This window comes from Rhinolophus hipposideros (genome assembly GCF_964194185.1).
Source record: "Rhinolophus hipposideros genome assembly, chromosome: 9".
NCBI classification, from domain to species: domain Eukaryota; kingdom Metazoa; phylum Chordata; class Mammalia; order Chiroptera; family Rhinolophidae; genus Rhinolophus; species Rhinolophus hipposideros.
In genome coordinates, this window is record NC_138055.1 from 81,124,866 (window position 1) to 81,269,044 (window position 144,179).

The 144,179-nt window shown below is 37.5% G+C and overlaps 1 protein-coding gene across 3 annotated transcripts; it reads right to left on the bottom strand.

The window, feature by feature from the left end:
- Window positions 1-6,097: 6,097 nt before the first annotated feature.
- On the bottom strand, window positions 6,098-94,575 carry KITLG (KIT ligand). Of its 3 annotated transcripts, none has more exons than XM_081059318.1 (10): window positions 94,413-94,575; window positions 57,900-58,013; window positions 46,368-46,430; window positions 31,980-32,150; window positions 29,554-29,710; window positions 28,719-28,802; window positions 19,127-19,236; window positions 18,368-18,435; window positions 17,214-17,290; window positions 6,098-7,406 (listed from the first exon to the last, which is right to left on the bottom strand). In XM_081059318.1, exons 1-9 carry the CDS (start codon window positions 94,425-94,427, stop codon window positions 17,251-17,253), a joined length of 822 nt encoding a protein of 273 aa, XP_080915444.1. In that variant the 5' UTR covers window positions 94,428-94,575; the 3' UTR covers window positions 6,098-7,406; window positions 17,214-17,250. The 3 variants fall into 3 exon arrangements, with proteins under 3 accessions (XP_080915444.1, XP_080915443.1, XP_080915445.1); XM_081059317.1 differs by lacking the exon at window positions 6,098-7,406 and adding an exon at window positions 9,607-10,489; XM_081059319.1 differs by lacking the exon at window positions 6,098-7,406 and adding an exon at window positions 10,252-10,362.
- Between the last annotated feature and the right edge of the window lie 49,604 nt (window positions 94,576-144,179).

Below are 144,179 nucleotides of genomic sequence, written 5' to 3' on the forward strand. Positions count from 1 at the left end.
TTTAACTATGTTGATTCTTCCAATCCATGAAAATGGAATGTCTTTCCATTTCTTTGTCTTCTTCAATTTCTTTTAAAAATGTCTTATAGTTTTCAGTGTATAAGTCTTTCACATTCTTGGCTAAGTGCACTCCTGGTATTTTATTCTATTTGTTGCAATTGCAAAAGGAATTGTTTTTTGTTTTAATTTCTTTTTCTGAGATTTCATTGTTAATATATAGGAATGCAATGGACTTTTGTACATTGATTTTGTAGCTAGCATCTTTACTGTATTAATTTATTGTTTCTAATAGCTTTTTGGTGGAGTCTTTAGGGTTTTCTATATATAGCATCATGTCATCTGCAAAAAAATGACAGTTGAACTTCATTCCCAATTTGGATGCCTTTTATTTCTTTCTCTTGCCTGATTGTACTGGCTAGGACTTCCAATACTATGTTGAAAGCAGAGGTGATAGGGGACAGCCCTGTGGTATTCCTGAACATAGAGCAAAGGGCTTCAGTTTTTCACCAATAATTATGATAGTAGCTGAGTGTTTGTGTATGTCCATTTTATTGCACTGCTTTTGATGTGATACATTTTTGTTACAGTTTGCTTAACGTCAAAGTAATTTAAATGTATTCCTCAGTCATCTTTATTGACTGTTTCATAGCTATTTATTTTTTATTTAAATAGTTTCTCTGTTCTTAAATAAATAGAAAAATGACAGAAAAGTATCCTTTATATCCAGTTTGCATGTTCAAATCAGGAGTTTGTAAACCATTCCAAAACATCTTTCCAAATTGGAGTTAAATAATATGTCTGAATTTTATCAACTTTTTTCTTCCAGTGTTGACTTTTTGTTTTGAGTCTTACAATATATATATTAGAAGTCTGTAAAATGTCGTAATGTCCAAATGCCTTAACTAGAAGGGAAGACCATCTTGTTACACAGAAATTCTTTAGAAAGCCAAAGTTCGCACATGTTTAAAATACTTTATCAACAAGAAGAACCTGAAAAGAAAAAAATATAACAGTTGCAAATACCAAAGTAATCAACAATTTCAGGTACTGTGGAAGCTGCTTTTACTCTGATTAATTAAGGGAATGAATTGAGCAATATACATACTCTGTGTTCTTACAAGTGTTTTTATAAATGTGTGCAGTTGCTCTGAAAAACTGTTTAGAGAATGAAAAGACAAGCTACAGACTGGTGGAACATAAGTGCAAAACATATACCTGACAGAGGACTTATATCTAAAATATACAAAGAACTCTTAAAATTCAGCAATAAGAAAATACCCAATTTAAAATGGACAAAAGATTTGAACAGACACCTCACCAAAGAAGATATACAGATGGCAAATAAGCATATAAAAAGATGCTCAACATCATTTGTCACTAGAAAACTGCAAATTAAAGCAGTAATGATATACTATTACCAGCCTATTAAAATGGCTAAAATCCAAGAAACCGACAGTAACAATTATTGGCAAGGATATGGAACAGCAGTTCCTGTTGCTCAGAGCTGCTGGGAATGCAAACTGGTACATCCACTTTAAAAGACAGTTTAGCAGTTTCTCAGCATATCTTTACGTTACAGTCCAGCAATAGTGTTACTGGGTATGTACCCAGCTGATTTAAAAACTATATCCACACACAAAAAGAATGTGTATAGCCGTTTTAGTTATAATCACACCAAACTGGAAACAACCAGATGTCCATAATAGGTGAATGGATTAACAAACTGCGACCCATCTATGCAATGGAATTGCATTATTATTCAGTGATAAAAAAGTAATGAACTATAAAAGACACGAAAGGCATAAATGAATCTTAACTACATACTGCTAAAGTGAAAGAGGCCAGTCTGCAAAGGCTACTGGAGGATTTCAATTATATGACATTGGAAAATACAAAAACTATAAAGACAATGAAAAAAGCAGTGTTTTCTAGAGGTTCGGGGGAAGGGAAGAACATTGAATATGTAAAGCACAAGGGAGTTTTTTAAGAAAATGAAACAATTTTGTATGATATTATAATGGTGGATATACAACACTGTACATTTGTCAAGACCAATACATTGAGAAAACTAAAATATGTGTCCTCACATACAGATTTTTTGGTTCTATAAACATAGCAATTTTGTTAAATTCCATTGTGTTTCCACACCATTAAGAGGTGGGGGGAAAGACGGTTTGTTTTTGATCATATGCTCTGCATTACTGAGTATTTTCTGTTTTGACTGCTCATTAATGAAACCTGAATCCTCCACCTACAATTTTACGGAGCAGGCAACTGATGATTTTGAGAATTTTCCACAAACTGGCTCTGGCTCCATTCATTTCAAATGTTGTTTCCCCTCCATCACCCATATACTTCCAGTGCCATCTCCATAGGGCACATTTACGTCATGATACAGCCTCTGGCCACACACCTTTGGGTCATGGTGTCCTAGTGAATTGGCACAGTGTTCAGTGGGAATGTTGCTGGAAGCTATTCCCACACAAGAACACCTGCTAGTACCTTGAAGATAAATGGAAGTAGCTGCAAATTTTACAAAAATACGTGATCACATGAACATATTGCCAGACTCCCTCTTGGGAGTTATAAAGAACCTGTGTAAGTGAGGGGTCCAGAGTTTTGGCTTCTTTAGCTTCTCAGAAAAATCAGCCTCCAGGGACTAGGAGTCTTTGGAAGTTCTGTTTTAGTTTTTCAGTTTTCAAGGTGAAAGAGCAGTCAAGATTATCTGCTAGGAGTGAAGTGAGAATGGGGAATGAGGTGGGTGATTTGTGAGAAAAAAATAATATAGGAATAGTCAACTGTGAGTCAACTGTGGTGTATTATGGTCCAGTTGTGTTTAGCCATGCAAGCATAGAAAGGGTGAATGGAGAATTAGATTTGAGCAGGGGTGTCATTTATCAAGCCGATATTAGGAAGTGAGAGGGACCAAGGGAGGAAGTATTTGCAAGAGAGTGTTTATAATACTGCACTATGGATTGTAACCTGTGTAAAAAGAGCAGAGAGGACATCAGTGATTGACATTTAGTGGAAAATGGTAGAATCAATAGATTGACAGGCTCAGTGTGTCAAAGTATTGTTGGAATTGAGGCCCATGAGGGAGTAAACTGGAAAGATACAAAGTTGTAGTCAGAGATAGAATGCATGGAACTGAAATATGGATGGGTTGTACTTAAGGGCAATGACACAATCTACAGGACGACTGACCATCAGTAGAGTGGCTAGAGTATTAAGGACTGGTTTACTAGGTTCAAGGACCTGAAAGGGCAGGATGTTGGAAGGATCATTTATATCAAAATCCCAAGAATAAAGATGGTACAAATGAATTGAATGACAGTGATGAAGGGGAAGGTTAGTACCTGAAAGTAACAGTCAGTGGGTATGTAATCCAATACCATGAGATCCAAATCTGAGAGTGTTTAGGGAGGATAGACGAATATCCCAGAAGCAGTAATGAGGAACAGAGAGCCTACTTCAAACCTAGTGACAGCTGTGGCAGAAGCACTGCCACTAACTGAGAGGGCTGAAGAGGCAGATATATTCTCAGAAGAGAGCCTCATTTTATTAAAATTTGGAGTAAGTTGATGGAGGAAAAGTTCTGAAAGTACACTGGATTTTGCTAAGTATGGACTGGAATTCCAAAGGGTACACATATTACAATCTCAAAGTCCATCTGTAATTTTGTAATTATAATACAGTGGGTAAAGTACAGTGGTACATCTGGGCTGATGTAGTGTTACAAATTCTGCTAATAATGGAAAAGGTGAGGTTAGAGAATAGTATTGCATGCATATATATATATATATATATATATATATATACACCAGGTGTGCCAAAAATACGTATACAAGTGGACACTTTGGTCAATGTTGCTCAAGCAATAGATTGCCATAATCAGAAGTGTCTGGATGCTGATGGTAACAACTTTGAGCGCCTCTTATGGGTGTATATTAAGTATTACAATTTTAATAGTTTTCCTTTCTTAAAATCTGTAAACATTTTTCCTGAACCGTGTGTGTGTTTGTATTTGCACATGCAAAAAAAATCTAGAGGTTAAGAAATTGTTAGCATCGTTTGCCTCTAGGGTAACTAACCTTAATGTTGAAAGGAGACTTACCTTTATTTTATACCCTTCTGTACTGCAATACTGCAAAGCCCAATGATGTGAGACAATTACAATGTGAATACTTACTGGCTCTTTTGATATTAAGGAATTATTGTTAATTTTACTTAGGTTTGACAAGGGTATTGTGGTTGTATTTTAAAAGTTATAGAGAGACACAAAAATATTTACAGGTCAAATATTTTTAGGTATTTGCCTAAAAATAATATGAAAGGGGAGTGGATAGGAGACATAGATAGGAGGCTTAGATAAAACAAGATCATTCAGGTGTTAAGTAAGGTCGAAGCTAGGTGTGTTTACATGGGGATTCATTACACTGCTCTGTCTACTTTGATATATACATTTGACCCTTGAACAACTTTTAGGTGAGGGACACTGATCTTCATGCAGTTAAACATCTGCATATAACTTTGACTCCCAAAAAACTTAACGACAGTTGTCTCTCAATATCCACAGGGGATTGGTTCCAGGATCCCTCCCAGATATCGCAATCTGCAGATGCTCAAGTCCCTTATATAAACTGGTCAGAACAATGCATACAGTTGGGCCTCTGCATCCACTGAAGCCCAACTGTAGATGCAAAATACTGTTTTCAATCAGTCTGTGGTGAATTGAATCTGTGCATGCAATACCCAGGATAGAGAGGGCTAACTGTATGTATTGAAAAAAAAAATCCATGTATAAGTAGATCCATGCAGTTCAAACCCATGTTATTCCAGTCAACTGTATTTCAAAATGTCTACAATAAAAAGTTGCAATAGTAGTACCCATTCTGGCCAATTTTATTTCAATTCCATACCTTATTATTTGTATTAAATTTGGGATTGCAGTAGTGTAAGTATTCTTGGTTAAAGCCCTCGTGCTGCTTATGGCTAAAGGGAAAAACAGTTAGCAATCCCCCAAAAAATTATGAGATGGAATGAGGAGGGCCTTGGAAACCATGTTGAGAAATTTGGGTTTTATTCTGAAAATAATGAGAAACCAATTAAGTGTTTTAACTAGAGACAAATATGTATCATCAAATGTCTCCATTCACTCTCTATATAGTCATTCTAATGTGAGAAATTGATGAAAGAGGGCTAAATAGCAGAGGACTGTGATCAGTTATGAGGCTATAATAGTTGTCTATACTTATATTGGTGGGGACTTGTAATATAAAGGGTGAGCAGAGGAGGGACAGTCAGAAAAGAAAGTATAAAGAAACAGTGGGTGAATAAGTGTGGTGTCATAAAACTGAGGGACTTGGTCTCGAGTCAAACACCAACTAGGGGTTAAGCAGGATGATTGTTTACTATCTAAGCTGCATGAGCCATAATGATCCATCCCTCTTAGAAACACACAATGGCATCCCATGCCCCCTAAGAATGATTTCTGCCCTCTTGGTTGTGGCATTCAAGGCTCCGGTCTCATCTCTGTAAATTTCATTATGCATTATATACTCAGGACACCCTGGTTGGATTTGATGGAATAAGCTGAGAAACGTTGTAAATTCCTGCTTTCGAGAACACTGTTTCGACTGCGCGTAATTCTCCTTTTCTTTCAAAAGTCATTTCATCCTTTTGTTGGCCTAGAAACCAACTTCTCCATGATCTTCCCTAGTCTACATCAGTTTCTCGTTCCTGGATACCCTAAATAGATTAACTCAATCTCAGTTTTGTACACTACTTCGGTAGTTACTTAAATGTGGCTTTATGCACCCCATGTGGTTTTCATATCTTCTCCACAACTAAGTTAGAAACCTCAAGAGATCAATCTATGTTAATTCAACTTTATCTTTCTTGATTAACTTCCTAGTGTTAATGACCAATAAATATTTATTGAATTAAAAGGACTTCTCATCCTCTTCTGTGCATATTACAATGGAATCTAGATTAATGACAAAATTTCCATAGAAGACATTGATTTTAGCTTAAATGCTCAACCGTGTTGTGAACATGTGTGGTCACCTTAAAATACCAAATGACAGGGCAAATTTATGAGAGTGCATAAAATTCTTTATTTAGAACAATAAAGTATATGTATATATAATGTAATTTCAAATTCAAACCTGTATAAAAAAAGGTCAGGACATATACCTATTTTAAAAAGTACACATACAGTATATACACATACACATCACATTTTACAACCTTTTTTATTTAATGAAACTTCAGTCATAATAAAACTATTTAGAATAGTGTTGACATACATTTACAATACGATATGCAAACTCCAATCTATGACTGAACAAGCAATATATCTGTGCCTCCATCTAAATATCGGAATACTTTTCAAGTCCATTGATTTAAACAATAGTGGCAAGTCGGGCACTATAGTCTCACATTAATCCTTAGAACATAGGAGAAGAGGATATTTTGATTGAAAATTTTTATTCAGTGAGTCTTATAGCTCAGAAATCAAGTAACTGAAAATACTATGGTTTTAGGTTAAACAATTATCTTTTTTAAAAAAAAACACCATAAGGATGTAGTTGGACATGGTGGTTACAAATAAATTTACAATGCTTAGCAAACATTTTTGGATCATGAATATCCATTTTAATATGGATTATGTCTAAAACAATACCTTGTTAGGAAATGAAAGTACTATTATTTTATCTTTACAAACAGAGGCATTTTCAGACTTGTCAAAGGAAAGCAGCAACACCATACTTGTACATTATGTGATCAGATACCACACATGAACTAGTTAGAATTTCAATCTGATTGTTTCCATTTCAATGCCAATTTCAATATGATATTGTTTCAAAGTGGGCTTACTTTAAAATTCTTATCCCACTTTTCAATTTAAAATGTACTTTATGAAACACCCATTTCTAAATGAATTCTAGATTATCTTTTGGCATTCAAAAAAAACTTTGAGCATCTCACATTTTCTGCTCTTAGCTTTTAATAAAACAAGAGCATTTAAATGCTTAATTCGGTGCACTTCCAAATGTTACACACACCTTAGAGAATCTCTTTCTGACCAAAATGTAGTAGTAGTATTCTTCAGAGGTGATCCAAAAATGTTTATTTAAGCAAAGGAAAACACCACCTCTTGTGGAAATGGTTATCCAATTCACCCAAAATGAGACTGAATTTCACATTTACTAATGGATCCTATTTACATTACAAACGAGAACAGCAGTGACTTTTTATGTTCAAATTGTTTATTCACAAAGATCAAAATTAGATGTTTTGCATTGGATAGTTTCAGCTCTATTTTATCTTGTCAGTCATAAATCAGTAGGTTTCAAACCTAAGGTATGACCTCCGAGTTCATCATACAGATAAAAAATTGAGACCTGAAGAGAAGAGGCAAGTTACCAATGTCAGTTAATGGCAGAGTGGGGACTCCTGACAATTTTTCCCAATGTGTATCCCGCTATGCCAAACTGCCTTTTGGAAAAATATGTTTTAATTAAAGAAGCACAAATATGGAATGGCTAGAAGTCCTAAATTGGAATTATATTTGGAAGCCAAAACTTAGCGGAAGAAAAACATTAAGAAATAATCTATGAATTCTGACTAGATTTCTTGTTCATTTGACTTCAATTCATTAGAGTTCTAAAACATGCCACAATATTTCTCCAAAGTACCTTCATACTCAATGAAATGTGTTTCTTACGAAAAACAAATACTTCGATATGGACACAAACTTTTTCATACATTTTCATTTTGCACATAATCCTTTTTTAAGAGGACAGGTTACTTATTCTATTATTGCATTTTTTTTTTAAATCCAATTTGTCTCTGACTCATTAAAAAGTGGCAGTGTGGTAAGCATGTTCGATTATAATACAAAATCCAGGAACACTTTGATGCCAGTGTGGAGACCCCGTTTATCACAGAGCCAGCTTCTTTATAGACTGGGGTTCTACCAAAGAGATGCAAAGCTTTCAGCATAATTTAGAATCTGCAGACTTCTGAGACCATTTTAAAAGGCAATTTTGAAACACTGATTTTGAAGACATCGGATAAAAATATCAGATAAAATAAAGCAAAGATATATATATATATATATATATATATATATCTTAAAGCAGATATGACACAGTTAATGCCCAAGAAGCTAGCATCCAAAATAATGTTCAGCATTTTTCTGTTGTTCATGCATTTTTATGGAACTTTAAAGTTTTAAAAATTGGTAATCCATGTTACTCTCAATGAGCCAATACATTTCATTAGGCAGAATACATCTCCCCTTACCTACCATGCCATATTTCATAACTTGCTGAATTTGTTTATTTATCTCTATTGATGAGGACCATGTCCTTGCGTGTTAAAACGCATCTCCTAGCTTTGAGAACAAAAGTACATTCATTGTACTCTCAAACTCATTAAACAGCACGTTCACATACCTAAGAACATCAAAGCCATTGGTGAAACAAATCAGACTCTTAAGTATCAATCTTGTCAATCTACTCATGCCCTATGCACATAACTCATATTAATTAACCTATGTCTATTTTCCTCAAAACAATCAATGTCACATGACGGAGACAGGTCCTTTCAGCAATTAAACTGATCTCTGGTTTTATTACTAATCAATTGTACCATGGGATGGATATCTGAGGGCCTCAATAAGTTAATGCAGCTTCCCAAAACACTGGGGTTGTATCTTACAGAAATGACTAGTCTTTGAAAAACCACAGCACTTTAGAGAAAAAAGGGATCGTAGAAATCATCTGAGCTCTTTGGTACAAAAAAGAGCAAAGGCCACGTATTGAAGTTGTATTTGTATTAGCTTTGAGCATATGCTAAAATCCAGCTACACTAGAAATGCTTAGACTTTTGAAATCAGAGGAAAGCCAGCAGTTAGTTTTCCATGCCCTTTTGTATCACTACAATGAAAACGGTCCTCTCAGGGTGGTAGTACAGGGCAATGATGTTATTATAAGGATTAAGTTATAATGGAAAGCTTTGGATTCCTTTACGTGTATGTTGGTGATCTACTAAAAGAACCTTCATCAAAATGAGCCATAAGAAATCATTCTTTGACTTTAATCAGATGTTCCTTTGACCATAAATATATATATATATATATATATATATATATATATATATATATATATATATATATGGCAATGGAAATTCACATAATGTCTTACAAGTTCTAGTTTTAAAAAGCACAATGTCCACCTTGCGAATTCCTGCCAAATTCACTCTTAGCATGACAAACGCTGTCATATATTTTAAATAGCAAACTGACATGCATAACTACATAAAGCTCTCTTTTTCTTAAAATTCATAAACCTTAATAGATATAGAGTGCCTGCTTTTAAATAAATGGATCCTTTAAACAGATAATGGTGATTATGCTATAAATATGTAGAGTTTCCTGATTCCTTGAATCCTTGTAAAGCCAAGTAACCTAGTTTTCAGCACCCCCATCAGCATGAGGGTGTGGTTTTCTAACCTTAGATACTAAATGCCATATTTTTACTCTCTCCCATGTGGGAACTGAAAATGGGACCTTCATACATTCAGCAGTTTCTCCTAAATCCCTTTGCATAACTTTATAATAGTTTTAGAATATAAACATTTTGTAATATATTTTGCAAGCACGATTTATACACTCTGTAGTGGTCCAGGGAAAAGGCCGATTTCACCAGGGGTGCCAAGTGTCCTCTAGGCGCCTGTCCTGTGGTTTAGTGTTCATAGCTTCTTCCCATGATGACTTAGAGAGCCACCCCTCTACAAAGACCTCACAGTCCTAATTCAGTACTTGCTCCCCTGCATGGATAGACCCAGCCCACTATGTCCGTCTGTCTAGGGAGATATGGGTGAGCATGTTTTTATGTCAGGAAGAGACCAAGATCAGACCCATATCATGAATCAGCGGCTACAAGGCTGACATCACGCCTGCTCCAATCACTTTTTCCCATTGCTTTCTCTATGTACAGTGTTGGAGGCTATTGAGTTGGCTGTTTTTAAAATTTCCCTAAATCCCTTTGAGAAAAATTATTACCTCGACTATCCAGGCTGAATTCTACTGGAAGAGACCAAGATAACTAGAAACTGCAGGTTGTAACTGAAAATAAAACTATGTGGCTTTTCAGCAATTAGACGTCTCTGGAGGCATGCAAAACGGTGCGTGCAGTCTGGGACACGTGCTTTCTCTCCCAACATCAGTTGCAGGTTCTAAATGAGACGACAAGTCCCCCAGGTCCTTAAAATAGAGTCCTGCTCCATGCAAGTTCTTCTTTATAGATGATTAATTCAGTGCCAGTTTCACAGTAAAACACTTTGTTCCAATTTCTGAATAATCCATGTAGAGGCATGGGGAGCAAGAACAGATAAAGACGCGGTCTGTCACATATTCAGACAGAATATGAATTTGTGTAAAGCTGCTTCATTTATGAAGCAAACATGAACTGTTACCCGCCTAGAGAGGAAAGACAAAAAGAGAGATTATAGTGCATATGCTTTCTGCCTTCTTGTCATCCTCAACAGCTGAATTCATGTGACTCCAGCATCATTAACCAACTTACAACGTGTGCTTTGCGTACACAGCCTGAAAAAACTTGACAAATGTTTTTCGAGATCAATGATCAGTCACTCGCTAGGATCTCCCCGGTTACACTGAACATTATCTGAACTGATCTTTTTTTTTTTTTGACTGTCTGTTCCCATCAGAATGCAACCTCCATGAGGACATGGAGCTTACTCCAACACTTAGAACAGTGCCTGGCACGAAATAGACACTCGTTTTTTTTTTTTTTAACATAAGAATGGATGAATACCCTGTGGCTTTCATATCCCCAAGCATACCACAGATTATCTCCATTTGTGGTAAGAGGGTTATCAGCCCATGTCACCTTGAATTTCTCTAACAAGGCTAAGAAAAGGTAGCAGACAGGTAGTGAGGGGAGAGAGTTTGAATCACAAAGGCAGTGTCTAGAGAATGGAGAAGTGGAGAGAGATGGAGCCGCATAAAAGAGATATCTGGGACAGGTGGAGAAGCTGGTCAGAGGCTACCAACAAGAATTAGCCTCCCGGCCATTGAGCAGAGCTGGTATCTGGATTGCCCAGCCAGCTTCTAGCGAGTGCTTCTCCCAGCTGCGGAAATAGCAACAGCAAGATATCATTCAAAACTGTTGGCCAAAAAACGAAAGACAAATCCCGCCTGACACCACATCCTAACAAAGCCTCCGGGAGGTTCATTGGGCGTTAGCACAGCTTATTGTTTAAGCATGAAAGCCAGACTTGGTTTCAGTTCCTCTGTGCTGGTGTTAAGCCACAGAGCTTGGGACTCAGCTTTCAGATTTTGCAAATTTCAAGTGAAATATTTGTATTTCCTTATCTATTTTCTATTATAGACAGTATCTTCATACTATCTTCAATCCCCACCTGTAAATGGCATTTTTGCATTTCTTTTCTTCCCTACTCACTACTTTTCCTCTATCTTTGTCCTTATTTATCCCACAATCACAGATCACTGTCTCTAAAATATAATGAGATCTACACAGGTTATGTATAAAATACGATAGTATGAGTGATAAGAAGTACAGTATTTTTTCTAGTCTTTCTAAAAACAACATACTAAAAACAATCTTACATGGCAACTTATCAAACAGAGAACTCTTGCAACTAAAAAACCTCCATTTAGGAAAGCAGAATTAAATCCTGAAGGAAAATGTAGAGGCATTAAGAGAAAACTTCAGAAATCAAAATACATAGCAGATATTTTAAAAATAAAGCTTGCTTAGAAAAGCAAAAGGGAATCAGAGAAAAGCAAAAGGATATATTTGAAAAAAAAATAACCCATGAATAATTTAAAATTCTAAATTTAATCAAACGTAGGAAACCAAGATTAGAAATCTATTTCTGATTTTGTCCCTGGGTCATTTAGCAAAGAAAATAAACCTGAAAGCTATCAACTGTTTTCCCACCGAACAAAACTATAATTTTTATAATGATACCCTGGATTTTGGCAACAACCTCATGAAATAAGCAGGATTCTAATAATAATCCTTTCATTATATTTGAAAAACCAGGGCTTAAAAGACAACTGACTCATTCAGGAACTTAAGAGCTTAAACTGCAGAGCCAAGGCTTGAACCTGAGTCTCATCCCTTTCTCATGACATGTCAGAAAGAGAGCTCCAAAAATACAACTCCAAAGCTCCTGAAATTCTTAGGAACTCTCTAGTAAACAGTCACAGATCCCACCATCTGGTAACTCATCATTCCCACATCCTGTGTGCTAAATGACCATGCCTGACTCAGCGCTCACTGTATTCTACCTTTAGGGTCTAGTATGTTCTGTCTTAGCTCAGATCTATAGGAAACTTCTCAGTTGTGTTTCTTTCATGAATCTCTCCACCAGCCTCAATATAATAAAAATTACTTTCTACTCTGCAAACTGGGACTTCTGGGTGGACTCTGCATGCCGTCCTACCAAGGGCTCAATTAAATTTCTTTGTAGATGATTCCCAACTCCCAAATCTATTATTTGCAGCCCTGACTGTTCTCTGAATTCCAGTTTAACATATTTGGCCACTGGTCAATATTTACTCACAGCTCCTTCTATTTTCTTTTAAGGGCCCCGCCATCTGGTTGGTCCCAAAGGCTCCAGATCATCCCCGAGTACTTCCTGTAATGTTCAGCCTCACATCCCATCAGTAACTAGCATTTGTTGATTCTTTTACTGCAGTGTCCCCAAAGTGGTCCATGCTTTGCTGTGTCCGTGGCCCTGACCCTAATCGGGTCCTTATCCTCTCACATCTGTCTGTCTGAAAGACTGGCCTCCTACGTGGCCTCGGCTCCCTGAATCTACTTCCGCGCTCCTGTTTATCTGGCCTCACCAATATCTCATTACTTTCCTAAAACTCTGCTTTGATTGTATCACTCACATCTTTTCTGAACCCTCCAACCGTTCCTTCTGTGACTCAACAGAGTGCAAGTCCTACACTTTCAAAGTGATCACCACCCTTTCTTCTCAGCGCTTTACTAACTCTTTATGTATGGTCTCCACTGGAGTCCAACTGTACAGACTGACTCTGGGACACAATCGGTACTTTTGGCTTCCCTGGCTTTCATTTAGGCCACGTGCAGTATCTGGGTTACCCCTTCCCTACTGCTAATAAAATTGTACCAATCATGCAACGTCTAGCTCCGTACAAGTGCCCCCTCCATCACTTACACAATGAAGTCTTTCTCCTGTAGCTAGTGATTTCGCTCTCCCTTCAAATAAGGCAACAGGTTATGGGAGTATGTGGTACCATTCCGAGGGATGCCATCCATTCCAACATCTGGAGCTATGTGGTGGGCACATCCTGTACAGCCATATGCAGTGGCCTTGCCTTTGACCTCTTATTGCATTTTCCTTGTAAGCTCCTTTCGTTGCTTTTTCAACTTTGTAAACTTCTAGCTTCCTTTTTAAAACAGGGTGTTATACATAGGTCCTATTTCCTTTTGTAGGCTATAAGCATTTGGAGGATACAGCTAGGTCCCATTAATCTTGGCCTGCAAAAATGCACCTACTGGAGTTTGTAGGAAGAATGAAGAGCAAAATTTTCCTATAATATAGTCTAGTTTATTTCTTTCCTCTGAACTGTGCTACACACAACCCAATAAATGAAAAATTCTTGTGGGATGCTACACATGGATATTTGGAATCGGCTTAGTTGATCAAGTGGTTTTTTTAACGTTTATTGTTCATGTTTGATGTCAGATAACCACAGCTTTAGTATATGTCCTCGTAGAGGCAATTTCTTTTGTTTCTAGTTCATTACCTTACATTCTTTTCCATGTTCTTTCCTTATATTTAAAATGAACCCCCCTTCTCTTCATTTTCCAATTACAGGTTATTTACTTTGGAGAACTAAGGATTCCATGTTTTCTATTCTAGCGTTCCAATATTTGCCCTGATTTAATTAGGTTTAGTTGGTTAAACTTCCATTTCAGGAGGAAATTCTTACCATAAATCTGTCATTCCCTGTATTTTCCCCTTTCTTGTTAAAAACAAAATGAATGTAATCCAAATCATGTCTAACTTTTAAAATATGTAATTACAACTCCACATTTCATTTCTATCTTGGTACTTTTTACTACTGTTTTTCTTATTTTCTGGCAGATTTCCTCTCCTACCACGTCATAGCCTGCTCTCCCAAATCTTTCTACCACATCCTTTCCCTAAATTATAGTTAAAGTTCCTTGGAAGTTTTACATCTGTTTTGGTACAGGGCCAATCAAAAGGCTTTACTCTATGCAATGGGTACTCAACAAATGATTACAAATGACACACATTTTAACTTTGGGGTCTGCAGATTCATTGTAATAAGCTGACTCCTTTTTCTTCCTTTTTTCCTATCTTCAGCATTCAACTTCTTTACTTGTACATATGCATGTCTATTTTGTTTTTATTTCCATAAATCTCATTCTCACATTATTGCAATAGTCCGAGACATTCATTCATCTCCATTCATTTATTCAACAAATATTTATTTATAACTTAATATGCACAAAGTATAAGCTATCGAGGTTGGTGGAATTCCAAAATGAAATTCAGAAACAAATCCTGCCCTCTAAGAATTTATGGTTTAGAAGAGGACACAAAATACCTCTGTAAGTAACTGTCATGTCCTACTAATATATTAGTATTTTGTGAGTATTATATCATATGAAATGTAATATGAAACACAGTTAGAGGGCCATAAAGAGAGATTACATTCATGTGGGAAGTCAGTGCTTTGGAGGCTTTGCAGATGGGTAAGGTACTTCATGAAAGAGAATTCCACTTCTTCATCGACTTTACACTGATGAGTCAATGTGCGATGAGTTTATTTCTAAACAATCCAGGGCTTCTTTTTAACCTGACTGTCCACTTTGATGTGTAAATAATATTTTGTATTTTAAGAAAAATAATCATTTCTCATATGACTGTAACCCCCCTTGCTGTGCACATTTGACTGTCCTATTGACCAAAATCAGCAAATTAAACACACGCATGCACACACAAGATAACAATAAAACCATATTTCATTTTTTTAAAAGATTATTATTATTTTAATTTAGGCAAGAACACTTAATGTGAGAGCTGCCCTCAGCACATCTTTATGTCCACAATATAGCATCGTTAATGATAGGCATGATAATGTTCAGCAGATCTAACTATCTTCTTACCACTTGATTAAACTTTCACTTAGGGTTTTTGCATTCACTGAGTTGTTCCTTCAGCAAACCTTTACTGAGAGCCTACAACACACAGGTGACAGGTGAAGGGCTTGTGAGGAGATACAGCAAGAACTTGACAGACTCAGTTCCTGTCCTTGAATGTTCCCTGACTAGCAGACATTTGCATAAGTTGGCTGGACTACAGTTGCTTTAAAATGCCATCTTTTTCTCTTAAACAAGTGCCCTGAGTTTTCTCACCATAATCCACCCTCCAAATGTCACAGGACAAATGTCACAAAACTACATGATGAAAGACCTGTGTGCCAAAGCAGGATCCCAGCCAAGCAATTCAAAACCAAACAACAGAGGACGTTACTTGAGCCTTTAAGACTTAATTAACCATTCAATGTGTGATTTGTGGATATCTGGCTTACGGGAACTGAAATGACCGACAGGGAACATACAGTGAGGCTAGCATGGGGGTTGAGGGCGGAGAAATACTAGGAAAAAACAATGATTGAAGCATGGGGAATATAGCTCCAGAAAAGATAAAGGGTTGCAATGAAGGGTGTGTTCATTTACATTATTTGATAGCACAAATGAGCTTGGAGAGAAGCTAGGATTCATGCTTTGGACATACCGTGTTTCACCAAAAATAAGACCTGGTCTTATATTAATTTTTGCTCAGAAAAACACATTAGGGCTTATGTTCAGAGGATGTCATCCTGAAAAATCATGCTAGGGCTTATTTTCTGGGTAGGTTTTATTTTCAGGGAAACACGGTAGTGATCCAGAGCATACTTAAAGGTAAAAAGGAAGTCTGTGCAGTAGTAGGGTTAAAGAGCTAGAGAAATGTGAGACATAATTATTATTGCATCATGCTATTTGGGGTTGTTGAAAATGTTCTATAACTATAAAAATGAGTGCTCCTGGAGGAGGCAAGGAGCTCTAGGACCCAGTTTTCCTGGGGAAGTTTCAATCTAGAGATAAATGTCTGAATCTGGGATAGAAGTGAAAGCTGGAAGACAGCGATCTGTCAGGAAAAGGCCCAAATCACCACTGCCCACACCTGTAATAATCTGGGAGCATAAGCGATCCTTTGACCAGGAGGGGAGAACTGAAGAGTTAGGAGAATGAGCGACTCTCGTACTCCTCGTATATTACAATATACGTGTTCAGGATTCCATGGGCATACCAAAATTAACAGCCAGTTAGCAGAAGTGAAGGTGAGAAGAGCATGAATGGATGTTGATCAGGTTAGTACCATTCAAGGTACCCAAGAGTATCTGGAGCTTGGGAGCTGGGGGAGGAGATATGGACATCGGTGCCTTCCGGGCTTGTTTTCTTACTCTTCTTACTCTCCACCCAGCCACGCAACCACAACAGGTATCTGTCACTGGTTTATATTCCGTGTGTCCTGGGCTCTGGACTGTGATAAGGCACAATAACTAACAGTCATGTGACCAGTGGCACTTTGCCTTGACAATTTCCCTCTCCCGACTGGAAGATATTTTGACCTTTTCTCCTTTTTTGTAAAATGACAGGGAAATGTTTTTGGTTTTCACTTGTTTCAGCATCTAACAAATGAAACACTTTTTCTGTCATCTTATAGTAAATAGTCACATCTAATCAAAACTTGTTTTATGTATTCTTCTTGTATTAATAATGTTTTTATTTTAGTCCTAATTTACTCTATTCTGTTTGTGTAACTTACTTTCTGGCCTCAAAAACAGTAACTATTCAACTGTTAATTTTCTATATATCTCCCAGAAAAGATTAATCCACTAGTCAGGACTACCACTGCTTTGTCTTTCAAAACTTGAGAACACACAATGACTCAGAAATGCACAATTCAATTATGAAACAGCTTTTCAGTTAACATATTGACATCAGCTTAATAAAAGCCTTAATACATTTTGTTTCTACATTTTGGCATCTAAGATGCTGTATAGGTCTTGTTAAATCTTTCAGCTTGAATTCTAAAAAACTTACCAATGTACGAAAGTAACAGTGTTAATACGAGCCACAATTACACTTCTTGAAGCTCTCTCTCCTTTTCTTGCAACATACTGAAAAACAAGAAAAATGTTTATTAAATGCTTTTGGACAGAGATTCTGAAGTACATCATGATCCTGGCATTCTAAAAGGCAGTTATTTCTGGAGGAACAGCAGCGAAAGATTACAAAATTGTGTGGAAAGCTTATCTTCATAAGTATTACTATAAGGAAGAGAGAAGACTTTATCTGCCTCAACATAGTTTCCCCAAGTAGTTTTTAAAGTTCTCTATGTATATGCATATACACATACTAACAATGCTTATATGCACTAAATATGTGAATATGTACACACAGGCATGATATGAGAGAAAGTAACATGCCAAATGAAAATTACAACTGAATATAAAATCAAAGTATTAGTACTGGGACAATATGGCTTAAGATAAAAAAATGTAATCAGGGTCGGCTACAGTAAATAGAATGGTATCTTAAAACAATGTTTATATTTGGCTTTGGAAAAAACACTTCACAGGTTGGGAAAAGTTAAGGCTCTGAAAGCTAGAGTGAAGTCAAATCTATTAAATATATTAGAGAAAAAGCACAGAAAGTATCTTGACTAGGAAGTGATACTACGAGCCAGGGTTTAAGGAAGAAGGAGACAAAGGTGGAGTATAGAAAGACAAAGGAAAAGAAAGATTCTGTGGTAACAACTCAGCCAAAACATAACAAAGATATGGATGGAGACAATCAGCATTGCCAAAGAAAGAGCGAAACTTGTAAGAGACTCTGAGAGAGAAATCAGTATGTCTTGGTAACAGCGTGGAAAAGGAGGAGAATAAGGAAACATGCCTACTGAGCTCCATGAGCAGGAGTCAGAGCAAGATTCTTACAGCATAAAAAAGAAAGAAAGGAGGACCACTACTGACACCCTAAGAAGGGTTGTGACATAAGTGTTCTATAGGTAAATGGAAATATAGAATTGAAGAGAGAGTGAGAGGTCAGAAACGTGGATGAATATTTGGAAGACACTGGTTGGAGCTGCCATTATAAGCATGCACACCTTCTTACAGAAGCTGTAAGCATGTACACAGTATGTGAAATGGCCACGTCAGGCTTACGTGTGCACACATTTAGTAAAAACAAAATACCTTATCTCATTATCCTCTTCATTAATGTGTATATTTTCAACTGCTCTTGTAAGATTTGATTGTTTCTTCTGGGAAAACAACAATGACATATATTGTAAGCATATCAACAAATAGTATAACATTTAAGAGGTAAATGGTCCCCACTTTCGTCTTTTATGTTAATAGCTCCAATAACTATTTTTTTCACATTGCAGTATGTAAAATATTTTTCCAATAAGAAATTACGAAAAATGCATGGTAGTATTGACTCAACAATTTTAGGATGTTGGAAGCAAAAATGTAATAAAGAAACTGAAAGATTTAAATAGGGTTCAAATTCAGAAAACATTTCAGACAGCTGAGTCACAGTGATTTAGCACATTTTAAAATTTTAGACAGGCTTCAATAAAAAGAGAACAAAAGGTAGAAATGCAAAATAGCATATAACACCAATGGCACTTCTATTTGGCTTTAAGCACATGATAAGATTTTCAGCATATTTTCTTCCCTTTTATATTTAGTTCAAGCTATTAAAACCAGTTGCCATTTCTTAAGTGTGCATTGTCAGCTACAAAAGTTGTCTCCAAAGTATAGTAAGTAATGGGGAGAAACATTTCTAAGATTTAAATTTTGTTGAGACTAGATTGGACTTATCTTACTGTTTCCTTGGTAAGATCCTTTCTCAGAAAAGGGCAGTTTGTTAATCATGTATATAAAATATAGTAATAACAAATAAAGTTCAGAAAGTTTTTGATCAAGGAAAAAAATAGCAACACTTACCTTCCAGTATAAGGCTCCAAAACCAAACCCAATTACAAACGAAAAGAATGCCGGCAACACCATAGCTACCCATTGTAGGTTGGAGTCTCCAATGGAATTTGAGGTCTTCCCTGGAATTGAAAGAGTATAGTGGTGAACACAGCATATCCACACTAGAGGTTTTACTCTGATGCTGTGGTTGTTTCCATAACATGCGCTTGACCTATCTCTGTTTAAAATATTTAAACCGCTGATTTTTCTGCTGAGTATTGTTTTGCAATGGCAGTACAAATCCATGTAGTTTCCAAAAGGTAAATAAGTTGAAAAAAGAAAGAAACCCCATACTTGGAAGGAGATTTGGCTTGGTTAATGCTGTCCCATAAAGAATACAGACTTGACCTATTCCTGGGAATGGGGGTGCGGGTGGGGGAATGATTCATACCGCCAAGCAAATCCATTTCTATGCCTTCATCTTCTAATATCTTTTGGCTTTCTCATTCTTGACATCTTGCCCAGCAATCTTAAGGATGATGTTTTGTAACCCAGATCAAAGTCTGCATGCATTAAGCTATGCCTGGCTGGCCACAAATATCAAGTCATGACATATACATTGTAGCTAGTGTACTTTTAGGTACCTTCTGCTTAGAATCCTGGTAGTATTTCCTCATTGCATTTTCAACACGTATTTATTGGATGCCAGATAGTAACTGATGGATTAAAGGTTTGATTTTTCAGACTTTATTTTGGAAAGCCTGAAGGCTATTGAACATTAAAAAATGGCCGAAAGCACCAGTGTCTCCCTGTTGCTTAGTCTAAACAAGTAACTCAGTGAAAGAAAAAACATATGGTATTAGCTTGGAACACCTTCCTCATTCCTGCTTTACTCTTCCAAGAGAAGCAGAATGATTAATAATTTAAATGAAACACATCACCCACAAGGGTCTCTTCCTTCCAACACAAAGCTTAACATTTTGATAGATTTTTCTGTTTCCTGACAAGAAACACGTTAGTTGCTTGGGCACACTGAAGCTTATGCCTATTTGGAAGAGTAAAACTCTGTTTTCTTTTGAATATGCAATAAATTTAGAAATTACACATTTTCAACAATTACATGATCAAGTACATCATATATAAGAACTGAATCACTGTATGTGTATCAACATTTACAAGGAAAAAAATGCATAGATTTAACCTGGGAGGGAAAAATCAAATCTTATCTACTGTAGCAAATACAGGAATTGCCTATTTCCCCACCATTTGTAAACTAAGAGCAGAAAATTCACTAATTTTATGACTGCTATGTTTCCAAAGAGACTCTAATAAATAGGATATCTGTGTGTGTGTGTGTCACATGCATGTGTGTGTGTTGGGGGGTAGTGAGTGGTGGGTATGTAGTGTAAGGGACAGTGGGACAGGGTCGGGAGTGGGATTTTCTACTGACAAAACCATGAATCACTTTCTTAAGACTAGACTAACTGTGTTTCTGGTCCACCCAAACCCTACAGCCCCATGGGAAATACATATTAGGATCTTAAATTGGAGCTCAATGTGAATTCTCTCACCAAAATAAGCCTGATTTATAAAATGGGATTCGGTATCATTGAAGTGGTATTATAGTTAATAATATCATTACATTAAGGGATATATAAGAATTATATGAATTAGTCTGGGATTTAACTACCATTTTCAAAAGTGGTTTGTATAAGAAAATGGATTCAGAGTTACAAGCAATTCCTACCATTTTAGGAATCTGAATATCACAATCTATACATAATTTGGCTGTTCATGCTTGTATTCCAGTAACGTGTTTAAATTTTCCATAAGAGCCAACCTGCCTGCTGTGGCCCACACTGTGTACTGGGATTGCTGGTGTGTGATTTTGATGGATTCAACCAGGTAACTTCCTTGAGAGGCCCTAACCTAACCAAAGCCTACAGAGAGAACAAAGGAAACTATGATACTCTGTCCCCAGACCCCAGTGGAAAACTAATGGGCTAGGATAGTGCTATGGAGAACTTCATTATGTATGTTTGGGCAGTCAGATGTCCTGGAATCTTGGCAGCCAAACACCTGTTCTTCCTGTTTTATCCAAAGGCCAAATCTTGAATTGCACCATTCATCTTAGAGGAAAGACCACACTAAGTAGCAAATAGCAGAAAGAGCTTACTAGAGAGCATGGTATTCTCGGATTTCCCACTTAAAATGTTTCTCAGGTACAAGGACAAACCCCTAAAAGAGGTGTTCCAAACACAGCCCTGCTGGAGGAGAAACCTCACTAAGGAAAGTTCACCTCACTCTCTCAGGTGCTGTGACTTCTTAACCACTTGGAAAGTCCCACCCTTAGGACCACGGCTCCAAAGGAAGTCATGGAAACTGTCTAACACAGCAGCAGCAGTCTTCCTGCAGGAGAGAGGGAGGGAAAGGCCTGGTAAAGACTGGGAGGGGCAGGGAACCACAGGAATTGGGCTTCACCTCCTACAGAAGTCAACGTTTCCTCAGGTTTATTTCTCTTGTTAATTCAAATGGCTTAATAGCCAGGCCTTTGGTTCTCTCCAATGATACCACCATTTTTCTCGCAGGGAGAAAAGAAGTGATGTTATCAGAAAAGGTTTGCTTTCACCTCCAGGGCACGACTCTCAGTACTTGCTACTGTGGCTATCCACACCAAGGATCAATGAGATTTGTACTGTCTGCCATCATGGCCCATATGAAGGGTATTTGGGGCCAAAACCCAAGCCAGTAACAATACTTTGAGTTTATGTAAAGAGTGCCCAAGAAACCTGTGGAGCAAGGGAGCTCATCTGGACAGGATTTGAGTAATCCCAAATTCCTGGGTTGTTATATTAATTGTATCTTCTTATTACGAAAACAAACCCACTGTCCAAAATTCGTGGGAACTGACTTGTTTGGTTTGACTAAATAATACCCAACATCTGTAAAAATACAGAACACAAAAAAGTGTACTACAGATTGGCTGAACTCCTTTTGAGAGTGAGTCTGTTTATGGGCAACAGGCCTATGAACACGGATCACTTGGGGCTGCTCCTGGATTGCGATCCTAAACTCGCCCTCATAGGCTTGCCACAGTTACTGACCAGCCCAGTGCTTCCAACTGCTCTACTAATTAAAGATGAAAACATACTACACATCAAACACGGCTCCAAGTACCTGTGTGCCAATATTTACAACTCACAGAAACCCTGTAAAGGAGGTATTATCCTCCATTTGACTGGAGAGTCCAGAGAGATTCAGTAGCTTGCCCAAGGTCACTCAGCTACCCGAGGGATGGGATATAAGCCCAAGGCAGTCTGACACACCGCCATATTTCTAGAAAATGTGTAAGGTAATATTAAAGTAAGGATTTCCTTCAATATCATTTTTTATTAAAGTTTATTAGTGACAATTATTAGTAAAATTACATAGGTGTCACGTGTACAATTCTGTAACACATCGTCTATATATCACATTGTGTGTTCACCACCCAGAGTCAGTTCTCCTTCCATCATCATATATTTGATCCCTTAACAAACGTTTTTAAAATATCCTTTTAGCCTAGTACAAAAGATGTTACTATTACTTTCAAAATAAAACTCCTCTTGTTTAACTTGGATTCTCCCTTACAAACTCTAGTGAAGACGCTCAAATCTCTGGACCACTCCTTCATATGCCCTGGTCCTCTGGCTGGCATGGCCACTTTTGGGGTATTATCCCTGAAAACTAGCATGCTTTCTTCAAATTTCTCTGGCCCTGTTCCCTAAATGGCCATCCCTCCTTTTTGCTATAACTAAAAACATTTATATACTTCTATTACTAATATTATACATATCATAATATACAGTTGACCCTTGAACAATGTAGAGGTTAGGAGAACCAACCCCCCATGCAGTCAAAAATCTGAATATAACTTTTGACTCCTCAACAACTTAACCACACTTGGTATCCAAAGGGGGTTGGTTCCAGGATGCCCAATGGATATAAAAATCACCTGTATTAAATGGCACAGGTCAATTCATACAGTTGGCCCTCCACATCTGTGGACGCCCAACTGCAGATCAAAACCAGTACAGGTATTTATTTTTAAAAACCCATGTACAAGTTGATCCATGCAGTTCAAACCTCTGATGTTCAAGGATCAAGTGTACATAATATTATCTATCTATCTATCTATCTATCTATCTATCTATCTATCTATCTATCTATGTATATACAGATAAATAGATAATATATATGTTATCTATATATCTGTATCTGTCTATATCTATATATCTATATCTATCTTACACACACACACACACACACACACACACACACACACACGCGCGCGCGCAGAGGGTGCCAAAAAAATGTATACACATTTTAAGAAAGGAAAATATACCAATAACAAAAGATGACTATGAGTCACGTTTGACTTCTGCAATTACAAGAGGTGCTCAAAGTGGTTCCCATCAGCGTCCAGACACTTCTGATTACGGCGAGCAACTGTTTGAGTAACGTTGACCAAAGTGTTAACATCTCTTAAAATGTGTATACATATTTTTTGGCACCCCCAGTATATACAATAGCATACTGAGTATTTTATTTATGTCTGTGTCTCTTATGAGAATGCAAGCTCCCTAAGAGCTAGTCTTGCACATGGGTATCTAAGTGACATGTTCATGAGTGACATTGCCTAGCCAAAAGCTGCTTATTGTGTAAGACCCTTATTTATTTATTTATTTATTTATTTATTTATTTATTTTACTAAAAGGAAGAAAAAAAGGAAAGTAAACATAAAAGACTGGCCATTCATTTTGCAATTTAAAAAGTACCTTCAGACTCAGAGGCACAAGGCTGAATAAGTGTTTTGTATTCAGTCTGTCTTTTAAAGTAAGTAGAAAAGGCTTTTGCTTCTAACCATGATAGTAGCACATCAGGCTTCCCAACCTAAATAACTATTATACTAAACAGATTATAGGAGGCAACTATTTTCAGACATTAGGCAACAGGCAGCACAAGAGTATAATCCCTCAGAGAGCGAAAACACACTTGGCCAGGCCCATGATTATCCTGATTTTTCTGGCTGGGAGACACCTTCACACCAAGGCATGGAAGACAGAACCCAAGTGGAGCACCGTGGTCTCGCTGAGACAGGGAATCCACCTAACGTTTGGGTTGCTGACATGGCAGGAGTGTGGGGGGGGGCAGGGTTATTTGTGGGAAAGGAACCGTGAGGAGAAGGAGCACAAAAAATCTTTGGCGGCGTCTCATTTAGTCATTGGTCAAATGATAAGCTATCCATGCGCAGGGAAAGACTTCACAAAACCTGACAATAAACGATGCCTGGGAAGCCCTGACTTTATCAGAGCCCTAGCAGTCACTGAGAGACAAAGGATTCTAAGGAGCAAGAATAAAGAGGTTTCCTAGGCACTCAAGAGAGAGCGCAGAAATGCCATGATTTAGAAACAAGGCTACTCTTCCTCCTTCCTCTAAGAGAGCTTAAACACACGCCTGGAAAGGCTAATAAATCCGATATGCCAGTACAGCAATCCCCCCTTATCTGTGAGGAATATGTTCCAAGACCCCCAGCAATGTCTGAATCCGTGGATAGTACCAAACCCTGTAGGCACTGCTCTTTCCTCTGTGAACATACCTGTATAAACTTTAGTTTATAAACTAGGCACAGTAAGAGATTAACAACAATAATAAAAGAGAACAATGATAACAATATACTGTAATAAAAGTTATCTGAATGTGGTGAGAGACAGCACATATGTGAGTGTGGTGAGAACCCACCCCCACATCCCTCGCCTCCCCGTCCCCCAGAAACAGTGTGATAAACCAAGACGGCTACTACGTGACTTAACAGGCAGGGAGCGTGTACAGTGTAGACACTCCGGTCAAAGGAAGGATTCATGTCCCTGTGGGATGGAGTGAGACAATGCTACTCAGAACAGTGTACAACTTAAAACTTATGAACTGTTTATTTTTGGAATTTTCCATTTAGTCATTTCAGACTGCAGTTGACTTGGGATAACTGAAACCACAGAGAGCAAACACCATGGATAAGGGGGTCCTACTGTAATTGAACTGCTGATTGGAACAAAACTCAACAGTCTCCGAAGGAATCCGACAAAATCTAGATACTCAGTAACACAGTATCCAGCATATCCTTAAAAATTACTAGTCATCGAAAGGGAAATGTAACCCATATAGTCAGGGAGAAAAAAAAAGAAAATCAGTTAGTAGGAAATAATCCTGAGATAAACTGCATGTCGAACTTAAGAGACAAGAACTTTAGAGCAGCTATTGTAACTATACCCCAGGGCAAAAAAAGAAAATAATGTACTAATGACTATAAAGAGAAAAATCTCAGCAGAAAAAATATGAAATATAAAAATAATCAAATGGAAATTCTATAAGATGAAGTACAAACTTAAAAATGAAAAAATTGCACTGGATCCAAATCCATAGAATGTACAACATGAAGAGTGAACCCTATGTAAAGTCAGGACTTTGGGTGATTAAAACGTGTCAATGCAGGTTTGTCAGTTGTAACAAATGTACCACTGGTGGTGGGGGGATGTTGATAATGGGAGGCTATGTACATGTGCTATGGGTGCAGGGGGTTTGTGAGAAATCTCTGTATCTTCCCCTCAATTTTGCTGTGAACCTTAAACTACTCTAAAAAAAATAAAGTCTTAATTAAAGAAAAATTTAAAATGCTGGATGAAAAATTTAGCAGATTAGCAATGGCAGAAGAAAGAGTCAGGGAAGTTGTAACAGATAAGTAGAAATTATTCATTTCAAAAAATGGAGAAAAAAGAGAGGTGAGAAAAAAAAAAAAAAACTGAACAAAGTCTCCATGATCTGTGAGACATAATCAAACTGCTCCATATATGTGATTGGTGTCTCAGGAGAAGTGAGAAAAATGAAAAAAAAAAGCTATGGCCAAATGTCATCCAAATTTAAGGTAAATAAACTTACACATCCTAGAAGCTTGACAAACAACAAGAAAGATAAATGTTAAAAAAAAAAAAACAAAAACTTTCCTGGGCACGCATCTCAGTTAAACTGATAAACGGAAGAAATTTTGAAAGAAAGAAAGCAGAGGGAAAAATGACGCAGCATATATGAGGAAAAACAAAATACAGATGTTGGCTGCCTTTTTGTCAGAAACAATAGAAGCAGGAAGACAGAACAACATCTTTAAAAGACTGAAAGAAAAAAATTCTGTTAACCTGAATTTTATATCTAGTACAAAATACCTGCAATACTAAAGACAAAATGTTCGTTTCAATGAAAGGAAAAACGTCCGCAAATGTGCAGTATAAGAAATGCTAACGGGAGTTCTTCAGCCTGAAAGGAAGTAATACTGAATGGAAACTTGATCTACAAAAGAGAATGAAGAGTACAAGAAATAATAAATATGTAGGTAAATATAAAAGAATGATGGTTTAAAGCAATAATTTTAAGATTGTATTATGGAGTTTGTAACTATGTAGATATATGAGAATAAGTCAACACAGCACAAAATATGGTTGTGAGTAAGTGGCCTTATTCTGTTTCAAGGTTCTTACATATTTTTCAAGTGTTACAATATTAACTCTAAGTAGAATGCTACAAATTAAGACTTATGTTGTAATTCCTAAAGCCACCAAAATATAATGATGCCAGGAGGTGCTGTTAAAAATCCAACAGAGTAATTAAAATAGAACACACACATACACACACACACACACACACACACACACACACAATTTAACCCAAAAGAGGGCAAAAAGGAAGAACAGAGGATCAATACACAAACAGGGCAAACAGGAAACAACAAAATGGTAAACCCATATCCAACCAAACTAATAACTATATTAAATAGTTATAGTTATAAATGAAACAATCTAAAAGTCAGAAAGACTATATAAAATAGCAAGGCCCAACTATATCTTGTCTATCAGAGATGTACTTTAAAAAGGAGAAAGGCCAAATCCACAATCGAAAGGAAAGACTTTTAATGTCCCTTTCTCAGTAACTAGCAAAAAAATTAGACAAAAATTTTAATAAAGATATAGAAGATCTGAACAACACTGTCAACCACTTTCATCATATTTGAGAATACTACACATGATATCTGAAAAATGCACATAAATAAGTCTCAAAATTTAGAAGATTACAATTTGTTCTCTAACAATAATGGAATTTATTTAGAAAAAAATAACAAGATATATAAAAAAAAAACACATTTTTAGACATCAAACAATCCATGAATCAAAGAAGAAATTGCAAAGAGAATTTTTAAATATTTTTAAAGAAATGACAATGGAAACACAGCATATCAAAACGTGTGAAATGCAACTAAAGATGCTTGTGTCACGAGGAAACTTATACCTTTTAGGTTCTTGCTTATATTAGAAGAATGGTTTAAAATCAATGATGTAATTTTTCCACCTTAAGAAGCTAGAACAAGTTGAGCAAATTAAACCCAAAGTAGAATGAAGAAAATAATAACGATTAGAAATCAATGCTATATAAACAAACAGAATTTAAAAAGCCAAAAGTTGCTTCTTTGAAAAGATTAACAAAATCCATAATTAATAGGAAAGACTTTAATTGACTAGCACACATATAGTCCTTTTACAAAGCTTTTCAGATATGATACATAATTCAGCATTTTAGATTTTAGAGGTTCTGTCCTGCAAATATTATTTAATATCCTCATTGAGGTCTGTATAGTACCCTACAAATTAAACATATTAATATTTCTGTAATGAAATGTATAAATGCTCACTTTTAGACGGATAAAGACTATGAATAGCCTCATCTCAGTTCAGGTCAGGGTTTGGTAGCAAAAATTCCCAATCAAATTGGATATTAAAGGTTCTTTTTTAAAAATTTGTGAATTGCAGAATTGATATAGCAGATTTGTAATAAATTGATTACGTCTTTTTACACATGTCTTCAATGTCCTGGACATGTGACAGTGCCCCATTACTAAGTCTTAAGGAATGACTTTCTTAGGTATGATCACAGGATGAGTTTTTTCCTCTTACAGCTTCCACGAAACTAGAGGGTCAGAATATTTACTAAATCCAGTGACCTTTGTGTAGATTTGAAAAGAGAATATTAGACTTCCAGGAAACTGGGCTCTTGGCCAGAGGACACAAATTTCAGGGAAAGAAGCATATTCTCTTCCAACATATAATTTTATAGTAAAGTAACAAAATCATCAAATTTCCAAACACACAACAGTAAACAGTGATATGTACAAAACTGAAAATATCCTTGCAATTCTATACAACCAGCATTTGTACTTTCCATTTTAAAATTCTATTTTTGTCAGGCAAATTCTACACAGAATGTATTTTAAGTCAACAACGAAAACAGCTCAAATCATAGTGCTAAAAGTAATTTCATCCCTTAAACTAATCTTAGCAGAAAATTTATTGGCCTAATTTTCTAATCATTATCTCAAATTTAAGGGAAACCCAGTTCTATAAACCAGTATCTAATTCTCAGGAAGACCATAGCAGGAAGAACAGTACTGGAACATTATTAACAGTAATAATTGTAGCCCATGCAATACTCCTATATAGACGCTAACTGGAGCCATGCATGCATTAAATCAGATACGTGTACTTACTATTACTGCTACTGCTGTCATTCTTAAGGGAGCTGGCTGCAACAGGGGGTAACATAAATGGTTTTGTGACACTGACTCTGGAATCTAAATAGAAAGCAATAATGTTTCAGTGTTGCATGGCGATTTACATAGAGTCCCCACATGGCCAAGAGCAATACCAGAGTGCTTTCCAGGTCCTCTTCCCAAATCTAGGTTAGTCAGAGCCTATTTATTTCATCCTGGGTCTTGCTGCTGTTCTATTTTTATTAAGAAATTCACCACAGTCACCTTATAGAACAAGGAATCATTGCCTACACATACTAATAAATGTAAATAATGCAAATTGTTGGTAATTGGTCTTTTTTTCTTTTCTTTTCTTTTCTTTTCTTTTAAATAAAAAGCAATGACATTAAGATTTTGTATTATAGGGGCTCAGTGGGAAAAAAGAGTCTCACTACAGAGCAACTAGTGAAGGTCAGAATTCATGATTCAGTGGTAGACCCTTTAGGAAAAGATTTGAGAAGGGGACATTAAGGAGACGGGAGGTGAAGAATAACATTATTGTACATTACGAGTACATATCAGATAAGAAAGCATATGAGTGACTATCTCATTCATTGTTTATTCCTATGCAGTTTATCAATTTGAACATCATGACTGTTATTTTGGTTTGAAAAACAAATCTACAACCATTCGTTTATTTTGTGGTATTGATATTTACTTTTATGTTAGACATAACACGCATATGTCTTTCTTGAACTACACATATATTTGAGGTGGAGGTAGATTCGTACCTACACATATAAGACTCGGGCTTGCTTTTAACATTTAAACTCGAAATGCTGATGTGTCTTACCTCTTTCAGGGCTTGTTAAAGAAACCACACACCCATTAGGTTTAGATGACACCATCTCCAAATCCTTGAAGGCATCGATGGATCTATTAAAAATTCTAAAGAATTCTTCAGGAGTAAACGGCTTGGATTCTAGGCGCTTGGATGACTTTTTTACATTCTAGAAGAAGAAAAGAACGAGAATTATATTTTTCAAATAGCCTACAGATGTAACTGATGTCAGAGTAATAGACTATGTCCTTCAAAGATTCAAGGAAAACTAACATTCTTAGACAACTGTTTTAACGTACAGAACTCCCATTAGCGCAAAAGGATAGTGATCCCATCCAGTTCAGTCTGAGGCTCTACTCTGGATAAAAGGAAGATGGTAGGCGTTGGGGGAGAGTGAAGTGAATTACAATGCTATGACAGTGAAATAATCCAAACAACAAATTAGACGCATTGCTCTTTAAAGATGTTCATTAAAATCATTCCTTATTTAAAAAAAAAAGAAAAGAAAAAGAAACCTCCATAACACCGCCTCCAAACAACCAAAAATTAAAAAGTCTGGTGATGCCACATATTGACAAGGACATGGATGGAGCTAAAGGGACCGATACACTGGTGGAATGATGTAAATTGGCCCATTTGATATTATCTAGCAAAGTTGGACATGTGCCCATCCTGTGACCTAGAAATTGAATACTAAGTGAATACTCTGGTGAAGCTTTTGCACTGTGTACCTCAAGACCTGTAAGAAAGCTCTGCAGCAGTTGTTTACAAATGCTTACATCAATCAACAGGAGAGTGGTTTAATACACTGTGCTATGCTGAATCAACGGAATGTTCTATAAGCAGTAAAAAATTAACCATGGCTATATGCATCAAAATATAAATCTTTATAATGCTGAGTGAAAGAAGCAAGTCACAAAAGAATAAAGAGTATGATTAATTTCTATAAAGTCCCCCAATACAAATCGAAGCTATATTTTAGGAATTCATAAATGCATGATTATCTATAAAGCAAATCAGGTAATAATAAGAGTTAACATCTACATAGTGCTTAGAAGCACTTCCTACATAGTAGCACTTACTATGTACTCCTCTCAGTGTTTTATACATACATATATACATATATACAATCTCCAAAACAACTGAAAAATACTGATACCAATCTCCTGGATTCCAGCCATAGTGTCACGATCACTTAATGTACATTCTTTGGTATTTAGAACTCTCTTCCTGACAGTGCCGTTTACTGAACACCTAACTCATCTTTCAAGCCCCAGTGCATATGTGATTTCCTTCATGACATCTTGTCTGATATACCCTACTTTTGTGACCTCTACTTCTTATCAATGCCCTTGGCACACTCTTTGTACTAACAAGATATAAAAAGAGATGTTAACTGTAAGATGTCATTGATTGTAAGATACATTCTGACTCAGAAATTAGAATGTAAAACAACAGAAGTTAATAAATATAATGATTAGGTTATTAGCATAAGAATTCTGAGATTGGAGAAACAAATGAGTTTGATGTTGGGTCTTAAAGAGTAACTGGAATTTCAACGGTGAGGGAGTATTTGAATATTAAGGTACAGAATCATATTTAAAATCTCAGATTGAAACTTCTAGAAGGCCTGTACTCTAAATCTTGGCTTGTGAACTCTATGCCAAAGCATGTCTCCCAAGACCTATTCTATTACAGACACATTGTAATATTATAATAATAAGAATAATAAGAATAATATTTCTTAACATTTATTTTGCCAGACACAATGCTGAAGCACTCATCAGGAATTACTTAATGTCAACTTTATGAGATGGATCCTGTCATTGTCCCATTTTAGGCATAAAGAAAGTGAGTGCAAAGGGGTTCAAGTTCACAAAGCAAATTAGTGACAGTGTCAGGATTTGAAATCCAACACGTCATCTGAATCTCTAGTGGTACGCTGTCTCTTCGGTAGGCCTAGAACCCAAATCATTGCCATGCCCACATTCTGAAGTTGGTAACAACTATTTCTAAAATGACTTGAGATGCTAAAATGCACTTTTTGTTATGACTTGATCCCTCTTGACAAGAGGTCAAGTATAAGTGTTCACTGTAGATAATATTCCATTTAAAGGTAAATGAACATTTGCAACCTAACAGGAAAGTTATGGGAATTTCATTCACTTATGAAATAAAGATAAAGTTAGGGCTGTTTTTACACTGTCATGTGAATTATTTTTATACTAAATGACAACATTTAGGACTTCATGTACACTTCAACATTGTGGTATAATGAAAAGCATCCACTTCTATGCTCATCTTTCAAGATATTTTTAAATTAAAAGTTTATATATTAAAAATTGCACATACTAAGATGCCCCCACCCTCCACCACCTCAATCAGCATAGGTTTTAGAGACCAGTAGTAAAAAGCAATCCCAGTGAATACAAGGTTACCTCAAATGGGCGTCCTTCCATGCACTCCACAAGGTCATCCACTATTTTCACAAGTTTGTCTATGATAGAATAATTACTCAAGCCTTCAGAAATATTTGAAAACTTGTCCAGGAGATCAGTCAAGCTGACTGACAACTGTTCCACCATTTCACTTATCCAACAATGACTGGGCTGCAAGAAATTGAAAGAAAGAAACATAAAGCATCTATAATATTTTAAATACAGTAAACTCGGAGAGCCCTTCAAAGACATCAATGTTTCAATCATTGACTTCTTTACATCAGAACAGGTCAGTTCTTGTGTTTTGTTTAAGTCAGATCTAACATTTGTTTCAAAATTTACAAATGCATATAGATCAGAGGAAAGCACTGATGGTAAAGATTCTGCTCTTCCATGGAAATATAAATCAAGACAAGACACAGTCAACTTTTACTCTTATCAAGGTTCAGATATTAATGGAATTTAATTCTACTGAAGAACACTTATTCTTTATTCAATATGTTCTTAAAACAGCTTTAGACACAGAGGAACTTACAAAACATTATTGTGAGAGAGAGACTTAGGCCTCAAGATCTTCTAAGAAACTTCCAGTTTCCTGGTGCACCAGAACTTGAAACAATGTATTAATAATAGCTTATTTTTCTAAAGTGTTTGATAGATTTCAAGTCCTCTTCATAGATGAATTCATGTGGGTGTTAAAGAAAAAAAAACAAAAACACCAAAAGCCAAAAAACAACAACAACAAAACAGCCTGGCAGAAATGTGGTCTGACAGAGAAGCACTTTTGCCTTAGTAGAAGGACCAGCTACATAATTTCTGGGGCCAAAGGCAAAATGAAAATGTATTTATTGTTCAAAAACTTGTTCAAAAAGTGATTAAGAATTTCAAGATGGTGACAGGAGAGCATTAAACCAAGTATGGAGCCCCTCCAACAAAGCCAGCCATGAAGCCAATCCTGCCCAATGGTTAGAAACTCAAATCTTAGAATCAGGCATAACTGGGTTCAATTCAGCTGAGGGACTACAGGCAAGCTACACAAATTCTCTGAAGCTCACTTTGCCTGACTGTAGATTGGGTATAATGGAACCAGGTAGTTGTGAAGAGATAATAACATACATAATTTGAATGTAAGTCTCATGAGGGCAGTATTTTTATAAAATCTTGTCCCTCACTTATAAAAGTGTCTGGCATATATGAGTCGCTCAGAAGCTATTTGCTGAACTGATGCATGAGTGAATAAAAAGACGAATGAATGAGAAAGAAATGTTTACATCAAGGCTCCACACATTCCGTAAAGGGCCAGATAGTAAATATATTAGGCCTTGTATGCCAAGAGGCAAAACTCACAAATATTATTGTACATATGTTTATATAAGACAAAACAAATTTCCCCCAAATTTTATTACAAAATTAAAAATGGAATACCACTTGAATACAATCTTTTTCATAATAACTGAATTTAATTTCTTTTACAATATGGGTCTATCAACAAGAAAATGGATTTCTTTATTTTTGGTCAACATTTTGCTTAGTTGAGATTCAAAGTCAGCATTCTCTATCATCAAATACCATGTTTCCCCGAAAATAAGACCAAGTCTTATATTACTTTTTGCTCGAAAAGACGCATTAGAGCTTCTGTTCAGGGGATGTCATCCTGAAAAATCATGCTATAGCTGATTTTCCAGTTTGGTCTTATTTTTGGGGAAACACAGTAGACTGCAAATGTTCATCGGTAAAAACCAATCTCATCTGGCTAGCCATAAACAAAATCAGGCAGCAGACTGGATCTAGCTCAGGGGCTACAGTTCCTGACCTCTGCTATAAATGACTGTGGATCAATAATGGTTTGGATTATTAGGAAGAACTTCTTAGTATATTTGAATGGATTTTAATATTTTTTAAATTAAGGTAATATTATTTAACATAGAATTGGTCATAAGTTCATAGACTGTATTACTATATTTTAAGTAGTGGCTCTGACTTATTTTTTACTCTGCTAATATGTTACAGTGAGACAAATCAGACAATTTTAAGGATAGCTAAAACTGACTTGTTTTATTAATATCCTAAATAATTTAATATAACTTGTATTGCAATCATAGAGAGTAACTGAAGCCATGTAAAAGGAATCAAACCACTAAACTTTATTTCTCTACTCGCCAGCAAAGTATCCCTGTGGGGAAAAGTCAAGTAATTTATTTATTCTAAATTATACAAGGGAGCCATTTTATATTCATTTAATAGAACAGATTTAATTGATACAATACATGCAAAAAAGAAACTGGTTTATCTATAGATAGGTAAGCTCCAATTCCTGGAAGCATTAAATGTCATTCAAAAGTTTTAGGATTGTTGGCTTTGGCTTCAGATAAGCAGAATAAACAAATCCCTAGTGGGAATAATTCAATTAGGTCATTTCCTCAACTCATCAACCTAGGGCAGATTTCCTAGAATATAAAATACAGTACGTACTATAAATACAGTTTGAAGAACACTTATGTGGTAGAACAGCCTTTACCAACTAGTTAATTCCATTAGAATTGTGCAAATTGTTCTGTGGCAAGCAGAATCCACATATTAATTTTTTTAAACTTTCTCCTTGCTCCACTTTCTAAACATTTCTTGCCTATCCTTCTCTTGGATCTTCTGATATGTAGAAACCAAATTAAATTCCCTTGCTTTAAACTGAACTAAGGTACTCCTTTTGTTACTGTGGTCTTTGTCTTAAATAAACAGTTTCTCTCTTATTTTTTTCTTCGCTTTTTTGAGGTTAAATAGAAAATAAGTATTTTACCTATATGTATCTTACATTTAAACTCCCATGCTTACTGACACTTCTGTTTATCCCTATTTTCAACTGAACTCCATGTTTACATTCTGTGTTAAAGTTCTTATTTAGCTATTACTATGCCCTCACTGCCAACTACTTTCCCGTTTTCACATACTATCAACAGTCCAAGCAATCAACTTTTTCCAGTAAAATTTTCAACCCTAAACCAGGAAATTTCTTAGTTACATCATGCAAATCCCACAATCTAATCCTAGCCTGATATCTGTCCTTTTAAAGTAATGAGCAATTTATTGACAGTTGATATGATCAAACTTTTGGACTGCACTGCTGAAAAAGATATTTTTAAACATCCTTAAACAGTATTTCATTCTTGCCATAATTTCCTTGGAAAAGACTGTATAATGGATTCAAAGTTTTATATTTTCATTAATTTGTGTAAATAGTTATGGTTTAGCTTTTTAAGATTCTTGGATTTATTAAAGATAAAACTGAGTTCAACAAATAATAAAAATATCAGCCAGTTTTGACCTGTCTGCCTGCAAGAGAGGAAACCAGTTTTAACTAGACTGTCAAGCAGTTTCGTATTTTCTTTTTAATTAAATATAGTCAATGATTTGCAAAGAGAACAAAACAAGGTGAACTGAATATTGCATGTGTGAGATGATAGGAGGTCTTTCTGTTTTTCAACTCTTTTAAGATTATGATTAGGAAATGGAGGATTAAAGGTTGTGAAGTTCACAGAGGTAATTTTGTTCTTTTGCTTTCATAACAGGCTTTATGATCACTGTTTCTTATCTTTCAGAGACAATTAAACTTAAATAGTTCTATATAAATATTAATTCACAATATTCATTAGAAGAATGTAAGACATCAATAATGTTCTTTATTTTACTAATAGAAGAATGTGAAGGATTAGGAAAGTTGACAAAAGCCATACAGGATGTCAAAGTCGTGATGTAAAAATTACCTTGTAAATTCCTGAAGTACATATAGTTTAGTTTTATTTTATTCACCCATATACATAAAAAGAAATACAGTCCTTGTTTTGAAAGGGAAAGTTTGTCTGGATTTTCTTTAACGCCATAATCTCAATTTCTTACCTTCTTTCTTAGTAGCTTCTGTCTTAGTACAGCAGCTCTAGCAAGGACTACCGGAACAGCATATCCTTTACATTCGTACATATTTATAACATGTGTCATTCTAGAATGCTAACTGAAATCAATGATATTGAATCAATATCCTTGACCTAACATGCCCCTACCACTGAAGATGTTGTTAAAAACTGTGAACTTTCTAAGGGATTTTAAAGGACAATGAGCACCAAATTAATGATTTAACCAAATGATTCAATAAAAGATGTAATAACTACTGTAATAACTACTATAAATAAAAGATGTAATAACTACTATAATTCTAAACATAACCAGAAATATGACCACTTCCAAAGACCAACAATGAAAATAACCATGCACATTCTAAAACTACACGTAAATTTAAAATAGATGATATATGAATTCCATAAGATGTGTACTATCACACCTCTACAGCTCCAGCACTGATCTATTTGAGACCCAGGCTGAAATAAAGTGTATGCTTTAAAAACATTTTGGGGACTTACTAAGTCTGGCAAGCTTTCTTCTTTCCATCTTCCTGTTTCATTCAAGACACTGTTCTAGTTTATTAGTTGAAAGAATTTGACACATTATTCTGCATCAGTCTTAGATGCAGAGAGAAGAGTGTCAAACCGCAGTCACCACACGTTTTACGTAATTAGAAGCAGAAGGTGGACAAGCTGCATGACAGTACATCCTCACTTAACACTGTTGGTAGGTTCTGCATTTTGAAGTGAAACGACGTGTAACAAAACCAACTTTACTATATAGTAATTGATTTATATATTTATGTTTATCTTTGTACTTATATTTATATTTAACGAGAATTAAGTTCTATGGCATTGTATCAATGTTATAATAACAAAGTAACCTTATTCAAGGGCCCGCTGTATAACCTGTCTTTGTGGATGCACTTGGCATCACTTTCCATTTGGTACTGTTCCTAGAGAGGTATCTGTGTGGTTCTTTAGTGAGCCTAACAGGTATCTACACTGTGAGAGGGTTCTCTATAAGAGTTGAGGTGATTCCACTATTCTATTTGTATCTTCTTTAATTTCTCTCTTCAGTGTCTTATAATTTTCTGAGTACAGATCTTTTACTTCTTTGGTTAAATTTATTCCTAGGTATTTTATAGTCTTTGAAGCAGTTGTAAATGGGATTGTTTTCTTAATTTCTCCTGATATTTTATTATTGGTATATACAAATGCGACTGATTTCTGAATATTTATTTTGTATCCTGCTACTTTACTAAATTCATCTATCAGCTCTAATACTTTTTTGGTGGAGTCTTTAGGGTTCTCTATATATAGTATCATATCATCTGCATATAATGACAATTTTATTTCCTCCTTACCAGTTTGGAGGACTTTTATTTCTTTTTGTTGTCTGATTGCTGTGGCTAGTACTTCCAGCACTACGTTGAATAGAAGTGGAGGAAGTGGGCAACCTTGCCTTGTTTCTGATCTTAAGGGGAATGGTTTTAGCTTTTCCCCATTGAGTATGATGTTAGCTGTGGGTTTATCATATATGGCCTTTATTATGTTGAGATATGGTCCCTCTATTCCCACTTTCTTAAGAGTTTTTATCATAAATGGCTGCTGGATTTTGTCAAATGCTTTTTCTGCATCTATTGATATGATAACGTTGTAAAGATTTTGTAGGGTATCTGATGGACACTTGTCTTATTAGGGAGACACTTCAGGGATGATGTAGATGCCTGATCACTGCACTGTACACCTGAAGCTGAAGCTAAACAATAATGAATGTCAACTATAATTTTATATATATATATACATATATATATGTATATATATATACATATATATATGGTTACAAGAAGAGGAATACAGCATTAGGAATAGAGAGTGGAAATGTAACGGCTGTATGCAATGTCAGAGGGGTAGTAGATTGGGATAAGGGGGTTATCACTTTGTGAGGTATATAAATGATAAATGTCTAGCACATTGTTTTGTACACCTGAAATTAATTAAAAAAAATAGAGAAAGTTGAGGTGAAACATCCATCAGTGATTCTGAGGGAGAAAAGCCCTGGCTCATAAACTATGAGGCCCCTGTGGAATATTCACAAGGAATATTCACCCAGTCTTCTAATTCAACTAATCTAATTACCAGCATCACCACCCTGTTTGATTGTTTTTGTTTTGTTTACTTTAATGTGTGTCAAATCTCAATCTTGTCAGAATTAGAGGTATGAATGCCCAAGGCACAAAGCATTCCTTTCTTTCCTTTTGTGCTTCCAGTATGTACCTCCTAGCTGAGCAAATTCAAAAGAATCTAGAGCCATTACATTAGAATCACAACAGTTTAGATCTGGAAGGAATACTGAAGACCATATGGCCCAGTCTCACCAAGTTCATAAGGGGAAAACCAAGGCTGAGAACGGTGAAGTGGTTTGTCAAAGGTTACCCACAAATTTAGACACAGAAACAGGAGAAACCAAGAACACCTCGCATTCACCTTGTTCTTTCTTCAGTGAGTACAATCAAAGCACGTAAAGTATTCTTTTTGCCAGGTTCACCATGACTCTTGTGGTCTCATATTTGGGCTAGGCACACTGGTCCTTCAGCTCAGTTAAGAGATCTCAGGAATAGAATGGCTCTTTCTGTCTCATTTCACTGCCTCCAGTGTCATACTGATAAAAGAAAATGTCTCCAAGCAATTGTCACAACCAAATAGCAAATGTCAGTTGCCATTAGTGAACTCTCTTTTCTCCCCTGGTTTTTACACTTAGGACTAGAAAGCTGTCACTCCCCTGCTACTCTCAAACATTCCATGGACAGGCAAGTTTAAAACGTTCTTATAAAAGCACTTTGTAAAATACTGTGTGCTCACATCATTAGTGCATAGTCTACAAAATCTTAACTCCTTTTCAGATGAGCTGGGTCTTGTCATGATTTATTTTAGTCCTTTTCCCTAAACAACTTGGGTCTTCAGTATTCCTTTTAGGCATTCTGACTTTGTATTTTCGTGTTTGAATTAAAGTGATGCAGAAACCTCAATCTGATTAAGATGGTAATCAGCCCAAACACTATAAATATGTGTTGTTTCCCAGGGCAGGTCTATAAATGGCCCCTGAGCCAGACACAAAATAGCACAGTGAGGAAGGAAAGGCATGGGGAGGTGAGGGCAGCAATGATGACCTAGAAGCTGTTTCCAGTCCCAACACTGTTAACACACTTTGTGATTTTTAGAAAAGTCAATCTATCCAGAGCTTCAGTTTCTCTGTGAAATAAAGGGATCTGTCTAATCCATGCTTGACAATATGGGGGCCATTAGCCACCTGTCCTACTTATGACTCAAAATATGGCTAGTGTGACTGAGGAACTATAATTTTAATTTTATTTTAATTTGTTTAAATTTAAAAATAAGTACTTGATTCAGCAAGTGGAAAACTTTTAAGTATGTTTGAAAAAGCTAGGTATGTGAATCTGCAGTTTCAGTTGTAAATTTTATGAAAATCTAAGTATGGAGTATTGCTGATGAAAATTTAGTGTCTGAACTGGAATGTGCTGTAGATATGATATACACAGTAGATTTTGAATGATATAAAAATGTGAAATATCCCACTAATAATTTTATATCAATTGTAAGGTGAAGTGATAATATTTTGCATCTATTGGACTAAATAAAATTTATTATACTTACTTTCATTGTTCCTTTCACTTTTTTAAATGTAGCTACTGAACAATTCAAGATTACATATTTGGCTTCTATTATATTTCTATCACAGTAATGGTCTAGATGTTCTGAACAGTATCTTAATATAATCACTTATTCATTAAGATGGCTGCTGTAGTTTAAATACACAAATTTAAAAAATACTCTTTAATGTTATATTTTATTCATTTAACTAATATTTTATATGTGTTCCTTTAAAAAAATAAACTCTTATACGGGAGGTAGTAGACAAGTACAGTGTCTCTTTGTCTATTTCTGTAGGAAGTAACTCAAATCAAAGGGTCAACCCTCACGATCCATACTTACAACTAGTGAACTTGTGCTGTGGCCACAGCTGATTGGACAATGGACCCCTGAGCCAGATGGGCCAATCAGAAAGTCACTTCCCAAAATTGGTAGTGGTGATAGGAACTGATAATCAGTCTCTGAGCAGGGCCACAACTGTAACCTGAAATTTTGAGAGCTCTAGGGCAGCTACATTCTGCTAGGTGACAGAGGAGATAAATTCTGCCCAGACAGAACAGAATGGGGCAGAGATTCGGAGATGGGGAAAGGAAAACCTGGCAGTTTTCCAATCCTGACTGGAGTCCCTTCAGGAGTTCTGGCTTCATCCTTGCCCTTGAGTAGGAAGTTCTTCTTCAGTATCATTACAATAAGGAGACTTTTTATTGTTAAACTTGAGTTTATTACTATTAGTGAGAATCAAGGGAGTCTAAATAAGTAAGATGGGCTCCTTCGAGATTTGAAAATTAGATGTTTTTTTGCCAACAGTTACATGCTTACTGGTAAGTAGTTCTTGAGTAGCTACTACCTACGTGAATCGGAGGAAATATAAAGGAGTGGAAGATTTAATCCCTAATCTTTAGATTATAAAAATATAGGAAAAAGAAAACAAAGCACAATAATAGTGACATCTGACACTTACTGTACATATAGTATATCTCAGAGCTTTCATACCTTACTAATTTCTCACAACAATACTTTGAGATAAATATATAACACATACAGTTTTAAATAGCTATGTAAGAATATATGATCAGGTACCCAAAATGAATACTTTCTGGACAACTTCTATAGAAATTCAGAGATAATGAACTAAAAGGTAAGGTCCAAAGAGCAGACACCATGTTGGTATTGTTGAGCACTGAGTCTCCAGCACCACGGAAAAGCACAGAGTAAGCATGATATCAAATTTTACTGCCCAGTGATACAGGGGAGAGAGAACATGGTCTGGAACAGTAGGAAATAATGGCCTTGAGAGAAAGAGGGATCTTAAGTTGACCTTGGAGGAGATGCCCATTAGGATGCTTTTTACCCCCAGGATATTGCATGATTCTGTGCGAAGAATTTGGATGAGTGGAAGGGGGAGGAAAGGGACAACCCTGGCAACGGGAAGTAGCACCAAACGGTCTTGGAGCTGAGAATAAGCATGGTGATTTTAGAAGGCAGGGACTCATCTCGCTGGGATGGCACGTTTGTGTTGGGAAATAACAGGTTTTAAAATGAGGTGGTCAGGGTAGGGCAAGATTGTGGAAAGTGGGGAATATCAGATTCAGGAATTTGGCTTTCAGCCTTCTGTCCTGAGGAACACTGAGAAAGGTTTTGAATATGGAAAGGACTCAATAAGAGTAGTGTAACTGAAGGTTCAAGGAGACCATGAGTCCTCAAAATTGCATGACACAGCTCTTCCATCTAAGATCTTTTACAAAATGCATATGGATCTCAAAGAAGATAACAGTAACAATAAAGTTGAGGCGCAGCCATTGTGTGATGAGTTACAGTCATTTGCCTCATCATCATAATCTTGTAGATTCTATTCAGGTCACATTTGTACCTCAGGGAAGTTACAAGTGATTACATGCTGGAGAACTTTTCTCCTTCCTTCCCCGTTCACTGTCTTTCAGCAGATTTTTACTAAGTGCTTATCATCTATTAGGGACTGAGGACATTAAGACAAAGCAAAAACCCCACGATTCCTGCCCTCATGCAATTTACAAGTAAGTGGGAGTTTATCAATTAAATAATTCCACAAATAAATGTAAAACTGCTATTCCAAGGAGTGCTATGAAAAGAGTTTCTACTAGGAAGATTTGGCTTCATCCAGTAGGAGAGGGAAGGCTTCCTTAAGGAACTGAAATCAACACTGAAGGAGTCGGAACGACCTAAACAAAAGCACACACCAGCATTCCAGGTACAGAGAAAGCCATGGGTAGAGGAACAGCAGCCTCAGGGAACGTGTGAAGATGAGGGACTGAAAAAGGATTTGGAAAGGTGCCAAATCAAACAACACTTGGAGGCCTTAATAAAGAAGAGATCCTTTCGCTCTTCTGAAGAACAATGAGTAGCCATTCAAAGTATATGAAAAAGGAGGGTTAAAATGATCAGGTGTTTTTTTTTGTTTTTTTTTAATCACTGTCTACTCAAAAAATTGGAACCTCAAATGATGAATTCTAGAATAGCCAGGGAGATGGGAAGAGCCCAGAGGCAGCAGGGCCAGGCAAAAGAAGGTGAGAATAGTCCAGAAGTGAAATCATGCATACCTGAGGAAGGGTGTTGCACACAGAAGCTGGCTGGGAGCCATGTGGTTAGAGTAACATTACATATTGCCAGTGACTTGTTTAACCCTGCCTTTAAAAATTAACTTAATTAAAAATTGACATGTCAGTTAAGACTGGTTCAGGTAAGAATCATCAATAGATGCTAAATCTATGCTAGGAACTGTGATAAGGAATCAGTGCCTCCCCCAAAGATTGCTTATTAGTTGCTAATGAGTAAATACACAGAAACAGTGGGAAACCTTAACTGGGTGATCAAAACAAACAGCAACAGGAAGGAAAGATGAGCATTGTGTGCCTCTGGATGTGATAACCTGAGGACATCATCATTTCTGCAGCATAGAAGCTTGGAATGCATAATACAAATATAACCATTAAGAAACATCAAATGCTTCAAGGAGAAACATTTTATTTAAAGGGGAGGGCTGTATTATAAAAAAAAAATTCAATATCATAAATACAAAGGAAGGCTGAGAAACTCTTAAAGGAGATGAAAGACACATGACATATTAGTTTCCATGAACTTATTGGACTTAAAACACCACAGATATATTATTTTACAGTTCTTGAGGCCAGGTATCCAAAACAGCTCTTATGAGGCTCAAGTCAAGGTGTTCAGTGGGGCTGTTTCTTTCAGAGGCTCTACAGAAGAATCCTTTTCCAGCCTTTAGAGGCAGCCTGCATTCCTTGGCTTGTGGCCCCTTCCTCTAGCTTCAAAGCCAGCAATATAACATCTTCAAATCCCTCTCTCTGGCCTGACACACCTGCCTCATAAGAATTCACGTAAGAATTCATGTGATTAGATTGGGGCCACCTGGATAACCCAGGCTACTCTCCCCATCTCAACTTATGTACATTTAACTTATGTACATCTGCAAAGTCCCTTTTGCTGTGTCAGGTAATATATTCACAGCACAAGACACTTTTGGGGAGCCATTATTCTGCCTATCACACTTGATGTAAAAATGCAAATCATGATCCTAGATTGTTTCTTGTGCTGGAGGAAAAGAAATGCCCCCCCACCCCCAAAAAAAGAGTTGATAAAATTGAAATACAGCCAGTAGATTGAAGTGTTTTAGTTATTCCTAAACTTGTTGAAGCTGACAACCACACTGAGCTTATGTGAGAGAAAACCCTTTACTGAGGAAATACACACTGAAGTATTTCGGGGTAAACAGACATTATGTATATAACTGAGTCAGAAGGTTTAGAAAAATAATAAACACGTGTGCAAGGGAAGCAAGCATTTAGTAAAGCAAGCAAGACAACATGTTAAAAATAGATAAATCTGGATTAAAGAGCATATGAGTGTTTTACAACTTTTCTGTAAATTGGAAATTATTTCCAAATAAAGAGTTAAAATAAAACTTATGAATATATAATTTACTTTAATTAAAAACTGATAATTTTTTTACTCAAATACCACAAGCAACTCATGGTTTAGATCATTTATACATATGAAAATGACTGCAGATGTGTGGCACAAATTCAGCAACTCAATTCTTGTTCTTTCTACAGTAACATTACTAGTAAACAGAAAGGATCCGAAATGTTTAGGATTTTTAAGGTTAGGAACTTAAAGGAAATCTTAACAGTCTGGCAATATTATAGCTTCAAGGTGTTTAAAATAGAATCGGTAATTATCCTTAGATTTAAATATCAACTGTTTGATCACACCCTGCTATTTGTGAGAGAGAACTTGGTAGGTAATGTTCCAAGAAAGCCCTTAGAGAAGTAGCCTCTCCTTTTCAGGAGTGTTTATCTGACGTTTTTTTTTTTAAACAAAAAACATAAAGTGTATTCTATTCCAGAGCTTTCTTCTGCCCAGTGCCTCGGGCAGAATTTTATGGCTTTGACCACAGAGAATATTTCTGGTACCCATTTTCATTCCCACTCCACCCATTATTGTTTAAAGACAAAAGGTAGGGCAGCTGCTGAGGAGTACTCGAGGGCCTGTCCACTGGGAAACTCCTCAGATCACGGCAGACACAACCATTTTAAAATGAAGGTATAATAAAACAAAGCGAAGACCCGTTTCTGCCCAAAGCCCTATGCACAGGCTTGTTTTCACTGCCAATCATGGTAGCCAAGAACAGAATTATTCCAGTTGTGCCAGGATGGTGTGCCAAGATCAAATAATAGTGGACTTTTCTCAATTACAGAAACAAGAAAAAATGTGTGGAAATGAATCGGCTTTATTTTTACAAGTTTGGCTCTTGCTGTCACCAGCCGATGCTACAATCTGTGATTTACAACCATCTAGGATTACACCAGCACACAATAATCTATTTCATTATTTTCCGTTTAACACTTGTGTTTCAAAGAGCTGCAGGATTTCTTTGAGTGACTTGGGCAATCCGAGGCCTAACGTGCTTCTCCAGCCCCGAGCAAGGTGCATCTTTATTACTTAATAGTTCACTCAGAGCACTTTCCCTCACTAGTGTAATTATTTAGAGAACCACGTTCTGTAACCCAGCGTCAAGCCACATGACTGGAGTTTCTTTCTGAGACTGCCACTCGAGTTGTATAACCTTGGACAAAAATACTTCCGATTGTAAGACTCAGTGTGTCATCTGCAAAATAGGAATCACCTTAGCTACCTGCTTTCCTCACAGGTTTTTTCTACTCATCCAAGGAAATAAAGGTGTGAATTCATTTTGGAAAAGTCCCGATAATTTCTCCCCAGTTGTGATCCAAGGTTTTGAACATAAGGCTAAATTGGCATGTGTTTGTTTCTTAAAATATCTGGTGAAGTGCTGTTTCCATAGTTTTCCCTAATCAAATACTTGCTGCCTAGTGATCCAATGATTAAATTAATTAACTTTCAGGCTGCTATAGTTTTTCGTTCCTATTTCCAGAGAACTCTCCCTAATTCAAAAGGGTGGACATTGACCTAGACTTGGGATAACTGGTTCAACATGAAGATACATGTCCAAAGGAGTTCTAAGGAACTTGAGATAGCTCATGCTGACAAGCTTAGTTTACTAATGAAGAGAAATATGCCTTTGACATTCTCTTGAAATTACAACCTTATAGTCTTTGAAAGACTTTTTAAGCACTTAGTGAGGTGCTTAACACACTTAAACTGGTAATACTTTTGATGGACTCATTCACGGAAATTACCCAAAGCCTAGACAACTCGAACAAGGTAGATATGTAATAAGTATTTGGTTAATCAAGGAAAGGTGTCGCCTTGTACAATAGAGTAACCCAAACGGTTTTTCATTAACTCTACAGAGTACAGTTGTTAAAATGAAACGACATGGAGCAACACGTTCTATGTCAAAAGCACATTGCAAATATAAGCAAGTTGCAAAAAGGCATATGCAGTGTAATAGCATTAACATGAAAATATGCAAAAAATATAATATCTAATGTATGGATGCATGGTTTGCAGTAAAACTGTAAGAATGAGAGGGCAGCGTGCTGTTTTGCTTGACACAGTTCCAGACGAGGTTATCCTCGTTCTTGTTTTTAGCTAGGTCCTAAAACCATGCATTGGAATGAAAAATTCAAGCTCAGAATACTTGTTCCTAAAAGACAAATTGTCCCTATAGTAAAGGGGCATACAGGGGTTTTAGTCATACTGTTTCGTTATTTAAAAATATATTTGAAGCAAATATTGCACAGTGGTAAGGTTTGACAAGTTACATGATAGGTACACTGGTATTACATTACTCCCTATGCTTGAAATATTTCTTCATATATGAATTCTGATAACATATAATGAGAAGAATAGTTAAAATTTCTTGGTTGTAGTATTAAAGGAGAATGCATGACACAACCTCATATTTTTATTGTAAACATCTAAGAATCTATCACACTGCTAATCAATTCTGAGATAAAACATTTTGTGTTCGCAAATTAAATAGGAAAGAGACTTATATAGGACCTTTTCAGATATTAAAAAAGAACTTACATAACTTCACACTCAAACCTTTTTTGGGGAGAGGCTAAAGGAAAAAGAGAAATCTGTGTCTAGCTTTAAGGAAAATGGTCTCATTTACTTTGGGAATACAGTTCTAGGACACACGTGCTAAAATGTTCAACCATAACTAAAGTTTAGCAGATGTTTAAGGAATAAAACTATGCAAGTCAAATTCTAAAGACACCTTCTTCAAATTCTGACAATTAGCAAACTCCTAAATGGCAGATAATTTCCTATCTCAACACAACGATCCCATCTCTTATCAGCTAGTAAAATGAAACTCAGAAATACACAGTTTACGTACCAAAATGTCCATTCCAGGGACATATTTGAGGGTTATCTTATAGTCTTTTGGAAGATTTGCCACCTACAGAGACCAAAAAAAAAAAAAAAAAAAAAAAAAGAAAAAGAAAACTGTAAGAAAATCCATACATATCAATAAATCATATTATCATATTGTTTTTAGTGGTTCAGAGAAAAACACATGCAAACTTGTTACATTTTTAAGTTACTACTGAATTTCAGTATTTACATACATAGTGATTATTCGTTCTTGATTTCCCTTTGTAATCAAAGGCAATCTCCAAAAATGAAATCAGTGAAAATCTTTTGGACTCCAAATTCAAGTTATGGGTGGCTAAGTACAAGATGTGCAGAGTTTTGGAAACATGATCTGAATTTCAATTTCCATTTGTGGTGTTGGAATTCTCTTCCAGGACTACTTTCTCACTTGTTCCTCCATAGAATCAGGAATACAATATATTTTTCTTGTCACTGGTTCTCAAAGTGATATCCTATCAACATCACCAGGGAACCTATTAGAAATGTGAATTCTCGGGTCACACCAGACCTACAGAATCTTACTCAACAAGTTCCCAGGTCATTCTGATGAGCCCTCAGGTTGGAGAACTACTGTTCCATGTTCTTAAAAAGATAAATAAATAAGTAAATAAATAAATAAGTTACTGAAACTTCAAAAATACAATGCTACTTATGGGAAGATGTTTTACAACATAAAAAAAATTTAGAATAATTCAGTTCTGTGATATAACTTAATCCATTACCTAGGGCTGAACATTTGAGGTGTCTCCTGTGTTAGTTTATTTTAAAGACTTTAAAAATATACCTAACACATTCTGTCAGTCATTATGGCCTAAATTGAACAAGCACCTGATTTAGAACCAGGAAATTTGTAACAAATCTGAACTCTGTACTTTGGTTTCTCTCATCTGTAAAATGGAGATAAAGGTACCCATGTCAAGGTCCCAAATTGAGTTAAGTGAATGTGTCAAACGCATTATAAACACTCAATCCATATTGACAGCTCTACTAGCAACTGACTTCCAAGGCATACAGAGTTCCAGGTTCTCTCATATCCTTTCCTACATATAACGCAGGCTCTGTCATCCCACCCTTCTATCGCTGTTAAAATTTCTATCTGAGAAAGAGAATTTACTCTGGGTAGTGAACACACAATGTGAGATACAGATAATGTATTACAGAATTGTACACCTGAAATTTATGTAACTTTACTAACAGTTGTTGCCCCAATAAACTTTAATTTAAAGAAAAAAAATTCCATCTGAATAATATAGCCAGCAATTGATTTAGCCCATGGGATCTTAAAACAATACACAATGTAAAAAAGTGGTTTGGCACTATTACATTCTCAGTAGATGTACTTTGCTTTTGCAGACTTATCTCCCCCTCATCCTGCCTCTAAAATTTTTACTGTTTCCCATAGTAAGCTGGGATCTCATGCCTGTTTACTGGACTAGGTCATCTCTGACAAGTCTCCCATAGCACAATCCATGCCAACAGCTTCTAGAATCTGAGAACAACATGATGAGAAAAAAATCCAGGTCCAGGCACTAGAACAGTTGACCCCTGAGCAATGCAGGGATTAAGAGTGCAGACCCCAATAAGGCTAAAAATCCATGTATAACTACTGGTCAGCCCTCTACATACATGGATTCCCAACCACAAATTGAAAATAAGGAGTCAAAGGGGAGCCAAAGAAGTACTGATGCCACTGTGATCACTACTATTCTACCTCCAGGGGTACCAGCTCACACTCACCCATCTCAGCCTCAAACCGAACACTTAGCAAATCCTTCCTATGAGCCAGGGACTGTGCTTATTAAGGGCTTACATTGCATGATCGCCTCCCATCCTCAGATCCCTGTGACATAGTATCTCTACGTAACAGGTAAATAACTTGAGGCTCAAAGTGTTGAAGAAACTTGACTAAGGTCTCACAGCTACTACATGTTAAGTCTGCAATAGCACTCAGATCCCCTGTTTCCTCTTAGCTCCACTACACGTTTTCATCTATTCTGCACACTTGTTCTAGGCATTTTCCACTCATAAGGCTCACCATCATCCCTCCTCAAGCCATCCCAGATAAATCAATCAAATAGTAGAATCCTTGAGGCTTATTGAAAACACCTTTGGGCTGCCACAAAAAGTGTTTTTGTTGTTGTTGTTGTTTTGTGTTTTATTGTTTGGTTTTTTTTGTTTTTTAGGGATTATACTCTTGCTCTTTACACTTAACTTTCTTTTGGTCAAACTTCCCACCATGCCTCCATAATTTCTGTTGTCTTTTGAATCTTCATCTTTGAAAAGCAAAATGACCTAGTTGTTTTATGTAAGCCCTGGTGGCAAAGGCGCAGCTGACACCTTTGCAGGTGTCAAAGCTGAAATCGGAAGGAGCAGCAACGGTAGAGTTCATTATCAGCCATGTAAATTAAAGCCATTCCAGATGGAGAAACTTGGCAAGAAGTGGTACCTGTTCTGAACACAAGCTGTTTGACCCTCTAGTCCTTTTAAGCATAACTTACATAACCAAATAATAAATATAAAATTGATCCAATTAGTATTCAGAAAACTTAGGATCTGATTATATACACCTAAAGAACAGAGAAAATGTAAGGGATATTCTGGCCAATTTTATTAGTAATTTATATATAAAACATGGTTCAAAAAAAATCAAAGAAACCTTATAAAAAGTTCTCTGACCAACACACTGAAATCTCCATACCTTACCACTTGGGGGGGGGGTGTATAATAAAATAATTTCTACATTAAGCTGATTTATTGACATTGAATTTCTGATAGGACTGAAAAGTAATACAATTTTTGAAAAATGCTTTACAATTTAAACAAGTTGTAAAATACAGTCTCAATCACAACCCCTTGAGATATGTATTATTGAGCCTATTTGACAGATGAGGACATAGAGGCTCAGAGAAGTGAACTGGCATATCAAGGTCACTGGCGTATCAAGGTCACAGGCATCAGGAGTTCCTGCTGGAGGTAGGATGCAAATCCTGGCTCTGTGTGCTGGTCTGTGCACAGTGAGCTACAGAGCAGTCTCTCTCCCCTTTATTACTTTCTTGGCTTGCATTGGTTCCTTTCCAGTTACATTTGGAAGAGAATTTAGGAAGTCAAGTTGTAGATTTTTGTGGTCAGTTCATGAATTATTATATTACTCTCTAAGCATTTACTGTATGTTGAACAGCATTCATAAAGCACAGATAACCTTGTAATAAATTCAGTTTCTCTAATGGATATTGACGACTGTGGACAGTTTGACAGAGCAGAGGGAGTCTTTGGCCTGGAATTCGGAAGATGTTCCTTTGAGGCAGTTAAGTTTGCTGTGCGAGTCACAGCACAAGTTCTGGAGACGCACCGCTCAGGCTGGAACCAGGCCCTGCCACTCAGAGCTCTTGGGCAAGTAACTGAATCGACTTTAGCTTCAATGTCCACACATGTAAAATGGGAATCCGAATCTAGCTAGTGGATTTATAAAGACTGAACAAGAATTAAATAACACGTTTAAAATACTTAGTGTTTCAACATGGTGTGTGAATGAGTATATGCTTATTATTATTAATTAATGGCAAGGGAGTGGGACATTCCACTAGATAGAGAAAGGGTCATATAAAAAAAAACACACAAAGAAATGGGAAAACACATGGTGTCTCTGAGAGACCAGGGACAGAAAAATCAGGCCCCCGTAGTAAGAGGTAAGAAATACGCCGGGAAAGCCACATTACACAGGGACCTGAATGTTGGGCGTAGGTGGCCAACGGCAGGCAGCAAAGTTTCAGGAGGAGCAGTCCTACCACCAGAACCCCACAGCAAGTCACGTCTGCCTCAGGTACATCACTTCCTCTCTGTGGAACTTCTACTCCTCAGCTGTAGAATGAAGAGGGTAAACTAGATAATTACTAAAAATTCAGTCTGATTTAACTTCTCAGTTACAGAGGGCTACACTGAATGTTTAGTTTAAGAGGGGACAGGATAGCAAATTTAGGAAGATAAGTCTGGAAGGATAGCTTGGGGCAAGGAGAGAACAGAGACAGGGAACAGTGTAGAAGACAACTAGGAAAGTGCTGAACATCGTTCAATATTTATACAGAGACTGGAAACTGTAAAAGCAGAAATGTGGTTTAGATTCCAAGGAAATATCCCGTTGGTAGGTTAAGTGGATAAGTAACCAAGGCTACAGATTTGTAAAAACAAATCTAGTAAAATAAGTTCAGGACAAAAATGAAAAATGAAACAGAATCTAACTGATGGAAAATTTTACCAAAGTCCAAATTATCCGAATGAGCTTTGTGGTTAGTACAAGTATATCAGTACTATGCCAGATTGTAAAATTCATAAAACTACAAAAACAAGTCGCTTAATGAGAGGCTCACTTTACTAAGTGGGTCCATTTACTATTGTTTTTGGATGTCTTAAGGATTGACCATACTCAGTGACACTGGGGGGAGAGAAGCATAAGGGAACAGCATGCAAAACGGCTGGATATGGGAACTGGCTGCATACCATACTCTGCAGGTATCTGGACTCAGGAGAAAAAGAATTCAAAGTCAGAATAACTAACTCCCTCTTTAGATCATGGAATTAAAAAACCTTTGAATCTCATGATTCAAATGTCACTGAGGTCCCCAAATGCCATGAAATCTGTGGTAGTTTGGATATCCTTGGCAAGACACTTATTTGTCTCAATTGTGTCTCCCAAGTTGTAGGTAGGAATCAAAATGCAGTAGTAGTAGGTTATGGTCCCTTGACATTGTACATAAAATGTAGTGCACATGTGAACCTTTCTGGGGAAAGAGTCCAGTTTTTAGTCTTATCAGATCCATTGAAGTTTAAGAATCACTGCCGAGGGGGTTGGGGGTGGGGGGCAGTGTACTCTTGTATTTAAATATCACGGCTCACTTATGTACAACAGCTTAGTGAAATGTTGGTTGTTCAGTATTCAGAAATAACATTGGAGAGAGATTTTTGCTTTTTCATTTGTCCTTATATGTGATCTCCTGTTACTATGGACTAAAAACCTAAGTAACCAGGTCAATTACCTTCAGTTTTCAAAGCTATCTTTAAAAAAAAAAAAAATAATAATAATAATAATAATAATAGCTCAATTAATCATTAAAAAATTAAATATGAGATGGCAACTTCATGAGACTTTTGTGAGTCACCTTTTCTCAGTAAAGAATACCTAAAAAAAGTTAGATGACCCTTGTGTTCTTTCAAATAGCAGAGATAAAAACATTTTTGTCTATTTCACATGCACACCTTAGGATGGTGATTTCAATTAAATAATAGGAATTGAACTTCTACAACGTGGTTGCTTCTAATCACAAGATAAGGTAACTACTACCTAGGAAATAAAATTCAAGAGGTTACAATGGTGAGTCTCAAGCTGCAGTTGACATTTACATCTTAAATTAAGACCTCATACATTATGAACTGGGTTCTTGTGTTCCAGACACAGGTAGTTATGGGTTCAAACTTCTACTTTGCTTCCTATTTCCTAGTGAGAGTGGTCAGGTTACTTAGGATCACTAAGCCTCAGCTTTCTAACCAATAAACTGGGGATGAAAAAATTACCTCCTAGGATTGTGAGAATTAAAGGAAAGTGCTTGGATACTCACACAATAACTACTGCTTTAACAAGTCAAGGAGCAGGAGACATAGCACCTAAATGGTTTATCCCATAAAGAACAAACAGTGTTTTCTTCATGGTAAGATTGACCTGCTTGGTAACATAGCAAGCCATCTACTTGTCAGTTTTCACAAATAATATTTCCAATACACTCTGTCTTTTGAATACTAAAAGTCCTAAATTTAGCTTTGAATAGAGAAAGAAATGTCTACTGACTGCAGGAGCAGAAATTAACATGCTAACAACTGCAAACTAATAAAAATGAACTTTGAAAACACTCCCAACTACGAAATCATTGTTCTTCAAGGGTCAATGAGACCTCTGCTTTTAAAGAGAGGATGTGCTTAGAAAAGCTTAGAATTCACCTAGAAATGGGAAGATTCAGAGATTCCAGTCCTCCATTTTAATGCAGTGGGTAATTCTGTTTGAAGAAAATTGTATTTTAAGAAGAATAAAAATGAGAATTATTCAAAACTATCCATTCAAATTGTGAAAATTTGTTATCTGAGGGTAATTTTATAAGCTCCCATTATGTTAAACTCCAAGAGATATAATGTTAATATAACCTCCTTAAAATAAGTGCCCACCTCAAGACCAGAAAACCATGAATTCCTGAGTTTTATCCTATTTTGCTGACTTGTACCCTGACCTTGAAAAGACAGAATAATTTTACCTTTACCAGATGGGGCTGGGATAGCCACCTGTCTTTAAAAAGCAGTTTTTGAGAAAGACAAATAATTACTCAACAGAAATTTAACTATTAAAAGGTTTTTAAAATGCAACAAAGTCACATTTAATTAATCCCCCCCCCCATGAAGGAAAAAACATCATCACAAATGAAGAGAACAGTAGAAAGAAAAAAAGTGGCAATTAACTTGAACTATTTCCATATTTGGATTCCTCCTTACGTTAACAATGACAACCATTAAAAGCTTCAGCCTAACTGTCCTCTAGATAGAAGTTTTTAAAGTTTGATTCATTCTTTTCCCAGATACTTGACCCTTTCTTTAGGTAGGTCTGAGTTTGCCATTTAAAACAAGTCTTGCAACATTTTTTTTTCAGAAACAAAGCAAAATGTTCTGTAAATAGATGAACTATTATGCTGTGTAATATGCCTGAAGGATTTCAAATGAAAACCATGGGGACCGTAGGGTCAGGACAAAGTGTTCAAGAAGAAATTAAAAAAAAAGAAATGACAGTGACGTCATAAGTCATGTGCTTCTGTGACATGAGAATCACCCCAAGCAAACACTTTTAAGATTTGTGGGCACGGTAAGAGTTGCCACCTAATGTAAAGGTGGAACTAGCAGAGCCTGCAAAGGAATGTTTTCAGTTGAAGAAATTACTGTGAGCACAAGGCACGAACATACTTTCCACCCACTTTCTTTCTCTCAACTAAAACGTACCAAGGTCATGTCTGCAGAGCAAATTTCTCTAATTCTACATAACCTCCTTTAGTCGAGACATTACTGAATTATTCAAAAAGCTGCAACCTGTAGAAGTATCACTATGGAATACAAGAATTTCAAAGCTAGAAAGCGCTTCCAAAGTTATCTAATTTAGTAGTTCTTATCTTTTCAGGGGTTCACAGACTTCTCTGGGAAGCAGATGAAAGCTTAGCACCCTCTTCTCAGAAATGTATAGAACGCATCATTTGGAGTTCCATTTTGCAAACGTTGGAAGTTTATGAAATCTAGATGAAGAACTATTGATCATGTCCTTGTTCTTCACTTTAAAAACCAGAAATTGAATTCCCAGAAAGATTCGGGGATTTATTTTTCCCAGGTCACACAGCTAGGTAACAGAATTCAAACATCCTGTATGCCTGACTTCAACATGCTTTGTTTGCCCCACCGTTCTTTAGAAAGGCTGTAATTATCTATACCCATAAAATCCAAAGTCACTCATGTTGCTGACTGAACTGGTGAAATTAATGAAAGTTAGTCAAAGGATGGGAACACAGCTTCTTTTCAAACATGAAAAACCCCAGCATTGTAAGTATTATGGCCTAAGCAGTCCTGGCACTTCTGCGCAAATAACTGTCACCTGAGATGCTAGTGGGAGACTTGAAGTTTCCTCCACCCCATTTCCATAAATTGAGATTCGGTATTTTTGAGTTGGAAATTTGAGGAGAGGCCCTAACAGCTGTACTTTTAATAAGTACTCTAAGAGTTTGCGATTGGATGGTTTTCAAATGATATCCCACAAACGCTAGCTTAAAGCAGTGGCTTTCAAACATTTTTCATAAGCTTGACTCTTTTTTTTTTCTTATCTGGTAAACCGGATACATAAATAAAAGCAGAACAGCTGGGTGGGCTCTAAAACCTGTTTGAAAACCACTGTTCTGGATGACATAGCACTGGTGTCTGTGGACCAGGAGCTTGGTGTCACCGTTTTGGGGTTTCAGTTTCCTTGTTTATAAGAATCTGTCTCCAAATTCCCTTTCAGTTCCAGTATCCTATGATCCCACGAACACCATTGTTATCACTAATAGCTAATATTTATCATGCACTTGCTGTATTCCTAGCACTGTTCTATTAATTTATTTAGTCCTTGCAATCTGCCTATGAGGTTAAGTACTATTAATTAAGTATACTGATGAAGAAACTGAGGCACAAAGAGGTTATGTGATAATAACTGGTAAAAAAAAAAAATCAAAAATGCATTAGGAAGTAGGAACTGAGATTTAGAAAGCTCTGACCACTACACATACACCTGAAGCTCAAGTAGAATAATACTGAATGTCAACTATAATTAAATATATACAAATATGTGTATATATGTGTATATATATATATGCATTCATATTTACGGGGTGTAAAGTATAGCATATGGTACTGTAACAGCCATATACGATGTCAGAGGGGTAGTAGATTGGGGGGGTTATCACTTTGTGACGGTTGTAAATATCTATTATGTTGCTTTGTACACCTGAAACTAAAAAAAAGAGCTGGAATTTAAAATTAAGGTTGGCGTGATTCTTCCAAAATGCATTCTTTTAACCAATATATTAGCACGGGTTAGATCCTATGTTATACCATGAAATTTGTTACATAGCATCCATTTTTGTGTTATTTTTGTGGTGTTGGTGATATGCATTTTATACATTCATAGAGAAGACATGTCTCACTCTGAGATCAGAAATTATTTTATATTTTTCTATTTCCTACTCGATGAAATACAGCTTATGCATTATGTGGGTCTTTACTCAATTAGAAGTGATCTTCTGAATCCTACTTTCTTTTTTTTTTTTTTTTTTTTTTTTTTTTTTTTTTTTTATAGATTTTATTGGCGAAGGGGAACAGGACATTATTGGGGAACAGTGTGTACTTCCAGGACCCCTCTCCAAGTCAAGTTGTTGTCCCTTCAATCCCAGCCGTGGAGGGCGCAGCTCAGCTCCAGTTACTAGTTGCAGGGGGCGCAGCCCACCAACCCTTGCCAGAGTCGAACTGGCAACCCTGTGGTTGAGAGCCCACTGGCCCATGTGGGAATCGAACCGGCAGCCTTCGGAGTTAGGAGCACGGAGCTCTAACCACTCGAGCCACCGGGCCGGCCCCTGAATCCTACTTTCTATTAACTTGATTTTTTTTTCATAAATCTGAGTAAACATGCTAATTTCACTTGATCAACTCTTGAAATTAAAAAATTTCCCCAAGTTAGTTGCTGGAAAGGAGAAAAACAAACATTTCTTCAGTTTAATGATTTCACATTTGCCTTTTGAGCGAGGAATTATATTTTAGTGTCAATATTAATTAGCATCCCTTTCTGGGCTCTTCTTTCTCTTTAGTGCTTCTCATTATATCAGCTCATAGGTAACAGACTGAAAATAAGCGAATGGTTAAAGACAGGAATGGAAAAAGTCTTGGAAGGTGCTTATAACACCTACTTACACCATTTGAAAATATCGGTTTGACCTTTCACAGGAAGTGGTACTCATTAAGTAGAATTCCTCAAAAACTTAGCAAAAAAATAACAGCCACAAGTAATTCTTCTGAAATACGACGTTAATTTTGGAGATGCTTGGCCTGTGGTCAGAGGCACCATCATTTTCCAACTATCATTCATGACCCACAGATTTAAATTTTCCTCCCTAGGACCATTGCAGATCGGCCTGGCTCACTCTCAGCTCCACGGTTATACCAGCAGCCCCACAAACCAATTGTGACCCACTTTAAGCATATTTGGGGGGAACCTATATTAATCTGACATCCATGTAAATCTATACAACACAGATAAAACTAAGCATAATAACCATTGAGATTAAATAAAGGTCAAGACACTTTGGTCTCTAAAGTATGACACAGTAGACCATCTAAAGCAGTAGTTCTTAAACCTTCTTTCAGAAATGCCTTAAAAATGTAGATTGGTGGAGCCCGTCCTCAGACATACTGAATCAAGAGCCTAAACACCTGTGATTTTAATAAGCGCCACAGGGGATTACGATTCTCAGACACGGTGGACCACATCCTTACTTCATTCATCGAGCAAACATTTAATGAGCACTTCTACTTATACAAAATTTAGAACATAAATGTATACATTTTCTTTTTAATATAGTATCTTGGGTCACAAACTAAGAAGCAACTTGAGAAAAAGGACCATGATCTATGTTTCAAAAAAATAAAAATACCTGCCCCTCACCCCCATCCCTGTACCAATACCTGGCTGGGCATAGAGTAGGCAAATGTTTCACTGCTTTGGGCACCGGCCCCTCAAATAAAACATGTTAATACATCTTCAGGTATCGCATCAGAGAATACTTTTAAACCTGCAGCCTCTGGGTGTCCATCTAAGGCATCTCCATAAATTGTGGCAGGTGTGTGTGTGTGTATGTGCGTGTGCGCACGTGCGTGCGTGCATATGTTCCTGATTCTGCATTGAGGCTAAGCTAGCAAGACTTGGACCCTCACGTTAAACTTCTGTTTCCACGGTCAGCCAGGAACCCAAAATGAAATATATAAACCGGGAAATGTATATCGAGAGTAGGAAAGATAAGTATATCAACAGGTATTCTTTTCTTTTTCTACATTTCACAACCCTCATTTGTTTCCTATTCTCACATCACCTCTGTTCTTTAGACCGTATTCAAATAACTGAGTGCCACGTGGCTATTTTGAACCAGGAACTTAACAAACATGCCTCTCGAACGTTGTTCATTCTGAAATTACACTCTGCAGTTCTAATAAACATGTTAAATCTTTCCTAGGTGTTGAGAGTTGGGAACAATGCGTTCCAGAGGTTGTGTTATACCCTCTGTCTCTGTGGTCTGTATTTTAAGAGAAGCGTGGCACGAAGCCAGCAGAAATGGCTTTTGCTGAGGGCAGAGTTCCAATGTGATAAATGTGGGAAATGAGTCTGGTCAACATTTGGACAACAAATAACTCCTCCAACTATGTTCCCTGAGGGAGCAAACATGCACCCACATGGGACAGGGTCTTTGAGGGCTGGCAAGGGAAAAATGGCCATCTCAGAGCTCCTTTTGTTAGGCTTGTTAGAACAGAGTAAAGGCATATGGAGGCGAAATACGACAGGCTGAGGAACCCACTAAAGAGATAATGGGAAACAAACTAGTTCTAACGCATCAGCACACAGAGAACTCTTTGGTGTCCTTCCATGACTGTGACAGAGATGAAAAGACCAGCAAAGAAACAAAGTCATCACAGTGGTGGGCCATGGGCCAATTTTACCGATAGTAGCTCCCTGACCTTAAAAATATCCCCCTACCTGCTCCCTCTATAAGCCCTTTGGGATCCCTCAATACTTTCTTTCCCTCTCTTAGAAAAATACCAACTTGGGGCAAGAAAAAAAAAATAAAATCTTTTTCAAAAAACACAAGAAAAAGAGTCACAGTTATTGAAAGCATTTCTTACTCACCAGTTTTGTAACGTCTTTCACATCATCAGTTATACGGTTCATGCAGATCCCTGTAGTGTTGACAAGAGGATTAAATAGGAGCAGTTGTAGATAAATGCAAGTGATAATCCAAGTCTAGATGAAAAGAGAAAAACCTCGGGTGACCATCAATTAAAATCTGTAATTACTTAAACTGTTAACATCTTTTGCCTTCGTGTGGAAAATGCAATCAACCAATTTTTTTTGCAATGCTACTGGCTTAAATACAATGAAATGCTGAACATTTAAACTATGCTGACCAAAGTTTATAAAAATTCTCAGTTAAATGTGGTTTGGATTTTTCATGTCAATGACATTATTGTTAACTTTTGTTTAAAAGCTTTCTATAGCCAATTTCCTAATGGTAATTAGGAATGAAACTGTAGCAACGTGTGATTTGTCACTTAAAGTGTTTCTCAAAGCTAGGGAATGCATTAAATTAATACCTTAGGACACCAAGTGAAACTTTCTCTACTTTAAATGTGGACTATTTGGCAAGTAGCAGCATAAGCATGAGCAGTGCTTTAATCCAATAGTCCACCACAGTACATCAAGATAAAGTGACAGAGAGACACACACATTTTTAGATCGGGATAAAATTAACCTCATTTGTGAGACATCAAAAAAAAAGAAAAACCTCATAGTTTTAAGTCACAGCGTTTTAGCTATTTATGAAGGAAAAATATTTCCTTAGTCAATAAGAAATTTCTTGAACCCTAGCATGAAGTAATAACACGCACGCGCGCACACACACACACACACACACACACATGCATGGACACCTCTCTTTGCAAATAACGCTTTCAAACATTGTAGTTACTTTTATGCAGGACATTGTTTTTATTATACTATATTTTAGGTTAAGAAATCAGGCATCTGATTTTTTTCAGTAGCTTTACAACATATGACACAGCACCTTGCATACACTGGATATGGCATATAAAAAGCCATAAATATATAAATACATAAATACATAAATAAAATGTTAATGAAAGTTGACATGGAAGGGACGATAATTCCAGGAACAATAAACACCATGAGCAAAAACAGGGACATATGAAGATATTTTAAAATGTAAGAGGTCTTTTAAGAGTTAACATCTGTCTGTGGCATCTTGGATGAATGAGTAAGCAAGATAAGAATAACCCAATGCTTCAAACTCAATACCTACTTATTGAACATGTCTTATGAGACAGGGATGATGCCAGTCAGTAGAGAAACCAAGGTGATGAAGACGCCCTTGAAGCTCAGAGGCAGGTAAATAAATCACACCCACACCCTGTGATAAGTGCTTTGAAAACACCAAGGAGGAAACAATTAATTAATCTTAAAGCAGAGAACCCGTGGCAGGAAGACAGTGCCAGGAAAAGCCAGAGAAAAAATGTGACTCTGACTGGATTTCGGAGGACATGGGAGAGTTTGCAAGAGTTGTCATGGAAGGGACGATAATTCCAGGAAGAACAAACTGCATGAGCAAAAGCATGGAAATGTGAAGTATTTTAAAATGAAAGAGTTCATTTACAACTTAGCATGTGTTTATGGCATCTTAAAATTACATAAAAGTCCATCTGCACAAGTCTAAAAATCTTTCCTATTTATGTAGCTAGCCATGTATTAAAGGGACTAGATTATAATTTTTAATTAATATCTATCTGCAAGCTAACTAGATTATTACACTGGATAACTATCATTTACTAACATTTCTGACTACAGTGCTACCTACACGATAATAGTGGCTTGTAAACAAAATTTAAACCCTTTTGTTGTTTTACTATTGTGATCTTTTACCAGTAATCCTGCCTAATTTTATTTAAGGTTACTTTGAGTATTGTGGAGTTACACTCCTCATAGCAAGTTCTCCCCTGGACCAACGTGAAGACTAAATTGTGTAAAGGATTTCTGTTGGGGGATTCTTCTTTTGGGACAATGCCAACATATAAAATCTCCCCTAATAACTTCCTTCATGTAGGTAAATATAATTGATTAAACTCAAGCTTTCTTTCATATTGTCCTTTCTAAGACCTAACTCCCTCACTTGAATTACATTTCTCCAAGACCCTCTTTTGTGATATGACTTGGGAATCCTCCCTGAGGATCTCTGTAAATGACCAATCTCATTAACAACCATATTCATATTCTAGGTTTTAAGAAACATAAAGGCAGAAATTCTGTTTTCTTCATCCCTTATCCCTGACATTAAAGAAACACTAAACAAACATTTGTTCACTCATTCATTCAGAAAATATTTATTGAGCACCCAGTCTGTGCCAAGCACTGTTCTACATGCTTAGGGTATACAGAGGGTGCCAAAAAATGTATACACATTTTAAGAAAGGAAAACTATATTAAAATTGTAACACTCAATATATACCGATAACAAAAGATGAATACAAGTTACGTTTGACTTCTGCAATCACAAGAGGTGCTCAAAGTGGTTCCCATCAGCGTCTAGACACTTCTGATTATGGCGAACTATTGCTTGAGCAATGTTGACCAAAGTGTCCACTTGTATACGTTTTTTTGCCATCTCCTCATATTAGTAAAAAAAGTGGGGGTCAAAAATCCCTGCCCTCGTGAGGCTTCTAGTGAGGAAGGCAGACCACAGGCAATAAACATAATAAGTAACTAGATTATACAGAATGTCACAAGCTGTTAAGTGCCATAGCAAAAGGAAAATCTGATCAAGGTCAAGGAAATTGGGATTATAAGGCCTATTCTGCTCTACCAGCAGTCGTGGCCTCAGGTTCAAGTTCACAGTCACACTCATGAGGCATTGGAGGCATCACCAGCACCATGTGTACTACTGAGCTTTAAGAAAGGATAAGGGCAGGCAGCAAAGCCATGGCATGCACAGCACCAGCAGAGTGGAGGGCTCATGACTCCCAGGCAGTGTCTCAAGTCCGCATATCACTATGAGCCTGGGATGTGCGTGGTAATGACAGATGAGGTCGGGTGGGCAGGGCCACTTTTGGGGATTCTACCTGGCTAGGTAAGTAGCCCCTTCAGGGGCATGTGATGGACTTCCGTTCATTCTCCATCACAGCTATACCCCCACCAGAATCAGTCTCAACAATAAAGTACATACAGATGCCTGTTGTGCTACCTAGAAACGTAAGCAGGATTCTAATGAAGAATGGCTATACTCCTATAAATCGTTTGAGTTCTTGTTGCAAGAAGGATGATAGGGTCAAATCCCCAGTCTAGAGAAAAGGCCGCAGAACTAGCTATTACTACTACCTCTTGCTTTTCAGAGGCTGCTTTTCAGAGTATGTGTGGAAACAGCTTGAAATTTGAAACGGGGTGACACTTGGGGGTGCCTCATTGAGAAGGCATTTTACCAAATACTGCATGGAGCTAGGGGAGTGTTTCTTACGGACACCTGTGAGAAGGGTATGCGGACAGAAAGAAAAGCTGGTGCAAAGGTTCTAAGGTCTATTAAGAAGTCTGCTCTATTTAAGGAACTGCAAGCGTAAACTGGGGGCAACAGAAGGTGAGGATATCAGAGAGAGAATGGAGAGGCCAGGTCATGCAAGGTCTTGTACCCCATTGTCTGGCCTTTTGACTTTTGCTATGAATGAAACAGGCAGGATTCATTGCAGGATTCTTAGCAGTGGAGAGCAATGAACATATTTTAAAACTTTTGAAAAAGACTGTTTGGCAGTTTCTTATAAAACTTAACATACACTAAGGAGCTGAAAATGTGTGTCCACAGCAAAAACATGCACACCGATTTTTTAGCAGCTTATTCATAATTTCCAAAATTTGGAAGCAACCAAGATGTCCTTCAGTAGGTGAATAAAGTATGGCCCATCCAGACAAGGGAATGTGATTCAGCACTAAAAAGAAATAAGCTATCAAGACATGAAAAGACACAGAAGAAACTTGAATGCATGTTACTAAGTGAAAGAAGCCAATTCAAAAAGGCTACGTACTTGTGATTCCAACTACTATGACATTCTCGAAAAGGTAAAATTATGGAAACAGTTAAAATATCAGAGGTTGCCAGGGGTTGGAGGGGGAGGGATGAAACAGCAGAAAACAGAGGATTTTTAGGTCAATAAAAATACTCTGTATGATACTGTAATAGTAGATCACACGTCATTATACGTTTATCCAAACTCACAGAACGTACAACACTGAGAGTGAACCATAATGTAAACTAAAGACTTGGGTGATAAAAATGTGTCAGTCAGTGTCGGTTCATCAATGGTGACAACTGTCCCACTCTGCTGGGGGATATTGGTGATAGTGGAGGTTATATATGCATGGGGGCAGGAGGCCTATGGGAAATTTGTGTACCTTCCTCCCAATTTTGTTGTGAACCTAAAACTTCTCTAAAAATAATAAAATCTTTCCAAAAAAAGATATGACTTTTATTACTGTGGTGAGAACATACTTTAGGTTAACCATAGGTAGAAACAGAGAGATCAGTGAGGGGTTATTGCTCTTGGCCAAGTAAGGAAGGTCTGTCGCAATGGATTGAGCAAAAGTGGTTAGATTCTAGATGTCTCCTGGAGGCTGAGCCAGTAGGATTTCCTGACAGTTGGAATGTGGTTTGAAAGAGTCAAAGGTGACTCCCACGATGTTTGGCCTGAGCAACTGGAAGGGTATTGTCGCCATCAACTGATATGGAGAAGACTGAGAGTAAAGACGGATGTTATCAATATCCCCCAGCAGAGTGGGACATTTGTCACAATGGATGAACCTACACTGACACACCATGATCACCCAAAGTCCATAGTTTACATTAGGGTTCACTTCTGGTGGTGTACATTCTGCAACTTTGGACAAATGCACAGATCAGAAGTTGAGTTCCAGGGTGCTAAATTTGAAATGTCTTGGACATATCCTAGTCATGATACTGGGTCAGGATATTTGAATCTGGATTAAGGAGGGAAGTAAGGCTTGGATATATACATAGCCTTTGATATATAGGATGGATATATATATATATATGGATATATATATATATGGATATATATATCCATCCTATATATCAAAGGCTATGTATATATCCAAGCCTTACTTCCCTCCTTAATATATATATATATATATATATATATATATATATATATATATATATATATATGACATAGCCTTTGATATATAAATGGAATGTTAAGGAAAAGAGTGTGTGAGGCCATCAAGGGAGAGTACAAATAGAAAAATGAACAAAAGACTGAGTCCCCCAGTGCTCTGACTTGAAGAAGTCTGGCAAAAGACTGCGACCTCACAAAGGAGCCTGACACAGAAGCCAAAAAAGTAGAAAGAAGTCAAGTAATAAATAAATAAATAAAGTACCTTAAGAAGGAGGTCAAACTATGTCAAGTACTCATAATAGGTGAAGTAAGATGAGGACTGAGCACTGACCACTGGCTTTAGGAGAAGAGAGGTCATCGTTGACATTAGCAAGAACATGTTTATTGACGCAGTCATGGGAAAAAGCCTGTCTGGAGTGGGTTTAAGAGAGCACGAGAGGAGAGTAATTACGAATGAATATAGATAGGTCTTTTCAAGAGTTGTGCTTCAAAAAAGAGCAAACAAAAACAAAGTGGGGTGATAGCAAGGAATTGTGTGTGTGTGTGTGTGTGTGTGTGTGTGTGTGTGTTGCGGGGGTGGGGAGGGTATTGTAAGATGGTAGAAATACCAGGATATCCGTATGTCTACGGGGTGATCCAGGAGGAGGGTATAATTGGCTATGCGGGTCAGAGAGAGGGAACTGCTAGAGCAATGTCCTTGAGAAGGCAAGAAGGGGTGAGATCTAGCTCTCAAGTAGAGGACAGCGCCAATATTACTATTTGCATCATTGTATACAAACATCTGTAAAGATAAGATTTTGCTCATTGTATAGGAATCTATTTGGTCAGAGCTAAAAGTAAGTCTCTTGATACATTCAAAAATCCTGTATTCCTTGAAGCACTTTATTTTAAAGCTATTAAATAAACTCATATTGTAATTTAATTCTGTATATACTTTGCTACTGGTAAGGAAGAGTCGCCTTTCGTAAAATTCAACAACTCACTCTGGCACAAGTAAACATTAGGATGGAGGAACAGTCCAAGGTAGGAACAGACAGAGAACTCTGCAGAATAGTAGTAATAACCTCTTTTGTCAGTATTCCGGGGAGAAGGCTGAAATGCAGAACTTTCTTCTTTATATGGAAAAGTAATTGTTCAGTATTAATTATTCTATACAGAAATCGTTCTAATCTATCGTACACACGCTTCAGTGATTTCTTAAACAGTGGGTAGAAATATTAAACTTTGTTTTTCTTTGATGATTCAGGTCTGTCATATAAGCGAAGACTAAATGAAATAAGCCAGATACAGAAAGGCAAATATCACATGATCTCACTTATACGTAGAATCTAAAAAAAAAAAAAAAAAAATGAACTCATAGCAACAGAGAGTAGAATAGAATGGTGGTTACCAGAGGCCGGGGGTTGAGGAAAAGGGAAAATATTGAACAAAGGGTACAGACTTTCTGCTATAAGATGAGTAAGTTCTGGAGACCTAATGTATAGCATGGTGACTTTAATCATAAATATTGTATTATATACTTGAGATTTGCTAAGCGAGTAGATCTCAAGTGTTCTTCACACACACACACACAAGGTAACTCTGAGTGATGTATATGATACGTTAATTGAATCGTGGTAATTATTTCACAATCTATGCATACATGATGCACCTTAAATATCTGTCAATTGGACCTCAGTAAAGCTGGGGGAAAGGCATCTCAGTTGCATTCTTGGGACTGCCCTCCTGCACGTAGCTCCAAATTAAGTACTCCTTTAAATGAATGTTTTTAAAATGTTATTTCAGTTTTCATCAGTTTGTTTGGCAGTTTACCTGTTTATCCTAGACAGTCAGGTCACTTCATGCAACATACTCTTACTGCTAATATGCCTCTTTCTGGCCTCCACAGTCTTAGTGGCAAATACAACACATGGCCCATCGTGGGTGCTTATGGTAGGCAGAGTAATGGTAAATAGATGACCACATCCTAATTCTGGGAACTTGCGACTATATTGCCTCTATGGCAAAATGGATTTTGCAGATTAAGGACCTTGATATGGAGTGATTATCCTGGCTTCTCTAAACCCAATTTAATCAGCTGGGTCCTTAAAAACAGAGATCCTTTACTAACTCTGGTCAGAGAGATGCAATGATGGAAGAAGGGTCAGAAAGATATGACATGGTCTAGACTCGCCATTGCTGGCACTGAAGATAAAGGAAAAGAGCTAGGAGTCAAGGAATGCCAGTGGCTTCTAGAAGCTGAAAAAGCGCAAGGAAACAGTCTCCCTTAGATGGAGCCTTCAGGAAGGAACATATTCTTACCGATACCTTGATTTTAGCTCAGTAAGCCCCATTTTGGACTTCCGAATCTCCAAAACTGTAATATAATAAACTTGTATTGTTTTAAGTCACTAAGTTTGGGGTCATTTGTTACAGCAGCAATAGAAAACTAAATCAGAGCTCAGTAAATTTACTTTCTGAATGAATTAATGAATGAATGGTGCAGTTTCACCATATTCGAGCTGTTGCTGGTAAGAAAAATAAACTGCCTCTGCGAGTATCCTGGGCCCCCAACTCCTGCTTTAAGCAAAGCAGCATTCCTTTTTTTCTGCTTTATTTGTTCATGCTTCTGGGTAAGATTTTGTTTGAACAAAGGTTTCCAAGGGCAAGAAAGAAGAAAAGAAAAAAAAAAAACAACAACGCGCTTTTGAAAACCAGTGGAGTGATGGCAGAGTACAGGACATGTATCCAGAAAACCTCTGAGCCCCTTACCGTGTGACCTCAGACAAGCCAGTTAATCCCTCTAAATAGCTGTTTATCAGTCTCTCAAATGAGAATAAGAGTACTTTTTCCCTTACCCACATCATGCAGTGGTGATGAGAATCAAATGAAAACCTTTCAAACTACAGGTGCTGTGCAATTATTTGTTGTGTGGTTTATGAGTTTTAGATTGCTAGGAAACCAGGGAAACAAGTGCTTCAAAACTATTTGAATAAAACAGAGACAGGACTTTATAGAGGCAATCCTCCACGAAGAAAAGAATATGACCTTTAGTATTTAGTACATGGGTATTTTGATGCTAATTTTGGGTTCAGATGCCTTTTTCAATTTATTTCTTAGTTCTCAACTGTGTTTCGAGTAGCTTCAGTTAATAGACAACTGACTTCCAAGTAAGTGAGGTGTTCTAATATATATATATATATATATATCTTTGTTTTCTCTCTCTTCCTCTTTCTCAAACTCTGGAAACTCCAACAAGGGCATACGGGTGTCTAAACATGTGGGCGTGAGCGCGCGCAAGCACACACACACACACACACACACACACACACACACACACACACACAAACACCTATTGAAGATAGAAAGCTGAAGCAAAATGTCCCCATTTTTGTGACTTCTGCTCTAAAATGTTTCTTTTCTATCTGGGTAATCATCTCACGGTATTTTCTGTAACAATATCTGCTTCTACATATGACATTTTTCTTTGGCTACTTTGTTTTAGCATCGTACAACTTTTCTCTCTAGGTCACACTCATTGTGTGATAACCTTTCATTTCATGATAACCTTTCATTGCGCAGACATTAAGCTAATCTTATTGTCGTTGGTTCTAGATTTTTTTTTAAATTTTTTTTATTTAGAGACATTTCTCGGGGTCTCCCACATACTCCCCCACAACACACAAAATTCCAGTTTTAATCTTTTCATTGCTAAAAGGTACCTTCAAATTATTTACATGATGAAAAAACTAATGAGAAATCTGGATGCACGGTTAGAACTAACTGGGAAACCGAAACAGTCCTGGTAGAGGGAAGGAATAGTGACTAAAATTCGTACTCAATTGTGAATGACAAATACAGCTGGTCTTTTTGTGGGAGCAGGACTTAACAGTGGCAGATAGTGCTGGAAAGGTACTTTAAAAGGGGGAGGAGGAAGAGTCACAGGAAAATGAGCCTGGGGACCCTGAAGGCCAACATCTTACCTAAACCTCATTTTTGCTGAGAATCAATCTCAGGCCCCAGTGGAATATTCACCCCATCATCAGTTCTTCCTGAACAGAAGAGCCTTTCTCATCATCAAAAGCCACACGACAGGAAAAGGAGCTGCAAAGTCCCCTAAAGCAAACTATTTATTTGATCAGAACATGTGTTGTAACACAGAAGGGACTTTTCAGACTCCTCTGTTTTGGTGGAAGTTAACATGTGCACAGCCCAAGAACATCAGGGGAACATATGCTGTTCAAGAAACCAGAAGAGTCCAATCTTCCAAACTTGAAAACAAAAGCCAATTTTCTCTCTGACAAACAGTTTTAAAACATGCGTTGCCAGGGTCCCCGTGACAGACTCCTCCAAGTCGAAAAGGTAGAGAAGCGTTTGTGTAGCGTGTTATGTCTAGGCACAGACCTACAAAAGGGTATTAGGACTGCCCCGAAGAAAACAGCAGCTGCTGCCAAAAACAACATCCATCTTCTCTTTAATCTCAAATGTCAGCTAGTGAAGCAGGCAGTTCTCTTGTAGCCCAAATGTGCTTTGGAACAGAACCAACTGGCTTGGCTACCCAGAGCCAGGAAAGCAAGTTACCAAGATACAGGTAGAGTCATTAGTCCTGAGTTCAGGTTTTCTGAGGTCATAGGAACCATATCCTTCAAAAATAGTCTTGAAGGAAACCAACACCAGAGTCGGGTTCAGTGAATAACCGTTTAATTCTATACGACCTCTACCTTCAGGTTTTTTAATTTTGTGTTTGTTTTTTTTTTTTAATTTACCATTAAACGTTATAGGGAAAACACCTAATCATCCTACACAGACTCTTTTCTAGTGATTGTCCGGTAATCTCAAAGGGGCAAAGGAAGCACTTAGCAGATTTGTTCGTTTTTAAACTTTCCAGCTAAAAGGAAAGCAGATGTTAAGAGTGGAGCTAAGTGAAACTCGAATCAGCGCTAAGTCCAAATGGGTACACTAAAATCTTGTGAAGATACTCTTCAACCTCTCTCCATGTAGATCCTTTTGTGAAGAAGTGAAATAAAAATATTTTAAAGTACGGATAATCCCTAAAATATGTGATGAATATACTCGTATAACAAAAAAATGAACATCCTAGAAAGGAATTGCTTAATATAAAAAGGCAGACGATGGCTTTAATGTAAAGGGGGAATTTAAGGATTTCAAGACAGTCAACCTATGGGAAAATCACCCTATGACACAGTCTTTACTCTAAGTGTAAATGCCATCTAAAGGGGAAATCACTCCCATATATTGACTCCTCTTAGGCCACACATAGGATGAGCAGTTTGCAGATATTATTTCATATACCTTCCCATCAACCACATAGATATTATTACCCCATTTTGCTGGTGAGAAAAATAGAATTCAATAAGACTAAGTAGCTTCCTCATGGCCACGCTGCTATAGTAGTAGATCCTCAGAATGGCTTTAAACCAAGACCTATACCATACTGGAAAGAAAACAACTGGGCCAGTCAGAAATAAAATTGATTTCACTTATATTTAATGAGCTATTTTATTTAAAATGCCTGTGCTGCAGAAGGCAGATAGGTCCCTTTATCTAAGTCAGTTTCTCATTGAAATCACAATGCCAAGATATTACTAGGCTGGGTAAACAAGTAAATCAAGTTACACTTTGGTATAGCTTAAAGACAATTACATAGCTATAGGGAGGGGAGAAACCCCAAAAATAAAGTGATGAAGTAGTTCCTTCTGATAAAAAACAAAATTGAGTGCTTTCGGACTTTTAAGAAGAGCTCCTTATTCATTCAACAAACATAAAATAAAGACATAGAAGATATGGCTTTTGTTCTCTGAAAGTTCAAACTATTTGGTACCACAGCAGGAAGGGCTCTAGAGGGACAGCTAAATCTGATTTTGGTGGGTGGAGGTGGGAAACTGAGGGAGGGGCTCAGCTCCTGGGAGGAGATGACACCTTCTCCAAAGGTAAGTAGGAAGTAGCCACATCAAAGGGAGCCGGGGTACAGACCCCTGACAGAGAAAGTAGCAGGTGCCCGCAGAAATGAAACAACAAGGCATTTTTCTAGAACTGATACCATTGAAAAGTGAGTTTCAAGCAATAAGCAATAATAGATAAGGCTAGGGAAATGTGCAGAGGCCCTCCTAATTTTGCTAATTGACTTGGATTTTATCTTAAAGGCTCTGAGGATTTAAGTTAAGGACTTAAGTTAGGGAGTATCAAGATCGGATTTATTGTTGAAAGGTTTATCAGGCATCAGAGTGAAAGACAGACTGAGGGGAGGCAACAAACCTGGGGCAGGCGGCCAGTTAGGAAGTCACTGATACCATCCACAGTTGACAAGGGAAAGATCTCAACTAGGGCAGTAGCAGCAGCAATGGAGAGAACACAGACAAGTTCAAAAGGATACGGAAGGAGAATGGAAGGATTTGGATGACTGACAGAAAATGAGTGGGGCAAAAGGGGGAGGGGTCACGAATGACTTGCAGGTTCCAGTTTGGGGGATGGGAAAAGGTGGTGCTATTCACTGGGCAGGGATATTAAGGAGGAGAGGTGGCATCTGGCAATTGGAAATTTTCACGAGAAACCCTGAAGAACACCACCATGTAAGGAAGACAAAGAACTATCTGCACAGGAGATGAGAAGCCAAATGCATGAGAGGCCAATCAGTTGATTGGGAGGTACTGTGGCCAGCGGAAAAGAATGTACAAAAGGGAGAGTGAGATCCATAAAACAAGCACTAAAAGATGGCAACCTGACGGTGGTTGAAGAGTACCTAATGGAGTTGACCTCCATGAAGACAGCTTCCATGGAGTCAGACCACGGTGGGTGGGCCTCAGCAGCATACGTGTGGGGAAATTTTCAAGGGTATACTCTAACAGCTTGCCTACGAAAGGAAGAAGAGAGTGGCTGATATCTGGAAGGGCTACAAAGTTCACTTCAGTTTTGGTAGAAGGGAAGATAGCTTCGAAAGAATGGCGCTAAAATGATAAAGCCTTCCTCTTTCTTAAATGGTCTGTTTATGAGGCACAACTAATTCATCTGTGGTTAACGAGAGCCAGATGAGCTCAGAGGCTTTGCCCCCGTGTGGAAATCCCTACAAATGCTCTCTACCTCAGGCTAGAATCTAGGGCCTAGGTGTTTAAGTTTTGCTATTATTTTTGACAGGGACAAATACGATAAAGTAGGCATTTGTGCCAGCAGTAGAGGTTACTTCATTCGCAACAATGGCAATATATAGGTCATTAGCTATTGATAAATACAGGTCTTTAGCAGTTATGTAAAAGCAAAGGGGGAAAAATTCCCCTAAACAGTATAATCCAGTTTTTAGGAAGATGCTAGCGGATGACTGAACAATTTTATGAGGGTGATGATATGCAACAAATTGAACAGGTCTACAACACTGGTGGATTCTAGTTCAACGTTGAACCTAGATTTACATATCTGTTGCCACTACTTTTTGTTTTTTAAGTATATATTTTTAAAGAAATAAAGAGAGACAGGCCCCCAATGTTGGCCAAGATGTCAGAACATAGCAAAACAAAACAAAACAAAAAAAAAACAAAAAAAAATTGATGACAGTTCTGAAATCCACATAACCATCTTCAGCACTCCATGGACGCTGATTCTTTTTGGATGGCATTGTTCACTATTCTGTCAGGTAGTTGCTCTTAAAATTGAACCATCATGACAAGCTTTCCAAAAACATTAATCATAAATTATACTCTTCCAACTAGGTGACTCACTTCTGAAACTGTGATCTCACGAAAATCAAAAGCTCTGTAACTCTTAAAAATCTGTAAAATCTTTTGAACTCCAACCAATTAAGAGATGCAGAATGAGTGGAGGGCTTCCAGTTGCTATCTGATCCCATGGGCTGAATTTGGACTGAAAGCCTGATGTTCCTAGAACTTCTGGCATATTTTCCCCTATGGCTGTAATTAAATGTACTCAGATGTTCGTCAGATCAGCTACGACAAGTCTGACAAGTCTGGTCTTTAAATTAAAACAAAACAAACAAACAAACAAAAAACTTAACTTCAGGAAGCAGCTCAGGAAATCTCCAACAAAGTTGGGTTTTTTTTTTGGTTGTTTTTTTCCCCACATGGGTTTTTGACGACGTTAAAATAAATGAAATATTTGTACTCTGCTTTAACTGATTCCACATAGCATCAAAATCAGTGGCTAAAGGTATGAGCTCAAAGAATGCTTACAACCTCAATCATTTTCCTTACCACATCGGATGACAAACCCAATTTGCAAAGGTATGCACATTATGCAACGTATGCTGGACATCCCAACTGCCTTTGGTTGAACTGAATAAACTGTTGAAGTGTCCCCCCTTTTCACGGAAGGTGCCTTGACTGCAACAAGGGTACTTTTAGATCGAAGTGTAATCATCAGGGTTATTTACTTAGAATGCAAGATTCCTGGGCATCGTGAGGTATCTAATTTTCTGAAGTTACATCTCAGGAATGTCTACTTTTAACAAACCCATTAGGTATGTGATTCTTAGGTACTCTATAAAGTCTGCGACAAGCTACTTTAGGCTATACTTTTTCATGGGTGCGATATCATTAGGAAAAACAAAAATGTCTAGAAAGGTATATACAAGGTTGCATTTGGTTTAAGGGCTACATATTAGGTGCTTCCAAATAAGAGTAATTTGAGGGAAAAAAAAGTTAAATGTAGGGGGTGTGCAGGACACTGAGGAGTGGCTCTTTCAATTCTTCTTCTGGCTCTCCCCTAGCATATCTTTCTGTACCACACTGGCTGGAAAACTAAAATCTACATTTTTCCCATTCCTTTGCATTAGCCAATCAGGCACAACTCTGCAGGATTTGATATGGGAGGAAATACATGACATAAAAAGTTAGAGGCTGGATATGTATTTTGCCAGCTTGGGAGGTACTGGGGGCAACAAGACACCACAATCAGCAGCAGTACCAGCTTCCTGCACTGACTGTAGCAGCTTTACAGACAGCAGCTGACTTACCTGGGTTCTGGGTGCCAGAGTGTTCTGGAAGCTCAGCCTGCTCTTCTAACACTCCCACTGGTTTTATAAGCCATTGAACACACTTCAAAATACCCCTCCCTGTTTACCCAGCTACAGTGGATTCTACTGCCTGCCACTAACCCTTGAGTGATTAATACGAGGAGAAAAGAATCCAAGTTACTAAGCATTTATTTCTCATAAAGGTTGTCTAAACTTTCCTAAGCAATTTTCCATTATTATTTCAAAATTCAGATTGTCAAATAAGGACCATATTAACATTTTTTAAGGGCAATTTTAATTAGCAATCCGTAAGCACGTTAATGCAATTCTACCACGTGAAGCACAGCAAAGCATTTAATTACACGCCCAGGACACTTCTCTGTGTATCTACCACATGAAGCACAGTAAATGGCAAGGTCATTGCTTATGAAGGAGATGAAGTTTAGAACAGAAGAACATCGGCAAAGTGAGATGGAGATTCCAATCCTGCTTCTGCCACTTACATGCTTGAACAAATTACGGAACCTCACTGAGCCTCAGTTTTCTTCTAGTGAACCATTTCTTTGGATTTTTGAAAGATGAAACACGACAATGTTATGTAAAGCACACACACCGGGGAACGACACTACAGATCACCACATGACCTGTCAATGCTATAGCTCTCGTCTCGTACTTACTGATCCTGTCAATGTTGACTGCAGAATTAAAAGCTATACTAACAGTGAATGTCACAATCCCACTTATGCTCTGCCTCCCCATAGATTAAAGATCAGCACAGGAAGATGATAAAAAGAGGTTGTGAAACTGCCCCCTGAGCCTGGATTGGATCGGCTCCCCAAAAGCAGGCAGGCTCATGTCCACCTGCTGCAAAAGTGACGCCAAATTGTTTGGGCAATGGGTGAATGTTAACCTAAACTTCAGCGTTTCAAAAGTCAACTTGAGCTTCAGCAAAAAATCCAAGACAGCTTTAGAAAACACTGTGTTTACTCATGCACAGAGCAGTATAGAGACGGGGGCTGGGAGGCAGTGATTCTAGAATCAGGCTGCCTGGGTTTCCATCTCTACTCTGCCACTGGCCAGCCTTGTGGTCTTTGGGAAGTTATGGCATCTTCCTGTGTTTCACTTTCCCCACCTGTAACATGTGCATCATAATAGAAGCCGCCTCACAGCCCTGTTGAGCACTGAACAGTGTTAGGTATGTTGAGGGACTTGGTACAGTACCTGACAAAGAGCACAGCCACACAAGTGACCACTACAGCTCTCATCATTCATGTCTTTCCAACCACACCTAGAATAGCATCCCCACTAATGTCATTCCCAAACTGGAAGCATGGTGATTCGAGCCAAAAGTCAGGACACCATCCTAGATTCTTTCCATTCCCCTATTTCCACACCCAGTCTGTCAACTCCCATCAGTTCTAAGAGAAAATTAAGTCTTGAAACATTCCCCTCTCTCCATCGCATAGTTAGCTCCATCACTCCAGCCTGGAAGGCTGCAAAGGCGCTCTCAGTAGCCCTCCTTTGCTTTCATGCTTGCTACTCACAAGGGTGTGGTGTGCTGGGAACATACCAATCACTGCCTGCTTAAAATCTCTGACTGCCTTTCCAATACATTTCCAGTGCAGTGTGAACTCCTGACCAAGCCCTATGAGGTAGAGGTAAGGTACACTGGCTCACCTCCATGCCACATCTTACCATGCCCTCTCTCCGCACCACTCCAGCCACACTGGCCTCATTCTTTTCCTGAAACTCCTGAAATGTATTCCTCCCTTAAGCCCTTTGCACTTTGCCCTCAAGCTTTTCCCTCTTGGGCCGTACAAAAGGCAAGTTCTCCTCTTCTTTCAGGATTTAGTTCAAATATCCCCTTCTCAGAAAAACCTTCCCAGGTAACCTAAAGAGCTTCACACTCCTATTGTCTTCTTTCTTTTTTTCTTTTTTTTTTTTCTTTTTAAAGTCCTGGAAAACAGGACTTTATTGGGAAACAATGTGTACTTCCAGGACTTTTCCCAAATCAAGTTGTTGTCCTTTCAGTCTTAGTTGTGGAGGGCACAGCTCAGGTCCAGGTCCAGTTACCGTTGTTAGTTGCAGGGGGCACAGCCCACCATCCCTTGCGGGAGTCGAACCGGCAACCTTGTGGTTGAGAGCCCATTGGCCCATGTGGGAATCAAAACGGTAGCCCTCGGCTTTAGGAGCACAGAGCACCAACCGCCTGATCCACAGGGCCAGCCTGTTATCATTATCTTATATTGACAGAAGAACTTTTCATCAGAAATTATCTCAGTATTGCAATTAGTTTGCTCTTTTATCACCTGTCCCTTCTGACAAAAACATAAACAGTGTGAGGATTCTAGGACTCCAATCTATCATTCTTATCTCTAGCACCTTGCACTGCTCCTTACAGTACATGCCCCTTCACATCCGTGGATTGCATGCATTGCAAACTGATGCTAAAATACCCACAAAAATGCTCCTACAATCAAGTTCTCTGTTATATAGTATAGACCAAGATCTAAACCGTTTGAGAGGAGAATAACGTCATGTATATGACATGGGGACTAGATGAAGCCTGGGTAACGTGTGATTCAGTCGTCAGCAGATAGTGCCCATGTGCACACAAGGGACCTGCACCATCACCCACCAGTTTTGCTCATTCTCTACCTCCTGTGCTTGAGTTTGGGCATCATGAGGCAGGTACTTTTCAGCTGCTCACTGTGCTGTCCACAGAGGGTAGAGAAGTGCTCCAACACACAGAAACCACTCAGACCTATTTTTTTGAACAAATGAAGGCAGGATAAAAATAAGAGTTTTGTCATCTGATGAGCATAAACCATTGTCATGCTTCTTACTCTTGGTTCCAAAAATTGCTAAGTCCTAATGATGATAAGAGTAATGTTGAATGTTCTCTTAATTATCCAAAATGTGAGATGAGCTAAATGCTTCTCACTTTGGACTTTTAACCATTTTCTTTGTACCTTTAAATAGTTCTCTAGCTCCATGAAAATGGAAAATTGGGATCCAAAACCAGGGATAGAACCTAAACTTCATGAAGAGCAGGAACAATGAAAATGTTTTGCTCACTATTGTATCTCTAGCCTCTAGGCAGTGACTTGCTTATAGTAAATGCTCAATAAACAATTTTTAATGAATAAATAACCATTGGAAAATACCTTTCCTGGCTGATGTAACCAAAGTGTGATAATAAGCCAAGATGCTGACCTGTCTGTAAAATCCCCTGAGCACCCTTTCTCAAGGAAATAGATGAGTATAATGTGGAGTTATTTTCCTTTGCTGACCCAACAGGGGCATTCCTTTGTTTTAAAAAGAAAAAAACAAAACAACACACACAGACCTGTAATGTAGGTGCTTTCCTATAGTAAGTACAGTGGGAGTCTCTGAGAAGTCTACAATTCTAGAGCTCATTTAGAATTCTGTATAATATGCAAATATAAATTTCTCCCTGTCTCTCCAATGAGCTACATCCATCAAAGTTTCTAACGCAGCCATTCAAAAAAAACTACTCATGATGATTCATTTGGTGGCTGTGGAAACACACAACATAGGGGATACGGGATATGATTTCACTTGAGAGCAGACATGCTCAGAAGTAGTCACAAACACTAAGCTTTTAAATGTTAAAAAGCATTGGTTGACTCTTATCTTTTGTTATCCCTCTTATAGCAGGCAAACAAAATAAAATGCTCATAGAACTGATTTTTTTATGTCATCCAGACCATTCCCAGTTTGACTGAAGAATAAAACCAGCTATCTTTTTCTTCAGAGTAATATAAACATAATATTGTTGTTCCCTTCTCACATGACTTATTGCTATTCCAATTTTTCATCATGATATCCATGGAACTATACTTAGCATTCTCTATAATACCACTAGGTAGGAGGAGATTCCAAATTCAGCACAGAAAGGAAGATGCACAACATAATTTTTTTAAAAAAAAGGAGAAGACATTTTACAATGTACCAGGATGTGAGTACTGGCATCATACTTTTCGTTATTTTAAAAAAGATTCTGACTTCATCTTCCAAGTAAATGTAAACTATTTTGTGTTCTACAATTCTTCCACAAAGAAGACTCAGGAAGATTATCAATTACATTTCCTAGCTTAAAAATCAAAAGAAGAACATGCAAAATGTACTTTACATTTGCAAGCCCTTACTCTAAATAATGCTGAAAAAAGAAACAAGAAACTTTCTTCTTGGAGCAGAAAACAGAGTTGAGTAGGTAACCATCTCAGGACAATCCTTTGGACATCTTTTCCAAGCAGCTGCTTTGTTGAGAAATCAAATGAGGATGGAGGAATAAAATGTAAACAGGGAGATTGCTTGGATAACAAAGAGATTCTCTCACCATCTGAGAAAAAATAGGGATCTACTTACTCAGGAAATGAAGAGAAGACCCTGTGAGCAGTGTATCCAGCTCAATGAAATTTAAAAGATATGTTTCAGCTGCTGTACCGACTTAAGTGCCGAATCTGCACAAGCCATTTTGCCCATCTACTTCATTCCATCATTTTTGTATGTCATCTCCTCTTCTCAGTCATGGTATGTTTTGGTGCGTTGGTTTGCAAACTGAGGCAGGAGCTTTGATCTTTGTGATAGGATATGATCTAAAACTTGAAAAGTGGCATGGGATCCCGAAATATTAACCTTTCAGTTCTACACCCCAAAACCGAGAAGATTACCAGATTAAAAAAAAAAAAAAGTAAAATAGGCCATGTTACAAGGTTGTCGACCTTTAAAAATGTCAGAACTTTAAAAACTTGGCATCAAAAAGGTATCCTCCAAATGAATTGTTTTAAGGACGTAAATCTTTGTGATATTACTTTAAAGCACTGTATTGTAAAACTGTCCTATTATTACCTGGATAGCTTCTAATCACAAGTAAAATTTGAAAACATCATTTCTTGTTAATCCTCCAACTGTCTTCCTCCCTTTGATCTTAAGTACCGAAACATCATTTTGGCTAAATTTCTTTGTGTCTTAAGTCCATAAGCCACCATATGTGTCCTGAATCCATAAACACCATTCCGATTAGACCATCTAAAACTCCTCATATTGTCATAGTTCTGTCTTTCATCACTTTCTAGACACAGATTATACACGAGTATCCCAAACTACACAACATACTCTCCTTGTGTATTGCACTGGCTAACTATTCACCAGTACAAACTGTGGAAATATGAAAGGAAGAGGAAGCATCTTGAAGATGAGTGAGCTGGGGAGGAAGAACCCATGGACTATATTTATAACAGGCTTATTCATTATTATATATCAAGCAGAACATCTTATCTAGGTTAAAAAAAAACATGGCAGCAGCACTAGCACCAAGCAAGGGACTAGGAGAAGCACAGAGGTCAGGTTTCAGACTGACTGGTTGTCTGTGAGCAGCACGCTCACCTCTCTAAAGTCTCTTTCCTTTTTTACTAAAATGGAGTCATCACACGACCACCCTCACAAGTGAAGAGAACTAGGGAAATAAAGCATGTGACACACTCAGCTCAGGACCTGGCACATTGAATGAGCATTGGAACAGCATTATCTTGGGAGATACTGGGCACAAGAGACCCACATCAGCAGCAGTACCAGCTTCCTGCACTGGCTGTAGCAGCTTTACAGACAGCAGCTGACTTACCTGGGTTCTGGGTGCCAGAGTGTTCTGGAAGCTCAGCCTGCGCTTCTAACCCTCCCACTGGTTTTATAAGCCATTGAACACACTTCAAAATACCCCTCCCTGTTTAACCAGCTACAGTGGATTCTACTGTCTACCACTAACCCTTGAGTTATTAATACGAGGAGAAAAGAACCCAAGTTACTAAGCATTTATTTCTCATAAAGGTTGTCTAAACTTTCCTAAGCAATTTTCCATTATTATTTCAAAATTCAGATTGTCAAATAAGGACCATATTAACATTTTTTAAGGGCAATTTTTAATTAGCAATCCGTAAGAACGTTAATGCAATTCTACCACGTGAAGCACAGCAAAGCATTTAATTACACGCCCAGGACATTTCTTTGTGTATGTACCACATAAAGCACAGTAAATGGCAAGGTCATTGCTTATGAAGGAGATGAAGTTTAGAACAGAAGAACATCGGCAAAGTGAGATGGAGATTCCAATCCTGCTTCTGCCACTTACATGCTTGAACAAATTACGGAACCTCCCTGAGCCTCAGTATTCTTCTAGTGAACCATTTCTTTGGATTTTTGAAAGATGAAATATGACAATGTTATGGAAAGCACACACACCGGGGAACGACACTACAGATCACCACATGACCTGTCAATGCTCTAGCTCTTCTCTCGTAATTACTGATCCTGTCAATGTTGACTGCAGAATTAAAAGCTATACTAACAGTGAATGTCACAATCCCACTTATGCTCTGCCTCCCCATAGATTAAAGATCAGCACAGGAAGGTGATAAAAAGAGGTTGTGAAACTGCCCCCTGAGCCTGGATTGGATCGGCTCCCCAAAAGCAGGCAGGCTCATGTCCACCTGCTGCAAAAGTGAGGCCAAATTGTTTGGGCAATGGGTGAATGTTAACCTAAACTGCAGGGTTTCAAAAGTCAACTTTAGCTTCAGCAAAAAATCCAAGACAGCTTTAGAAAACACTGTGTTTACTCATGCACAGAGCAGTATAGAGACGGGGGCTGGGAGGCAGTGATTCTAGAATCAGGCTGCCTGGGTTTCCATCTCTACTCTGCCACTGGCCAGCCTTGTGGTCTTTGAGAAGTTATGGCATCTTCCTGTGTTTCACTTTCCCCACCTGTAACATGTGCATCATAACAGAAGCCGCCTCACAGCCCTGTTGAGCACTGAACAGTGTTAGGTATGTTGAGGGACTTGGTACAGTACCTGACAAAGAGCACAGCCACACAAGTGTCCACTACAGCTCTCATCATTCATGTCTTTCCAACCACACCTAGAATAGCATCCCCACTAATGTCATTCCCAAACTGGAAGCATGGTGATTCGAGCCAAAAGTCAGGACACCATCCTAGATTCTTTCCATTCCCCTATTTCCACACCCAGTCTGTCAACTCCCATCAGTTCTAAGAGAAAATTAAGTCTTGAAACATTCCCCTCTCTCCATCGCATAGTTAGCTCCATCATTCCTGCCTGGAAGGCTGCAAGGGCGCTCTCAGTAGCCCTCCTTTGCTTTCATGCTTGCTACTCACAAGGGTGTGGTGTGCTGGGAACATACCAATCACTGCCTGCTTAAAATCTCTGACTGCCTTTCCATTACATTTCCAGTGCAGTGTGAACTCCTGACCAAGCCCTATGAGGTAGAGGTAAGGTACACTGGCTCACCTCCATGCTCATACTTTCTTGAAGTTGTATGGTTTCCAGAAACATTAAACTTTCAGTTCTCCATTCAAAACCAAGAAGCTCATCTCATTTTTAAAAAAACTAATAACATAGGCCATGCTACAATGTTGCATAACTGTGAAAATGTCGTAACTTTGAAAACTTGGCATCGAAAGTTTTGCGAATTTTTTAAATGAACTTTTTAAAGTACACAATGTCTATATAATAAGATGACTTTAGAGCACTGTATTATAAAGGGGAAGTATTATTGCCTTGGGTCACTAAGATGGTGACTTTTCATCACAGATGATATTTGTAAACATCATTTCTTGTTAATCCTTCTACTTGCCTCCTCCACAGTCCAGTGTTTCTTTGATCTTAAGTACTGAAACATCATTTGGCTACATTTCTTACCCATATCTATCTTAAATCCATCAATACCATTCAGATTGGACCATCTAAAACTTTTCATAGTGTCATTTCTGTCTTTCCTCACTTACTAGATACAGACTATACACATCAGTATCTCAAACTACATAACATATTCTCCTTGTCTATTGCGCTGGCTAACTATTAACCAACACAAACTGTGGAAGGGAGATATGAAAAGAAACATCTTGAAGGTGGTGGGTGAGCTGGGGAAGGAGAATCCATGTACTGTCTTTATAACAGGCTTATTCGTTATTATACATTAAGAAAAACCATCTTATTTAGGCAAAAAAAAAATGACAGCAGCAGAAGCGCAGAGGTCAGGTTTCAGACTGGCTGGTTGTAAAATGCTGAGTCCACCTTCCTCTTTTGTAAACTGGAACAATCACAGGACCACCCTCACAGGTGGAGAGAATTAGGGCAGTAAAGTGTGTGACACACTTAGGTTAGGACCTGGCACAGGGAATGAGCATCGGACACCATTTTCTTCACCATCATCAACCGTAGCATGTTCTAAAACGTTTTCTGGCTCATAAACCCTTTATGCATATCGAATGAGCAAGCACCAAGTGGTACTTGCCAAATGGCAAGCAAACTATGCTACCGTCATCTTTTTGTCATCTCTGGTCTCCATTCTCTTCTACAACCCAAGCAGCTCATTTATCATTTCTCTCCGAACAGAATTATATTTAAACAATGTGTGTTTCTGTGGGGCAGTTGCATGCACAGTTATATTGGTTTCCTGTTGACATCAATGCATAATAATAATGTTTTAAAGTTCTTACCTTCCAAATCACTCTCCTTGTTGTCAGCTCAGGTGTCAACTGAGACCAGGAGACATAAAATTGCTAAGTACCTAGATCCGTGCTTAGAATGCTGACAGATGTGCAGAATGCTGATAGTAAAAGATTCAGTCACAAATACATCTAGCATGATTCGTTACCTCATAGTTTGGTTCAGAAAGTTGTCGCGGAGATTTTGGTTCTGTGCGACCAGCTGGGGATACCAACACGAGGTAATTTAGCCAGGTAGACAGATAGGTAAAAACATAATTTCGGTGTGTTTTAAGTGTAGAATTTTTTAATGCCATTGGAGCACCGGGTAAACATAGTGGAAGTGAGGTTGGGGTAGAAGGGCAAAACATCAAGGAGGGCTTCCAGGAGGAAGAACTGTCTCAGCTAGACAACTGGAGAGGTTTCCAGGGCCTTCGAGACCAAGGGCAGTGTGGTGGGTATGAAACCATACCACTGTTCATAGGTAGATGACACTGGAATGAAATGTACCACACGGGGAGTGGTGGAGATAAGCACCAACCACATTACAGACAACCTTGTACAACTGTTGAGGAATTGGACTTTACACTGCTGGTAATGCAAAGTCCGTGGAGGATTTTAACCAGGGTAGTTGCATGGTCAGACTACCATTATAACACTAGATTGTATGCACTAGAGAAAATCTTTAAAATTACAGAAGTCACCATTTGTTTTGTTGGATAATGAAATGAACACCTTCAGAGGGACTCAACCAAATACCAACACCATGTAGCTGAATTTAGAACCTGAGTCTCCTTTGTTGTCAGCCTAAGTAAGTTCTTCTGACTTTCCTGCATTTCCCCTCAACCGCCAGGACACAAATTTTCAGAGAAAGAGGCAAAACTAAGCCCCTTTGTAATCCGGCTCTTCTCCTAAGCAACTTATAAAAATTACACATGAATGATTCTCTCATTCTCCTTTGGGCCTTCAAAGAATGGACTTAAACATTTTTTTTTTTCCCCTTTTTCAACATCTAAAGGAGATTTCATTTCTCAGTTTTACAATCTTGGTTCCACTAAAAGTGTTAGATCCTACTCTGCCTGAATTGAAACCAAAATTACTTCATTATTTCTGGGTTGGTAACTTAATTGTTGAGGTTGCAACAGTCAATTCAGACAAGAGACCTCTAGAAGTAGCCTTTAAGTCATATGTTGTCACAAAATAGGAGGTGTTTTCTGTCTTTCACAAGTGCTTTGACTAAGTCAGCACTCCATCAAAAGGAACACAATGATTTAATATTCTGTCAAAGAATGGAATGCTTGTTTACCTGAAGTAATGGACTGATAAAAGGAACCTGCATCTGTCATGACTGATACAAAACTTACTCGAAGATTAACCTGGACAATCAAATTCTTAAACTCTAAACACAATCACCTCTAAGAAAATAAAACCTAAATTCATAATGAAAACAATCCCAAACTGTTGATCCTACATACTTACTAAATTCAACACATGCCAAAAAAAAAAAAAAAGCTGTGAATGCAAAAATGAATTTTGCTTGACAGCTACAGTATTGGATTTGGATTTTTCATCACTCAAGGTTTAGAATAATACCTAGGTTTTCTGGGTATGGAGCATGGTACTAGTCCTTCTCACATATTGGCTCATTTCATCCTCACAACCACTTAAGGAGTTAGACACTATTATAAACCTCATTTTACAAATGAGAAAATCAGAATGTTAGAAGAATTAAGTGACTCAGGATCCTCCATTTTGAAGAGGTGACTCCAGATCTGTGAGTCTGTAAAGTTATAAATACATACGATATGTATAAAATAGTTTGAGGCTCATTCTGGAAGGCAGTAATAAACGCATAGTTCTCATATATCTAGAAAGTTTGGATTTTTCATCACTCAAGGTTTAGAATAATAATGTGACCCTAGGCCTCTGAATGGATGTGCTGTCTGTAGAGCACTGCTCTGTCAATTACCTCTCTGTCTCCAACAACTTATGAAGCAGCCAAGTCGTGTGTCAGCATCCTTAGTTTCAAAGCGTCACGCTGACCTCGATCCAGACCCTTCCCTAATCTCGGTTCACCGTTACACAAACCCATTTCCCATAATCATCTCTATTTTCATTGGACCTTTCAATGACCGTAGGTTTTAAATTATTACAGCCATCACCCAAAGGCAGCAAACTGACAGAGTACACATACTGATCTGTTTGCTTGGTATAATTCGGCCCCTAAAGATCAGAGATACAAATTACTGAACATCAATTCTGGGTCAGTCAATTTCCATGTAATACCTAATTTAATCTTTGTACTCTTCTGATTATGTACTATTACTCTTATTACCCCATTATACATATGAGGACATCGGGGCCTAGAGAAAGAAAGAAAAGAACATGCACCTGGTCTTGGTGCATAATAGAGCTAGGACTTAGCTGCTTTGTGTCTGACTCCAAAGTCCATGCTCTGAGTGTCTACCTGAGGCCAATGGGTCAAACACTTGCACAAACATAATTTAGTGCTGAACAGAATAGCTGGAAAACATGTGTTAAGTCTGAAAAATACTGCCATCTGTGCTTCCTGAGCATTGATCAAGAATACAGATTTCTCAGCAATTTGATCAACAAACTTGAATGAAAACAAGAATTATTGTTGTCACTGTCGTAGTGACATGTATCTGTTTTAACTGGAATTGTCTATATTGTGCATTATATTGAGCAAGTCAATAAACATCTCTTCACGATAAAAAAAAAAGTCTGAAAAATACTTTTTTTTAATACTATGAATCTGTGAGTGACCATCACAAAGCAGGTATACAATATATTATTTCTAGGTTAAAAAGGTAAGGCAAGGAGGGAACAAGAAAAGGAGGGAGGGTAGAGGGAGGCGGAGGGAGGGAGAAAAACTGCAAAGTATTTTTATTCCATTTTACAGGAGAGGAAATGCAATTAAGAAAAGGTTAAGCGAAGTTAAATTATTTGCCTAAGATCCCTTGGCAAGCTAGAGTCAGGAGCCAGAGGTAAAACCTACGTGCTTTTGACACCAAAGCCATGCTCTTTCCTCTCCCTTGACAAGTGACTCTATTTCTGCTGATGCTAAAAAAGACTTCTCCTCCCAGGCAGGAAAAAGTAGGAAATCACTCACCAGTTCATGGGAAGGACTCATGTTTGCCCCCCACCCCCAATTCCAGGTGTAGCATAGAGTTTTGGAATGCAGGCAGGTTCTAGTTCCAGACCACCTGGTTCAGAAGCCAGCTCCACCACGGATTAGCTCTGTAACCTTGGGCAGATGATAGAAAGAAGTAACTTTGCTCTAGGTAAACTATCTTGTGATTATAATTATACACATTTAGCTCTTTTTCAGTGTGTGTTATAGCAGGGAATGAAAACAAATTATTCAGGACTAAAGTAAGTTGAAGCCTGAGTTAGAGAAATTGCTTCAGCTTTCCCTTTCATTCTGAAGACTTTGCAATTAGAGTCACTTTCTTTAGGAAAGGAGCCATGGCTATTGATAAGCTTACCATTTGTTTAATGCTAAGGATACCAGTAAGCGTTTATTTTCTATTTCCTATGTGCCAGGCACTGGACTAAGGGCTTTTTGTAGATTATTTCATGTAGTCTTCATAACCACCTTTGAGAAAGGTACTATTGCGCTCCATGTTTGGCAGATGGGGAAACTGAGGCTGAGAGGACTTCGTGCAGAGGCAACCGTCTAACTGCACTCGGGTTCAACACACCGGTGTTGCGTCGTCTCCTTCACATGCATTCAGATGATCCAGGACCTTTAGCTTTCATTTCCACTAAACTGATGAGGAAGGTACACCACGATGCTGCTGATAAGGGCACTCCAACAGCCAGTGGTTTACGAAAACATACCGTCCAGGCAGAAAATGAGTTTTTACTATTCATGCAGCTGGAAATAAGGAATTATAAAGCAAAGGTCGTAACTTCAATGACTGGTAGCTTTAAAAACCAGACACAAGCATGAAGACATCGCTGTTAAATAGTTTTCTAATATGCACACAACCACTTAAAATCCTTATTGAAAGCAGCATGAAAAGAGGGTCAGACAGAGCAAATTGATTAAAGTGATCTCGGAAGCATCTTTTATTCCAGTAAGTTATTTTGAAACACAATTTTAAAATACTTTAAAACCTGCCCTTTGCCAACAAAAGTACCATTTTATTTGAAAAACACCGAGGTTTTGAGAGCAATTCTTAATTCCATAAAGTAAAATGGCATTTTTACAGTTTCTAAGGGGCCTCTCTCACAATAGACAAGGCAGGCATTTGACAGCTAAGGAGATTGAGGGGGGACAGGCTGGTGACCAGGCCCAGGCTCCCTGACTTGGGAGAGAATTATTGTTCCTCAAAACCATTTACACACCTGAGTGGGACTGAGCAGTTGAGTGAGAAGCCACCTGTCACTCACCCAGAATCTCAGCTCTGCCTGCCTCAGTCTTTTCCAAATAAGACTGAGAGCTATCATCTTTACAAACAAATTTGGTGGGGGGAGGAAAGGTTGAGCCGTACATAGTGCATGTAAATGTATGTAATCGTATACTTACATATGGGTACATTCTTCTGAAGTGGTTAAGAGAAATCTCATCTTCAGAATTCAACAGCCTTAGCTTCCAATCCAACCTCTTCCATTTAACTTGCATTTTTGTTTCTTTTAATCTTGGGCAAATTTTCTTAATCTCTCTGAACTTTAGGTTCCGTATTTGTTAAAAAAACAATGATATCGACAAGTATCTACTTCATAACACATATGTATTTTTTTTTTTTTGAGAATCAAGTGAGATATACCTATGTAGTTTGTGGCACTGTGCCTCATTGTGGTGAGTAATCAACAGATAGGTATTAACTTATTAACTAGTCTTACTATTTCCTTATTCAAGAAGCTGCTCTTTTTCTTAAACTGCTTGTCTTTTGGCCTATTTTGTATAACTGTTTCCTTCCTTAGAAAGAGGAGAAAAGTAAAAGAGATAAAATTGGGGCGGGGGAATAATTTGTTTAATTTGCTAAGACTGCTTATGAGTGTGAAAGAAGGTAGACAACATATAAATAAGGCAGTTAAAGTATTAATCTCTAAGGATTATTTTAATTCATTTATTTATGCAAGCCCTAGAGCCAAAGGCAGGCATTGCTAAAAATGAATTTATTTCTTACACCATGCATATTTGCCATAATGGTTCACTATTCCAGCAGAGAAGGAAATGATTATTTACTAACTGCAAGTCACTGTGCACTTAGACACTCTACCTCAATCAGCACATCGACACTACAACGGAATAGGTCATTTTTTTTCTGCACCCATTTTAATGAAGGGAAAGTAAAGTTCAGAGTGGTCGCACAGCCAGTACGTGGCAGAACCAATATTACACTTGATCTTTAACTCAATCCAGTGTTTTCTGTGTTCTCACATGGCGCCCAGTTTTGCTTAGTAAACAACGTTGCATCGTCACTGAAAATAATGCTGTGAATGGTGAAAAAAGTAGCCTTTCCAATCATCCACCAAACACATTTGTGGGTATAATAGACACAGTCCAGCAGTTAAAATTTGCCTTCTGTTTTGTTTTTAAAAAAAAAAGAAAAGAAAAGAAAAAAGCTTCAAAAAAGTGCATTAGCGCCTCACAACCTGAATCGGGCATTTATTCCTTCCACAACAGTAAGTAAGAATCTGATAGGAGCCATTCTGCTAGGCAACTGGAATCATGAAATTTTTGTTGTCCAAATTCTTTAACTGGCAGCTGTTTCTAATATCTGAATCGCATTTGTTTTTGATTCAATGTTCCTATAAACAGAATGTGCATCTTTGAGGTACCGAATAAGCCACACAAATGCACTATGGTTGTGCCAGCTAAATCTCTTTGGGTGTTAATCTTGGCAACACACATTTGGAGTTGGCAGGGGAAAGACCTTATCTGAGTTTCCTCATCTTCAAAATGGGGTTTAAAAAAAAAAAATTGTACCTACCTCCCAGAAGAAAAGTTCTATGAATTAATTAATCTTGGAAATGTTTTCTACAGAGTGCCACCCTGGCATGATCTTATTACCAGGGTGATTTGATTTTATAAAACAATGATGGAAACCATTTAAAATTGCTATACATTCAAAGGTCAACTTTTGAAGCGTGCTACAGTAAATTTCACTCCTTCTAGCTGAAGGAATCATTGTTGGATCATTTATGTATGACATTTGTACAGAAGTAGAGCAAAAAACTGTCAAATCAGTTTTGGATTTAAAAGCCTAAGAATAAAAAAGAGTCAAGTTTCAAATGGGGACAAAAAAGAAGTCCACTATTTTCGAAGACACAGAGTACTATGACAATGGTACATTATAAACATACGTACAAAGTTTTAACAATACTTTCCTGGGCAGATGTTAAGAATTTCTTTAAAAATGTTATAATCTGTTGCAAAAACAATGGAAGGATTATATAAACCCTACTTTGTAGTTCTGGGTTTTTCAACATAGAATTTCACTCAATATTAAAAACATCATGCTAATACCTCCCTTTCACTTTTCATGATTGTTTTCTAACTCCTTTATTATCCGTGCATTTCAGTGCCCATTTTGGACCACTTGGAGGAACAGAGCAGCAGCCATGCCCCTGTACTGTGACCATTTCTATCTAACAAGCAGTAGAATGACATGTGCTAGAGTCAGTCCTCAGCCTAATAGAACACATCAGAGATTTCTGGGTAGAGCCAGCTGAATAGATAACTTTCTAAAATCTCCAGAGATCTGTACTAAAGCAATCACAGAGGTCTTAGTTGGTCATCAAAAATGTAAATCCCTAATGCGTTGACCATTTCAGAAGCATTAAATTGTAGGTTTACATAGAACCATAAATAATGTTGTGTGATTGCTGAGGTTTGTTTTGCAATCCTCAGGCTTTCTAGATCACATTAGAAATCATTTTACATGAAACATTTCTAGCCTTCCTTCCTCCCCCTCATCTAAAGTTTTGCTGTGAATATAAATGTTGACAGCCACCCATATGGACAACACGTGCCAGGAGGGGAGCAGCGCCTCTATAACACAACCACTTTTCCGCAACATTCTTCTTGGAAATCAAGGAACCTATGTGGTTTCACAAAGCAGTGTCTAGAAGGGCACTGAGAAAACGATTCCAAGTAAACAGTAAAAACTCAGCACCAGGGGGTCCCTAACAGTAGACATAGGCATTATTTAATTGTAATTTTTAGAGGTGACCTGGTTTACTCAAACACTTGCATTTAGGAGAAACAAGTCAATGATGAGATGCGTTTAACTGGAAAGGTCTTTGGTTTCAGAGATTTTGTGTCAAGGTGAAAAAGAGGCACAAGTTCTAAGCACTTACAGGGCTTTTGTTCAGAAGATGAACTTCTGCTCCTGAAAGGGCAACAGAGTATGTGCAAACAAGACAAACACAAGGGCTGCCCCAGAACCTCTGCAGTGCTCTTTTCTCCCAGGCCTGCAGCAAGGCACATTATGCAGCTGGGGTGCCCTTTCTGCAAAGGTGAAGGAGACTGAGGTTTGCTTTTCAAGTGAGCATTGAGGATGGCATTCTCGATCATGCTTTGAGCCCTCTTGCATGGTCACCCTAGAGAGCAAAGGCATTCTTTGCAAGCAAGGCAATCGCCCAATTTTTTAGCTGTTTTCTGTGCACTCAGAACACAGAAGAGGCACCTTAACTGCCCTCATGAAGACCACATTTTCTTGAGCAGCACTCAAAGCCCCAAAGCAACAGCTACACCTGCAAAGTCACGTGCTGAATTCCTGCATCCAGATAACCAAAAGATAGCTACCGCTGCTTTTGATTGCCTCAATTCTGAACTTTGTTTTAATGGGTAGCTCACTAGACTCTGCCTGTGCTTAGAAAAGAAGAGCATTATTGTCATTGTCACTGCTATATTTTTTGAGGAATCCATGGTCTCTTAGCTGGAGGAGGGGATCTGGCTGCTCTTTGAATATTTTCCTGTCAACAATGAGAAAGGACTGCCCAGACTTCTAACTGCTCAGGACCACCCGCTGGTGGTTACTGGGCTTGCCACCGCTCTCCACTGAGGTCAATCCTAGACTCTAAGAAAAGGAGACAGGTGAGAGGTGTTCCAGGGATGGTGCTGGACCAGCAAAAATCCTCTGCATAGTGTCTTCCGCAGGAACTGCCTTTCCCTAAGGCGGGAAGGCTGCTCCCTCCCCTTCCAACCTCTAAGTCTCCCGCTGTAGACCCCTCCTCTTCACTATCTTGTGAAGATTCACGCCAGGGTGTGATTCAGAGATACTACTAAGATTCAGTGACTTGCCCAGACTTGCATAAGACTGAGACTCAGTGACTGGCACTGGAGCGGGAGCCAAGTGCAGGACCCATTCCACTGACTCTCCCCACTAATGCTTTTTCTACCCCACGATTAGATTCTTTCCATTGCTGCTGCATGTACACAGATATTGGAGCCCCCGAAGCAGAAAAGACCAGCAAACAGGGAGGCACTCATTACCTTTGGGAAGCTTACATTTAAAGATCAGAAGAGAGAAAGTAAAGATCCTCTTTAACAATGGATATTGCTAAAATAGGAATGTGTAAACACCATTTTTGTTATAGAGAAATATCAAGTACCAGGTGAAAGGGCTAAAGTAGAACAATCTAAATTTAAATCTCCTTCATTGCTCCCCATTGGCTGGTTCTTAATCATAAGACAATGGTTATAATTGGCATTTGCACCAAAGCAATGGTACATAAATTGCAGAACCGAAGGCAGCTTAAATGTCATCTGGTTCAAACCTCTATTCTACTAGAATCTTAAAAACAGAAAATTGTAGAACTGGAAGGCACTTAGAAATCACCTAGTCCTGGTCTCATTTTACAGTTGAGGAAACTGAGGTTTGGAGAGATTCAAATACCTTCCCAAAGTCATACAACTTGGTATCCAAGCTAATAAAAGAACCCCATCCCCTAATACCCAAGTCAATGGGCAGCCTAGAAACAGTGAATGTAACCCAAAGCAAAGAGAGCTACATAAAGAACAGTTTTCCTTCAGATGACACACATCATGATCTTAAAAAAAGAACCATGAGGTCTAATGATAAGAAAATCACCCCCCACCAACTCCTTTATTTCTGGATAGAAGGGAATAGGTAGAAATGGGATAACTACAATTCTCTCAGCCCCTACAGTAAACAGTTTTTAGGGTGCCCACAATTAAGTGAAAAGGCAAAAAACATTTTGCTGCATCTATCAATCAGTAAAGCTACAGTCAAAGATTTCCATGAGACAAAGTCTATGCAAAATAACCTAGAAAACAGCATATATCATAAAAGCATCCTGGCATTGCCTCAATTTGTTTTATAAATTGTTCTGACTACACAGGTGACTTACTCCAAAAACAGAGTCTCCTGCAGCTGTTTGTGATTCATGTAATAGAGAACAAAGATAAAAGATCACTCCTCAGAGATTTATAACCAAATGCCTTACCCTAAGTTACAAAAGGGAACATTAAGGTAATCGAGAGAAGAAAAAAAAAATCTCCCAAACTTGCATAATGGAAAAAAAAAAAAACTCACTGCAGGTTGCCTGGGAAAGACAAAAAGACACCCTGCAGAAATGAATGCATGGCCTCACTCAGAAGATCAATTGCAAGAACACCAGGGATAGGAAGCTGACTAAGTCTCCAGTCTAAACTAAAATAAACCCTCAGAATCATACAAGGGCAACTTAGAAAGCAAGAGAGTGGAAACACAGAAGCGAATCAGAGATGATGATATTCCCATTTTCCATTTCTACTTGCAATTCTAATTCTCTCGTTCATTTTCACTTTCAAAGAAAAACTTGAAAGAATTCAACATCCCTCAGACCACATATACCGTGTTTCCCCGAAAATAAGACCAGGTCTTATGTTAATTTTTGCTCCAAAAGACGCATTAGGGCTTATGTTCAGGGGATGTCATCCTGAAAAATCGTGCCAGGGCTTATTTTCCAGTTAGGTCTTATTTTCGGGGAAACATGGTAGTATGTAGCCTTTGTTTTCACATATTCCTAGTTTGATGTGTGTTAATTACAGTCTATAAACAGATATCAGCCTACCTTAATAGAAGGTACTGATCCACAGATTCAGATTTATGGTCTCTGTGCTTTGCTGGTTAAGCATCATTTACCTGCAATAGCCATTTTTTCTCTGGGTTGTAAGGTATCTGGCAGGCAATTCTCTACTCAGGGACAATAAATTCATGCTGTAACTACAAGAAGCCACTGTGCTCAGATAAAAATATATATACAATCTTGTTTAGTCCTTACAACCACCGTGTGAGAAAACTCTTTATAACTGTTTTATAACCATCAGACAGATTACAAAATGGAATTCCCAAGAAGTTTAACCATTTGCCTAAGGTTATTTGTCTCACCAGTGGTAAAACAGGAATTAGAATCTAAGATCTTTCCACTACAGCTGAGGTGCTCCCTAGACATGGATGGGAAAGGGCACAGAGAGTGGGGTTCCACGGACTATGCCTAAAATCTCTAATATTCAGACTATCCATTTGGGCAGGGATTTTTTTTTTTTTATATAAATATTATTTCTGGTGATGGAAAGATTTCAACATATCATTAAAGAACAAATGTGACTCACAATTTGCTATGTTCAATCCAGCAGTGAGACATAAATCAAATTTAGCAATTTTAATTGGTTTGGCTCAGGCCTTCAGATTTCCATATGGTTATTTTCCTTGTTTTATGTTAAATGTAATTGACTTAGCACTTGAGTTTTAAAATCTTGGCAGCATGCATCAATTAAAAGCTACACAAACTAGAATTATTCAAAGCACACATTCCAAATTGAGTGATTTTAAGGACAAGGTGAAAAGTATGCTCTTTTCATAAACGTTAATATGTTTCTATGAACTTACAGATAAACTTCATACAGACAAAAGAGGGATATTTTCTTGGAATAACAAAAGCTAACAAGCATTCTATTTGCTTTTATTCCAAGAACTAATAATGTGTGCTTAAAATGGCCTTTTCTACACTCTTTGCAAAATGAATTTTTTCTTAGTATTTCTAAAACTGACAGCAGTCAGGAAAGCTCTCACAAACCTTTTCAAAACTAAAATGTAAGTAGGTACAACATCAATAAACATGGTGTCAAGCCCATTAAACTGATGTCACCTTTTTAAGAATGGTCTTGCAAAATTTGCTGCCCGATTGTCATTTAATACACTAGTGTATCAGAGTATTATGTTGAAATAAATGTTCTTCATTGAAATAGATGTTCTTTCTAAACCGGAGCCACAATTCCCTTCAGAAACTGGAAAACCACACAATGTGAATAAAATGCAATCAGAAATCTGAAAAATGCAAAATGCATTCATTTCTGTGGACTTGTGACTAAATATATTGCTACAACTGCTCCTCATGACTACTGTCCATGTAATTATTGTCCGAATACTTAAGTCCAGCACATGTGCTAAATAAATGAAAGGATCATTTATCAAACTCCGAGTGGTTGTTGATGGAATTTTCACACTTATTTAGTTTGACTGAAAACCTGGTATACCTGTGATTCTTGGAGAGCTGCATAATTCAAGTTAAAGTTTATTATTATTATTACTATTTTAAATTTCCATGTTATAGCTTGGGTAATGGGAGAGTACAGAACTGTTTGCCTTAAAATAGAACTCTGGTATTGATGCCATCTTTATAAATGACCACTTAAGCTATTGATTTAACAGCTAGCTCTTCCTCCTTTGTGAGGAGAACATTAGATTCGGTAGGACAATTCATCTTACTTCTTAGTGTCTGATTCCCTTACACTACTTCCGCTCCACCCACACAGTTGCACAGAAAATATCTTCGTAATTTTTGGATTAGAAAATGTAGCAATATGAACGAGGATCTAACCCTCTTCCCCCATTTCCATGGATTATTTTATTGATTTCATGCTATTTCCAATGCCCCCCTTTTCCGTGGCAAGAATTCGGAATTGCTAGAAGTATCCTTAAGGAAAACCTTGAAGGTCATTGGATCCCAGGCAATGAATGCCTTCATTCAACAAGGGCATGGCCCTCCTGTGCAGGCAAGTCTTTAACATCAGCAAGTTCCCCCAAAGGGCTTGCACTTTAACTTGGTCTGAGCGGGTCACATTTCTAAAATATTTAGCTGTCTCAAATGTCCCTGGTCGGCAGCACAGAACGTTTTAGGCTAGACAGAACTCTTTCTAGTTTTCAGTGGAAGTATCCCATGTAATCCGATTTACACAGCCATTGAATCAAAGTGGGAAAGGAGATTACAGGAGATTTGTTTGCAAAGCAAGGGTGCAAGGATCATCAGTCCTACTGACTCTCAAAGTGACATGATAGTACATCGCCCCCCTTTGGAGTGTTGGTCATTAACTTGATCTGTCTCCAGTGTTCTTGTTTAAATAGAAAGAAGGTGTAGGCTCTCTGAACGAGCAGGTAGCGATTTCTCCACCCAGACCTCACCACTACCATTCATGGGAGTAGATGCCACTGTCACAAGGAATTGGTTGCCCGCCCTTGCTTATTATTCCGCAAAGCAGAAAGCTTGTACAAATCAAGTAATGCCATTAAAACTTCTCTTTGGTTGCCTGAGTCTTTAACACTTGCATTTCAACAACACACTATGGTGATCAATATTCTGCCTATAAACTAACGTGTTTGCAAGAGAAATCTGCACACCTCCTCTTAGCCTTAGGCCGCTGCTCTAGAAAGTACACAAAACTTTCCGCCAGGCAATATCCCTTTCCCCTGCCCCTTTCCACGCCGGTGCAATGGGCTCGATTCTTCTTACTTCCTTCTGAATGTGTACATTTCCCAAGCCTAGACAACTATTTAAAATATGATACAAAGCAGGCCATTTCATAAAACATTTCCATCATATGGATGTCTTCATTCTCAACTGACCATTTGTACAACCCCTAATTTTCCTTTTCCTCCAACATTTCTACCCCTTCCACACATTTCAGGAATTGCAATGTCCGATAGAACCTCTGGGGGGTAAAAGGGCAGCCTTACCCAACCCGCGGCAGACATACAGAACAATTCCAAAGGGGAGACTGAGAAGAGGTAAGAACTGCAGTGGTGAAAAGAACCATGAAAAGGAGTACCGTGGCGTCCCTTTCTATACAAGCCACATATTTGATTCAAGGGGGAAAAATCTAATTGTACCCAAGATTTTCTATCTATCCAGTGTGTTTATGCATAATGCACAATTTAGCAGCACCGGGAATTACCTCAATAACTATCATTAGAGGTGCCCATTTAAAAAAAAAAAAAAACTTTCTGTTCTGTAATGAAAGAAGTGAGTGCAGTGTGGAGGTATGACCCCCTCACCCCCTAACCCCCACTCCTCACTCCACCCCCACCCCCCTCCCCCGAGCTCTCTGGGAAGCTCACCCAGAGCCTCAAACCCCACGAATGCCGCTGGGAGCCAAGTTTCCCCCGGCTGGCTGGGCAGGTTTCCGCCCCGCGGACGCAGAGCGCTGCGGCTAAGGAACTCGGGGTTGGCTTCGCTCCGGGCGCTGCACCCGCGTGGCCACGAGCCCCGCGCCCACCTGGGGACTGCACAGAAATCTGGGTTCGAGAGCGAGCAAGCGTGGCGTACGGGGAACTGTTTTGTAATTTCCCGGAATCCACGGGAAAATGTCACCCGTGCAAAGACATGCCTTCTCGTGGTTACTTAAAATTCCCCGGCCAAAGAGCAGGTCCTTCCTGGTTCCAGCAACTACGCACGGCTCCCGACTGACAGCTCGAAACTTAACGGCTGCAAACTTGACACCGCTCCCTCTCATCACTCCCACTCCTCCTCTCTCGCGGGCTCAGCCGGCCCGGGAGGCTCCGGCTCGCACGCCACACCCGCCTCCCCCGCACCTTCTTGGCAGGTCCCGCGGGCACAGCCCCGGGCTCCCAGGCAGCCCGTGCCGGGACGCGCCGGCCTCAGGGCACGCTTTTCTAGAAGAGCCAAGGAGCGCCTGGGCGCGCCCTACTCACTTGTGTCTTCTTCATAAGGAAAGGCTGCGCTGTGATCCAGCCGGGGCAGCGGTGTGGCGACTCCGTTTAGCTGTTCTGGAGCTCCAGCATATTGCACGAGCAGCGGCTGCAGATAGTGCACGCATTGGGCAGCGCGAGCGCAGCACGTCCTCCACCGCGCGTGCTTCCCGCGGCGCTCCCGGACCCGGCGCGAGGCGGCGAGCTCAGCCCGGCCCGCGCGCCGCCGGCACTTTTATAGGGCTCCCTCCCGCCTGCTCCAGACACGCCTCCTTCCCTTCCGGAGCCCCGGGGAAGCGAGTTGGGGCCGTGGCGCGGGGGGAGGCCCGGGAGGGCGGTCAGAGCCCCGTGAATGCCCCCCAAGTTGGATAGATCAGGCCAAGCTCGTCCCCTCGCCCGGGGGCCCCCGGCGCGTACTGGCGGGAGGCCACCGGGGCGCGCAGAACCAAGCTTAACCTGCAGCCGCCGCTGGCTCCGCCGGCCAGGCTCGGCGAGTCCCTGCTTGGCCTCTCGGCTCCGCAGTTCACCTGGCACCGCCCGCGGACAGACAGAATACCTCGCTCGGCGGCGAGGGCCGGGACTCCCTGTGTTATGCAGAGGTGCTGTGACAAGGGACTTCACTTAGGAGCAAAGAATACACCCGCCAGCTTCAGGGAAATAAAAAACTTCATTGGGATTTAGTTAGGCCATTGTCTTACCCCCCCCCCCATATATATATTTACAATTACTTTAGTGAATGAATGTTTCATAATTAAAATAATTGTTGACTCAGGGCTAAGTATTGCTATTTTCTGAATGGTTCAGTGCTGCTTTTTTAGAAATTAAGATTGAAAGTGAAGCGATAGATTAGTAATCCCATGAATGTCTCAGAAGTTGGACAGATGAGGCCAAGTGCATACACTCCTGAAATGTATCATTATGGTCTAATGGAAAGGGAAATGAATTTGAGCAAGATTGATTCTATGTCAGATTCTACTGTGGGCTCTATAACCTTGCCCCCAAATCGAGGGTTTTGCAGTGTGGCATGCATAGCTTTAAAGGTTCCCAAGGTGATTTTAAGTGGTAACCAGATGAACATTTTTGTTTATTTTGTCACATAAGTATAAATTAAAACGTGTCTTTTAAAAATATACACTATGTAACATATATAATACACATGTATAATATAATATAGTGAATGTTTAAATGTAAAAAATGTATTATAGTAAAAGGCACATTGACACCAATCCCCCTTTCTTTCAACTCATTTATCCCACCGTTCTTGCCACTTTCTTTTTTTTTAATTAATTAATTTATTTATTTATTTATTAGTTTCAGGTGTACAAGACAAGGTAATACTTAGACGTTCATCATATCCCTCACACTGTGAACCCCCATCCCCCCATCCACTATCTCTCCAACCTCACACTGAACCATCACATTATATATATAAAATTATAGTTGGCATTCATTAATGTTTAGCTTCTGGTGTACAATGCCATGATCAGGTAACCACAGTATCCCTGAGGTGGTCTCCCAAATAGGACGCATGTCCATCGGATACCCAACAAAATCTTTACAACATTATTGAATACCTTCCCCAAATTAATTTTCAAAAAAACCCTGAGGCCATCTTGTGGTTACCAGCTGCTTCCAAATCCCTTCACCTTTCCCCTTATCCCCAACCCCCACCCCCCATCTAACAACTCTCGGTTTTTTCTTTGTGTCCCCAAAACTGTTTCTGATTAGTTCATTCACATAGTCTTTTCTTTAGATTCCATATATAAGTGAGATCATATGGTACTTGTCTTTCTCTTTCTGACTTATTTCACTTAACATAATGTTCTCTAGATCCATCCATGTTGCTGCAAATGATAAGATTTCTTTCTTCTTTATGGCTGCGTAATACTCCATTGTATAAATGTACCACAGCTTCTTAATCCAGTCATCTACCGATGGGCATTTCGGTTGTTTCCATATCTTGGCTATTGTGTAAAGTGCTGCAATAAACATAGGAGTGCATACAGATTTTTTAATTGGAGTTTTGGATTTCTCCGGGTAGATGCCTAGGAGTGGAATTACTGGATCATAGGGTAGTTCCATTTTCAGATTCCTGAGATACCTCCATACTGTTTTCCATAGTGGCTGCACTAATCTGCAATCCCACCAACAGTGCACTAGCGTTCCCTTTTCTCCACATCCACGCCAGCATTTGTTGTTTGTCGATTTATTGATGATAGCCATTTTGACTCGTTCTTGCCACTTTCTGAAGCAGTTCTGGAAAGTCCTCTTTGGTGAGTATCTTTATTGCGCTGCTGAGGCTGCCTCGATGTCCTAAATTTGTTCAAAATGTTTACCTTTTATGGTCATTTTACATTGAGGAAGAGCCAGAAGTCACAGTGTTAGATCCCAGAATCAGTGAATAAGGTGGATGAGAACACACTGTAATGTTTTTGTTTGACAGAAATCACTGTACCAGAGCTCTGCATGACACACAGCCTTTCCATTGTGATCACAAAATACGGTGAATGCTGCTGTCCAGTGCCATCCAACGGAAAGGCGGGGATCTTCAAAACGGAAAGCAGCGCATCAAACCTTAGTACCATGTTTCCCCAAAAATAAGACCTAGCCGGACAATCAGCTGTAACGCGTCTTTTGGAGCAAAAACTAATATAAGACCCGGTCTTATTTTACTATAAGACCAGGTCTATAATATAATATATTATAATATAACACAATGTAATATAATAATACCTGGTCTTATTTTTGCTCCAAAAAAACGCATTAGAGCTGATTGTCCGGCTAGGTCTTATTTTCGGGGAAACTACACGGTAACAGTGTGTGACAAGTTTCAACCTGTTCTGTGCAGTCAGTGGGGTGTGAGCTATGGTTGAGGGGTGTGTTTTAAATTGTGCCATAAATCATCCTCCATCCTGACAATGCTCCGTGTCACACATCACTTCTGGTAGGACAATTTCTGTCAGATAAAAACATTGTGGTGTGTTCTCATCGACTTTATTCACCGGATCTGGCATCGTGTGACTTCTGGTTCTTCCCCAAAGTCAAAATGACCATGAAAGGTAAATATTTTGAATAGATTCAGGACATCGAGGCAGCCATGATAGTTCAGTAAAGACATTCATGAAAGAGGACTTCCAGAACTGCTTCAGAAAGTGGCAAGAATGGTGGGATAAGTGTGTTCGAAGCGAGGGGGAGTATTTTGAGGGGGATTAATGGCAATGTGTCTTTTACTATAATAATTTCTTTTTATTTAAACATTCACCATATTATTTCATCACACCATATATATATATATATATATATATATATATATATATATATATATATATATATATGTCATCAAACAGATGATTCCAGCTTGATTGCATCTTAGAAAAGAGTTTGAAGGGCCAATTTAAAGTCAACTTAATATATAACATTACATAAATAACTTGTACCAAAGGAAGGTGTATATGACAAAAACCATGAAGTTGGAAGAATTACTGAAGCTTGGGAAACATCAGTCTAACCATACTAATTTAATGAAACCAGTCGGAAGTAATGGCCTAAAAAGTTAGATGAACTGAAAAGAAACCAGGGAGTGGACGTATCAGAAATTAAGTTCAATTTCTTTTCATTTGACTCAGTAGTTCATCTCAATACTCATCTCCTAGGGTACACTCATCTCCAATATTCATCTCCTATGGTACACTCTCATGCTCTTTTCTCTCTTCCTTTCCCCTTTACTTATTTTCCTCAGTTCTCATTGACTCTATCTACATCATCACTGACTTTCTTATCCATAATTCTTTTTTTTTCCTTCATATCGCTGCCCTACAGTTTTGCTGTATAATCATGTTACTTGAAATCAAGTCAAAAGAATATAAAAGCAGGTATCAAAGGGAGTAGAAAGAGCTAATTTGCAAATCAAAGACTGTAGACAAGCTCATAGGGAGGTCAGAAGTGGGTCTGAAAAACTGAGGTTTTTCTTTAAGGTAGGCCTTTGAGAAGAGACACAGGCTAGCATCCAGTCCCTTAGCAGCTATGCCCCAAGAGGATAGGAGGCATGGAGTATTTTTTCTTGTAGAAATAATAGGCCCCCATTATGGGGTGCAAGGAGTTCAACATTTGATACATTGGAAAGTCTCTCTATTGTAATCTATTTCTTTCCTTGCATGCTTTCAATGCTAGTTGGTCCAGCATGCTGTTTTGGTTAATCTAATTGTTGGATAGCATTTTTTGTTGAGCTTTAACATTTATTGTTGTTTACAAAACAGGTTTTATTTAGTAAATAAGTCTCAAGTCTTGTTTTGTACACTTGAAACATCTCTTGTTCCAACCACTTTGTGGCTACCCTCTGTTAGCAACATATGTTGTTTTCAGTATCTTTCTTTAAAAAAGTGGCACCCCAAATTGAAACCGATATTGTCTGATCAAGCTAGACCAGAGGGAGGCCATCCATTCCTATCTTTGGGGGAGATGGAAAAGAAGGAGAAGGATCACTCTTTGATCATGTAACTTCCACTGCTGAAAATTCTGCCATTGCTCTTGGGATAAAGAACATTTGCAAAGGCTTCAAGGCTTCCAGGGTCTGGCCCTTCACTACCTCTCCAAAGTCAACTTACTCTGTGCTCCACAGGCAGGGCTTTCTTTGTTCTTCATAATTCTCTTCCTTTTCAGAACCTTTGCATATACCTTTCTTTCTGCCTCTTACTCTGTTTAGACCGCTTTGCTCAACCCTCTCCTCTTTGCCTAGTAACTATCTTCTTATTCTTTAAATCTCAACTCCATATTCCCTATATTCTCTTTCTCAGACAGGTTTTCCCTAACCTCTGATTCAGTCAACTCCCTTCTTATTATAAACACAAGTCTGAATTCCCTCTCTTTTGTAGCACTTACAAAACAGTGGCAGTTTGACGTTTGTTTGCGTGATTATTTGATTAAAGTTACTGACTACAACTGTCCTCATTCATTACTTTATCTTCAGTGTCTAGTACAGTGAGCAGAACACAGTGAATCTTTTAAAATTTTTTCTAATTGGGTTACTGATGCCAGACATGAGGCAGGAATTGGGCTAGGCCATTAGCTTAAACTATGTCACTAACTTCTCACAACAGTCATGTAAGGGAGATGATTTTTCTATTTAATAAATACAAAACCTGAGGACTAACAAGGTAAAGTAATTTATTCATGATCCCTTAATCAGTAAGAGGAAAAAACATGTTCTAATCCAGGCATATGGACTATGGTTAGGATCTTTTATCTGCCCGGTACATTTTCCTATTCTTCCTCTGCTACTAACACCTCACTTTGTTTTGTAGAATTCACACTCAATCCCATGTCTTTCAGGAGGGATTGTCATTCACAAGGCTCTATTTCCTTCCCCTTGCTCACCTCCATTATAAAGGTGGGTTTAGGATCCAGGTCTGTCTAGTACTCTGATTTGTAAGGTATGGGTACATAACCTGAGGTGGGCCAATCAGAATCCACTGCGGGATTTATGTGCTAAAGTTAATTGGAAAGATTACCTCTTTCCTATGGAGTTGCCAAGCTACAAAAATGTGAAGCTTTCTTTATGCAATAGATGTGTGGTTTTACCAGCCTTAAAAATGATGAAAGACATCAGTTCACAGAGTATTGTCTGAAAAACCCAAATTTTCTAGTATTCTGGAACCCCATCAAATCCATTTGTTTAGTTCAGTTCATTTTTCCTCTTAATTGTGGAATAAAGATGAACAAATATCGCCAAGGATAGTAAATACTTAAATTATTGGTAGTCAGCCTTCTTTTCCCTTCACTCTGTGCCTAAAAATTAATCACAGGTCTAATTTAAAAATCAACAATAAATAATTATATTCCTGAGGAAAAATAAGCCTCTATAATACCAAGTCAGAGATTTCAAAAAAAATTTTAACTCTTTTGTGAAATTCTGGAACTGTTCATAATATTAATTCAGAATGTTAACTCAATATTTATCAATAAATAATGATTACATTTCAAGTAGAATTTGATTGACAAGAAAAGAATTAGTGTTGCATGGAGCTAATTATAATACAAATAGATGATATCTATCAAGTAATCAAGAAGGTGTTAGTCATCATGACCCAATGAACATGTAAGATTATCAAAAAAGTCTAAAGTAATAAACTTACTTAAACATTCTAGGGAGAACTTGAATGAAAAGAAATCCAGGGGATCTAGAGAGGGAATTTCTTGTTATATTTAAAACTATTAACTTTGCAGAAATAACTCATATTATTTATTCACTAATCAGAAATAATGTCCTCTAAAACAAAATTATTTCTGTTACCACTGGCCTTCCATCAGAGTCTCATGTATCTCACCTAAAGTATTTCAATAGATTCACCAATGGTCTTCTTCTCTCATCTTTTCTTACTCCTGTCCATTTCAATATCACTGCCAGTGTTAAGTAGCATCTATAAAAATCAAATTACACCATCTCACTGACTATAAATGTATTTTCATTCTCAGTACCTAGAGAATAAAATCCAAATCTCCTCACAATTTAGCCACAATATTTGTAGCTCCCTAGACTTTTCTATTGTTGTAGTCACTTCCTTTCAACCAGCCATCTTGTACTTTTCAACATTTTTCTCTTTGACACCTTTGTTCCTGTGTTCACATTGTTCCTTTACGGTGGAATAGCTTTTCCTCTATTTTCTGTCTGAAATCTCCTTTTCATCATTCAAATCCTGGTTCAAATAACACTACTTCTTTGAAGCAAATGTGCTCATTCCTTACAACCTTAATTAGGTTTACAATTAACGAGACAATTCATTTGTAATACATGAGCTCTCATTCAGTGAAGGAGAGAAGAATGTTGCTCAAAATGTGCTAAGTGAAAGGATAAAATGAGCTGTAGGAATTTGATGAGAACCTTCTAGAAAGAGAATATGCATATAAAGTTTGATAAAAGTTACCTATGTTTTCACATTTTTTTGTGACTAAAAGTTTAACAAGTATAAAAAAAAGTTGATCAAAAAGTATAATTATTTCATTTAATTTATGTAAACATTTTTGTTTATGTCTTCCTTGTCCTTAGAAATTTCGGAAAGTTATTTAATGAACACATAGGTTTTCAAACTAGAAGAGAACTTTGATAATATGTAGTTTTTACGATTAATCTACAGATGAAGAAACCGAGGCCACAGAAGTGTTCATTTGAACGAGAAAGGGTAGAACTCACATCTACAGAACTGATGTATGAAATACTTTCTGGCTAGTTTGGAAGCACTACTTCCAAGGAATCAAGATTAAAGAGTAAATATTCCATCCTGTTTATAGTAAAGAGTGATTTATTATTAATAAGACAATGATTTTAAGAGTATTCAGAGAAGAATTTCTAGACAAGAAGAGGTGGAATTGATTTTCTAAATGATATATGTGTTCTGGGAATATGCTTTTTTATATTCTATATTCCCAGAACATAGGAGACTTTTGAATATATATAGTTTAGATGCTCAAATAACATGAAATATTACAACTTTTATATATTTTACCACCGGTCCTTCTTCTCCATAATATTTAAAAAATATATTATCTAATTATACATTTTTGCATAATTGTCCTGGTGATGGCTTTCATATATGTCTCATAACTTTTACGTGTATTAGATAAGTTAATTTAGGTTGGTGTTTTTGGCAGTGATGTTATCCTCTTCTAGTTATCTGATTTTAAAAGAGATTTGTGGCTTCAACTGTGGCAATGTTCTTTTTTATATTATACTTTTAAAATGCGTGTTCTCTAATTAATCATTTAAATGAGAATTCTCTAGAGCATGGCTTATTTCCTAATTGACAAGTTTGTGCTGTACAACTCTTGGCACCGTTAATAAAGAGTGTAGAGACAGACAAATATATAATTTTATAAAGTTCTGTTACAAGATGTAATGCTACTCCCCTGGCTATCTCTTCTATGAAATTTATAAACGGGACAGCAGAGAAGCTGTCACATATTTGGGACTTTCTTTCTTCTTTCTTTCATTTTTCTGGGGGGGTGGTGGGCGATAAAAACCACTTTTGACATAAAGGCAGCTAGAAAACAGATAACTTTATATTATGGGTTCCACAGTCTGAAATAAGCAATGTAGATACTTTTATTTTTTCAGCGGATGTGCAACTTACTTAGACAAGTAGCAGATTTTTCATGTCTCCCTTCAGCGTCATCAGACCACTTATCAAGTTGGGATAAAAGACATTTGTTAACAGAGTATCTTATTGTCAGTATTTTCTCTCAGCCAGAAGCTGACTGTTTGCAATGACCTCATCTTTAGAGGTTAGGGGTATCTTGACCAGTTTTCAACCTATTCTTGAGGGAAGGCCCTGAGGGTGGAGTTGGCTTTCAGAATTTAGAGATCCAAACTTAGAATGGTTAGTAAGCCCTAGACATTGTTATCATTAGCCCATACACCAGGCATCATCACCCGCCTTCCTTTATTTTATTTCCATTCAAAGCTGTCATTCCATACTGTGGAGGCTCCCATGGCAAATCCCAGACACCAGCTTTCTAATTCTGAAGACAACACCCAAGGTGAGACAGTAGATGAAAATAAAATGATCATTGTCATAACCACTGATTGTTAAACATATATTTGCTTTTTCATTTATAAATAATACATACTTAAGTTGGATTATTGCTGCATCTTTCATTGACCTTAAAATATGCAGTGTGGTAGTGTGTGTGTTGTTTGATTGAATGTTCATCCCAGGTGCTACAAGCATTCTATTCAAGAATTTCAGGCCAGGGCTGGCCAGCTTTCTAACTAGATGTTTCATGCTCGAGAAGATAATGAAGAAGGGAGTCCTTATTGGTAAAATTAAACTCTTTAGGATATGTAGATTGGCTAAAGTTGTTTTAGCAATGTAGACATAAATACAGTATAAGAATTCAAGGAGGCCTGAAGCCATTAGCTGACGAAATGATGCTCGAGACTTGAGCGCTAAACAGACTAGTTCCAGCCATTGATGTAAGAGGATTTCTAATGATGAGTTTATTTTGAGTAAATAGTTCATGCAAGATATTAATGGAGCACTTGACTGTACCAACAGTTGGGACTTTATCAAGCTTTAAGGAATATTTTGTAAGCCTTAAGTTGTGTCTGTTTGTCACTGTATTGGTCTATATGTGTTTGGTTTATGATTTGAGAATTTGGTTTATGATTTGCTTTCAATATGATCTGTTGTTAGATACATAATCTACGATAAAGAACCTAAGAAGCTGTATATGTTAAATTGGCTTGAGGTGAGTTCATAATTATTTATGGAGCATTTACAAAGTGTTAATGTAATCTTTATAGCAATGTATACAATAATGCTCACAATACTCCTTACACAACTGTTATTGTTTGTTTTTGTTTTTGGAAAACCTCCTATGCATGGAGTGGTGCTAATCATTGTCATTATTTAGAGAAAGAGAAGCCAGATTATCACATCCACTTATGAGGTGGATGCAATTCCCCTGTTTTACAGATGAAGAAACTAAGCCACGGTGTAGTTCAGTGACTACTCAAGGTCACAGAGCTAAAAAGTGGTCAATCTTCTATTTAAGTCTGTGTCTGAGTGACTCTAAAAGCCTTTCCTTCTAACTAGGATGTTTCATTGCATCCCTTAATGATTCTTTCTTGTACAATAGAAGAATTTATCCATTAAGACATAAACTAAATATTTCTTATGATACAGAGTTTACTTATGTGGTTAAAAGATAGAAAATAACTTGTCAAGTCCTAGGGCATGCTGGGTAGCCATCAGGACTCTAGGATAATTAGAGATCTTTCAAAGCAATACTCTCAGTGTGGAAAATGTCATTAAAGACTTTGATCCAAATGATTGATTTTGTGACAATGAAGGGCTCCGAAAGCTGAACAGGGTTGTTTTATAAGGAGCAAAGGAAAGAGTTAGGCTAGCACTGACTCTTTTCAAGGCCAACAGTGAAAGCTGAAGATTATCTGTGCTGATTTTCCCCCTAATCCCTTTTATTGGGTTTCTGATTATCCGACCTTAGTATAGCTTGTACAATATCATCTCTGTAACCTTTGTGTTTGTCGGTTTATCATGATCAACTATCAGTGCAAAGTGAGAAGCTGCCTTTCATCTGGTTTCCAATGGTGCTAACTAGAAGAAGAGAAACTAAAAAGTCTTCATTGAGCAGAAATAAAGTAGTCAAGGTATTAAAGCACCAACAGTGAACCTAAAGAAGGTATTTGAAGAAGGAAGCCTTCCTAGGGAGAAGGTTCACTAAAGAATGTAGAACCATAGGACGTTGAGAACAAAGAGCATTGTCTAAAATCTTGATTATTTGCAGTGGTACAAAGTTTTTCTATTTAAACGCCAATAAAGAGTTTTTGTCAATTCACCCTTATGCTGAAACTGTTCTCCTAAATCTAATGCATCAAAGATCTGGCATTGTTAAGGAAGATAATCCTTGAACTCTTAGCAACATAAAGGAGAGCTGGCAAAAAAAAAAAAAAAAAAAAAAAAAAAAAGTGTAATGCTACCTAAACCTTCCTCTTTGGAAAGAAAATAGAACAGGTTTGATTTTTGGAGGCCAGCTAAATCAGGTGGAAGAGCAAAGAGAGGCTTTGTAGCCAAGAAGGGAGGAGAAAGTGAATAAGGAAGTTGTAAAACACAAAGTGATTTATTTTACAAGTATTTGTTAAATGAAAGGAGGTACATTTTGCTTACCTAACATGCTTCCTTTTACACTGTGTCGTAGTGAAAAGAAACTTTGCAGTCAACAGAACTAGGTTTAAATCCTGGCTCTACCACTTTTTGTCTGGGAAATTCAGGGCAGATTAGTTAACCTCACTGAGCATTAGTTTCCCAATAGGTTAAGTGGAGCTCCTCGTACCTGTCTCCCAGCAGTGTTAGAGCCTGTACCTGTCACCAACCTTCTGTCTGACTTTGGGCAACTCAACCTCTCTGAACATCAGATGCTCCATCTATAAAATGGGTATGATAATGCTTCCCGGCTCTATTATACAACTTTTGTCCTGCATGTGTGGACAAAACATACACGACTGATGCTTTTGGTGTTTTTTTTTGTTCTGTAATGACTACCTAGTAGTGACAGTCTATGGATTAGGTAGTAATGGATTTCAAGTCCTAGTTCATAATAGCCAAACAATAAATGGTATACAATAGGCATGCAGTAAATATTAGGACTACATTATTGAATTCACACAAGATCTGTTGGTGGTATTGGCTTACTCAATACTTGCTTTCATGGAGAAAACAATATTCCAGAGCAGACAAGATATGAGACAAAAAATTCTTATATTTAAATTGTGTTCTCTATTTGTTAAAGCATAATCATACCATCATGGAGAAGGACATTCATATGTTATATTCCCCATTTTCCAGAAAAAAGGCTGAAATCCAGAGAAATTTAGTGATATTGACTAGAGATGATATGACTTTAAGGACGAGTGTCAGGCCTCGAGTCTGGATTCCTGAATTCTGTCCTAGTGATTCTTCCATTAAACAACATTTGCTCAGTCCTATGGGTCTGGCCTACCTTTCTAGAAATTCTTTATTAGGGGAAATTAGAAGAGCAAGAGATAAGCAATCAAAATAGGCTTTCTTCTTATGAGTTCATGATGTGTTGACGTTTTTCGTTTATTGTTTCATTCTTTAAATGTGAAAAAAGGATCCTGAATTTTCTGTAACATTTCGAGAGAACAGAGAGAACACACTTTTGCTAAATGGAGTGGACTCATGCCACTATCAGTTTTAAGCCTTCACCTGATTTCAGACCCCTGAAAATTGAAAATTAGAAAAATGTTTTGCTATTTACAGAAAGACTGAAGTTTTAAAGATCACAAATCAAATTTATCAACTCTAAATAGCTAAGGGAAAATATTGTGATCAATAAAGAAAATTGGAATTGCAACAAAATCATTAAATTTTCTTTGAAACATCTCTACTTATATGTAGTACATAGTAACTGACTGCATATTACTTAAATGTATCGGGCTTATAAATGTTGAACCCAAACTGACTTACATCTCTTAATATAATTTATTTTACCCAGCTAGATACTTTAATATTTGATAATTTTTTGGCAATATTAAAATACTTTTAGAAAGTAACAGAAATGTAAAGCATTATGTACATGTAAAATACTATCTACTTTAGTTTAATCCAACCTAGAATAATTTAATTCCACCTACAATACACATAGCCTACTCTCTAGAGCAGGGGTGTCCAAACTGCAGCCTGCGGGCCAACTGCGGCCCGCAATCCATTTTTAATTGGCTGCAGCAAATTCCAAAAATATATTTAGTTTACTTAAATAAACCAGGTGAGGCAAAACGTATTTCACCTCGAGTGAGTGGCCCGGCTGTTTGTGTATTTTACTGCATATGGCCCTTGGTAAAAAAGTTGAAAAAAGTTTGGACACCCCTGTTCTAGGGCATGATGCTGGCCCTGAGATAACTAATGTGTCTCTCATAGATTCAGCCTATGAGCTTTATGGTAATGAAAGTTTATAGTTACTAACTTCTACTGATCTTTTGCTATGTGTCAGCTACTCTGCCAAGGGTCTTGCATTTTTTCTTATTTAACACCCCCATGTAAATCTTTGGAGATAGCATTTTATTAGCCCCATTTTATAGATGAGGGAACAGCAGTGGAGAGTAAGGACTTTAACCAGGGACATACACTTCATAAATGGTTTAATTTATCCATGTAATTGGTATACTAACAAATATACAGAGAAAACCCAACATAATTACATAAGTAAACACAAATATTTATAACTTTTATTTTTTTAAATATGAATATATTTTTCTTCTGTAATTGAAGTAAAAATGTTTGTTATTGCTGTTTCTCCTGCCAGCTTATGCTTAAATTATTAGTGATAGTAGTTTCATCCTTGTGCAGAGAGGGCAATGCATTCATAATTATAGAGGAGTGCAAAAATCTTTCATGGCTGTTAAGTCTCAAATGCTCTGACACTAACACTACATTTTGCTCATTTTTTAAAAGATAAATTATAACCCAAATGATATTTAAACTTTAGGTTGACTTCATAATAAAACTTTTAATCTTAAATCATATTTGTGCTTTTTCTAGGAAATTATGGTAATAACATGCTTTGCATATATTCAGAACTGTTTATTATAAAAGGATCCCAAATACACAAGGACCTTAGATATGAATGCGAGGGGGGCACAAGTGTAGGAGGGAAATTCAGGGAAATGTGAGGCTTTAAAAAGAATAGACTTCACCTCATTTTAATTAAAGTTTTGGATAGAAAACTCTTGATAGACTTTGAAGAACAATATTAGAGATATCTAATCCCATTCATGCACTTAAATATTAAATTGAGTGACTATATTCGTTTACTAGGGCTGTGATACAAAACTACCACTGACGAGGTGGCTTAAACAACAGAAATTTATTTTCTTACAGTCTGGAAGCTGGAAGTTTAAGATCACAGTGTCAGCCAGGTTGGTTTCTTCCGAGGTCTGTCTCCTTGGCTTGCAGATGGCTGCCCTCCTGCTGTGTCCTCACCTGGTTGTCTCTCTCTGCATATGTGCCCTGGGTATCTTCTTGTGTATTCGAATTTCTTATTATGAGGACAGCAGTGAGACTGGGTTAGGGCCCACCCTATATTGGCCTCACTTTAACTAAATTACCTCTTTAAAGGCACTCTCTCCAAATATAGTAGCATTCTAGGTTCTGGGGTTTAGAGCTTCAACATAGGAATTTTGAGGGGACACAATTCAGCCCTTTTAGGTGCAAAGAGCTGAGAGTTCTTCCAGATCTAGAATTTCGTACATCTTCAAAATTTTCGCTGTAAATAAATTGACCACATTCTCATTGATTGATGTAATGCTTTTCTTTATTTATTACAAACGACATTCCTTCTTTTCTGTGCTACCCAGAACATCGAGCATTGTTCTGGGTTCCAATTTTAACTAAAACGGAAACTTTCACAACGTCTGGAGCCCTTGATATCCTAACAAATGAAGGAGGAGTTTGCTCTCAAATTCCTTGCAGTGAGAACACACTTAGGTGGCACCAACTTTGCCTTCCAAATGGAAGAGTACATCTACAATTGGAAAAGGGATGGTATCTACATCATAAATGTGAAGAGAACCTGGAAGAAGCTTTGGCTGGTAGCCCGTGCCATTGTTACAATTAAAAACCCAGCTGATGTCAGTGTCGTATCCTCCAGGAAAACCGGCCAGGGAGCTGTGCTGAGGTTTGCTGCTGCCACTGGAATCAATCTCGTTGCTGGCCGCGTCACTCCTGGAGCCTTCACTAACCGGATCCAGGCAGCCTTCCCAGAACTTTGACTTCCAGTGGCTACTGAGCCCAGGGCTGAGCACCAGCCTCTCACAGAGATGTCTTATGTTGGCCTGCCTGCCGCTGCTCTGTGTAACGGACTGTCCTCTCTGCACTATGTGGACACTGCCATCCGTGCAACAACAGGGAGCTCACCCGGAGGGTCTGATGCCGCCAAGGGGGGCAGTGAAATTCTGTGCATGGGCATCATCGGTGCCTGGGAGCACCCGCGGGAGGGCACGCCTGACCTCTGCTTCTACAGAGAGATCACAAGGAAGAAAAGGAGGAATTTCAGGGTGAATGGACTGCTCCTACTCTCTGACTTACTGCCGCTCAACCTGAGGTCTCAGACTTGTCTGCAGGTGCCCTGGTGCCTACTCAACTGTTCCCTTCTGATGGCTGGAGTGCTCAGCCCGCCCCCAAAGACTGGACTACAGCCCACTGAATGGGCAGGAACAACCACTGAGGGGGTCTTAATGCTGTTTTTCCACTGGCTTAAGTAGAAAATGGAAGGCTGATGTAAAACAGTTTCTGAACAACAACAAAAAATGACATTCCTGAATTAGCTTTAGTAGGAACACACACACACACACACACACACACACACACACACACACACACACACATTTGGATAATAGAGAGATAGAGAGACACTGGTTGTATCTACCTTTTATTTACTCACATATTTGCAACCAAAAGTATGCATTCATTTACTGACCAATTAAATGTGACCAAATTAATAACCCAAGTCACACATTTTCACCACACTAAAATGTAATGACTCGAGTTACTTATTTACATTAATTCCCCCTTCTGGGTAGAGGAGCCAGCACTCCTGGCTGCTGTGTGAACAGGGGGCTCCTTTGAGGGGAGAGGGACTGATTGAGGTCCTGAGGATGAGAGCTTGGGCCCACAACACTGCAGCAAGACCTAGCTGTTCTCTCAAACTGCCAGGGGATCAGAGCAAGCTGGATCCTTGCCAACCAGGAGCCAGCTGGGATGTAGCCCCGAGGGCAAAGGCAGATGGTGATCACTGTGTTTTAAATCACTGTGGGAAGGGGGTGGGTGGGACTGGAGTATGGGACCTATTTCAAGCAGTGCTTTTGCAACCCCAGAGAATATGGTTGGAGTCGAGGATCCCTTGCATACAATGGCTCCTTTAATGGTTAGGATTCCTTGGGAGCTCTTCAGATGCTCATCCAGGTAGGTTGCTGGCATGCCCAAGAGAAACCATTGTCTCCCCTCCTTCCCCATCAGCTCCACCAGCTCCTGGTAAAACTTCCTCCGAAGAGAACCAAAAGATCAAGCATAACTCGTGCCCCACGTAACAGGGTAAGATTGCTTTGGCATGTTTGAGGAGAGGGGTTTTTGCAGGAACAATCTCTAGTTGGCTGTAGTCTCCCAGGCTTAGCAGCCCCACTATTCTGGACCTGCCCAGGGCTCCACACAAATACCTGATGCACGCAGCCCACAGATTGGTCTTGAGACCATCAGCTTTTAGAAATACATGTGCCTACAGCTTCATATTCTGCTGAGCCTGTAAAGACTGGGGCCTAGTCTGCCAGCTTCACAGCCATAATGCTCAATCTGGGAGACAGCCCAGAGAACTGTACCACTCGACTCTATTGACATTTGGTCTCTGAACAGCTTGGAAAAGTGCTAAAGAATCAAGTCACTAAAAGAAAGTTCATGCATTCTAGCATGAAACCAATCTGCAATTTTTGTTCTTGGGTTACCATTCCTGCTGATTATTTTTTTTTCACAAAATAAAAATGAAGTAAAATTTTTAAAAATACGTTTAAGTTTCTCTTTTAGATTAACTTACAATTTCATGCTACATTCAACCTGGTTTTTGGATACATTTATACAAACTAAAATATCTGCAGTGGTACTTCGAGTTAAAAGTCATCCCAAGTACATTCAATAAAAGCCCTGCTGTGGATTGTATTTTCCAAAAAAAAAAAAAAAAAAAAAAAAAAGGCTGCAACATTTACAAACCTGCAGACCCTTGCAATTTCCCAGTCAAGAGATGGAGTCTATGCCACCTACCCCCACCCCCACCGTTTCTTTCAAACTTGGGGGCCTTTATGACTACCTCAATAAATAGAATGCAGCAGAAGGGACACTATGGGACTACTGATAATAGGTCATGAAAGGCAACATGGCAGTCACTTTTATTTGCTTAGCTGACTATTTTTAGGCATGTTCTTCAAATATATGTTTGATATTTTGATGCTTATAGTTCAAAATTTCACTTAATTTCTTGAAAATGATTCATATAACAAATATTGATGTTCTCATGTAATACATTTGTTTGCCATCCTGTAAAGTATAGCCATCTGTTTTAATTGTGGTGATAATATCTTATAAATCTTGAATTATTCTGTCTACTGTCTTGAATTAGACTATGAAAAGTTCAATAATAATGTCAGGTTGGCTATTTTTAACTATCAATATTTTACTTCTCTATACCTTCATTTCCTCATTTATTTTTTTTAAAAAAGGAAGATTATACCAAGTCATTATTTTCCAGACTGTATAACACGAAATTACCTAAGACATTTGTTATAATGTTCCTGGTCCCTCCCTTTAGAGATTCAGTAGGTCTGGAGAAGTGTTCAGATACCTTTTTTTTTCTTTTCAACAAGACCCTGATATAACTCTTACTGTTAAGCCAGTTTTGAAGTAATTTCTAGTTGTGCAATTCTTTAATATAGGAATATTTCAAACTAAGTAGAATTACATTTAATTATTATCATCAACAATGGGAGCAGGATATGAATAATTCAAAGGAATGACTAATATCCAGATTTTGTACTTTTGGATTCCAAATCGTTTTGCATTATTTTGTCTATTGTTGTATTGCCCTAATTATTATTTCTCATTGAGATATAAAAGTTCGTATTAATTGAAAGATCCTTGTCAATCATATATAGTTCTACCAAAATTTTTTTAAAAGATACACTTTTCATAGGATTCAATCATTTCACTCCTCAGAGAAATGGAGGCATGTATCAATACAAAGACTTTTCACAGATGTTCACATCTTTTTTATTTGTAGTAGCCAATAAGAAAAAACAACCCAAATTTCCTACAGGTAAATGGATAAACAAACCATTATATGTCCATACAATGGAATACTATTCAACAGTCTATAGATACCAACTAATAATACACACAAAAACATGGATGAATCTCAAAATAATTATGGAGTGAAAGAAGTCAGGCAAAAAAGAGTACATACTGCATGATTTCATTTATTTAAAATTCTAGCAAATGCAAAGTAATCTATAGTGACAAAAACCAGATAAGTTTTTTTCCTGGGGACACAAGTGGGGAGTAGGTGAGAGGCATACAAAAATATATGGGAAACTTTTGGTGTGATGAATGTGTTCATTAACTTGATTAGTCTGCTGGATTTATAAGTATATGTATATTAATACAATGTTAATAACTGTCATAATATATGCATTTAATATGTCCCTTTTTATATGCTACATATACCTCGAATAGCTTTAAAGATAACATTTTAAAAATCTTTAAAAATTAACAAAAGGTGCATGCGAGTTATGCAATGAAAATTTTAAGACAAAAAGATGTATAGCATCTGTGGTGCATTTGATTAAATTCTTAGAAGAATTTTTACGTCTCTACTGAATCCATGCTGGATATTTTAGTTTCCAATTTTTTTAATACTATTTTGATTGAGTATTTTTTACAATGTCTTCATGTTAATTTAAATATAAATCTATGCTCATAATGCATAATGATACAATTTGAACAATTAATAAAACTATGCCCAAAGTACATAAATTAATACTGCATATTTAAAAGCCCAAATATAACCAATGTTAATTTATTGCTGCAGAAGTATTCAGTTTGCTATTTTGCTAAAATTGTAGTTTTCTAACCTAATTTAATGCCAGTCACTTATTCAACTTAAATGTTTGAACATTATGATATGGGTTATGAATGGTGAGATGATATGTAAGAATCAGAGAAAGTTTGAAATCAGGTAAAGGAGTGAAGACGTGCTGTATCACAGGAAGTGCTAAATGCCTTAAAAGAATTGTAGAAGTTACAGAAGAGAAGAATTACAGTAAGAATTACGAAAAAAAAAAAACAACAAAAAAGAATAACGGGAAAACCCCAGATGAATTGCCTGGGTAACTCATCACTTTCAGTGGGTATATATTGCATTCTTCTAGATTATATGTGTCTGAAACGACTAAGGGTATCTGATGGTAAAAGGCTTTTTGAGATGGCACTTGAAGGCAGGATTGAATTTGAACATGAAGATTTGGTGTGAATAAAGAACTTTCCAGATGCAGGGAACTGTGTATGCAAAACCAGAGATGGCTAAGAACACCAGAGGCCTGTAGACAATTTTGGCCAGTTAAGGATGGCTTGAATAGTATTGTGTGAAGGCCAGTATTTGGAGTGTAGTTGGAAAGATAAATTGGGATCAGATCAAATCTCAGACTCTGATGGATGTGGTTAGACTTGAGTTGGTAAGCAAATGGGGAACCATCAAAAGTGTTGAGCATATTCATGTCATGATAAGATCTGAATTTTAGGAAAATAATGTGGCAGCAGCGTAGAATAAATTGAAGGAAAAGAAACAAAAATTTCTGCTCCAAACAGTTTTTCCTCTTTGAAATTGTCTACGTTGCCAAGTGCTTTCTTAAGCAGGTAGCATATTGTCCTATCAGAGGTGCCAAGGAAGAGCAGTTCGTTATTAAAAATGGGATCTTTTGTATGAAATGATTCTTACATATCATCTCACCACTCATAACCCATATCATAATGTTCAAACATTTAAGCTGAATAAGTGACTGGCATTAAATTAGGTTAGAAAACTACAATTTTAGAAGAGCTACTGACTGCCCGCAGACTCACACTTACTCATACTCTGAAACCAGATTATATGCTGGATAAGAGGGATATTTATGTCCATAGCTTTCGGCAGAGTATAGTATGCTCCCATGCTAGAGAGCATCAGGACAGGGTAAGTTAAAAAGGGCAGGACTAAGAATTAGCAGACAGAAAATATCAGGTCGGCTGATGCTACAGCAGGTCCTCAAATAACATCGTTTCATTCAATCTTATTTTGTTATAATGTTGATGAGAAAAAGCAACAACAATCAATTCCATGCTGGTGCCACTGTCTGTAAAATTTGCATGTTCTCCCTGTGTCTACATGGGTTTTCTCTGGAGACTCCAGCTTCTGCCCACATCCCAAAGATATACACGTTAGATTCATTGGTGTGTCTGAATGGTCCCAGTCTGCGTGAATGTGGGTGTGTGTGAGTGTGCCCTGTGATGGCAGGGCGTCCCGTCCAGTATGGGTCCTGCCTTGTGTCCTGAGCTGCTGGGGAGAGGCTTCAGCGGCTGCCATCTTGAACTGGAATAAGCAGGTTGGAAAAGCATTATCTTATGTATTTTTATTCATCTTTCTTAAATGTATGTATAGCTCACATTTGTTTCACTGTTTAATAGAAGTGTTTGGGTTGTTATTTAGAAGTTTAGTGATGATTTTGTGACCAGAAATACACCATAGGAGTTTAACTCTTGTTTATATCAATTAGTCTGTGGTGAAATTGGTTTCATTTATGTGTCTTTTCACATAAAGTCATGGTTTCCAAAAAACTGTTGATGATGTTAAGTGAGAACTTACTGTACAGCTGTGGAAATGAGATAAAGCTGGGATCAGCATGCAAATTCTCCAAGTTAAACCAGGCAGTGGGTTTGGAAGCAGTGATGGGAGGCAGGGTGGGTACTGAGGTCGGGGGAGGAGAGGGACATATGAAGTGTGTGCCAACTTACCCAGAGTCTATACTCCTACCATGTCCAAATTCTACCTACCTGAGATCAATGGGCTTGCAAAATTTTTGAAATTTTAACAATCCATTCATTTGAGCCAGGATGTACCAGCTCCAGTACATGACCAGTCCTTCCACAGAGATTTATAGCTCAGTCAGAGGTCATGGCCCAGGGATCACAGACTTAGGTAAAGAGACTGGGTGAGAAGTTGTCTGAATCCAGAGAAAGCATCTGGGTGATGTGTACCAGTATCACAAGCAAGAAAAAGCTGGCAGTGTTGTTGAAAATCATCCCAGCCATGACCTCCCTCAGTTTTTCTCTTTAATCCCTGTGTGGGTTTGTCAGAAGCAGATGGAGGCAAGTTGGAGTAGCTGCCATAGTGGGAGCAAAGGGCCCAAGAAGCATCGTATGATATAGTTCCTGTCTTCTTTCTCCTGGGTATACCGTGTTTCCCCAAAAATAAGATCTAGCCGGGCAGTCAGCTCCAATGCGTCTTTTGGAGCAAAAATTAATATAAGACCCAGTATTACATTATATTGTATTGTATTATATTATAAGACCTGGTATTATATTATTATATTATATTATATTATATTATATTATATTATATCATATCATATCATATCATATCATATCATATCATATCATATCATATCATATCATCCCAGTCTTATAGTAAAATAAGACCGGGTCTTATATTAATTTTTGCTCCAAAAGACGCATTAGAGCTGATTGTTCGGCTAGGTCTTATTTTCGGGAAAACACAGTATATGCTGGGTTTCTGGGTTTGGGTTCCTCTGATTAGAGGTTTTATTCTGAAGCCTACAGCTTAACAGATATGGAATCTGTACGAGTACATGGAGTCACTGAAGAAAAGCATTTATTTATCTGGTAGTGCGTCACCTGCTTCTAACCAGCTTCAGGAATGAGATAAATAATTTGAAAAAAAAAAAAGACAATCTTCCAGCCTCTCTCTCTACTTGATAAATGCTCTGCCTTGCTTCAAGCAATCTATCATTCTAAGTGATGACATTCATAAATACAGCATTATAAGAATATTTTTGGCTCAGATGCTAGAATGGGAGATTGCAGTGTTTAAATCTGTGAATGTATATCATTTAATTTCCAGAAGAAATTTACAACCGAAATAATAGTGGAAAGAATTCCAAAATGATATGTTGACTGTAGTTTTCATCATTTACTAAATCCTTTAAAAATAGTTGTCTTTAACATTCCATTTTCTTTATGAGTTTGGCCTTAGAGCACAGTTTTAGTAATGGTATTTCCATTGATAATTTTGTCCTGTTAGTTATAAAGTGAGAGAAGCCCAGAGAAGCTTTTCAGAATGTCAATAAAACAAATATGGCATTTAAAGGACCCACATTCTGTTAGAGAATGAAACTAAAATTTCTTTTTCGAATATTCCCTTTCCTTCCAAGTGGTTTTTGTTTGTTGTAACTAAATATCATTAGGCAAATAACTCCATAAATGGGATTTTCTAAAGATACATATCAGCCTTGCACCACGAATACTGTTGGCACAATTTTAAAAACTGGGATATATAAAATTAATTATGTAAAATCATCAGCAGTCATGGAATTGGAAATAGTTTGTGCTTGAGCTCTATGTTTCCTGTAAAGGGTGAAAAAGAGATTAAAAAAAAACCGAAAGTGTTAAATAGTAATTTAAAAGGCACTCTGCCCAAGCCTACTGCCCATTTCATTTCTCATTCCATAATTCTTAACCCTGGGCTACTTCTGCATTTTCATGCTGCCAAGCCTGCCTCGACCTGACTGGAGAGTTCAGGTCCAAGCCTGTCTCTGATAACATATTCGAACCTCTTCTCCAGAGTTACCCCAAAAGCCCTCGGGCTTCAAGCTTCCTCTGTTGTATAAAGTCCGGAGGCTCTCCCAAAGAAGGATGAGCCTATAACTGCATGCCCAAATGTCAGCACTGCTGTCCTGCTCCACTGAATCCACAGCACGTGCTGGTAGGTGGCAGGCCTCTTTGGGAATTAGAGGTTTCTTTGTTTACCACACCATTATATACCGTTTGTTCCCTCATTTTTTTCTTCACTAAAAAGAGACTGGAAAAATAGGCTTGGTATCATATTTCCCTGGATTTCGTAAGAGTACAAATTAGAATTATGCCACTGTAAGCCATTTCTGACTGCTCTATTTAGAATTGCCCTCCCTCAAACCTTTAACCATATTCCCAGTACTCTCTATCATCTTCTCATCTTTATTTTCCTCCCTAATATTTATCACTGACTGGAATGTCATATATTCGACTTACATATTTGTCTATAGTTTATTTTTTTCAACTAGAATGTAAATTGTAAATCAAGGTTTTTGTCGTTCACTGCTGTATCCCTGGCACAGAGCCATGCCTGGTACACAGTAGGTACTAAATAGTTATTGAATATATGAATAAATAAAAGAATGAATGAACAAATTCTGGAGGATAAGGTTCAGAACTGGTAATAGCATTCAAAGCTATGGCTTTTTAGTGGCCAGTTTCAGTAGAAATAAGATGAAGATAATTTACATGCAGGGCCATTATTTATTGGAAATATATGCTTCATTCATCCATTCATTTAACAACAAATATTTGATGAGAATCTTTTGCATCCAAGGCACTGTTCTATAGGTTGGAAGTTGGTGCAGAGTTCCAGTTTAGTAGGTTTACTATGGTTAGTAGGGTGTAGAAATGATGTGTGTTATTACAATGTACTTTATGGATGCTTACTCATATGCTGGCTAAAGGAAAGTGGGCATGAATGCTAGAATACGTGTCCTGATAGAGATAGATAAAAAAATGGGACCGCAGAAAGAGGTGTGTCTTTAAGGAGGTGTGGAGAGGTATTGCTAGGCTTGGTTTTGCAGAGGGGAAAGCATGTACTTTACATGCTGAAGGAGCTGCTGGCAAAGCTCACTCTGGGCTGAGGGAACTGAATGGTTGAAAACATAAGAGTAGATGAGAAAGCTTGTGGCATTTTGCAGGAAGTTGCATTTGTGACCAGAGATAAGGCTGGAGATGTAGGTTGAGTTAGGATTAGAAAGTATCTTAAGGATTTTAAATTTATATCCTGTAAATTATGGGAAAGCATTTAAGGTAATTAGTGGGGAGTGACATACTAGGTGTGACAATTAAGTTCCCGAACTCATCCTAGAAAATGTGCTACATGCCTCATTGCTGAATATCACTACGGTCACTTTTGAGGTACTCCCCTAGGGAAGCTATGCACTGATGCCAGTGTCTAGTCCACCCTTTAAAACAATTTTGGAACTTTTTTTCTGGAATGGCCTTCAGAGCTGTCGTTGTATTACCCTTGATGTCCTGAATGTCATCAAAATGTGCTCCTTTCAATATTTCCTTTATCTTTGAGTAAAGAAAGAAATCATTGGAGGCCAGATAAGGTGAGTAGGGAGAGTGTTCCAATACAGTTATTTGTTTACTGGTTAAAAACTCCCTCACAGACAGTGCCGTGTGAGCTGGTGCATTGTCGTGATGCAAGAGCCATGAATCATTGGCGAAAAGTTCAGGTCATCTAACTTTTTCATGCAGCCTTCTCAGCATTTCCACATAGTAAACTTGGTTAACTGGTTTGTCCAGTTGGTACAAATTCATAATGAATAATCCCTCTGATATCATAAAAAGGTTAGCAACATCGATGCAACAAGTTTGTGAACGTAATTGTCAGACCTCATATATATGTTTCAGAAACACGAACATTTTTAGTGCAAAATGTTTGGAGTTGGGGGAGGAAAAGAGATTTTATATCGGGATATCTGCTAAGGAGACATGAGTTTGGTCCAAGCTGAGGACTGGGGTGATAGCAATGGGAGCAGCAAGGAAGTGATAGAGTAAATAAGTATGTTGGAGGTGGAATCCATAGGATTTGATGAGAAGGATACAGTAAAAGGGAGAATATGGTGTGGTGATGAAGTTTCCTATTTAGGGAACTTACATATGGTTTTATCTCTAACTGACATGAGTAATACAGGGGGTAAAGGGAACAGGCTTGGTGGAAAGATGGGGAGGGAGACACCAGTTTCCTCTTAGACATGCCATGTTTGAGTTGTCAGACACTGTTAAGAATATGAGTAAGAATATGAGCTCTGAGTTTAGTGTACAATGGCATTGTGGATGAAGATGTGGGTGATCTTGCTGAGGTTATGGAATTTTATGAGCTCCCTCAGAGAGAGGACACAGAGCAAGAATAAAAGCATTTCTAGGATGAAATCCTGCAGTATATGAATATTTAAGAGAAGCTGATAAAAGTGGAGAATGGATACTCAGTTTTACCAGAGCCAGAGGAGACAGAAGGGTGAGGGGAATCTTTGTAGAAGAAAGAATGGTCAGCTGAAAGATGCTGCAGAAGTTAAGAGAGTGACATTCAGCAATTAGGCGTCTTGGGGGACCTTAACAAGGTCATTTCAGGGGAGTGCTGGTGGTGACAGCTGCATGGTGAGGTCTGGAAGGTGAGAAAGCGGAATGAATGAATGCTGTACTTTTTACATGAATGCCACATCCCCTATTGTACCCTTGGCCCCACCCCTTCTCACAAAAGCAGGTTCTCAGTCATTCAGGACTTGCAAGTTGAATTAATTTAGCACCTTGTGTTTCCATGAGAACTCTATAATAATATCACTAGTTTACACAATGTGACTGCCTGCTTTTTCCTCTTCCTTTAGCACCCTCACAGATATTTTTTTATGTGACTGAAGAATACCAGTTATTACCAAAATGTATTTGAGAAAAAACAAGGGCAATCACACATCCCGAAGTGTCCTTGATTTAAATTTGATTGTTTCTGTGCTAGTGACAATATCCTCTGTCATCTATGTGATGAAAACAAAATTGCTAAGATCATTCTACAAGCATATTTTCCACAAGTAAAAGGTCAGAAAGTACACATATACCTATATATCTATATATGTCGATGTATAGAAAAATCTGACGGGTACATACCCAATAGTTGGCAGCGAGTAACTTTGGGTAGAGGAGTGAGATTAGGGGAGTTATAAAAGAAGAACTTCACTTTTTAATTTAGATCCTTCTGCACTGTTTAAATTTTTCAATGAACATATTTTTGTGCATTACTTTTACAATTCTTTAAAAGATGTGGTATCTCCTTTATATGGGAGACTGTCCTTTCCACACCTACCCTCACACAAAATATTACATAGGTTTTGTAATACATTGAGGGTCTAAACATGGTTTCTATACATTGACAAGTTACTCTTAATTATGAGCATGTTGGTGAAGGGAAAATGAAAGACATAGGATAACCAAGGCTAGAATAAAAATGTGTATAAATATCATGAGCCAAATTTGGTGCTCTTTTCAGCAGCCAGGTAGATGGTGGTCCCAGAGAGTGGTCCACTTGCATTTGAATATCAAGGGGGCACTTAATAGAAATACAGATTCTCAGGTTCCACTCTTGATCTGCCAAACTCGATGCTCTGAGGGTGAGACCTAAGAGCTTGCATTTTTGAAGAGCACTGTTGAGGGTTCTTAGGTATACCAACATCTAAGGATCACTAGGATGTATTAAAAAAGGACTAACTCGGGAATCTGAGGGCCTGAGTTTTAGTCTTAACACTCGCCATTTGGGTGGCCTTGCACAAATAGCTTGTCTTCTTTGGTCCTCACTTTCTCATCTGAGAATTGAGCATTCCCTCTAGGATTCTGGGATTTTTTTTTTCCTAGGAGTCTATGATTTCTATGATTATAAGTATGACATAACACTGTGGGGAAAAAATAAAAAGTTGTCTCCAAATAAACCTTCTCATTATCATGTTTGTATTTATGCCTGGTCCTACCAAGTACGAAGACACCTTTAGTGAAATTGTGTTTATTGTTTCAAACTTTAAAAATCTGAGTTTATCAAACCCTTAGTTGCTTATCTCTGACAGGAATTCCTGATACTAACGGTCACAAGTGTCAGTCATGGAGGGAATCTTTAACAGGGTGGTAAATACAACACAGCACTCATTAAAATTTCACCTATTTCTTCCTAATTGTAAATATTTAGATGTGAAGTGCCTGTAAAGTGGCGGGAGTAGGAGATGGGGTTGATGGGGGAAGCATGGTGAATAGAGGGAGTGTTGTACGCATAAAGAAGTTTAATTTCTTAACATGGAGGTCATTGAAATCCTAAATTGCCTTTGACGTGGGGGTGAATTCTTCCTCTACCTCCTTTCTATGTTTATTAGCTAGATAATTAGGCCTCCTGCAAGCTTGCTTTGCCTCTGTTCTGGCACTTGGGACCAGATTCCCTGTCTGCTGGCAACACAGTGATAGAGGGTTAACTTGATGACCTGGCCTTGGAGTCACTAGTCAGCCTAATGAGAAAGCGGAGCAAGCAGCTGGAGAATATCACGATAGAAATTCTCTCTTCTTCTGACCTTAACTCTGCTTCTAACCTAAAAAAGAAAAAAGGAAGAAGGAAGGTTACTTTTGGTATTTCACTGTAAAGAAATTCATGAGCATTGCTTACATTTGTTTAAAATTACAATTGTTAAGGACATGAAAATGTGGTTTCACTGTTATGTATAATACTCTACTGAATTTGGTATAACTTGGTATATCATAACCACAACGAAAATAACCACATGCAGGCATTCACACACATACAAGCAATACCCTGAAATTTCCCAGTGGTATGTAGGATATCTAAGTCCCAGTTGTATTTTGCAAGACATTGTGTCCCTTCTTTGCTGTGTTTCCTTTTCCAGTCCTAGAACTATGGTTCTTCCTTTAGCTCTACCTCTCTTCCTACTTTAAGAATCGACATGTCTAAAACATTTGAGCTCCAATAACACTTTTTCATCCACAGCAGTGATTAAATCATGCAGTGGGAAAGTGTTTTAAAAAGTAAAACTATTTATGAATTCTGTGGTGAGGGGAGGTTGGAGAGAAGCAGGATTCAGTTTTCAGTGGAGACTCTCCTTTTATTTAGGAAAATCACCTTACCAGGACTATTGCTTATGAAAAGGCAAAGTCCAGAGTATGTCTGATGGGAAAGGTTTGCACAAGGAAAAAAAAAATTGCAGTGCTAACTAGTGGAAAAGACAGTATTCACTGAGTAAGCAGGCAATTCTAATAGATTGTTACGGTAGGTGAACACACAATCTGTTATACAGATGATGCATTACAGAATTGTACACTTGAAACCTATGTAATTTTACAAACCACTCAACCTAATAAATTTTAATTTTTTAAAAAAAATTGGAAAAAAAAAGATTGTTATGTTAAATGACCCTCTGTCTTCTCTGGATGGTGGATGACAGGAACAGAAGACAAGGGACATTGGGGATGAGGAGAGACAGTGAAAGACGGTGATTTGCAGAGATCTAAGACTCAGTTCTGAGGACCAGGGGAAAAGGAGGAAGATTACAAGTAAGGGACATCTCATGGAAGGACATGACCCATGAACTTTAGGAGCGCTGACAATATCTAATCTCATTTTTTTCATTGTTATCACCCCTTTATTTATACTTACATTTTCAATTAAGGTTTAGGAATCATTGAAACCTGAATTAAACTTTGCTGAGAGAAATTATGAGTTGGTTCTCTGACCACAGTTGTTTTGAGCTCATGATATAATTGTGGCTGTTTTTAATTCTAAGGCTAATGTGAAGGTAACGACATCCTTCCAAGGGATGTTTTCAGTCCTCAAATTCTATGAGCTGATCAGCAACAAAGAGAGTGACTTATGAAGGAGCAAGAAGTGAGTAGTGACACCCAAGATTGGCTAATAGAATGTGCATGTTTTCTCCAAGGTTCTCTGTAAAATTAAGAATGGTGAATATGAAATGGGCATGGATATCTGCGGTCATGCAAGATAAAGAGTTGAATAATTTTTATTTGAGTGTTAAAGGAAAGAGGAGTCTTGCAAACTTGGGGACTTTCAGGTTAGTCATAGTATATTGCTCTTTCAAAATTCCTCACATTTAAGAGTATCCAATTTGAATATCATACTTATACATTCTGTAAGTTAATATTTTAAAATTGTCCTTATCCTATTGAAAGTAATTTCATATAATATTATACCCTATGTGATGGTATGGGTGTTATAATTTTATCCAGATATACAATACCACTGTTTGATTGCAGTGAAAAAGATGAGTAATGGACTCTCAGACTGAACTCTTAGAGGTCAACTAACTTTTAAAAGATGGAGTTTACTTGATTGGCAGGTCATATAAAAGAGAAATTTGATGAAAAAACAATCTGACTTTGTAATCAGTCACAGTGTTGTTTTCCTCCATCACCCTGGAATCCCTTCATTGATACAATGCCTGCTTTTCAATCTTTTTTTTTTTTTCTTAGTCACTGCTTTATTCTCCAAAATTCTCTTCAGATTAAGAAATACAAAGCCACACTCAGTAACAGTGATTCATGAATAAAAAATTCACAATCCATAGTTATTCTAGAGGTCTGAATTTTTTTTTACTCCTTCTTGAGCTTTTCAGTTTAAACATAAATAAGGACATTTCTGGGAGGATTAAATTAATGGTTTCAAAATATTGGCACCAAGCTAAAAATCATCTTATTCATACTGGCCTCATTCTAGCCCTAGCAGTCAGAGTTTCTTAGATACTATTCCTTAAGCATATTTGTTTTTAACCTTTGAGGAAACAGAATTTCTATTACTCGTCAATAGTCTAGTTCCTGGGATTAGAAGGTAAATGTGGCGATTAATTGTGGCTGACCCTGCACACCCTACATCAGTGATTGTATCAGGAGTCAGGGGCCTTACGGGGAGATATAAATTGGTGCCACAGGCCTGGCGCCAGGCACAGACAGGGCCTAGTTCTCAGTCCTGACCAATGTTTCCCTGTCAAAATGATTTCTGGATCTTGTGACCTATCTCCCACCCTGAGATGCACAGTCAGTATTGAAGGAACATGCTGTTAATTGGTCCTTTTGCTTTTGTGTTCCCTTACTTTTCTGGCCCCTCTTTCTTCGTTTTATCTCATCAGTAGTTAAAAGTGGACAGTGACTCTTGAGAAGTTTTCCTAAGAGACCATGATGAGATAGAATTAAAGAACAGATTTCCAAAGGCAGGGAATTTGACAGACCACAGCCTCAGAAAATGTGGATGTTAGAAAGGAAATCTTAGGGGAGGAAGAAGGTATCCAGAAAGAAAACTTGGGAGCTGAAGTATTTCCGCACAGGAGGTTATGACCAAAAGGGACAGCATGGGTGTTACCTGGGAACGAAAACTTCATAGCTGAAAAATCAAAGAGAGTCAGGCTGAGAGAACTGGTTAGGAAGAGACAACAGAGAAATTTGGAGGTTGGGAAAGAAAACAGAAGCAGTATGCTTAAGAAAGAACTTTGTGCTAGAAACCGTTTCAGAGTTTCCCCTAAACAATAATATATACTCATTCATTCCCCACACCTAAACTTTCAGTAATTTAACAGCCTTCAAAGCAGAGGTGTTCCCAATAGATAATTAAATATCTCTAAAGATATATATATATATATATATATATATATATATATATATTCATATATATATGAAATGATACATATATTATGAAAATTCACAAAAGTAAATTCAATTTTTAGATATGAAAATGCAATTTTTTCCCCCTTATCCAGTCTTCATAACCTAATGGAGAAAGGCCTCAGAGGATTTTTCTTAAATCATCTTTTTTTTTAAATCTTGTCATCTTCTTTTCTGCCATGAGAGCCTTGCATGGCAAAGGACCAGAGTGCATTAGAGTCATTGGGAAGAAGTTCGTGAGGAAACTTGCAGTAAAAGAATGAGAATGTTTCTGCTTCCCTCTGTTCCCATGGGTCTTAGTTTAGTAAGGCTACTACCAGCCTTTTTGTTTATCTGGATTTACTGTGTATATTCAATTTTATATTAACTAAACAGGACTTATTTACTTCTTGGATTATCTAAGACTCCTTTTGAATTTAATATCCAAATAGTAAATAGGGCTTTAGGGTCTGAATTTCCTCCCATTGTACAGTTAATATGTAATCATGAAGAAGGCTGAAGGGTGTATAGGAAAACATAAGAAAATTTGATGTGCAAAACAAAACTTAAACATACAGAACATCTAAAATAAAATATACTGCGCTTTATAGATTTTCCATGGTTTGAGAGTATTTCTGTTGCTAAAATTACTCCTCTCCATTAGCATGAATGACTGCCAGTTGACCAAATTCTGGTGCCTGACACTCATATGATAAACAAGAAGACTATCAAATACTATCAAATCACTGATTGGTGCGTTCTTACGTAAATGACCAAATACTCAATACTTTTTTAGAATTACGCTTGATCTCATTTTTTAAATCCAAGCAATAGCTTTAAAAAATTGTTCTTTCAAAAGCTTCTAGATTTCTATACTTATGATATGGTGGGTTAGAGTATTACATACACATTTTTTTTCTTTTGTAAAAATTAGGTCACTTCTGCCAAGATAGATATTGTGTAACCCTCTAAACTATCATAATGGTCCCAGCAATAAACTTACAACAAATAAAAACAACCCTTTGCAAAAAATATGATCAGCAAGGCAGACGTGGTAATGTATTCTTGATAGACGTTCAATACATACCTTATCTTAAATGGAATATAAAAGGAAAATATTTTTGCTTATATTTTGGAATAAGATCTAAGAAACCCCTAATATATTGATATTGTTTTAGTTTGCTCATGGTAGAGAGGAATGGTATATTAATATGTCCTCTTGACTGCTTTTTTTTAACCATTTCTATAATAGTCAGCGATCGCATCTGAAGTCTTTTTTGTTCTGCTCTGGAATGTGGTTGGTTCCCCTAAAAGTTTTCTTGGTGTTCTTTCCACTTGAGGTCATTGTGTTGCTTAATTCTAAATGTCAGCTTGACTGAGCCACAGTGTACCAGATATTTGGTTAAACATTATTCTGTGTGTGAGTGTGTTTCCAGGTAAGATTATCATTTGAATTGACAGAATGAGTAAAGCAGATTGCTCTCCTCAAAGTGGGTGGGCCTCATCCAATCTGGTGAAGGCCTTGATAGAACAAAAAGACTGAGTAAGAGATAATTTCCTCTCTCTGCCTGACTGTCTTTGAGCTGGGATATCAATCTGCTTGACCTTGGAGTTGGATTCAGACTGGAACTTACAACCTCAGCTCTCATGGTTCTCAGGCTTTCAGACTCAAACCCAAACTATTCCATTGGCTCTTTTGAGTACCCAGTTTGCAAACTGCAAACCTTGGGACTTCTCTGCCTCCTTAACTGCAACAGCTAATTTCTTATAATAAATCTCTTTATATGTATATGTATCCTATTGGTTCTGTGTCTCTGGAGATCCCTGACTAATATAATCATGGATTTGTTTTTTTCAGGAGCTATGCTCAAGTATACAAACACTAGTTTCAAAGATTTGTACGTACTCCCTGCTGAGTCTCTTCAAAGAGAGAATTCTGAGAGGAAAAGAAAAGAAGAGCCATTCCCATTCATGGGTCTAGAAACTGTCCCAAGGCAACCCTATTTAAACAGATCACCAGAGCAGGGAAGTGCCGCTCTGAACTTCCTTCCTCAGGCTCATTTCATGTAGCTCTACACCTATTTGCCTCTGGCTTGGAGTCCCAAAATGCTTTTAGCATCTGGCAACCTCTGACTCAGTTCCCAACTGTTGATGCTTGGCTGCTGGAGGACTCACTGTTTTTGAAAGTTCACACCCAGCCTCTGAAAGTTGTCTCTGCTTTTGTTATTTCCAAAGCCCACCACCAGTCTGGCTGCTTCTACTGGAGCTGCTTCTGATTTCTTCAGGGCTCTTTACTCTTACATGGATGGAGGGATTTCAGAGACCCTGGAATCCCATGACATTTTTCTAAAAAGTGCATGTATGTATTTTTCTGGGAAACATCATATATGTTTTTTCCATCAGATTCTCAAAAAAATCTCAGGACCCAAAATAGGATCTGTGTCCGAGGCAGTTAGGACACTTGCTGGTTCTTTAAGGCATTCTGTTTCTTTTTCTGCCCTGGAAAGAGACATCAACTCAGTCACAAGCATTGTTTGCTTTGTGGAGTCCAAAGGAGTTCCGCAGTATCTAGCACTTTCTTAACCAATTTTCCCCTCCTTAACTGAGAAGGTTACATGTAGTTCTTCCTCAGAAGGACACCTCAAACCTTCTCTGCCATTTCAGGTCTAGAAAAATTACTCAAGGTTAAGTACAACTGTCCACTTTTTTTTTCAAGGAAACACTCTAGTCTTTAAGCTTTCAGGGTGGGGCATACACAAGTTCACTGTTTATTCAAACTTTATGATACCTGTCTTTATTAAGCATACAAATATAGGTGGGGAAGACTAAAGTCCCACCTATATTTGGGGGGCATTAAATTTCAGCATTAGGGTTTTCAATGATTTCAGATTAATCCTTATTGAGTGCCTCTATTCTTTCAATGCCTGCATTTTTATAGTTGTAAACTACAGTGAGAGGATAAAGTCACTGCCATAATCTTTCCCTGAATCTAGGAATAGTTCTGCAATCCACTTGTGTTCTGCCAATTTCTTGGTTTTTCACCCTGATACCTTGACAGGTTTATGTTCCTATTGCCTGACAGTAGGTCTGGTCGTTGTCTACAAGGAGCTGTCAGTCTAGCAGGAGAAAGACGTACACAAATACACAGTGATTATTCAAAGTGACAACTATAGTAATGGTGTCTACAAAGTGCAATAGAACTGCAGAGCCATTAACTCTGTTTCCACATGTTGGGGCGGGCTAAGGAAAGCTACTAAGAGGAGAGAATTTTCTCCTGGGTCCTGACATGAATATAATATGGCCAGGGGGGTCCGGAGGGAAGGGAATAGTGGGAGATCTGATAACTGTAAAATACTGTAAGACCAAAAAAAATGTCTAGAGAGGCATTTTTTTCTTTAATGTTTGGAAAGCAATTACTGTTTGAATAAGTGTTTAATTATTCCTATTAAGCAATGTCTTTCAAATGCTTATTTAAGACCAAGAAATTCTGTGCCGATTTTTTAAAACAGAGAAACAGCTGTATGCACCCAACGCCTTATTAGTGTTAATTTTAAATAAATATTTTAAAGCATTTTGAGGCATAATTTTTCTTTTGCTTGTAAATTAAATCCATTTTTAGACAGAGTACTCTCATTTCCTTAGTTGTGTAACATTTATGGAGTGTTTTATATACTTTATCTAATACATATTTACTCTCTTAGGGAAGGATTTAATGCTTTCTATAAAACAGAATTGCTACTGCCAGCTAATATTACAAGAGTTTATAACTTAGACTCATTAACACATTCCTTACAAAGGGTCATTCTGGAAGAAATTTGATTTAAATTTTTAAAATTGTTATAATTATTGGTCAAAATTTCCTGAAACATCTAATGCTCTATCCCAACAAAGAATCAGAATTCTATATTTTTGTGCCTTCATAGATTAGGGTTATTTTGGGACAGTTATTTGAGGAAATACATTTGAAAACATTTATATACAATCATTTGTCCCCTCTTATTTAAATAATACTTCAATGACCATAAATTTTTGTTTTACAAAACTCTTTCCAGGATTCAGTGTTTTCTTTAATAGATTCTTTGCCAATTGATTATGCTGATATTTTTGCTGTTTTAATGATCACTGAAACCTCTGCTTAAAAATGCAATAAATGTGAGCACCTACAAAACATCATTCAATGTGCTCAGTACCTGTAACACACAAATATTGAGGAAAAATAAGCTTGTAGACAAAGAATTGTTGTCTAATTTGTTAAGAGTTGTAAAAGAAGTATGCATAAAGTGTCAGAGACTCTCAAATCATGAAACACTGAGTTCTGTTTAGGAAGAGGTGAGATGGCTGAGAAAGGTTACAGAAGGGAAAGAATATTGGTGAAAGATTTTAGGAGAATAAGGAGAAGGGTACTTTATTGAAGGCGACATCATGAACATAGTGAGTGTGAAGAATGGTGAGAAGTCATATGGGGCAGGAGGTGAGATTGGGAATGAGGCTGGGGGAATATTGGTAAGAGTTCAGTGTACCACGTAAGCTAAAGAGGAAATGGCATGTACTAGAGAACTCATCTTTGTCACAGAAGGAAGAACGAACTCCTCCAAGAAAACAGCAATGACAGGAATACCAGTTAGTAGTTAATTGACAATAAGAGAGCCTCAAAACTAGTACTCACATGGAAACAGACCAGACAGGTGGGCTATGACAACTGTTTGAAGATGGTGGGCTTGACAAGAACTGGTGATGATGGAGAGAAGAGGGGCCAGAAAAAATGGACTAATTTTTTTTTTTTTGTATTAAAAATCATTGTCATTAATTTATTTGGCTTATGTGTCCATGTTTTCTGTTCTCATCAAAATCCACTGTATCTGTTTTGCCTTATGAATTTGGTGACATATCCTCCTAGGAAATATATCTCCTGATTATTAGGCAAGGAAGAGGTCAAGATGGTTACTGGGAGGGCGTCCAGTATGCCACAGACACTTCAACTCCAAGATTAACTTTAGCATTTCCCCAAACCATGGAAAAAAATTAATTAGTAAAGGACCTACTAATTCCATGCTTGTAGCCTATGGACCTTTGTTCTCTTTCCCTTTTTTTTTTTTAATTAATTTTATTGGGGTGACAATTGTTAGTAAATTTACATAGATTTCAGGTGTACAATTCTGTATTACATCGTCTATAAATCCCATTGTGTGTTCACCACCCAGAGTCAGTTCTCCTTCCATCACCATATATTTGATCCCCTTTACCCTCATCACCCACCCCCCACCCCCTTACCCTCTGGTAACCACTAAATTATTGTCTGTGTCTATGAGTTTTTGTTTCTCATTTGTTTGTCTTGTTCTTTTTGGTTTATATACCACATATCAGTGAAATCATAGGGTTCTCTGCTTTTTCTGTCTGACTTATTTCACTTAGCATTATTCTCTCGAGATCCATCCATGTTGTCACAAATGCTCCTATATCATCTTTCCTTAACGCCGAATAGTATTCCATTGTGTATATGTACCACAACTTCTTTATCCATTCATCTATCGAAGGACATTTTGGTTGTTTCCATGTCTTGGCCACCGTAAACAAAGCTGCAATGAACATTGGCGTACACGTGTCTCTATAGAGAAATGCTTTTATATTTTTGGGGTAGATACCCAGGAGAGCGATTGCTGGGTCATATGGTAATTCTATTCGTAATTTCTTGAGGAACCTCCACACTGCCTTCCATAGCGGCTGCACCAGTCTGCATTCCCACCAACAGTGTATGAGAGTTAAAAATGGACTAATTTTTAAGTTTGGGTAATAGAATGAACAGTGGTATCAATTAATCAAGGAAAGAAAGGAGGAAAAGTTTTGGAAGAAACAAAAGTACGTGGTTTTGGAAAGAACATGGATACAGGATTTACTCTTGGTTCTCTGCTGTATTAATTACTAGCTATATGAAACTTGGATAAGATCTTTAACATCTCAGAACTTCCTTTCCTTCTTTTAAAATAGGGAAAATTATACCCACTTTTGTAGAGTTGATGTGAGGACTAAATAACACAAAAATGTATGTAAAGTGACTAGCACTTTGCTGAAATATCATAGACACTCTATGAGTGTTATTTTAACTTCTACCTCTTTCTTTTGAATCTGAGGAGCGGTAAAGATCTAAGATAGTTAGCCAGCTAAGCAGTAGAGATGGTGAAAAAAAGTTGAAAATCCAGTCAAAGGAAGCAATCAACTGAAAGGTTCTGGAGATAATTTTAAAAATAAATTAATTAAATAAAAAGATATAATTGATTCAAAGTTCTGTTTGTATTTAGATTTTGTTTGAGATTCTATTGGTGTATAAAATTAAAGTGACTTTAACATGACCAAGTCCAGCAAAAAGTAATTTGACCATTCTTACTACCCTTATTACATCATCTGTAGTATTATTTAATCCTGTTCTCTATAGGTACTTCAGAAATACATTATATTCCAAACAGCTTATTTCTGTTTGTCTAGTTGCCCTGTTAAAATAAAATTCAGCTAAGGAGTATTGATGAAATGAGACCCACTAACATTAGCTTGAGTCGGGAATCGATGCTAGAAAGGAAATGTGTTATGAGAGGAGAACATTTGTAATATTATTATTTTTTATTGTGGTAAGATATGGGAAGGGGGAAGGAAGAGGTGATAGCATGGGGAGTGGCATGCAATCAGCAATTGATACTGATTTGCTGGCTGAATAAATAGATTCATATTTCATTGAGCAATTTGAAATGGTTGTATTTTAGATCACTCTGTTCTAAATCATCATTCATTCAGCATTTTTTCTGTTATAAAAATAAAAAACAATTTTTTCTCCCACAGAATGTCTGAATATTCAATAGCTACCTCAGTGTCAGATTCAATGTCCTGAATAGATTGATTCCAAAAAGCTTTTACACTTTTCCCCCCTTTATTCCCTACCACAAGAGGGCATATATCTCATCTCTCTTAGAAATGAATCGAAAAATATGGGAAATGTGGGCTGTTTCCAGTGTGCCCAGTTGTCTACCATGTTCAGAGATCTCAGATTGGGAGAGAGGTTCTCTACTATCTCATGGTTGCTTTTGGTATGGGAAAAGGTCTACCTACTTATTTCCAAACATTCCCATTCAGTATCATGAATTTATTCAGTACCATCTAGAAGTTGTTTGTTTTTATTATTTTATTTTTAGTTAGCCTGGCTAGGTAGAGTTTCTTTTTTGTTATATACCAGAGAACATGGCTTTACCACCTGTTCAAATACTTTGGTAACACGTATCAAACCATCTTTCTAAGTGCTGAGATGTTCCATCTTTCTATAATTCTGCAGTTTGTTCAGTAAAATGATGTTCACATTGACCATAGGATTTCATAGTCCCACCTAATCCTTATTTTTCTTTACTCTTTTCCCAGAAAAGAGACAATCTGAAATCCTGGAAGATCCCTAGTTGATTTGTATATCTAGCTCCAAAGGAAACAGGATGGTGTTTCAGGATATTCTTGATCAAACAGGATAGGTTTGGATTTTGTTACACTGTCATTTCAGATATAAATTTGTTCTAAAACAAACTGACTTTATTTTTCTAAATTAAATTAAACATTCTCCTTTACCTTAGTGTTAAGAAGTGTTACACCATCTCAAAAGATGTCTATTATCTAGGCTTGTGTGGCCCATTGGGAGGCTGAGTCTCTGCAGCTGACTGTGTATATGTTTGGCCTCTTGTACCTTCCATGAAACTTCCAAGGCTTTAGTTTTCTGGGGTTTAATTCCTCACACATTCCAGGCCCTCTTACATTAAAGTTACTGCTTCCTCCCAGGATATTTCTCAGTCCCCAGCAATCTCCTCTCCTTCTGAAGTCAGGACATTTATCTCTCTTTCATCCCTTTGAGACCTTCTTATTCTAAAATAATCCAGGTTCTTTAAAATTAAATTTGAGAGCAAATGTGTCTAGAACACAAAAATCTTGCTTGTCTTCTAGAAAGTGAGGAGGAAAATAATTCTGATTTTCCTGGTGAGCCCGGAGAAAATGTACTGTCTAGTTCTGTCACATTGGAATGTTTAGTAAACATTCCTACTTTAATGGTGTTAGAGACTCCTAAGTGGACAGTTAACTCTTCCTGGTTTAAAAATGAGCTCCTAGAACTGGGATTTTGTGTATAGAGTTCTCTTAGGTCTTTTTTATTCTTGATTAGCCTGGCTAGATAGAGTTTTATCAATTTTATGGATGTTTTCAGAGAACCAGCTTATATTTTTGTTAATATTCTTCACTGATGTCCTCTTTGATTTCACTGTTCTTTGATTTCACTGTTTGATTTCACTGTTTGATTTCAAATTTCTATACTTTGCTTCTTCTACTTGCGTTAAGCTTATATTGCTCTACTTTTTCTATTTTCCTAAAGTGGAAGGTTAGATTGTTGATGTTGGATTTTTCTCTTCTTTTTTTATTTCCCCTTCCCCCCACCTCCCGTCCAACTCTGAGTCAAGCCGTTGTTCTCAGTCTAGCTGTGGAGGACACAGCTTACTGGCTGGCACATGTGGGAATTGAACCAGAGACCTCGGTGTTAAGAGCACAGTGCTCCAACCACCTGAGCCACCCAGCTGCCCTCTCTTTTGGTATATAATGCTTTCAGCAACATAAATTTCCCTCTAAGCACAGCTTTTGCTGGATCACACAAATTTTATCAATTCCATTTTTATTTACATTTAGTTCAAAATATTTCAATATTTTCTTGAGACTTCTTCCTTCACCCATTAATTTTTAATTTTTTAATGATTATAACAGCAGTTTATTAATAATTAAATCTGCAGTTTATTAAATACCAAATTGGATATTTATTAAATATGAACCACAATAAAAATATTTTCTTCTGTATTTTTTGTAGTATAATAAATGAAAATTCTATCCTGGTTTACTATACAGAAAAAAACATCCCATATATTTTATTATAAAAATTTAATTATGCTACAATGAATGTAAGCCCCTAAGATAAATAATTTAATTTTTATTTTTGAGTAGACATCCAACAAATTAAGTGTATTGCTATTTAACATGGACTACCCATGTTAAACAGTGTCCAGCTCATTACAATGTTAGGGCATGTTTCCTCTCCAATATTATAACTATACACTATATTTATATCTATATAACATGTATATGTATGTATTGCAAAAAGTGGTCAGAATGAAACAAATGCCTCATTTGACTTAATTCACTCAAATAAATCATACCTAAATATTAACAACAACAACAATAAAACTACTTGAATCACATAATTTAGTTGTTGAAATGAATCTCTGCCTGGCTCTGCTGGCTCAATACCTGCAGCTTTCTCTCTCTCTCTCTCTCTCTCTCTCTCTCTCTCTCTCTCTCTCTCTCTCTCTCTCTCTCTCTCTCTCTCTCCAAAGCATTTGCAGCCCTACATTTTGAATTCAAGGGTGTAGCTCCTTGCTCTTGCTGGTTTCAGGACCTTGTACTTCCTTCCCTGCTTGTTCTTTCCTCCTTTTATTGCACTTCAAATTGCCTGGGCATTGAACAATGTTTCTTAGTCTACTTTCAAGAATTGTCTCCTGGTTCTGGTTGGTTTATCTGACATTTGACCTCTTACTTCTTTTGACCTCAGTTATTTGGGTGAGGAAAAGACTCTTTTTATAAAATTATGAAAAAGGAATGGCATGAGAGGGGATGGGCCCCTTTTGACATTCTTTAATTTTGTCTTAAGTTTATAGTTGAAATAAAAACATTCAATCTTCTTGGAGGCTAAGGCATCATTTAAATAAATAAATAAACTGGGAGAACAGATTATCTCCTCTCAGTTATTATGAAATGCTAATTCATAAGTGTGTTCCATTACAATAAATTATCTAGCCTTTAAGAAGCTTTTAGAACTTCAATAATCAGAATCATTTCTAGAGAGAGGAGAAAAAAGATTTTTTTTTTCCACAGAGTGGTTGCCAAATATTTATCCTGCTGCCTAATGCTTTTCAAAATCATAGTGCAGAGAAGATTCCTTCTATTTCCTTTGTTGAAAAAGGAAGGAACTGAAGTCATTAATGGTTCTGATGAAATTAGGAAATTCATACTCTCCCAGCCCCAAAGAGAATATGTTAAAAGTTTTAACAGCTTAAAAGTCTCTCTCAATTTCTGTGTTCATTAAGAAAACACACGAGAAACTCCCATATGGAAAGTATGGATTTTTCTTTCCCCTAATCACATAAAGTACCTTCTTATCTCCACCTTTCTGCAGGAGTGAACTGGACTAACCCACAAGCTACTGTCTGTTTCAGTGCATTCTGGTCCATCTTTACCACCGATTAATTGCCTTGCACTCAAATACAAAAGTAATCAGCACTTATGCTTCTAGAAATGTGTTGATCCCTTTTCCTAAGTATGTACAAGCCTTTTGCCAAAGTTTCTAGGCACTTTGTCAAAGATTCACCGCCTGTAATGAAGATGGGGGAGGTCAGGAAGAGCAAAGCCGGCAGCTGTTTTGAGAAACATTGCCAAGATAAGAGCAGCTTTGAAGGATAAACTGGGAGATTCTGATAGAAAGCATGGCTAAGGCTTCTGCAGGGCTGGGGAAGGCTGTACTTCCATATAACATTATTTTACAAATCCAGAGTTTTATTATTTTCTATTGAATTGTTTGTATTCCTGGTGGGACACCAAGTAACACTTTTCTTTCAGAAGACTATTTCATTAAAAGTGCTTACTTAGGCTTTGGGGTAAACATTATTGTAGGACCTAAGAGAATCAAGGACGATGGTTTCCATAAATGTCTTATTTATTAGAAAGGAATGCCTAGGTGGACTCCCAATAGTCACACCATCGACTTTTCTGCAAATGCTTTCTAAAGAAATGGGGCAACCTTTAGGCCAGTAATCTACTTGGTGGTATCTGGTTTCAAATAAAATCTAATTTTTGTTTTCTGTCATTGCTGTATTTCATTTATTTGGAATTGTTTCTGTCCCTGATTTATGTAGCCCTGAGTTATAATGTTTCTTGAAGTTTTAGTTTTCTTTATGCTATATTTTCCCCTCGTCTTTGAGTGCTGCTTATAAAAATTAAATTTCAGAAGCTGGTACAGACTGGTAATATATGGAACTCATATACATTCATGATGGAATTTAAAAGAATACCTAAATTTTAAACTTCAGATTTGTGTGGTAGTCTATATGATTTTCTCATTGCAGCCTTGCCTTCTTAATTATATTTTTACTGGACTAACATTAAATTCAGTTTCCTTTTTGAAGAATACATATCGGAAAATAAACACAAATGAGGCAGTGTAGAGCTATGTCTGTACATAGTAGGTGGGAAATATATGCTGGCTGGGAGAGTAAATGCAGGGGTGCTACTGAATGAAGTCCTTTAGAAAATCAGAATTTAAAAAATGTTTTATCAAATATCTATCATTGAGAATATATTTAACGTAGGTAAAAGAGAATATACTATGTTTTTAAATTTTTCTGCATTATGGCATGTTACTCTTTATTTTTCCACTATGATAATGAAATTTTATATATACAAAAGGTGCCAAAAAATGTATACACATTTTAAGAAAGGAGAAAACTGTATTAAATTTACGCTGATGGTAACCATTTGGAGCACCTCTTGTAATCTCAGAAGTCAAACATGACTTGTAGTCATCGTCATTGGTATCTGTTGAGTATTACAATTTAATACAGTTTTTCCCTTTCTTAAAATGTGTATACATTTTTTGGGCACCCTCTGTGTGTGTGTGTGTGTGTGTGTGTGTGTGTGTGTGTGTGTGTGTGTGTATTAGGTTGGTGAAAAAGTAATTGCGGTTTTTGCAATTATTTTTAACCTTTTAAAACACAATTACTTTTGCACCAACCTAATATATATAATTTTAACTTGTTTTAAAACATTGTTATGGATATTTGAAGAATATTAAATTTACCTACATGATATATAAGAAAATAAAGCTACATTTTTCAAAAGGGCACAGTTTCTACCAAAGTAATTTTAAAGCTTCTGTTCTATCGCAGTTTTTATTCAAATGCTTTTTGATGCGGTCTGAACTGCTACTGAATCAAAACACAGAGAGGATGAAAGGCTACTTTTGTTCACAGGTTTAATCCTTACATTTTTCTGCTGTCAGAATACATTTGTCAAAAATATTTCTTGCTGTATGTTTATAACAATTACCCCTGGTTATTTTGAGAATGGTGCCATTTTAACATCTTTACTCCATGTAGCATAGGATATCTCTGTAACATCTGGAAAGATTTGATTGATACACTCAAGATCTGGTAAAGGTTACTTTGAGAACTGTTACCATAAAAAGAGGTTGTAGATGTTGGAAAGGAAAATATCATAAACGTCCACTTCTATTATTTAGCTGATGCTCCATGAATTGCATAACCATTTCTCTACACTTAAATCTTTCAGTTGTTTTTGAGCATTTAACTCCAATAAGCATTTTTTCTCTAAAAGGAATTTTAACAGCAAAATGATTGGGCCCCAATGTATTCATATTTTTTTTCCTTGATAATCTATTTTCATATGGTTTTCAAAATCGTTGCACTGATGTATAATGCTAACTGGGCATGGTCTATATCTGACAGTAAAGTAACAATTTCCCCAGAGGGAGTTATAGAAAAAAATTGATCTTCTCTGAGGTTTTGCACCAACTGGAATTTCATATATAGCGAGCACACGCACAGAAGTGTATGTTCCCCAAAAACCTAAAACAGTTTCAGAAACCTACCTTAGGCTTGGTTGGCAAATGTATCGTGTATTTATTTATACCCCCACATAATTCCAGAAAGTATTTCAAGATGACTAACTGTATCTACAAAAATGATTCAGAATTAGACTTGACAAAGCTGAGTGAAATACACTTCAAATTTTCTTCCAAGAGGAAGGTAGTGGAGGAAACAAAAGCCACTTAAAAAGTCTCTTAATTCCAACTTCTATGTGGAGCTATCCTACGTAAAGCTAAGATATAGGCAGAATTAGTTTCCTGGCATTATATATTACATCCCTTTTGGAAATCACTCTGGCAACTACACTATAAGTCATAAAAATGTGCCCACTTTGACTCAGTAATTTCACGTCTGAAAACTCTAAAAAATGAATTGACAATATGACAATATGACAATAATAAATTCTATGCGTTAAATGTTCATCACAGTATTTTTAACCATAGTAAAATCTTGGAAATAACCTAAATTTCCATTCAAAAAAGGAAACACTAGATAGATAGAATTATATCTACTGATTAGGATGGCAATTTGAATATTAAAGTATGATTATTAATCACTGTTAAAAGTCATGTAATATAATGTTAAGTGAAAAGGCAGCATATAAAATACCAGGTACACCATACATGGTGACTATAATTGTGTTAAAAGAGAAAAAGATAATGGTTTAGAGAAAAACATGAAGTAAAAGAGACAAAAATGTTCATAGTCACTGTACAAGGTGATCAAACAATACAGTGAATGTTTAAATAAAAAAATTTGTGTTACAGTAAAAGGCACGTGGCCATTAATCCTCTTCAAAATACTCCCCCTCACTTCAAACACACTTATCCCATCGTTCTTACCACTTTCTGAAGCAGTTCTGGAAGTCCTCTTTCATGAGTTGCTCTTTCATGGTTGCCTTGATGTCCTGAATTTATTCGAAACATTTTCTTTCATGGTCATTTTGATTTTGGGGAAGAGCCAGAAGTTGCATAGTGCCACATCCAGTGAATAAGGTAGATGAGGACACACCGTCATGTTTTTATTTGACAGAAATTGCCTTACACCAGAAGCGATGTGTGACATGGAGCCTTTCTTCCGTTGTCGTCACAAAATACAGTGAATGCTGCTGCCGAGTGCCATCCAACAGAAAGGCAGGGATCTTCAATACGGGAATCGGCGCGTGAAACCGCCATGTGTGACAAGTTTCAACTTGTTCGGTGCAGTCATTTGGGTATGAGCTACAGTTGGGAGAAAGTATGTTTTAAAATGTGTCGTAAATCATCCTTCATCATGACAATGCTCTGTGTCACACATTGCTTCTGGTACAGCAATTTCTGTCAAATAAAAATATTACGGTGTGTCCTCATCCACCTTACTCACTGGATCTGGCACCATGCGACTTCTGGCTCTTCCCCAAAGTCAAAATGATTCAGGGCATCGAGGCAGCCACAATAGAGCAACTAAAGACACTCACGAAAGAGGACTTCCAGAACTGCTTCAGAAAGTGGCAAGAATGAAGCGATAAGTGTGTTCAAAGAGCCAGGGGAGTGTTTTGGGGAGATTAATGGCAATGTGTCTTTTACTGTAATACCTTTTTAAAAATGTAAACATTTACTGTATTTATTGATCACATCTAATATTAATATAAAGGGAACTATAAGCAGTTTTAATATTCATTTTTGTTTACTGAAATTTTATTATTGGCTTATATTACTTCCAAATAAATTACTTTGAGGAACAATTAAGCCTCCAAATCTGAGTAATCTCATTCTTATGTTCTGATATAATATTAAGAAACAGGAAAAATGGCTGTCAGGAGGTCATCATTTGGTAAGTGTTCCCAAGCTGGACTCTAGTAGAGCATGTGGAGTTCTATCATGGGAGGAATACTGAGGTCAAAGGGAAGAGCAAGCTTAGGAGACATTACTTAGTCAATCTTGTATAAGGAGTCCCCAAGGAACCGACATAGACCCCCCCATCATAGAACCAGTGAGTGATAGAGAGGATGTGCATACCCAAATCCATGCTAAGCCATGCCAAAATTCCACTCCTGAAAAATGTGAAAACAGTTATTAAATGCTCTCTCTACTCCCTCTTGTAGATAAAAAATGGAAGCAAACATAAAAGTGGGTGATGACCCTAGGTAACTTGAATGAAATCCCATGGGATTTTTCCTGAACATGGCAAGAGAGTTCTCTTGTGTGTGTGTGTGTGTGTGTGTGTTTACCTACTATTATTTCAAATCCAGTGTCCAGTGCTTTATCTATGTTAGTTTATTTAATTCACACAAAACCCTATGAGGTAGATGATACATTTTCATTTTACAGAAGAGGAACCCGGATCCTGGAAAAGTCACATATCTTGCCCAGGGGGGCACAACTGCTTGTAGAACAAGGATTTGAACCCCTGTCTACAAAGCCCAGGTGCTTTGTCTGTGACTTCTAGTGGGTCTGAGAGTGAAATGGTCCAGTAGTTGAAGTCCAATGAATTGTTATTACACTTCCACCCCGGGGCATATGGCATATAATTTGAAATTCTGTGTCTCACTCTCTCTGGAAAGCAATTGAATTTTCTTAACCCATTAACTTTTGCATGATAATATAAAAGACCATAGTTACCCAGCTACATTTACGATAACTAGAATGTGTCTAGGTCCAGAGTCAGACCTACATTCAGGTAATATCAATAGTGTTAATGGCATCTGTAGAGGAAATCTTAGATGTTGCCTCCAGTCCTGGAAAATTCAGCATCTGGTAAGAGAGAGATTGACTCATGTTGACGAAAGTACATTTTAAGAGCTCAACTGTCCAAATTCAATCCAAAGCAACCTAAGCCAAGCTGAGTAAATCAAAACAAAACAGCTTTCACAAACAGCTATGACATTGTTATACAATGTAGTAATGTAGAGTATAATCAAGCAACGAAACAATAACTGACCAGACATTTGCATACATAGTTAAATTTATGTAGAAATATCACACATGCAACGCATGTGCTTATGAGTATGTAAATTCCATGCATTCTTTTTATTTGGTAGTTTGCATTTTGTCTTTATTACAGCTTTTAAAGTCATAAGTGACCTCCTCTTTCTAAAATTATACACATTTCATAGTCAATTTCTGTTCTACTGCAGAAGACTTATTTCAATCTCCAATAGCCATTGCCTCTGGCTCTCATAAAAATGACATTTTTCTAAATCTTCTATTAAAGTCATGCATTTTAAAAATGCTAACCTAGTCATGCTTTGTTATTGATAGATCGACTGAATATTGTCACTTTAAAAAAATAGCAAATCTTTAACCAGATGCTTGGTGCTTTGATAGAAGTTTCAGTTTACATACTTAGAATGAAATCAGCTCATCTTAAAGTAGGAGATTTGAATCGACCAAAGAGTTGGTTAGTTCTCTGAAAGCAACAAAATCTAATAAGAGCTTGAATTATGGCAACGTAGGCCCCTCTTCCTGTTACTGAAAGGGAATAACTTTTAATAGACCTGCTGTAATAAAACAGCTGAGAAAGCCTCCCTGTCCCCCTGTAGACCATAACAGCTGACATGACATACTTAAAATGTGATAATCACACCTGAAACTATTCTATAGCCATTTTCAGCCATAATTGAAATGTGTGACAGGACAGAATTTAGAAGAGGGAAAAAAACACTGTTTTGAAATCTTAAGGTTTTACTTAGTATCCAGCACACTGAGGGCCATCATAATCTCCTCTCTTTTTCTTTTCTTTTTTTGTTGTTTTTGTTTGCTATTCCCTTTCTTGATGCTGGTTCTACTGTTCACTCTCAAAGCCCCTCTCTACCTGAATATGGTAAATATTATTGTGGTGTGTTTTTACATCAGCCCAGCCCCGAATTAACCAACCTCTGCTTTTCCCAACTCCTCATATCCATGTTCACTGATTGTTTTCCTTAATCCCACTTTCTGAGCCAACTCTTGCTAAACAGAAAATATCCTTATACCATTGAATACTCTACTCTTGCCAGTCTTTGGAATTTAAGGAACTAAGTCACCAAGGAGCCAATATGAAAAGTCTATATACTGTATGCTTTTAAACATATGACATTCTAGAAAAGTCAAAACTACAGAGACAGTAAAAAAAGATCAGTGGTTGTCAAGGGTGCAGAAGGGGAGGGATGACTAGGCAGAGCACAGAGGATTTTTAGGGCAGTGAAAATGCTCTGTTGAATACCGTAATGATGGATACATGACATTACACTGTTGTCCAAACCTGTAGAATGTACAACACCAACCATGAGCGGTACTGTGAAGTATGGACTTTGGGTGACAATGATGTGTTAATGTAGATACATCAGATGTAACAAATGTACCCTCTGGTGGGGGAAACTGATAATGGGAGAGGCTATGCACGTGTGGGGGCAAGGGGCATATGGGAAATCTCTGTACCTAAAACTGTTCTAAAAAATAAAATCTGAATAAGAGATTAAAAAAGAAAAAAAAAAAAAAGAGTTATCCTCCAGAACCTAAATGTAACCATTCAAGTAGAATTTCTGGCCTCCCCTGTTTCTACCTATCCCGATTGCTCTGAGTCACAACTTTCATTTCTTACCCTCTAATTGCTTTTGTCTGTAGGAGCAGGCTCCTCCCTTATAACCTACTTAGTGCTTAGTATTACCCAAGGATTAGCTGACCTTTGGGATTCAGATGACATTGTATCAATTACACACCATTTGCAATGGAAGTCCTGTTTTCACCATTTCTCCAGTGGTATTTGGGGCAGGATGTGGTTCTCAACACTTCTGACTCTTTAGGGTATGTTTAATACTTCCACTCTAAGTTATTTTATGAGTTCTTTTGCTATTCCAGTTCTGCAACCATTTTTTATTTCAAACATGGATCATATACCTGATCCATGCTTGATTAATCAGGCATAGGCCTCCTATGCTTAATTTTCACCAAATAATCATTCATACAAGGCAGATGTGTCTGGGTTACATTTACTGCATATTCAGTGTTTCAACCGTCTGGATCTCTTGGGTTGGTATTCAGCTTGCCTCTCACTCAAGGTTGAAGGGGAATTGCATAGTTCCTGGCTTAGTAGGCTCTGTGAAAGTAAATACCTATCTACCTAATTAATGTAGGTTTCTAAATCTCTAACAGACCTTCAGATGGATCTGGATTGTGTGTTATTTTGCCTATAAGTTGCTTTCAAGAGATTCTGTCTAGATCTTAGAATCCAATAATTCCCAGAAGACATCTGGATTTTATTTCTTTTTAATGGATTGAGTTCAAGAATAAGGAAATTAACAGACTTGTTGACTATGGCTTTAGTTAAGGAAACTGTATATGCAGGAAGCAATGGAATGCAGATGACAATTCATTGCCTCATGCATGCATTTATTTATTCAAGAAATGTTTATTGAGTGCCTTCTTTGAGCCAGGCAAAGTACAATATGCCATGGACACATAGTTAATAAAAGGGATATGGTCCATTTCCTTATGGAACTTACAGTCCACTGAAAGCAGCAGATAATAAATGAGTAAACTAGTGTTGGAGGAGATCATTAAGAGGATATGACCATGTGCTGGATTGATGAAGTCCAATTTATCACTTTTGATTTTTTTATGTTTCATTTTTTATGTCCTGTCTGAGAAATATTGGCCTACCACAAGATTGCAAAGATTCTCCTATCTTTTCTTCAAATAATTTCATAACTTTAGCTTTCATATTTAGATCTATGATCCATTTCAAATAAAGTTTTGTGTGTAAAAAATTTTACATGAGGTGAAAGTCAAGTATAATTTTTTCCCCCACATGGATATCCAGTTGTTCATTCCAGCATGATTTGTTGAAAAGACTAAGTTTTTCCTATTGAATTACTTTTACACCTTCGTTGAGAATTAACAGATCATATATAAAAGGGTTTATTTCTGGCTTCTCCATTGTGTTGCATTGAACTATTTATTTATCTCTCCTTATATCAACACCACACTGTCTTGATCGCTGTAATTTTATAAGGAGTCTTGAAATGAGATAGTGTAAGTCCTCCAACTTTGTTCTTTTACAAAAGAAGTATTTTGGCTATTTTAGGTCCTTTATATTTTTATAAAATTTTAGAATAAGCTTGCCATTTCTATTTTTAAAAGCCTACTGTGGTTTTGATTGGGGTTGTATTTAATTTATAGATCAATTTGGGAGAGAACGGATGTTTAAAATGCTGAGTTTTTCAATTTGTGAACATAGTGAATCTCTCCTTTCACTTTTCTCAGCAATGTTTTTAGTGTTTAATGTACATGACTTACATATGTTTTGTTTTTTTAAAGCTATTGTAATCAGTATTGCATGTTTTTTAAAAAAACATTGTCTAAATCTTTATTAATAACGGATTATTTTGATAATTATCAGAAGTCAAATAGTTCGCAAGTTTCCGATATGATGGTGTGCTTCAGGGTCATATGCAAGTCTGGCTGCTTTATGGTTAGCTATTAAAAATACCATCTCTAAGGTGCAGAAGTTAAACATACTTCCACTGTTGACAATATACATTACATATGGAATAAAATGAATCTATGCTTCAGGATATTTCATTTATTTGTTTGGGCTGGTTATTTCAAAATTTTTTCTATAAGCTCTTTTGATTGTGTATCCCCTTCTATTAGTAAAAGTTTTGAGCACAGAGCCTCAGCTATGTATCTTGGCAAATTTACTTATAAATTATATGCACATAGTTCTGTACTAATTTATTACCTAAGTGACATAAAATATAGACATTTTAAAAGGTCAAAATAAAGAGTAAACTACATTTTAAAACATGTTATCAGTGGCGATGGCTTTATGTTGTTGTTAGGTGATTTCTTAAAGCATGAAATACACATAGAAAAAGGTTCTTCGTTAACAACTGTGGGTGTAAATCCATTGTTAAATTGTGTTCTTGATCATTTGACTTTCTTTGGCTGACTTCTTGTCAGATTGGATTAGGGTGTCCTTGTCTTTAATCGTGTGTTATAAATAACGAACAGCTTGTTCCAGAAGTAGTAGTGTCATCTTTGCTATTCTTTTTGTAATTTTCTCGTACTTGCATTAGTACCAATATTCTCAATTTGTAAGGTATTTACCTGAATTGTTTTAAGACACTTGTCCAATGGGTAAAGTTAGGCTTAGCTAAGTACAAATGATTTAATCTATAAATATAACGAGCCTACTTAAACTGCCACAGGCTGGAAGCTAACAAGTGAACAAGGGGCCAGAATTTGCTCCAGTTTTTTCACAGGATCTCTTGCCTACAGGCTTGACATCAAGTTACCTGACAAAGATAGCAAGTGGTGATACCACTTGAAGAGTGTATTAAATATTAATTAATGTGTTCTGAATTGTTTCAATTACATGTAAACTTAAGTAGAAATTGTAATATCCCCCCCTATACTTCAGTGGATCATCTGGGGATTCTCTGACATAAGCATCCCTCTCCCCTTGGGAGACTAATGATTTAG

Bases quoted from the DNA above. Each gene is read 5' to 3' on its own strand.
- KITLG (XM_081059318.1), bottom strand. The intron at 32,151-46,367 runs GTACGTAAACTG...AATTTCTTGCAG, and splicing joins TCCCTGGAATGGACATTTTG to CCCAGTCATTGTTGGATAAG. The intron at 18,436-19,126 runs GTAAGTGTTGCT...TTGTTTTCCCAG, and splicing joins TTGGAGCCTTATACTGGAAG to AAGAAACAATCAAATCTTAC.